Source organism: Engystomops pustulosus, chromosome 5, assembly GCF_040894005.1.
Source record: "Engystomops pustulosus chromosome 5, aEngPut4.maternal, whole genome shotgun sequence".
Lineage (NCBI taxonomy): Eukaryota > Metazoa > Chordata > Amphibia > Anura > Leptodactylidae > Engystomops > Engystomops pustulosus.
In genome coordinates, this window is record NC_092415.1 from 188,523,823 (window position 1) to 188,668,001 (window position 144,179).

General features: G+C 43.0%; 1 protein-coding gene across 4 annotated transcripts; it reads right to left on the reverse strand.

The window, feature by feature from the left end:
- Positions 1–58,169: 58,169 nt before the first annotated feature.
- On the reverse strand, positions 58,170–97,627 carry WAC (WW domain containing adaptor with coiled-coil). 4 transcript variants are annotated; one of them, XM_072154082.1, is made up of 14 exons: positions 97,574–97,627; positions 97,017–97,050; positions 92,129–92,315; positions 85,492–85,574; positions 83,043–83,158; positions 81,730–81,824; positions 74,930–75,238; positions 63,987–64,226; positions 62,706–62,828; positions 62,466–62,614; positions 61,987–62,108; positions 61,150–61,339; positions 60,786–60,913; positions 58,170–58,418 (listed from the first exon to the last, which is right to left on the reverse strand). In XM_072154082.1, the coding sequence occupies exons 3-14, from the start codon at positions 92,259–92,261 to the stop codon at positions 58,349–58,351; spliced, it is 1,758 nt and encodes a 585-aa protein (XP_072010183.1). In that variant the 5' UTR covers positions 92,262–92,315; positions 97,017–97,050; positions 97,574–97,627; the 3' UTR covers positions 58,170–58,348. The 4 variants fall into 4 exon arrangements, with proteins under 4 accessions (XP_072010183.1, XP_072010182.1, XP_072010184.1 ...); XM_072154081.1 differs by having other exon boundaries at positions 85,480–85,574; positions 97,574–97,626; XM_072154083.1 differs by lacking the exon at positions 97,574–97,627 and adding an exon at positions 97,207–97,553 and having other exon boundaries at positions 85,480–85,574.
- Positions 97,628–144,179: the final 46,552 nt, after the last annotated feature.

The window sequence follows — 144,179 nt, forward strand, 5'->3', positions numbered from 1 at the left end:
TGATGAATTCCCCCCGCTGTGTGTATGTTTATGCTGTATGTATGCATATAAGTATATATATGTGTGTGAATATATGAGTGTATAGATGTGTGTGATTGGAACTCACATGTGTGAGTATACAAATACTGTATATACGCGAGTATAAGCCGACCCGAGTATAAGCCGAGACCCCTAATTCAACACAAAAAACTGGGAAAACCTATTGACTCGAGTATAAGCCGAGGGTGGGAAATGCATTGGTTACAGCCTCCCAGTATATAGTCTGCCAGCCCCTGTAGCATACAGCCTGCCCAACCCCTGTAGCATACAGCCTGCCCAGCCCCTGTAGTAGGAAAAAAATAACACTGTACTCATCTTTCTGACGTCCCCCATAGGTCCTCTTCTGTCTCAGACTGTCTCAGACAGAAGAGGACCTATGGGTGACGTCAGAAAGGTGAGTTTTGTCTTTATGTTTTTAGTTGACTCGAGTATAAGCCGAGTTAGGGTTTTTGAGCACAAATTTTGTGCTGAAAAACTAGGCTTATACTCGAGTATATAAGGTATGTATAATTTTTAAGGTGGAAGGGGGGCGCATTCAGAAGTCTGCAATGGGGCCCTGCCTCTCCTAGTTACACTCCTGGTTTGTTCACTTTTGTATTTTTTTAATAAAAATATACTATTACCAATCCTATTATTGAAGGCATTCTTACTTCACACCGTATCTGCCACACTTGCCTAAAACTATTGCACAGTACTGCCTGTTCAGTATTTGATGTAAATCTGTGATAACATTGGTATAGGAAACTTTGTCTATTCATAGGATAGGGTCTAACCTTCTGATCACAAATCACGAGAATGGGGTGGTCCGATGGGTTCCAAGGTTCCTCCGTCGGACCCCTCGCTGCTCCCCAATATGAGCGGACGGCCGTTCTGATCCATTCACCTCTATGGAGCTGACATAGATTTTTGAGAGGAAGTTTCAGCACATAGCAGGAGGGGAGAAGTAACGGCATATGAATCTGCAGCACAGGAGGGCTCTGGTAACACCCCCAGGAACCCTTCATCTCCATTAGCATAATTTTAAAGTTGATATTAGAAGGAAGGAGGCCACAGATGCGGGGCCTGGATCTATGAGTGAGTGTCCCTGGTTTATCATGATGGATCTTGATGGTAGATTTCCTTTAAAGACTTGTGAATTCAGGAGCGTTTCACTGGCCTCAGGAGTTCACTCTTCCAGGACTTACAATGCCCTTGTGTTTATAAAGTAGCATCACTGAATACTCGTTCTATCATGTTACGTCATGTATCAGTATTACATCTGCAGCCATTCCAGCAGAGGCTACATGATAATCCTCGGATAGTCGGAGTTAATAACATATTTTCTCTATAGTCCTGGATAATGTACCACCGCCATATAAGTGAAGGATAATAATCCGAAAAGTTTCTGGCTGGATCTTTTATAACGTGCCCCAACAAGGGTGATAATCGTAAATTCCTCTGCCTCTTCTTTTCTTTTTATGCTCTACTTTATGACATTGCAATTTTAAGTTTTACAAAGAATAACTCCGAGAAATGTTTTATATATGCAGCCAACATCTTATGAAGGCATGGTACTGTACGAGTGCACCCGGCCTCTCAAGAGAAATGATCAAGAATATCATATATTTTCAAGTTATTTTTTATATATACATATATATATATATATATCTTTGTATTCATTTAAATTTTTTTTTTCATTTATAATTTTTATGACTTTAGGATTTTTCTTATGATTTTATATTTTAATAAAATAAAAAATAAATTATTAAATCTTATTTGCTGTCTGCCACTATCTTTTATAGACTGAAAGAGTAATTACAGGATAGATTCGGGATGGGAACCAAAAATCTGAAATGGCCTCCAAATGGTGACAGCGATGAGGCTAGTTGAGCCTCTTGCCTCAGACAGCACCACCTGCAGCAAATTAGGGGGTAACATCAAGGGTGCCGTTATCTGCTACAAAGCAGGACTTGATGCTGAAAAATGGTCTCTCTTCACCCCTGATATCAGCATTGATGTGAGACGCAGCATGGAGAACCCACTCACTAAATAATGACTTAGAAATAATAATAATAATAATTCTTTATTTATATAGCGCACAAAGATTACGCAGTGCTGCACAGAGTTTGCCAAATTGGTCCCTTTCCCCATGGGGCACACAATCTAAGCAACCTAACAGTATGTTTTGGAGTGTGGGAGGAAACCGGAGGACCCGGAGGAAACCCACGCAAACACAGAGAGAACATACAAACTCTTTGCAGATGTTGACCTGGGTGGGATTAGAACCCAGGAGCCCAGCGCTGCAAGGCAGAAGTGCTAACCACTCAGCCACCGTGCCGCCCAGAATATTACTACTGGATAGGGCATGGGGGAGGTGCCATTCTATAGCTCACCACAGGCAGCAGAGAGTTTAGGTTCCCCCTGTCCATACCACCAATACCACTTTCAGCAACAAGGGGGGTCATTTATCTTTATTTTTCTTCCCTTAATTCTGTCTTTTTCGGCACATTGCAATTTTTGCGCCTTTCTAGGGACTCTGTGAAATGTGCACTGAAGTTCGCCGGACATTTGTTTATCGTCAGTAAGACACATTTATCTTCTATTTCAGAAGTCCTTAATGTCGTGAATGACATTTATCTTTTCAAATTGATTTCCATGTCACTGCCATGGAACCCCCAATTTTCTCCTCTTCAGTCGATAAGGTATATGTGTAATATATGGGACAAAATATTTAAAAGTTGCATTAAGCACAATTATAGTATAGATGGTTCCCTGCAGCTACTGGACCCTATAACTACTGTTGTACCTTCTTTTTTTTTTAAATCAGATATTTTTATTAAACATTTTTTAAGAAAAAAAAAAAAAAAAAACCACACACCCAACAAGCGCAACTTGGAGGGGAGTATGTACATATCTTTACAATAAGCTCTGATTTTGTACAATAATACAACCTCAAATGATACACATTAAAGCCTTACAGGATAATTACAATTGTATCCATTTTCTCTTACCGAATGTATGTTTTATCATGAATGCTTATTAGTAACATACTCCCTCCCTCCCTTCCCAACTCCCCCCAACTGTTGTACCTTCTACATTATAATTAAACCCATGGAAAACCAAGTGAATTATAATGACTGCTGTAAATAGTAGATGGGCAGGAGACAAACACACTCTCCCTCCTCTGGTGGATGGAGGTCTCTGATGATTATTTGAGGCCTTCTCCACCATTTATGGACCCATTTGCTCCATGAGGTCCATGTAACACTGCTACTTTAGGCTCCAGAATTTCAAGTTCTGTCTTTAACCCAGAATAAAGCCCATTAAATTATATTTTAATTTAATATTACACATGGATAGACTATTAGTATGGGTTTTTGACAAAAAAAAATAACCATGGCACCTAGATAGCAATGTACCGTGCTTGTAGTTATGCCCGAGCAGATAAGTAAATTATTTAAGGTGTGTACTGATGGGTTTTACCACTTTCTATAGGGAAGATAGGGAAGCACATATACACCCAAAAAAGCTTCCACTGCTGTCCTATAGAAAAGCTCTTTTGGGTATTGTACCTCTTGGTGAGAGATGGAGTAAATGTATTATGTAGGGTAAGGATGAGACACAAGGCACAGCATTACCATATATACTCGAGTATAAGCCGACCCGAGTATAAGCCGAGGCCCCTAATTTTACCACCAAAAACTGGGAAAACCTATTGACTCGCGTATAAGCCGAGGGTGGAAAATGCATTGGTCACAGCCTCCCAGTATATAGCCAGCAAGCCCCCAGTAGTACATAGCCAGCCAGCCCCCTTGAAGTATACAGCCTGCCAGCCCGCTTGAAGTATACAGCCTGCCAGCCCGCTTGAAGTATACAGCCTGCCAGCCCCCTTGAAGTATACAGCCTGCCAGCCCCCTTGAAGTATACAGCCTGCCAGCCCCCTTGAAGTATACAGCCTGCCAGCCCCCTTGAAGTATACAGCCTGCCAGCCCCCTTGAAGTATACAGCCTGCCAGCCCCCTTGAAGTATACAGCCTGCCAGCCGCCTTAAGTATGCAGATTGCCAGCCCCCTTAAGTATGCAGATTGCCAGCCCCCTTAAGTATGCAGACTGCCAGCCCCCTTAAGTATACAACCTCCAGCCCCCTTATGTATACAGCCTCCAGCCCCCTTATGTATACAGCCTCCAGCCCCCTTATGTATACAGTCTCCAGCCCCCTTAAGTATGCAGACTGCCAGCCCCCTAAGTATACAACATCCAGCCCCCTTATGTATACAGCCTCCAGCCCCCTTATGTATACAGCCTCCAGCCCCCTTAAGTATACAGCCTCCAGCCCCCTTAAGTATACAACATCCAGCCCCCTTATGTATACAGCCTCCAGCCCCTTATGTATACAGCCCCCAGCCCCCTTATGTATACAGCCTCCAGCCCCCTTATGTATACAGCCTCCAGCCCCCTTATGTATACAGCCTCCAGCCCCCTTAAGTATACAACATCCAGCCCCCTTAAGTATACAACATCCAGCCCCCTTATGTATACAGCCTCCAGCACCCTTATGTATACAGCCTCCAGCCCCCTTATGTATACAGCCTCCAACCCCCTTAAGTATACAACATCCAGCCCCCTTAAGTATACAACATCCAGCCCCCTTATGTATACAGCCTCCAGCCCCCTTATGTATACAGCCTCCAGCCCCCTTAAGTATACAGCCTCCAGCCCCCTTAAGTATACAACATCCAGCCCCCTTATGTATACAGCCTCCAGCCCCCTTAAGTATACAGCCTCCAGCCCCCTTAAGTATACAACATCCAGCCCCCTTATGTACACAGCCTCCAGCCCCCTTATGTATACAGCCTCCAACCCCCTTAAGTATACAGCCTCCAGCCCCCTTATGTATACAGCCTCCAGCCCCCTTATGTATACAGCCTCCAGCCCCCTTATGTATACAGCCTCCAGCCCCCTTAAGTATACAGCCTCCAGCCCCCTTAAGTATACAGCCTCCAGCCCCCTTAAGTATACAGCCTCCAGCCCCCTTAAGTATGCAGCCTCCAGCACCATTCGACAAGCACATTAAAAAAAAAAACTTTCATACTCACCTACTGACGTCGTCAGCGGCGACAGCGGCGCGTGATATTGTGCGCCAGCCGGCAGATCGCGTGGACACGTATCTGCCGGCTGATACAACACAGAGAAGACCGGAGACCAAAGACCACCTGCGGGGAAGACAGAAGAGGAGCCGCCGAACATCGGGAGCCACGCAGACCATCGGGCCTCCGGAGGGTGAGTATGGAAGTTTTTTGTTTTTTATTGACTTGTGTATAAGCCGAGGGGAGGTTTTTCAGCACATTTTTTGTGCTGAAAAACTCGGCTTATACACGGGTATATACATATATAGATATTGCTCTTATGAGTACTGCAATAAAGTGGCTTCCACATGCCGAAAATGACCTCTGCTCCTCAGATCTTTAGATTAGTGGAGAACTGCCAGACTGGACCACCAGAGAGAACCAGAGGGTTCTCCGGTGAGACCAGTCTCAATCAAGTACTGAGCCTCAGATATGGAGACAACCCTCTGTAGAGATTGATGGAGAGTGAGCACCCGGATGATTCTATCCTAAGGAACCCTACCCCGATACTGATGGGGAACCAAAGGTTGGAACTTCCACCGATCATTCCTTGGTGTTAGCCCAGAATTCTAATATCATGGAAACTTCCTTTCACATGTATGTTATATTATAGGGCAGTGATGGCGAACCTTTTAGAGCCTGAGTGCCCAAACTTCAACCAAAAGCCACTTATTTATTGCAAAGTGCCAGCGCAGCATTTTTAGCAGTAATGTATTTCTCCTTGTTCTTTGACAACTTTCAATCATTCAGTCTCCTAAAGACACCAACGCAGTTGAAAGGAGTAGGGCAACTTCGCCTATCATTGTAGGAAGATTCTGTAGGAAGATTCTTTGAGTCCTGTCTGGTGAACTTCATTCTGGGGTGGTGGTCTGGGTGCCCACAGAAAGGGCTCCGAGTGCCGCCTCTGGCACCAGTGCCATAGGTTCGCCACCACTGTTATATGGAAAGTTATGGATATACAGGACGTTGATTTGGTTTCCACAGTTTAGGTCACATAAGTAAATTTTGTTTAAATGTCAAATTCTGCAGTGAAAATTCCTTTACATTTTGTCATTAAGTCACCATGAAATTGACATTTGTGTTTCTCATAAGAAAAATCTGAAGCAGGAACATAAATCCCAGCAAATGATTTTTTGCTGAAGTAGACACTACAAAGACCAAAGCTAGAATAACTAGTGTTTGTAAGAAGATGGTAATCCTACTACATCACCATCATTGTGCAAACTATCAGCTTCTTGGAGAATGGAGGATGTGCCCCTTCTGCCTGCTTTTCAATCTGCGGTTTCAGGACCTTTGATGGACCTTCAAAGGTCCTGAAATGGCTTTTGTATTAAGAGCAGGAACAGATGTATAGGAATTTTATGTGTGAAGGTCCTTTTCCGTTTAAAATTTGGTGGGTGGTTTGGTGGCCATGGGCCCCCTACAAGGCTTGGGCCCCAGGCTACCTCCCAAACTGCCTATATAATAATCCAAAACGGGAAGCGTGTTGAGTGAGCTCGGCCTAACACATTTGCTTAGCTTTTAGCTGTTGTAGGCCATAGCAGAATTCACTCAGAGCCTCTTAGTATATCGTAGAGGGGGTGGAGTATCAGGACTGGTGCACGTTGTGCCCAGTCCCACCTGATAAATCCCTGCTGGTTAGGCACTGGCTGATGTCACTCAATATTGCTGGCCATACTGTGACATCACTGTGTGCATGGTCTCACCTTTGTGACATTTCCATGTGCATTCTGTCTGTTCTGTAATATCACTGTGATCATTTTCCACGTATTATAACACCATCATGTGCACCATTCCTATGTACAGTCCATCCCCGGGTTATGCACAAGATCAGTTCTAAAGGTTTGTTCTTAAGTCAAATTTGTATGTAAGTCAGAACTGTATATTTTATAATTGTAAAACCCAGCCAAGAATTTTCTGGTCTCTTTGACAATTGGATTTTAAAACTTTTGGATTGTCATAAGACATATAGCTTTTACAGCTGATCATTGTAGCCTTGGACTAAAATACGGTAAATTACCAACATCCAGAGGTCTGTTTGTAACTAGGGGTTTTGTAGAAGTTGGGTGTTCTTAAGTAGGGGACCACTTATATTAGGGAAGACAATTATAATCTTGTTGTGTTCTGAACAAAGGTGGTCTTGGTGGTGGTGGGGGGAACCAATCGGTAATTTAGCTATAGGGCCCTATGGTTACCTGACATACATTTGGTTTACAATAGCATATATGACATATATGATGGTAGAGTTTTCGAAAGTATATGGCAAATCTTTTACCCAAACAGTCACCCTAGTCTTAATAAAAGTATTAGTAAAATAAATATAATAATAATGGTATTAATTACAATTATTTATTGGATATAAATTATATATATATATATATATATATATACAGGCAGTCCCCGGGTTACGTACAAGATAGGGTCCGGAGGTTTGTTCTTAAGTTGAATTTGTATGTAAGTCGAAACTGTACATTTTCTAATTGTAGATCCAGACAAAAAAATTTTTGGTCCTAGTGACAATTGGAGTTTAAACATTTTTTGCTGTACAGGCAGTCCCCGGGTTACTGCAAGATAGGGTCTGTAGGTTTGTTCTTAAGTTGAGTTTGTATGTAAGTTGGAACTGTATATTTTATCATTGTAATCCCAGCCAGAACTTTTTTGGTCTCTGTGACAATTGGATTTTAAAAATGTTGGGTTGTCATAAGAATCAATATTAACAATAAAGCTTCATTACAGACGCCTGTGATAGCTGTTACAGCTGATCATTGTAGCCTAGGACTAAAGTACAGTAATTACCAATATCCTGAGGTCCGTTTGTAACTATGGGTCGTATGTAAGTCGAGTGTTCTTAAGTAGGGGACCGCCTGTATATATATATATAATTTTTTTTTTTTAAGATATGTATAGGACACTCGTGTTCAGGCAATTATCCAAATTTGTACAGTTTCTCAAGAACAGTAAAATATAGAAGTTTTTCTCCATCCACAATAAGAATTGCAGTTATTGGTAGACTCTGGCATAGGAGTATAGGAAGAATCTGACTATTGTTAGGTGACAGGCTATAGAGCATTGCTGAGAGCAGACGCTGGGAGGAGAGACAGAGCTGAGAGAGAGGGAAAGATCCCCCAGGGGAAAATGCTCAAACTGGATAGGCAACAATTATTGTAATTGAAGGTAATGACGCTCAGGCGCCAGCCCAAGAGATCTGCTTTGCATCATTCAATCCACAGGAAAGAAGGCTTCAAAAGACGGCTCTCCAGTCATGGACTCCCTGTATAACAAGCCGAAAGGAAATGTACTTTTATGAGAATGGATCATGTGTCTAAGTGGCTGGGACGTAGAAGTTGATCAGAAAGGAAGACGGAGAGAAGTGTTGAGGAAGTGGCTCTATTACATGATAAGCTTATTCTCTGTCTATTGGGCTCTGTTCAGACTGTCTATGAGCATGAATATAATAAGCTTTCCTATAGGCATACAGTGCTATACACAACCCTCAGGCTTCCAGGTAAAATAATTCCATATGGTGTTATGTCAAAGTTAAAGGGGTTTTCCCATTCCACAGGATAGGACCTAACTTGCTGAATGGTGGGGGTCTCAATGATGGGACCCCCCACATATCAAGAGAACAGGGGGTCCAATGGGGTCGGATATACCTCTGTCAGACTCCTCGGCAATCTCCATCAGGTACATAAAGGTGCATGGAGCAGGACAGACATGCATGGCAGTCTGCTCCGCTCATCTCAGGGAGCAAGAGGGGTCAGACGGAGGTCATTCTGACCCCCGTTTTCATGATCTGTGGGGGTCTCATCACTGAGTTAGGCCGTGTCCTGTGGATAGGGGCAACGTTGTTTGGTGGGAAAACTCCTTTAATAAACATAGTGATGTCACAGTAAAGGGATAAAACACACAGTGATGTCACAGTACAGGGATAAAACACACAGTGATGTCACAGTAAAGAGACAATACACACAGTGATGTCACAGTACAGGGATAATACACACAGTGATGTCACAGTACAGGGATAATACACACAGTGATGTCACAGTACAGAGATAATACACAAAGTGATGTCACAGTACAGGAATAATACACACAGTGATGTCACAGTACAGAGATAATACACAAAGTGATGTCACAGTACAGGGATAATACACAGTGATGTCACAGTACAGAGATAATACACAAAGTAATGTCACAGTACAGGGATAAAACACACAGTGATGTCACAGTAAAGAGATAATACACACAGTGATGTCATAGTACAGAGATAATACACAAAGTGATGTCACAGTACAGGGATAATACACACAGTGATGTCACAGTACAGAGATAATACACAAAGTGATGTCACAGTACAGGGATATTGCACACAGTGATGTCACAGTACATGGATAATACACATAGTGATGTCACAGGGCAGGGATAATACACACAGTGATGTCACAGTACAGGGATAATACACACAGTGATGTCAAAGTACAGGGGATAATACACATAGTGATGTCACAGTACTGGGATAATACACACAGTGATGTCACAGTACAGGGATAATACACACAGTGATGTCACAGTACAATGATAATACACACAGTGATGTCACAGTACAGGGATCATACACACAGTGATGTCACAGTACAGGGATAATACACACAGTGATGACACAGTACTGGGATAATACACACAGTGATGTCACAGTACAATGATAGGATAATACACACAGTGATGTCACAGTACAGGGATAATACACACAGTGATGTCACAGTACAGGGATAAAACACAAAGTGATGTCACAGTACATGAATAATACACACAGTGATGTCACAGTACAGGGATAATACACACAGTGATGACACAGTACTGGGATAATACACACAGTGATGTCACAGTACAATGATAGGATAATACACACAGTGATGTCACAGTACAGGGATAATACACACAGTGATGTCACAGTACAGGGATAAAACACACAGTGATGTCACAGTAAAGAGATAATACACACAGTGATGTCACAGTACAGGGATAATACACACAGTGATGTCACAGTACAGGGATAATACACAAAGTGATGTCACAGTACATGAATAATACACACAGTGATGTCACAGTACATAGATAATAAACAAAGTGATGTCACAGTACAGGGATAATACACACAGTGATGTCACAGTAAAGAGATAATACACAAAGTGATGTCACTGTACAGGGATATTGCACACAGTGATGTCGCAGTACAGGGATAAAACACACAGTGATGTCACAGTAAATAGATAATACACACAGTGATGTCATAGTACAGAGATAATACACAAAGTGATGTCACAGTACAGGGATAATACACACAGTGATGTCACAGTACAGAGATAATACACAAAGTGATGTCACAGTACAGGGATATTGCACACAGTGATGTCACAGTACATGGATAATACACATAGTGATGTCACAGGGCAGGGATAATACACACAGTGATGTCACAGTACAGGGATCATACACACAGTGATGTCACAGTACAGGGATAATACACACAGTGATGTCACAGTACAAGGATAATACACACAGTGATGACACAGTACTGGGATAATACACACAGTGATGTCACAGTACAATGATAGGATAAGACACACAGTGATGTCACAGTACAGGGATAATACACACAGTGATGTCACAGTACAGAGATAATACACAAAGTGATGTCACAGTACAGGGATATTGCACACAGTGATGTCACAGTACAGGGATAAAACACACAGTGATGTCACAGTAAAGAGATAATACACACAGTGATGTCATAGTACAGAGATAATACACAAAGTGATGTCACAGTACAGGGATAATACACACAGTGATGTCACAGTACAGAGATAATACACAAAGTGATGTCACAGTACAGGGATATTGCACACAGTGATGTCACAGTACATGGATAATACACATAGTGATGTCACAGGGCAGGGATAATACACACAGTGATGTCACAGTACAGGGATAATACACAGTGATGTCACAGTACAATGATAATACACACAGTGATGTCACAGTACAGGGATCATACACACAGTGATGTCACAGTACAGGGATAATACACACAGTGATGACACAGTACCTGGATAATACACACAGTGATGTCACAGTACAATGATAGGATAAGACACACAGTGATGTCACAGTACAGGGATAATACACACAGTGATGTCACAGTACATGAATAATACACACAGTGATGTCACAGTACATAGATAATAAACAAAGTGATGTCACAGTACAGGGATAATACACACAGTGATGTCACAGTAAAGAGATAATACACAAAGTGATGTCACTGTACAGGGATATTGCACACAGTGATGTCGCAGTACAGGGATAAAACACACAGTGATGTCACAGTAAATAGATAATACACACAGTGATGTCATAGTACAGAGATAATACACAAAGTGATGTCACAGTACAGGGATAATACACACAGTGATGTCACAGTACAGAGATAATACACAAAGTGATGTCACAGTACAGGGATATTGCACACAGTGATGTCACAGTACATGGATAATACACATAGTGATGTCACAGGGCAGGGATAATACACACAGTGATGTCACAGTACAGGGATCATACACACAGTGATGTCACAGTACAGGGATAATACACACAGTGATGTCACAGTACAAGGATAATACACACAGTGATGACACAGTACTGGGATAATACACACAGTGATGTCACAGTACAATGATAGGATAAGACACACAGTGATGTCACAGTACAGGGATAATACACACAGTGATGTCACAGTACAGAGATAATACACAAAGTGATGTCACAGTACAGGGATATTGCACACAGTGATGTCACAGTACAGGGATAAAACACACAGTGATGTCACAGTAAAGAGATAATACACACAGTGATGTCATAGTACAGAGATAATACACAAAGTGATGTCACAGTACAGGGATAATACACACAGTGATGTCACAGTACAGAGATAATACACAAAGTGATGTCACAGTACAGGGATATTGCACACAGTGATGTCACAGTACATGGATAATACACATAGTGATGTCACAGGGCAGGGATAATACACACAGTGATGTCACAGTACAGGGATAATACACAGTGATGTCACAGTACAATGATAATACACACAGTGATGTCACAGTACAGGGATCATACACACAGTGATGTCACAGTACAGGGATAATACACACAGTGATGACACAGTACCTGGATAATACACACAGTGATGTCACAGTACAATGATAGGATAAGACACACAGTGATGTCACAGTACAGGGATAATACACACAGTGATGTCACAGTACAGGGATAATACACACAGTGATGTCACAGTACAAGGATAATACACACAGTGATGGCACAATACAGGGATAATACACACAGTGATGTCACAGTACAATGATAGGATAAGACACACAGTGATGTCACAGTACAGGGATAATACACACAGTGATGTCACAGTACAGGGATAATACACACAGTGATGTCACAGTACAAGGATAATACACACAGTGATGGCACAGTACTGGCAGCATAGCTCCCAACCGTCCCGATTTTGACGGGACTTTCCCGTTTTTCGTACCCCTGCCCCGCGTCACGGGCAGCTATGATATTGTCACGGATTCTCCCCCCAGGTCCCGCTGTGTCCCGCTGCTGTGTCCGCATAGTAAATACTTTGAAAGTCTGAACTCACAGTACAGAATGGCTTCTACAGACATCGGGAGGGAATCCTTTTCAGAGAAGTGTCGGGCTTAGCGCAGAGCAGGGACCACGTCATCAGCTTCAGATCTGTCCATATATGGTCACTGCATCTCCTAGGGTTCCCCAGAGCAGACATCGGGAGGGAATCCTTTTCAGAGAAGTGTCGGGCTTAGCGCAGAGCAGGGACCACGTCATCAGCTTCAGATCTGTCCATATATGGTCACTGCATCTCCTAGGGTTCCCCAGAGCAGACATCGGGAGGGAATCCTTTTCAGAGAAGTGTCGGGCTTAGCGCAGAGCAGGGACCACGTCATCAGCTTCAGATCTGTCCATATATGGTCGCTGCATCTCCTAGGGTTCTCCAGAGCAGACATCGGGCAGGGAATCCTTTTCAGAGAAGTGTCGGCTTAGTGGAGAGAGCAGGGACCACGTCATCAGCTCAGATCTCTATCTGTCCATATATGGTCTCCAGGTCTTCCCCAGACACAAGCTCTTTATATAATTAAATTAAATAAAGTTTTGCCCAGGCTGAGATTCGAACCTGGGACCCTCTGCACCATAGACAGGAGCCTAACTAACTGAGCTATAAGCCCAGTGATACAGAGCTGAGGATTTCTGGTAAGTAAGACATGTTATCAGCCAGTGTTACATTGTGATACAGACTAATGCACTGATATATAGTGAGGGATCTTCTCAGAGATTATTATTGTAATTATTGAGACTATTATTATTATTATAAATTTTATTATTATGGAGATGATTATTAATAATGGTAAAAATAATAATAATCATCTCAATAATAATAATAATAATAATAATAATAATAATAGTCTCAATAATTACAATAATCTGAGAAGATCCCTCCCTATATACCAAGGCAGTATATAGTTCTTAGTTACCAAAATTCTCCACTTGTTAATCACTGAGGTTATAGCTCAGTGGGTTGAGGTGCTGTGTTATTATTGTACATGGACACTGCAGGTTCTGGGTTCAAATCCCAATGAGGATAATATTTTTATTTTTTTTTTTTTTAAATTATGATTTTTATTATTTTTAATATGGCTAAAATTTGGGGCGTGGCCAGGGAGTGATTGGGGGTGTGGCTTAGGGGGATCGCCGCGGCACGCTACGCGTGCCGCCATTTTGTCCCTCTTTCCTTTTCCCAAATGTTGGGAGGTACTGGGATAATACACACAGTGATGTCACAGTACAATGATAGGATAAGACACACAGTGATGTCACAGTACAGGGATAATACACACAGTGATGTCACAGTACAGGGATAATACACACAGTGATGACACAGTACTGGGATAATATACACACAGTGATGTCACAGTACAGGGATAATACACACAGTGATGTCACAGTACAGGGATAATACACACAGTGATGTCACAGTACAGGGATAACACACACAGTGATGTCACAGTACAGGGATAATACACACAGTGATGACACAGTACTGGGATAATACACACAGCGATGTCACAGTACAGAGATAATACACACAGTGATGTCACAGTACAGGGATAATACACACAGTGATGTCACAGTACAGGGATAATGCACACAGTGGTGTCACAGTACTGGCATAATACACACAGTGATGACACAGTACTGGGATAATACACACAGTGATGTCACAGTACTGGGATAATACACACAGTGATGTCACAGTACAGAGATAATACACACTGTGATGTCACAGTACAGAGATAATACACACAGTGATGTCACAGTACAGGGATAATACACACAGTGATGTCACAGTACAAGGATAATACACACAGTGATGACACAGTACAATGATAGGATAAGACACACAGTGATGTCACAGTACAGGGATAATACACACAGTGATGTCACAGTACAATGATAGGATAAGACACACAGTGATGTCACAGTACAGGGATAATACACACAGTGATGTCACAGTACAGGGATAATACACACAGTGATGTCACAGTACAGGGATAACACACACAGTGATGTCACAGTACAGGGATAATACACACAGTGATGACACAGTACTGGGATAATACACACAGCGATGTCACAGTACAGAGATAATACACACAGTGATGTCACAGTACAGGGATAATACACACAGTGATGTCACTGTACAGGGATAATGCACACAGTGGTGTCACAGTACTGGCATAATACACACAGTGATGACACAGTACTGGGATAATACACACAGTGATGTCACAGTACTGGGATAATACACACAGTGATGTCACAGTACAGAGATAATACACACTGTGATGTCACAGTACAGAGATAATACACACAGTGATGTCACAGTACAGGGATAATACACACAGTGATGTCACAGTACAAGGATAATACACACAGTGATGACACAGTACAATGATAGGATAAGACACACAGTGATGTCACAGTACAGGGATAATACACACAGTGATGTCACAGTACAATGATAGGATAAGACACACAGTGATGTCACAGTACAGGGATAATACACACAGTGATGTCACAGTACAGGGATAATACACACAGTGATGTCACAGTACAGGGATAATACACACAGTGATGACACAGTACTGGGATAATATACACACAGTGATGTCACAGTACAGGGATAATACACACAGTGATGTCACAGTACAGGGATAATACACACAGTGATGTCACAGTACAGGGATAACACACACAGTGATGTCACAGTACAGGGATAATACACACAGTGATGACACAGTACTGGGATAATACACACAGCGATGTCACAGTACAGAGATAATACACACAGTGATGTCACAGTACAGAGATAATACACACAGTGATGTCACAGTACAGGGATAATACACACAGTGATGACACAGTACAGGGATAATACACACAGTGATGTCACAGTACAGGGATAATACACACAGTGATGTCACAGTATAGCCATAATACACACAGTGATGTCACAGTACAGGTATAATGCACACAGTGGTGTCACAGTACTGGGATAATACACACAGTGATGACACAGTACTGGGATAATACACACAGTGATGTCACAGTACAGGGATAATACACACAGTGATATCACAGTACAGGGATAATACACACAGTGATGTCACAGTACAGGGATAATACACACAGTGATGTCACAGTACAGGGATAATACACACAGTGATGACACAGTAAAGGGGTAATACACACAGTGATGTCACAGTACAGGGATAATACACACAGTGATGACACAGTAAAGGGGTAATACACACAGTGATGTCACAGTACTGGGATAATACACATAGGCCCAGATCCATTATTCTATTTTCTGCAACAAGGGGGTGGGTGTGGAAAAAAATGTTGCGAAAAGTCAAAATAAGCCACATACCCTTCTTGCCATAAAATAAAGGTAGGCCCATTTCTTAAAACCAATTAGGTCACGTGGCCCTCATAAACGGAGACAGTAACCACAGACAGCACATGACTGTGAAAGACTTAGGCTCTATTCACACCACTATGTCAATTTTCAGCCATAAACAACATGTCCCATCCATGGTCCATATTATTCATGGATCTAATCCCTAACAGAGACGCTCTAATCTGGAGTGTCTGATCTGTGACAACATGGGAATGTCTTTGACTTTCACAGAACATGGATGACATGGCTGGTCGTGTGAATAAGCCCCGATCCTAATTACACATGGATGTCTTCATTCTAGTGGGCCATTTTATTTCACTTTAAAGGAAACCTACCACTGCTCACATGATAAAATCATGCGAGCAGACCACCTGGTAGGCTATTTAATACTGATGCCGGCACATACTTTAGTTAGGCTCGGCGATCGTCAGTTTAGATAAAAAAATGTTTTACTTACATATGTAAATATCCCTCCGGTGCTACCCTACGTCATCTTCGGAAGGGAAATGCCTTCCGATCTTTAATTATTCCCGCCTCCTTCATTGTAGCCGTCCTCCTTCGGGTGCCGAGAGCCGTGACGTCACCAAGCTCTCGGCACCTATCGCTGTCTGGCTGTGTGAGAGTTAGTATCTGCGCATGCGCGATAGGTGCCGAGAGCTTGGTGACGTCACGGCTCTCGGCACCCGAAGGAGGACGGCTACAATGGCGGGAATAATTAAAGATCGGAAGGCATTTCCCTTCCGAAGATGACGTAGGGGTAGCACCGGAGGGATATTTACATATGTAAGTAAAACATTTTTTTTTATCTAAACTAATGATCGCCGAGCCTAACTAAAGTATGTGCCGGCATCAGTATTAAATAGCCCAACAGGTGGTCTGCTCGCATGATTTTATCATGTGAGCAGTGGTAGGTTTCCTTTAATGGCTTTATTAATAAAGGTTGGTATTCTTATAACTATTATCATCTTTATTTTTTTTTATGATTATTATTATACTTTTATTTGTTGTTATTATTATTATATATTAGTAATAAAATTATTATCATCATGTTTATATTTGTTTTTTACTATGGTCAGTATTATTATTACTATTAATATTATCGAATTGTATTATCATTTTTATCATTATTATTACCTGCATTATAATTATTTATATTAATTAATATATTGTAATTATTATTACAATTATTAGCATTATTATGATTTATTATAATGGTCAATATTATTATTATTATTATTATTATTATCTGTATTTTATATTATATCTATTGATTATTACATTGTAATTATTATTATTGCAATTATTAGCATTATTATGATTTATTATAATGGTCAATAATAACATTATTATTATTATTATTATTATTATTATTATTATTATTATTATTATTATTATTATCAAACATCTGCCTGGATAGAAACTGTAAAATGAATTGAATTCTCTTTATTAATTGATCAACAAAAATAGTAATAGTAAAATATATACTTCATTATTATTAGTATGAAATTTTATTATTATTATCATTGTCATCATTTTATTATCATTATTTATTAATTATTATTATTATTATTATTATTATTATTATTCATGTGGTGCATTATTGCCAATTATAAAAAAAAATCACTAAAGCCACTGGTTCCTGTTCTCAGTGTGTTTGGGTTCATGGAGGGTGTTTGGGGAGGGGGTGATACCTTCCAGGAGTCCAAGGAAGTCTCCACCTCAATACGTTTTTGTTGTTGTTTTCTTTTCTAAACTTACGATTTGGGTTTCTTGTTCCTTAACAATTTCTTACAGAGGAAATGTAATACTAGACTTTTCAGCACAAAACCTTTTTTTGTGTGTGTAGGGGGGGGGGCACCAGTTTTTGGCAGGAGACTCTTTAATATCTAAACCTACCTATTAACCTCATTAACAGTTGCAGTCTGTACAGGCCCATTGGGGGTGAGTGCTGGAATAAGCAAAGTTTCATTGTGAGTCTTCTGCCTCCTAGTGGTGAGAATATGAGCGCACAAGCAGATCTGAGCCACTGAGGCAGCTAGAAGAATTCATGGAGATGGACCACCATAGAGGATTGATCTGATCTCTAACATGGGGTATATACTGCCTGTTCTTAAATTTTTCTATTTGTAACAATCAAAACAGATGTTCACCCCTTTTATCACTCACAATCACAAGTTCTTCTGTAGAAAAAATTTAAAGGGGATCAGGTTATACTGCGTGTTAAAGATTGATCAACCCCAATTGATCAATATCAGATTGGTGGTGGTCTAATGCCCAATTTAGTCTGTGGACCAGCCCCCCCAAAAAATCTTCCATGTGTGCATATATTCTTAAAATAACTAATAAAAGATATTGTGAAATATTTGAATAAAAATATATCATAATAAAAGATTAAAAAATAAATAAATAAAAAAATGTGAATACAAAAAATATAAAGAAAACAATTAAAAATAAAGAAAATATTGGGCAAAATGGAGAAACACAATAGTAGAATTTCAACATTTGGATTATTTTAACAAATTCAATTTCAATTCACTCTCGTGTTTATACATGACCTTGTGTATTCTCCTGTATTGTACACAGGGTCGGACTGTCCCACCAGAGAATCAGAGGATCCTGCGGTGGGGCCCTAGGATTAAAAACACTAGAATAGTCTCCACATGTCCACCGAAAGACAACCCAATTGGAAAGATATTAGAGTCTATTTTCTAAGAGGTAATGGAGGACCGGACCCCAGAATATTTTCTTTCACGGACCCAAGGAACACAAGTAAGGTAATGATTAAACATTTAGGATTAACTTGTGATTATGGACATCAGCTGCCGCGTCCATCTCTTTCTTAGCTACGCCGTATGGATGACCAATGATTGTAAATCTTCACTTGCCCTGTGGTTTTCTAGGTGATAGTTACTATTTAAGGATTGCGCTATCCTGTTATTGCCGGTTATGCTATGAGTACTACCTACTATTTATAATTGGATGAGTGGGTAGATTTCTATATACTTGGTATATACGTGATCACTATGCTATACGCAGATCACCCACCAATTAGTTGATATCAGAAGCTGCAGTAGTGCTAGAAGAAAACAGCTCCATATACTGTGCGGTGGCTGTACCTGGTAACTGCAGCTCCATTCCAGTAAAAGCGGCAGTAACCTGGAGCTTAGAGAAGACCTTTCACCACCTTCATTGTAGACATACATTGCTTTTTGTGTAATGATCACTGGAGCTTGTGAAGGTCTGGAGCTGGAGGAGGTCACATTACTTATGTACTGATGAAGAGATAAGGATGTAGAAAGTGCAGACATCAGTAGTGACAGCTGTGGGGCCATGAGGCATCTCCTGTGGTGTGTTCAGAGCGGGACATGAGGAGACACCAGGAGACAATGATATGTGCACAAGACCAGAAGAGCACTTAACAAATGTTTGTCATTCCCCGGCTCTCTGTCACCATTATATTGTTTGCACGGCCAGTCTGTCACTATATAGAGATCACAGTCATCCCACAACCTGTAATGGAGGAGACTGGTAGGAATAAGCGGCTCTGTGCATACACATCAGGGACAGACAGGGAAAGCCTTGCGCCTCCGTGTTAGACTAGGTTGTAGCATGGAAAAAGGTGGCTCCATCTGTCAATTTTGTTTGTTAGGCTACATTCACGTCACTCTTTTATTAAAAGGTGTTTCCCACGAAACAAGTTAGGCCCTATCCACAGGATAAGGCCTAACTTGCTGATCAGTGGGGGTCTCAGTGATGAGACCCCCACAGACCACGAGAACGTGGGTCCAATGTACACCCGTTAGACGCCTCATAGCTCCCCGAGATGAGCAGAGCAGCCGGTCGTGCATGGCAGGGCTACCCGGTTCATCTCTAAGGAGCTGACAGAGAAGTACGAGACGTACTCAGCAATCTCCGTCAGCTCCATAGAGCACATCGGACACATAGAAAAAATAAGACCCCCCTGTTCTGGTGATCTGTGGGGGCCTCATCACTGGATAGGGCAACCCCTTTAATACAGCGTATACAGTAGGCGAGCTCCTGGAGTATATACTGAGCATATCTTGTCTCTCTCTGCAGGGATACATCGGATCCTGCAGGAAACACAGAATGGAAACATTCAGCAAGTTCCATCTTTTCATCCTGCTCCCTCCTGCTGAGCGACGTATACGCACAGTGAAGGCCATATTAGCCAACGGAAAGGCGGATGCAAAGTATTGCAGCCTCCTCTGGCCTCCGCCGTTTGGACACTTAGGGAAGTGATATAAGTGGGGGACACTCTAATTATTGTCAGCAGCCAATCACTGGCTGCTCTCGATGTTCACTCCTCCTTCCACTTTCAGAGGGGAGGAGAGTAACATAATAGCGTATCCCACTGTATTTGCAATGTATCGTTACAATGGAAAAAGTGAAAGGTAAACTAATTTCCATTTATCTTTAGTCACCCAATGTGGAACTCTTACCCATTAGACACTTAAGGCAAATCCTACCTAAAAATTATAATTTCTATGTCTCTTCCCCGTAGCCTAGAATTAGTCATAATCGCTTCATCGTAGCAACATTGTAACACACAAGATAGTCCCATCATTTTGTCCAACTTTCTTGTCTAGCTCTATGGAGAAAGGTCCATGAAGTTCTGTTAGTTTAGATATTGTAATGTTTTTGCACATATCATGCAGACATATTTTCGGATGTCGAGTACGTGTGTACATTGTGGTCCTGGGTGCACGTGTTCTCCATAGATCTTATTGTAAGACAAACGTCTTTGAAGATTCTTGAGCAGATCCACTTGTCTGATTGTCCCTATCTTAATGCTGGCTCCAGACATCTCCTCTCCTCTATGACCTATCAGTAAAAGAACAAGAATGTCAATGTGCTTACACCCTCCTCCACAAGACAAAAAATCCCTCTATCTGAAGGCGCTACGTGAATGTGCCACAAAGGTGCTTGACCAATTAAAGCAAAATTTATAATAAAAATCACAATCTTTTTATGAAAGGGTAAAATGGTGATGTAAATGTAGCTCCGGGAAGTAGCTCTCTTTTCCATAAGACTTACTTGCTGATCTCCCTAAAAAAAAAAAAAAAAAAAAAATTCTGAAATCTATTGATATTTATTGTAGTTGAGCATAGAGGGTTTATGTAGATGCCAAAAAGTACATCTGCAAATTAAATGTTATAGAGTAGGAGGGGCTGAACAGATTGTACAGAGTGTCCTATCTGCAGGCAGCATGTTATAGAGCAGGAGGAGTTGAACATATTGGGGCTTATTTACTAAGGGTCCCGCTGCCGTATTTCCGCCGGGTTTTCCGACTTTTCGGGGAACGCGCCGCCGGGACTGGGATTCAAAAGGGGATTGTGTCACACACGATTGGATTGTGTTGCAAATGTTCCGGCTTTCATGCGACACAAATCGGGTGGGGGGGGGCCATCAGTCAATCCGTCGAATCTGGACAAACCGCGGTATTTAACTTTAAATTTGTGTCGCATATAAGTGAATTGCGGCAGCTGTGCATTTTCATCAGGGATCACACCTAAGAGCAGGAGGAGCTGAGCAGATTGTTCAGTGTTTTATCTGCAGGCAGCATGTTATAGTGCAGGAGGAGCTGAGCAGATTGTTCAGTGTCTTATCTGCAGGCAGCATGTTATAGAGCAGAAGGAGCTGAGCATATTGTACATAGTGTCATATCTGCAGGCAGCATGTTATAGAGCAGGAGGAGCTGAGCATATTGTACATAGTGTCATATCTGCAGGCAGCATGTTATAGTGCAGGAGGAGCTGAGCAGATTGTTCAGTGTCTTATCTGCAGGCAGCATGTTATAGAGCAGAAGGAGCTGAGCATATTGTACATAGTGTCATATCTGCAGGCAGCATGTTATAGAGCAGGAAGAGCTGAGCAGATTGTATATAGTGTCCGATCTGCAGGCAGCATGTTATAGAGCAGGAGGAGCTGAACAGGTTGTATATAATGTCCTATCTGCAGGCAGCATGTTATAGAGCAGGAAGAGCTGAGCAGATTGTATATAGTGTCCTATCTGCAGGCAGCATGTTATAGAGCAGGAAGTGCTGAGCAGGTTGTATATAATGTCCTATCTGCAGGCAGTATGTTATAGAGCAGGAGGAGCTGAGCAGATTGTACATAGTGTTCTACCAGCAGGCAGCGTGTTATAGAGCAGGAGGAGCTGAGCAGATTTACATAGTGTCCTATCAGCAGGCAGCATGTTATAGAGCAGGAGGAGCTGAACAGATTGTACATAGTGTCCTATCAGTAGGCAGCATGTTATAGAGCAGGAGGAGCTGAGCAGATTGTACATAGTGTCATATCTGCAGGCAGCATGTTATAGAGCATGAGGAGCTGAACAGATTGTACATAGAGTCCTATCTGCAGGCAGCATGTTATAGAGCAGAAGGAGCTGAGCATATTGTATATAGTGTCATATATGCAGGCAGCATGTTATAGATCAAGAGGAGCTGAGCAGATTGTACAGTGTCCTATCTGCAGGCAGCATGTTATAGAGCAGGAGGAGCTAAGCAGATTATACAGTTTCCTATCTGCAGGCAGCATGTTATAGAGCAGGAAGAGCTGAGCAGATTGTACAGTGTCATTTTTGCAGGCAGCATGTTAAAGAGAAATAGGAGCAAAGCAGACTAATACATAGTTTAGTGAGTCGGTATAACGTAACATTGCTTATCATTGGTTCAGTGAGTGGTCCTATCAGTGATTGTTAGCCACCAGTAGTTGACTATAATGCAGGCGGTTCTGGCGGTAGCCTGGCCACCAAAACCACCCACCAAATTTTATATTGAGAAAGATCTTCCTCCATGAAATCTCGTACATCTGTTCCTGCTCTCAATACACATGTACACAATAGACCTTTTTGGACCTTTGACTGCTCTCCAAAGGTCCTGAAACCGCAGCTTGATTTTAGCACCATATGTAGGCAGTGATTTCCAGACGTGTAGGGTCTATAATATTGATATAGCCCAGGGCCCATGCAGTCTTAATCCGCCCCTGTTAGCCATCTCTGGATTTACACCGGTATTGAAGACCAACCCATCAGACTCTTAACTCCAAATTTGGGAGATAAACATGTAGTTACAGGCTATACTGAATCTTTTTTTAAACGGGCTCATTTACTAAGGGTCCGAATCACGCACTTTCATCGGGTTTCCCTACGATTTCCGATTTGCCCTGAATTGCCCCGGGATTTTGGCGCACGCGATCGGATTTTGGCACATCGGCGCCAGCTTTCACGCGACAGAACAACCCAACGGATTCGGAAAAACCACAGAATTTAAAAAATAATTTGTGTCGCAAGATCAGCACTTACATGCACCGGGAAGAAGCAGATGAACTCCGGCGGACCTCGGCGCAGCAGCGACACCTGGTGGATATCGGGCGGAGAACGCGCCACTGGATCGCGACTGGACCGGGTAAGTAAATGTGCCCCATTGGCTTATAGATTGCACATATATTATATATGTATAATAATACTTGCTGCTCTCAGCACCCAGACAATCCTGCTTCCCCACATCATTGGACAAGTAATATGAATCATATACACTATATAAAGTGAATAAAAACAAAAAATCTTAGGTGATGTGCATTACCACTCCTCTTGTCAAAGAAGTATCCCTTCTATTACTGTGAATACTGACTAGACAGCATTAGACTCTATATAGAGACCACCCTTTCCATGCTGGTAACGCCCAGTTGTCAATTTATTTCGAAATTGTTTGGAGGAAGAACATAGGAATGTAAAAAGCAGAGGTCAGACTGTTACATTAAAGGAAATTATGAAATAACTTATAGTAAATTATTAAGTTAAAAGGCCACTCTTCTGCAAATGGAAGACGAGAATAAAAAGCTTTGAAATATTTTTTGGGAACTATAGACTATTGCTGAGTCAGGCTGAGAGGTTTGTTTTGGACTCCTGGAAGTGAGAATTCACATAGACGGGTAACTTTCTAGATACAAACATCCATCTAGTCCGAAACTTGTGTGTGGTCTCCTGGAGCAGCAGAAAGGCGCTTCTTCCAGATCAAGACAGACAAAGTTCTGCAACCAAACACATTAATCGGAAATCATTCACATTTTAAAGAGAAACTGTCACGAGGATTTAGGCCCCTTTGGAGGCGAATTAAGACCTGGGCTATAGGAATATTATAGCCCCTACAAATACGAAATTTCACTTCCTATATATGATACGACACTCAAGCTTCTTCTCAAGTGTCCCTGCTGACTGCTTTTAATCTGTAGTTCCAGGACCTTTGGAGGACCTTCAAAGGTCCTGAAATAGCTCTTGTGTATATGTGTACTGAGAGCAGGAACAGATGTACAAGGATTTAATGGGTGAAGGTCCTTCTCAGTATAAAATTTGGTGTAGGGTTTAGGTCAGTGATGGCAAACCCTTTAGACACCGAGTGCCCAAACTGCAACCAAACCCCACATATTTTTCACAAAGTGCCAATGCGACAAATTAAGCAGTAACTTATTACTACCTGCTCTTTCACGGGTTTAAATTGTATAGGCACCGGAAGACACCAATAGAGTAGAAAGAAGGAGAAGAAGTTTGGATTATCATTGTAGCTTCCTTCTAGGGTCCTGAGCTGCCTGGGACTGCAAGAGGCCCTGAGCCTGTCTGACACACTCTACCCTGGGGTGATGGCAAGGGTGCCCATAAAGAGGGCTCTGAGTGCCACCTCTGGCACCCGTGCCATAGGTTCGCCACCACTGGTTTAGGTGGACATGGGCCCCCTAGAAGCCAACCTATATTATAATACGCTACTGGGCCACCGATCTAACATAATCTTCTTATCCAGGACATTAATAGGATCATAATGTTGTCTTTGAGAATGTTAAAACTTCAGTAGCTACTACCTGAAGATAAAAAATAATAAAAGCGTTACCAGAGCCCCTCAGTGTTGCATATTCACAGACTATAACAATACGCAGAACATGCCTCACCCAACCCTTGCTCTCTCCCTCCTCCCTCTGCCTGTGTAATCCAGCAGCAGCAGGACCTGCTTTACTCATTGTAACAGCCCGTGAAGCTACAGCACTGAGGGACTCTGGAAACACCTATCAGAGTCATTTTGGTGCATTGGCATAATTTTAAAAGTTGATTTTAGAAGGAAGGAGGCCATGAATAACAAATATAAGAAGATTACCACAGTCACAGTGCCTGGGTCTATATATTAGTGTTCCTGTTTTATCATGATGGAATCTGATGGTTAAGAAATTTTGGATTGCTTTTGGGAATGGTTAATTCCTTCTGATTATAGGACCCCATGACATTTGTCAGTCACCTCTGATGAGACTCAATAAAGATGTATATCTCCATTAAATCCCATGAGAAATAGAAGACGAACAATAGGTAAATATTTCCCTGACCTGTTCTATAGGAATGTAACATCCGTCTATACATCTAGCTGGGTGCACGTGAACTCCCAACCCCAGTCCTTAAATATTTACTATGTCTTTACTCACTCCAAGCGCTACTATTCCCATGTATGACAGCGCAGGAGCTCCCGCCTCCACCGCCAATTATATAACACAGCAAACACGGCCATATACCATTGTAAATAGTCACATTTGTCTCGTATAGGGAAACCCTTGTGTAAATATGTGGAGGGGAACATATCGTAAGAGCTCAGCAAACGCTCCTTGGTTTGTTTTGCTTCTGTCTTTTATAAATCATTATTCAGACCTTTCATTTATGGCCCAAAGAAAGAAGCGAGACGCAGAATGTATACAAGGCCGGAATGCCGGAAGTATGATGTATACAGTGTACATACATAGACACCTACTGTATACAGGGTATATGGGCTAGGGTGCTGCCAGCGTCTTAAAAAGTTATTTGAATAGTTTTTAAAGATTATTGTTAGTTCTTTAAAGACGGTGTTCAGGTTCAGCCGCAGAATAGGCTGTAAACTAAATAGGATGGAATCAAATGAAATAAATAAAAACAAAATAAAAAAATTAAACTCACTTCCCTATTCCCCTTTATCCCAGCAGTGCAGTTCTTTGTATTTCTGTGCTTTACATCTTTATGGCATTCACCACATCTTCTATGTGTTAGCAAATGTGTATAGGCTTTCTATGTTGCTTCTTTCTAAGGATAATACACACAGTGATGTCACAGTACAGGAATAATACACACAGTGATGGCACAGTAAAGGGGTAATACACACAGTGCTGTCACAGTACAGGGATAATACACACAGTGATGTCACAGTACAGGTATAATACACAGTGATGTCACAGTACAGGGATAATACACACAGTGATGTCACAGTACAGGGATAATACACACAGTGATGTCACTGTACAGGGATAATACACACAGTGATGTCACAGTATAGGGATAATACACACAGTGATGGCACAGTACAGGGATAATACACACAGTGATGTCACAGTACAGAGATAATACACACAGTGATGTCACAGTACAGAGATAATACACACAGTGATGTCACAGTACAGGGATAATACACACAGTGATGTCACAGTACAGGGATAATACACACAGTGATGTCACAGTAAAGGGGTAATACACACAGTGATGTCACAGTACAGGGATAATACACACAGTGATGTCACAGTACAGGTATAATACACAGTGATGTCACAGTACAGGGATAATACACACAGTGATGTCACTGTACAGGGATAATACACACAGTGATGTCACAGTATAGGGATAATACACACAGTGATGGCACAGTACAGAGATAATACACACAGTGATGTTACAGTACAGGGATAATACACACAGTGATGTCACAGTACAGGGATAATACACACAGTGATGTCACAGTACAGGTATAATACACAGTGATGTCACAGTACAGGGATAATACACACAGTGATGTCACAGTACAGGTATAATACACAGTGATGTCACAGTACAGGGATAATGCACACAGTGATGTCACAGTACAGGGATAATACACACAGTGATGTCACAGTATAGGGATAATACACACAGTGATGGCACAGTACAGAGATAATACACACAAAGTCAGATCCCATGACCTCTATATGTCCTATAATGAGTGTGGGGCTTATATAATATGTAACCAAGCCCTACGTGTATCTCAGAGCAGACATTGACTTTCTACAACATATGTCACCATTGTGGTGCAAACATTTCCAAAGATAAAAATCTGCAACTTTATTAAACCGCACCCATTTGGACCACCCAAAAAAAACCCAAGTAACATGACAAGCCGGTGACTTCACCCTATCCTTGTAAAACAGTTACTCTTTTATTTTTCCAAGTACTTATATGTTAGTTGGTCAATTTTTCCCAATATTTCAACTCGGAGCCATTTAACTGCAACAGCAACCGCCCTAAACCTCTTATACGTTCCCGGTTTAACTTTCACGAAGAGTCAAATACGAGCTTTTAAGACTAATTTAAGAGCGCCCATAACATCTGCGTTCTCTATAGTAACCGCTGTGTTATTAGCTTTGATCTACAAAGTGCCAATCAGAGTCCATAGAAGGCACGGCGTATAGCGCCATTATTTAATAAACCCAGCCCGGCGCAGCACATGTACCGTAAGATCATATTTAAGAGCATAATAGTGTTATTTTTACGACATTATATTATATCACTCCGAAGGTTGTGGTTGCCAAATGTTATTTTCCACCAGGCCTGATTTTTTTTTGGGGTGGGGGGGGGGGATGATTGCACCATTAAAGTGGTTAATAGGGCTTTGTTCACGTGGTCTATACTCCAGGTTATATGGCGGTAATGGGCTCTCTTGAGTTTCTACTCCTCTGACACAAATAATTACGGGTAGTTATTTTCCTTCACTTACTCCGCAGTTCACAAAGCTCTTTACAGAGGCCTCCAGGGATATTTCGCTCTTGACCTCTCCCCTTTCCTCTCCTTTTTGCTCAGCAGGTAATTAAATTACGTTAACACAAGACTGCTCTCATTTAATGGACAGCTAGCTGACAGGTAAAACAGTTGTTACGTTTGCGAACCATCTGGCCACTTTTACTCGATACAATATCGGTTTTCCTAAAAAAAAAAATTCCGTCCAGGGAATTCTATTATGAGCCTACTTGCTCCTCGTGTAATGTTCTCTTCATTAGCCCTGGACCTCTAATCAGTAAATAAACTCCGTCCTCCGTTTTCACGAGCGCCATTTTATTTACTCGCTTCTTTAAAAAAAAAAATTCCTGCGCTACAGCCACTGTTTTCTTTTGATTTAAGAGGGTGCCGGGTGAGGAACGGCAGCGGTGTAGCGTCACACGACATGAAAGTGTCATGGCCGGGTTATTAGATGTTAGGCCGTGGCTCACGAGTGCGTTGCTTTCTTAAATAAAATTTATTACAACTCCCTACTAGGGCGTGAGGGGGAGCGGACAATGGGGAAACAACACATGTAATAACGTAGCCACTGTAGTTGTCGCTGAGCTGCTAATTCCCATGAACTCTGCCATTGTTACATGAATCACTGGTGTCCATCATCAGGACGTCAATGTTGGGAATGGCACAGGGCCATCGGGATTGGTCACGTAAATGGCACAATTCATTGTGTGGAGGAGAGAATAATAATAATATTACCGTAATTCTTTATTTATATAGCGCACACAGATTCTGCAGCACTGTACAGGGCTTGCCAAATTAGTCCCTGTGTCTATGGAGCTCACAATCTAATCAAACTACCATTATGTTTTGGAGTGTGGGATGAAATCAGAGGACTGGGAGGAAACCCACGCAAGCATGGAGAGAACATACAGATGATGACCTGGATGGCACTCGAACCCAGGACCCCAGCGCTGCCCTCAAAGATATTCTCTGAAACGAGGGTGCAATCTAAAAGGCGGTCCAGGAAGCCTTACAAGAAGCCCAAAACATTTCCATGTTGTATGGTAATTAGTGTTCCTCATCAGAGATGCGTTATGCTATAACATCACTTTTACACTTTTACACTACTTTGTCTATGATTGACAGCCTAACCTACCTGTGAGCCTAATCTACCACTGAAGCACTGAACTTAATTACACCTGTTTTTAACGAGTCATATTCTGAAGAGAAGAGTCATGTTTTCTCCAAGCTGCCAGTGAGCCATGCCTCCCTCTTTTGGTTGACAGCTCAGTGTCTCTTCAAATCTCAGCCTGAGCAGACAGGAAGTCCTCCTCCTGTCCACTTCCTGTCCTTACCAGAATGCTATCCCTCTCATTGCATGATGTATTTAGCAGTTAGCACTTTGTGGAAACTGCAGATCTTGTCACCATTTCACACACCTCATGATGGACGGGACCAAGCAGCATTGGGTATGGCCACACACCAGTGGATGGGGTCAACATAGAGGGCAGAAAAATTGGGGGAACAGTTTTACTGGTGGAAGAAAGGAGATTTAAGCTGGGACTTATCCATTGCCCTTTTCAACAAAGGCACAGGGGCAGATTTACTTACCCGGTCCGTTTGCGATCCAGCGGCGCGTTCTCTGCGCTGGATTCGGGTCCGGCCGGGATTCATCAAGGTAGTTCCTCCGCCGTCTACCAGGTGGCGCTGCTGCGCTAAAAAAGGATCTGAACGCACTGGAGTTCACCGGGCCGGACCAAGTGAAGGTAAGCGCGTCCCAAACGACACATTTCTTTTTTTAAATGCGGCACTTTTTCCGAATCCGTCGGGTTTTCGCTCGGCCACGGCCCCCGATTTCCGTCGTGTGCATGCTGGCGCCGATGTGCCACAATCCGATCGCGTGCGCCAAAATCCCGGGGCACTACAGGGAAAATCGGCGCAAATCGGAAATATTCGGGTAACACGTCGGGAAAACGCAAATCGCAAATAGGGCCCTTAGTAAATGACCCCCACAGTGTGTGTGTGTGTGGGGGGGGGGGGGGTGAGTAAGGTTTATTGTCCCCGGTCTTGATGATGACAGGTTCTCTTTGAAGTGGACAAAAGGGACCTCCCCTCCTTTTTCAAAAATGATATTTGTTTGAATATCATATATGGACAATAAATGTCAAATTATTTTTAATAAATTGACTTGTGGGGGCCCATTGTTTTTAGGTTTTTGCTGAATAAATGAGGAATAAGTTTTGTCTCTGTCCAGTTGATACATATACATCTCCCCAGGTCATATATTCCTTTAAAGGTGAAGTCCTTCTTGTGGTCTCTATACAATTTTGTATCGTTGCCCATAGATTTATCCTATGTGTTATATTTACCCTGGATTCGAAATCCACAATGTGGAATTTTTATAAATACTTTGATAATGGCAGCTCCAGCAGAGAGATGGCGCTTCAGAAGCTGCAGGGTATTATCAGAATGGAGGCTTTTCCCACGCAGCAGAACAATCGCAGCAGTGTATGAGGAATGGGCCTGACTTTCTTTTTTCATGATATTTTTTTTTCTATTTTTCCTTTCATTTTCAGCACAAGTTGTCTGCCAAAGTAGACATTGCCTGAATGTAAGACGGGGTTTCAGTATCTATATGCAAGGAGGAGCAGCGCAGAAGAACAAATATACAGAGGAGATGATCCGTTGCTCGTCTTGGAGTTTGAAGAAAACCACAGAGTCTTCTCTTGTCGGAGTGTTTCACAGTGAGGTCCATGATGTGGAAGACAAGGTATTATAAAAACGCTCTGGGAGAAGAACCAGTGGTCTCAAACAGGCCTAACGTAATAAAGCCACCTTGAGGTGGGCAATAGCTTAGACAATTTAAGATGTTCTTGGACAACACCATCAAAGGGAAGTTTATGTATGAGTCTATGTCATGGACATGGCCGTCATATTGGATCAAGGGCAAGTTTTTCCAATGTAAAGGTGGTCAAAAAAAACAGAAGTGTCCCAGAAATGGATTGTTGGTTCCAAAGTTATCAAAACAGAAAGTTGCAATAACAACCGGAAATGTTCCCCATGTCGTCTATGGTGATGAACACAAGAGCTGAAGATACTGGATCCATTCGCTTTGAACCTTCATGAGAATCTATGGATTTGATTTCCGAGACAATTCTGGTCTTTGATTGGCTACATGACACCCACTTGTCCTAGACGCAATGTGGCTGCTTTCAAGATGGTGGCCATGTTCTGGACATAGCTTAAAATAAAGGCCCCCTAAACCATTACTTGCTGGCAGGGTCAGATTACGACGGCCATGGGCCCTGGGCTGTATGACTATTACCGTCCCCTACAATTCTGGAATCACTTCCTACAGATGGGAGTAGAATCCGCTTCTTTGGGAATGGAGGGTGAGTCCCTTCTGCTGCTTTCAATCTTCCATTTCAGGACCTTTGAAACTTCAAAGGTCCAGAAATGGCTATTTTGTACATGTGTATTGAGTGCAGGAACAGATGTACAAGGATTTCATGGGTGAAGGTCCTTCTCAGTGGGTGGTTTGGGTGGCCATGGGCATCTTAGAAGGCTTGGCCCTGGGCTACCACCAAAACTGCCTGTAATATAATTCACTACTGCTTGCTCTGGTATCAGATATGCAATTTCCCCCTTTGTTTCCATAGTAAAATGACTTTCGACATATTTCCCTTCCATTCCCTAATTGTTACAGTTTTCACAAGAGTAGGATCACTATATATCTGTTTTGGAAAGAGAGGATTCCATTCCTCATTTTTGTGTTTGAATATATACAAAAATAGCATAGATTTATTTTTTTAACCATAAAGTGTCGCCCCTCTTTAGCAGCGCCCTAGAAAACTGCCTACATTGCCCACCCCTCATCACTGGCCAAGAATTGGACAGTGTCTTTTGGACAGAGAATTTTGTTACATCATTGTATGAGTGAATAATAAAGCTAATAATACTGTATATAATAATATATAATACTGTATAAAAAGCATAAAGTGGAAAGTCACTAGAAGATACTCTACAGGGCACCAACCAATATAGCAATTATATATATACACACACATATATATATATATATATTTATTTATTTTTAATTTGATTTATTTATTTTTAATTTATTAAAGTCTGTTTGACTCAAAATACCTTTAAAAGCAATAACAGTGCCAGTGATAGAAGCAGAAACCAACCATCATATTTTTATGGGTATGCAAATTACCCAGCAAGTGCACTAGCAGCAGTCCTAGTTTGCCAGATTTTCCTACAAAAAGCTACAAATCTGCAGGTTGCCCTCTAAAATTGCCGGTGTCAGTGCTGTCTGTGGGCAAATCTGACAAATCAGCCCCCGACTTCTGTTCCCTTATAAAAAAGAGATTTATAAAGTGTCTGAGAGCAGAACTGTTCTAGTTGCCCATGTCAACCAATCAGAGCTCAGCTTTCATTTCTCCACAGCTGTTTATAAAATGAAAGCTGAGCTCTGATTGGTTTCCATGGGCAATTAGAACAGTTTTACCTCAGACACTTCTGATAAATCTCCCCTCCAACGTGTAATTTGCATATCAATAAAAGATAATTATCTGTGTATTGTTTTATTAGTTTGTGACACAAATGTATGTTTTTTGCTCCGATTAAAGGCCTCTATACATGATTATTATTATTTTGGGAAGTATTTTTTAACCTTATTCTTAGCGCTGTAGAACATGGCTAAGCTTCTCAAATACCAGAACGTATGATCTTCCTTCTTCCATAATGTTCCATTAGTCAGATTATCAGGTACACACATCTTCATACGTCTGAAATGAGGTCACCTTGAGGTCACGCCAAAGATGCTTTTTTAATCTTTTCTTAGAAAATCAAAGTCAGACTTGAGAACTACTTATTTGAAGCACTCTCGGGTAGTCTCCTTATCGTCTCTTGTAGGCACCCACCCTACTGGCTAATACTATGTTAGAAAGTCGGCTTCTTATCTCAATTACCAGGAGGGATCTGCAGACCTACTACTATTACTATTATCAGTATTTTACGAGTATTATGGTATTTTTTTGTACAGTTGTACCGCACTGTCTGCAATTCTTGTGGCGACTTCTAAGAGTCCGAGAAACTTACATTCAAGACGACTTGTCATCCGAGTCCATTACATTGTGGACATATGTTTACATCACAAAACCACAGTAACATATGGCAGCTCAGCGGAGACCCTAGTGAATGGAGAAAGTATGAATCCTGAGCTATCATCTTACCCAGCGCTGGTGGTCCCTCCAGTGTACAGCAAATGTATGGGGGCCAAGTGAGGGGGTCCAGGCACTGTTCTATGTATTCTTCTCCGTCATGATTGATGGATAACTGGAGAAAGCCACTTTGCAGGAGTTGTGTTATGGTATAACTACCACTATTGATGTTGGTTTAGACCTTATGATTAAACACAGAAAGTTTTTTGTGTTTTTTTTTTTTTTTTTTTGAGAGGGGGTGATGAAAAACGAAGTCCACAACTCAAACAAGACTGGTGAAAATGTCCGGCTGTGCTAGATAAAAATGAGAAGGGAAATATCTAAAGTGTAGACTTGGAATGTATTTCAGGAATAAATTTGATTGGATGAATTAATTTTTTTTAATTACAAAAAAAGTTTTAAGTACATTTTTGGAGAAAAGTAAACTTTTTCTTATTGTGTAAGTGTGAATATATTAAGATGATGTATGTTTTTCTATTCAAATGGAATCAGATTTCAGGAATACATTTGGTCGGATTCATTTTTAAAAAATTTTTATTTCTTTTTAATCACAAAAAAAAGTTTTAAGTACATTTTTGGAGAAAAACTGTTTCTTAGTGTGAATATAAAACGGTGATGTATGTCTTAGTATTCAAAGTAGTTTTTGAACTTAAATTTATTCTGAAATTTAAAAAAAAATCAGAAAATTATTTATTTTTATTTTAACAACTGGAAAACACACAATAGGGGGATATTTGCTATTTTCACATGGGCTGCCATACAACCTTTCAATAAATATATATATATATATATATATATATATATATATATATATATATATATATATTTATTGTTTTTCTCCGCCCGGGAGAAATCAATGGCGGCGCCCTGCAGAAGAGAGAAGACGGCGCGGAACACTGAAGACGAGCCGCGCGGACATCAGGGGAGCACCGCTGCACATCGGGGCCACCGGAGGGTGAGTATATACTGTATAATACTGGGGGCAGGCTGTATACTACTGGGGGCAGGCTGTATACTACCGGGGGCAGGCTGTATACTACTGGGGCAAGCTGGGCTGGCTGTATATTACTGGGGGCAAGCTGTATAATACAGGGGGCAGGCTGTATACTATAGGGAGCTAGCTGGCTATATACTGGGGGGGTCTGTGACCAATTCATTTCCCACCCTCGGCTTATACTCGAGTCAATAGGTTTCCCCAGTTTTTGGTGGTAAAATTAGGGGCCTCGTCTTATACTCGGCTCAGCTTATACTCGAGTATATACAGTAATTGTATTTTTTCCCTACAGTATTGTCAATATAGTGGTTCGCTAAGGCAGACCATGATTTCAGATCGCAGTCAGCGATACTATTTCTCATGACTAGAGATAAGTGAAACTATTCATCGGCTCGTAGATTTAGTATGAATATGTCATATTTGGGGAACCAAAGCGAATCCAAATCTTTTCCACTGTGTTAAGTCTAATATTTTAAAATACTAAAAAGAAATTATTTTTCCGCTTCACCGTCCCTCCGTTTTCAACATACGACAGGATAATAAAGAGACAGTAGCTTATGAACTTTCAATTTATACATAGGAGTAGAGGTAAATTCCTATTAGAAGTTTACTTTCCTAGGGTCGCGTTGGTCAGGCCGGGGTCAGTAGACGGTCTTACAGACGGTTCAGGCACAAGTCTCTAGTAGAGATGAGCGAACATGCTCGTCCGAGCTTGATGCTCGGTCGAGCATTAGGGTACTCGAAACTGCTCGTTACTCGGACGAATACTTCGCCCGCTCGAGAAAATGGCAGCTCCCGCCGTTTTGCTTTTTGGCGGCCAGAAACAGAGCCAATCACAAGCCAGGAGACTCTGCACTCCACCCAGCATGACGTGGTACCCTTACACGTCGATAGCAGTGGTTGGCTGGCCAGATCAGGTGACCCTGGGATAGACTAGCCGCTGGCCGCGCTGCTCGGATCATTCTGTCTCTGGATGCCGCTAGGGAGAGAGCTGCTGCTGCTCAGGGAAAGCGTTAGGGTGTTCTATTAGCTTACTGTTAGGCAGGAGTGATTCTCAAAGAACCCAACAGCCCTTCTTAGGGCTACAATAACGTTCTACTTTTTTTATTTTAATTTGCATATTTTACCATTTTGTGAGGAATTAGCAGGGGGACTTGCTACCGTTGTGTTTAGCTCTTAGTGGCACACATATCCATAGCAAAGACCGAAGTGGGAAAATTCAGTAGGGGTTGGATTTCTATTAGGCAATAACTCAGTGTCATCTCATCTGGCATAGTACTGTGCTTCCTTTGATACTTGGCTAGAAAATAGCCATAGGAGAATACAAACAGCTTCTTGAAGCCTACAGTAGCGTTCTATATATTTGATTTCTGGTTGATCTGCTGGTGGCTGTAGTTTCTGCAGTGCATGTACTTGCCAATTCTGAGCAATTTGTAGTGAGACTTGCGACCGCTGTGTTCTGCGCTTAGTGGCGCACATATCCATAGCAAAGGCTGAAGTGGCAAAATTCAGTAGGGGTTGGATTTCTATTAGGCAATAACTCAGTGTCATCTCATCTGGCATAGTACTGTGCTTCCTTTGATACTTGGCTAGAAAATAGCCATAGGAGAATACAAACAGCTTCTTGATCTTGAAGCCTACAGTAGCGTTCTATATATTTGATTTCTGGTTGATCTGCTGGTGGCTGTAGTTTCTGCAGTGCATGTACTTGCCAATTCTGAGCAATTTGTAGTGGGACTTGCGACCGCTGTGTTCTGCGCTTAGTGGCGCACATATCCATAGCAAAGGCCGAAGTGGCAAAATTCAGTAGGGGTTGGATTTCTATTAGGCAATAACTCAGTGTCATCTCATCCGGCATAGTACTGTGCTTCCTTTGATACTTGGCTAGAAAATAGCCATAGGAGAATACAAACAGCTTCTTGATCTTGAAGCCTACAGTAGCGTTCTATATATTTGATTTCTGGTTGATCTGCTGGTGGCTGTAGTTTCTGCAGTGCATGTACTTGCCAATTCTGAGCAATTTGTAGTGGGACTTGCGACCGCTGTGTTCTGCGCTTAGTGGCGCACATATCCATAGCAAAGGCCGAAGTGGCAAAATTCAGTAGGGGTTGGATTTCTATTAGGCAATAACTCAGTGTCATCTCATCCGGCATAGTACTGTGCTTCCTTTGATACTTGGCTAGAAAATAGCCATAGGAGAATACAAACAGCTTCTTGATCTTGAAGCCTACAGTAGCGTTCTATATATTTGATTTCTGGTTGATCTGCTGGTGGCTGTAGTTTCTGCAGTGCATGTACTTGCCAATTCTGAGCAATTTGTAGTGGGACTTGCGACCGCTGTGTTCTGCGCTTAGTGGCGCACATATCCATAGCAAAGGCCGAAGTGGCAAAATTCAGTAGGGGTTGGATTTCTATTAGGCAATAACTCAGTGTCATCTCATCCGGCATAGTACTGTGCTTCCTTTGATACTTGGCTAGAAAATAGCCATAGGAGAATACAAACAGCTTCTTGATCTTGAAGCCTACAGTAGCGTTCTATATATTTGATTTCTGGTTGATCTGCTGGTGGCTGTAGTTTCTGCAGTGCATGTACTTGCCAATTCTGAGCAATTTGTAGTGGGACTTGCGACCGCTGTGTTCTGCGCTTAGTGGCGCACATATCCATAGCAAAGGCCGAAGTGGCAAAATTCAGTAGGGGTTGGATTTCTATTAGGCAATAACTCAGTGTCATCTCATCTGGCATAGTACTGTGCTTCCTTTGATACTTGGCTAGAAAATAGCCATAGCAATAGGATAGCATTGTTTGGTTTTAAAAACTCAAAAAAAAACAAAAAACACAAAAAAAAAACAAAAAACACAAAAAAAACCAAAAAAAAGTAAAAAAAAAAATAAAGTTATAACTCTCATTTTAAAAATGTTTAACCCGAGGGCTAGGGGTAGAGGACGAGGGCGGGGACGTGGGCGTCCAACTACTGCAGGGGTCAGAGGCCGTGGTCCTGGGCGGGGTGAGACACCACCTGCTGATGAGGGAGCAGGGGAACGCCGCAGAGCTACACTCCCTAGGTTCATGTCTGAAGTTACTGGGACTCGTGGTAGAGCACTGTTGAGGCCAGAACAGTGCGAACAGGTGATGTCGTGGATTGCTGACAATGCTTCGAGCAATTTGTCCACCACCAGTCAGTCTTCCACGCAGTCCACCCATGTCACCGAAATCGCCACTCCTCCAGCTCCTGCACCTCAGCCTCCTCCCCCCCAGTCTGCCCCCTCCCAGGAAAATTTGGCATTTGAACCGGCATACTCTGAGGAACTGTTTTCTGGACCCTTCCCACAGTCACAAACCACTTGTCCGGTTGCTGCTGAGCAATTTTCCGATGCCCAGGTTTTCCACCAGTCACAGTCTGTGGGTGATGATGACCTTCTTGACGTAGTGGAAGTGTGTAAAGAGGTGTCCGACGATGAGGAGACACGGTTGTCAGACAGTGGGGAAGTTGTTGTCAGGGCAGGAAGTCCGAGGGGGGAGCAGACTGAGGGATCGGAGGATGATGAGGTGACAGACCCAAGCTGGGTTGAGAGGCCGGGTGAACACAGTGCTTCTGAGACGGAGGAGAGTCCTCGACCTGAACAGGTTGGAAGAGGCAGTGGTGGGGCCAGACGGAGAGGCAGGGCCAGAGCTGGTGCATCAGCGCCACTGTCAACTAGTGAAGCTCCCGTGGTGAGGGCTCTTGCGGCGAGGGCTAGATCTTCAGAAGTGTGGAGGTTCTTTAAGGAAACACCGGATGACCGACGGACTGTGGTGTGCAACATTTGCCAAACCAGGCTCAGCAGGGGTTCCACCACTACTAGCTTAACTACCACCAGTATGCGCAGGCATATGAATGCTAAGCACCCCACTCAGTGGCAACAAGCCCGTTCACCTCCGGCCGTGCACACCACTGCTCCTTCCCCTGTGTCAGCTGCTAGTCAGCCCCCTGCCCAGGACCCTGGCACAAAAACCCCATCGTCGCCTCCACGATCCTCCACAGCATCCACCAGCGTTCAGCTCTCCATACCCCAGACGCTGGAGCGGAAACGCAAATATAGTGCAACCCACCCGCACGCCCAAGCCCTTAATGTGCACATCTCCAGATTGCTTAGCCTGGAGATGCTGCCCTATAGGCTAGTAGAGACCGAGGCCTTTCGCAACCTCATGGCGGCGGCCGCCCCTCGGTATTCGGTCCCCAGCCGCCACTACTTTTCCCGATGTGCCGTCCCAGCCCTGCACCAGCACGTGTCAGACAACATCATCCGTGCCCTGACCAACGCCGTTTCTGACAAGGTCCACCTGACCACGGACACGTGGACGAGTGCTGCCGGGCAGGGCCACTATATATCGCTGACGGCACATTGGGTTAACTTGGTGGAGGCTGGGACCGAGTCTGACCCTGGGGCTGCTCATATACTGCCGACGCCGAGGATTGCGGGGCCTACCTCGGTCCAGGTGTTTCAGGCCTACTATGCCTCCTCCTCCTCCCACCCCTCCTCCACCTCCTCCTCCGAACTACCATCCGTGGGCACGGCGCCATCAGTCGGTAGCTCTAGGCACAGCAGCAGTGCCGTCGCTAAGCGACAGCAGGCGGTGCTCAAACTGCTGAGCCTAGGCGACAAAAGGCACACCGCCCAAGAGCTATTACAGGGCATCACGGCGCAGACTGATCTGTGGCTGGCACCGCTGAACCTGAAGCCAGGCATGGTTGTGTGTGACAACGGCCGTAACCTGGTGGCGGCTCTGCAACTCGGCAGACTGACACATGTGCCATGCCTGGCCCATGTGTTAAATCTGATAGTGCAGCGTTTCCTCAAGACATACCCCAATCTGTCTGATTTGCTCACGAAGGTGCGCCGCATCTGTGCGCATTTCAGGAAGTCCAGCCCAGATGCTGCCACTCTCAGGGCAGCGCAGCGCCGCCTCCAACTGCCCGCTCACCGACTGTTGTGCGACGTGCCCACGAGGTGGAATTCAACACTGACCATGTTATCCAGAGTTTACCAGCAGCGCAGAGCGATTGTAGACTGCCAGATGTCAACTTCCACCAGAACTGGTAGTCAGGTCAGTCAGCTTCCTCAAGTCTACAATGAGGAGTGGACGTGGATGTCTGATATCTGTCAGGTGCTGAGTAACTTTGAGGAGTCAACACAGATGGTCAGTGGCGATGCCGCCATCATCAGCCTCACCATCCCGCTGCTTGGCCTGTTGAAAAACTCTCTGGTCAGCATGAAGTCGGAAGCTTTGCGCTCGTCACAAGAGACGGGGGAAGAATATTCCCTTGTTGATAGCCAAAGCACCCTGAGGTCTGTTTCTCAGCGCATATCGGAGGAGGTGGAGGTGGAGGAGGATGAGGAGGAAGAGGAGGAGAATGTTGGCGAGACACAAGAGGGGACCATTGTTGAGTCCTTCACTGTTCAGCGTGTATGGGCAGAAGAAGAGGAGTTGGAGGAGTTGGAGGAGGAGGAAATGGACAGTCAGGCCAGTGAGGGGAGTGAATTCTTACGCGTTGGTACTCTGGCGCATATGGCAGATTTCATGCTAGGCTGCCTATCCCGTGACCCTCGCGTTCAAAGAATTTATTCCAGCACCGATTACTGGGTGTTCACTCTCCTGGACCCACGGTACAAGCAAAATCTTCCCACTCTCATCCCTGGAGAGGAAAGGAGTGTGAGAATGCATGAATACCAGCAGGCCCTGGTGCACAAGCTGAAACAGTATTTCCCTTCTGACAGCGCTAGCGGCAGAGTGCGTAGTTCTGCGGGACAAGTAGCGAGGGAGAGTAGGCGAGCAGGCAGCTTGTCCAGCACTGGCAAGGGTACGCTTTACAAGGCTTTTGCCAGCTTTATGTCACCCCAGCAAGACACTGTCACCTGTCCCCAGTCTCGGCAGAGTAGGGCTGATCTTTACAGAAAGATGGTGAGGGAGTACGTAGCTGACCATACCATCGTCCTAAATGATCACACAGCTCCCTACAACTACTGGGTTTCAAAGCTGGACATGTGGCACGAACTGGCGCTGTACGCCTTGGAGGTTCTTGCCTGCCCTGCCGCTAGCGTCTTGTCCGAGCGGGTTTTCAGTGCAGCTGGTGGCATCATCACCGATAAGCGTACACGCCTGTCGACTGACAGCGCTGACAGGCTGACGCTTATTAAAATGAATAAAGGCTGGATTTCTCAGAATTTCCAATCTCCACCAGGTGAAGGAAGCTCAACCTGAATAATTGATCCACTCCTCCTCCTCATTTTCCTCCTTCTCCTCCTCTTTGTACAGTAAAGCAGAGGAAAATGGCTATTTTTTGACAGGGCCCACTGGCTCTTGCTATAGTACTTCATGCATTTAATTTTTCTGGAGGGCCACCTACCCGGTCCTCTGTTTGAAACAATTTTTGTGAGTGCCACATACAGGCACTCAATCTATTCCATTTTTCTGGAGGGCCACCTACCCGGTCCTCTGTTTTAAAAAATTTTTGGGACTGCCACATACAGGCACTCAATCTATTCCATTTTACTGCAGGGCCACCTACCTGCTCCTCTGGTTTGAACAATTTTTGGGACTGCCACATACAGGCACTCAATCTATTCCATTTTACTGGAGGGCCACCTACCTGCTCCTCTGGTTTGAACAATTTTTGGGACTGCCACATACAGGCACTCAATCTATTCCATTTTACTGCAGGGCCACCTACCTGCTCCTCTGGTTTGAACAATTTTTGGGACTGCCACATACAGGCACTCAATCTATTCCATTTTACTGGAGGGCCACCTACCTGCTCCTCTGGTTTGAAACATTTTTGGGACTGCCACATACAGGCACTCAATCTATTCCATTTTACTGCAGGGCCACCTACCTGCTCCTCTGGTTTGAACAATTTTTGGGACTGCCACATACAGGCACTCAATCTATTCCATTTTACTGCAGGGCCACCTACCTGCTCCTCTGGTTTGAACAATTTTTGGGACTGCCACATACAGGCACTCAATCTATTCCATTTTACTGGAGGGCCACCTACCTGCTCCTCTGGTTTGAACAATTTTTGGGACTGCCACATACAGGCACTCAATCTATTCCATTTTACTGCAGGGCCACCTACCTGCTCCTCTGGTTTGAACAATTTTTGGCACTGCCACATACAGGCACTCAATCTATTCCATTTTACTGGAGGGCCACCTACCTGCTCCTCTGGTTTGAAACATTTTTGGGACTGCCACATACAGGCACTCAATCTATTCCATTTTACTGCAGGGCCACCTACCTGCTCCTCTGGTTTGAACAATTTTTGGGACTGCCACATACAGGCACTCAATCTATTCCATTTTACTGCAGGGCCACCTACCTGCTCCTCTGGTTTGAACAATTTTTGGGACTGCCACATACAGGCACTCAATCTATTCCATTTTACTGCAGGGCCACCTACCTGCTCCTCTGGTTTGAACAATTTTTGGGACTGCCACATACAGGCACTCAATCTATTCCATTTTACTGCAGGGCCACCTACCTGCTCCTCTGGTTTGAACAATTTTTGGGACTGCCACATACAGGCACTCAATCTATTCCATTTTACTGGAGGGCCACCTACCTGCTCCTCTGGTTTGAACAATTTTTGGGACTGCCACATACAGGCACTCAATCTATTCCATTTTACTGCAGGGCCACCTACCTGCTCCTCTGGTTTGAACAATTTTTGGGACTGCCACATACAGGCACTCAATCTATTCCATTTTACTGGAGGGCCACCTACCTGCTCCTCTGGTTTGAAACATTTTTGGGACTGCCACATACAGGCACTCAATCTATTCCATTTTACTGCAGGGCCACCTACCTGCTCCTCTGGTTTGAACAATTTTTGGGACTGCCACATACAGGCACTCAATCTATTCCATTTTACTGCAGGGCCACCTACCTGCTCCTCTGGTTTGAACAATTTTTGGGACTGCCACATACAGGCACTCAATCTATTCCATTTTACTGCAGGGCCACCTACCTGCTCCTCTGGTTTGAACAATTTTTGGGACTGCCACATACAGGCACTCAATCTATTCCATTTTACTGCAGGGCCACCTACCTGCTCCTCTGGTTTGAACAATTTTTGGGACTGCCACATACAGGCACTCAATCTATTCCATTTTACTGGAGGGCCACCTACCTGCTCCTCTGGTTTGAAACATTTTTGGGACTGCCACATACAGGCACTCAATCTATCCCATTTTACTGGAGGGCCACCTACCTGCTCCTCTGGTTTGAAAAATGTTTGGGACTGCCACATACAGGCACTATCCAAATTAAATTGTCTCCATAGCAGCCTCCACACGTTGTCTCCATTGCTACCTCCAAAAGTCGTCCATATAGCTGCCTCCATACATCGTCCCTTTATCAAACGAGGTGTATCAGGCAGAAATTTGGGTTGTTTTCATGGATTCCACATCAAAGTTGTTAACTTTGTCACCACCCTGCTGTGTAATCCCCAAAATATACTGGCAAACTTTTACCATTTAGGGATATTATTTCAGCGCTTCTTGCGCATCTGTTTACATTCCCCTCACCCGGCATATCCTAAACTTATAAGAACGCTACTACACTTGATCTTATACAAAAGGTTCTTAGAAGTGCTGTTTGGGGAGTAGCCTAGAGACAGGGGCTTGGATTGGCGAAAGCTCGCCTGGCAGCGGAGCGCCAGCTCCATGCCAAGATCCAACTAACATAGTTTTAACTGCAGCACCTTTAATCTACTACTAGTTCACTGCCTCCATACATGGTCCCCTTATCAAACGAGCTGTGTCAGGCAGAATTTTGGGTTGTTTTCATGGCTTCCATGTTAACTTTGTCGCCACCCTGCTGTGTAATCCACAAAATATACTGGCAAACTTTTATCATGTACCGATATTATTTGAGCGCTTCTTGCTCACCTCCTTTGGTTCCTCTCTGCCACCCATTGGTTTGAAGCCTGAGTCCATTTAGGGTATGTCGCCATGCCACTCTCTAGCCTGCTGCCGCTGCCTCTGCATGCCGTCCCCTATAGTGTCAGGGTCAATTATTGGATGTTTTAGATGCTATCTAGCTTCATTCTGTCACTCTGTCATGGCCATGCTGTTGCCCATAATTTTGGCATAATGGTGCGATTAAGCAGCCTCAGAGGCATCCATGCATGCTGCCCCTGCTGTTTCCTGTCCATTTCCGTGGTGTTTCCATCCTTTTCTGAGGTTCCCAGGTGTTTGGCCAAGCTTCCCTGTGCAGAGCCTTGGTCCCCTTGAAAAATGCTCGAGTCTCCCATTGACTTCAATGGGGTTCGTTATTCGAGACGAGCACTCGAGCATCGGGAAAAGTTCGTCTCGAATAACGAGTACCCGAGCATTTTAGTGTTCGCTCATCTCTAGTCTCTAGTCTTCGGGAACTGCGTCTCTCCGATGATGGTTCCGTCTAACTTACGTCTGCACAGACTTTGCTCCCAAGATGGAAAGAAACAAATCGCAATAGTACAGCAGGTTTTTTTGCTATTACTTTTAATCAATATGCTCACAAACATATGTATAAAACAGGCCTTCATGCATAAAAAGAAGAAATGCACGTTCGCTATTTCTTTTAAAATGTAGCTACAGTACTATGTAGGAGATTTTAGATATTTTGCTTCTCTCTACTCATGACCCCCCTCAATCATATCTTCATACAAATGTACACTTAGTTGGACCAAGCGTGCACGTTCTTCATGGGTCCATCTGGTGGTGATTTTTCTTCAGTCAGGACGGAACTGCTATGCCAAAACGCAACCATTCAATTTATCTCTTCCTTTAAAGTTGCTATTAACTGAGAAGCCCAATAAACACTAGATGTTTGGCCAATCTTACTGAAATATAAGATATTTTATGTTAATGTCCAAGTCTGTTCTCAAAAATGTGTCTTCAGTTTTGTAAAAAGATACAAATCTGATGTGCCAAGTCCCGACCTTCTGATTTAAGCCTTTTATACCAATTCGATGAAAATTGGCAGTATCCCCCGATTTTGATGGGTTTGGCCAACCATCTAATGTCTATTTGGCCTCCCAACACTTCCCTCTAACTTACCCCTGGAAGATATCAGGGCAAAAGGTTGGAATCAATTTTCTGAACTATTTCTTTTTTGATTTTGCACATACTGGGGGAGATTTACTTACCCGGTCCATTCGCGATCCAGCGGCGCGTTCTCTGCGCTGGATTCGGGTCCGGCCGGGATTTATTAAGGCAGTTCCTCCGCCGTCCACCAGTTGGCGCTGCTGCACTGAAAAGCATCGGAACGCACTGGAGTTCACGGAGCCGGGCTGAGTGAAGGTAAGTGCAAGCTCCGCGACAGATTTTTTTTTTAAATGTGGCGTTTTTTTCCGAATCCGACGGGTTTTCGTTCGGCCACGCCCCCCCCGATTTCCGTCGAGTGCATGCCAGCGCCGATGCGCCACAATCCGATCGCGTGCGCCAAAATCCCGGGGCAATTCAGGGGAAATCAGCGCAAATCGGAAATATTCGGGTAACACGTCGGGAAAACGCGAATCGGGCCCTTAGTAAATGACCCCAACTGTATTCTGAAATTAAAAGAGTTGTATTAGATGAGAACATGGTTGTTTACATACTAGTTATTGGCTTAGCTGTAATACCATATATAACCAATGGTCAGAAGTGGCGCTGTTTATGAATGATTCACACAATCCAATGTGATGATCACAGAATTTTAGATCTATTTAGATTTAAAAAAAAAATAAATTATGAACTTTATAATGTTTGAACTTTTAGGCATGGAGCCTGTATAATCCCACATTTTGAAAAATTGTAGACATTCATTGACCTTTTTACCCCCAAGTATAAGGAGCGAGTATCTGAAGAGCAGCTTATATTCCACATACCACCAGTAGCTCTGCTACTACTGGAATATTTATTCTGTCTCAACTTCTTTGTTAAATAAACTTTTCGAACACATTTTTTGCTTATTTTCATCTGGATTGCTTATACACAATTAGATTCCAAGATATTACTGGGAAAATAAATCTTCCTTTATAAGATATAGAAATTCAACAAGTATTTCACTAGTTATAAAAACAACATGATATTATCACATAGTGTAATGATTAGGATCCAAAATATGATCATGAAAATAACTCCAAAGACCAGGCCTCCTCTTCCAGGTTATGTATAATGTGCAGATGGTTACTTACCTTTTCTACCATGATGTAGATATGCCAGGTGCTGGACTCTCGGATTATGTCTAGTACCAGAGTTATAACCTCAAAGTGCTGGGTCCAAATGCAAAATATGTACCAGGGCCCTAAATCTAAGTAATTTAAAGTTGATTTCTCCTCACATTGGTCCCCCCCTAGGCTTAGGATCCATAAGAACAAGAGATAGGTCTTTGCAAAAGGGTTGATGATGTGTTTAAAGAATTGAGTAAATTAAATGTTAAAAAAATCTGTGGGACCGGATGGCATCAGTGCTAGAGTTTTGCGTGTGTGTTCGAGGGAACTTGTTTGGTGCATTATTCAATAAGAGCCTGACTGCAGGCATGGTGCCAACCTCCTGGAACACGTCAAGCATAGTGCCCATTGGGAAAGTTAAAGCCCCCTAGAGAACCTAACGATTTTAGGACAATTGCATTTACTCCGATAATAATGAAGGTGTTAGAGCATTTTATTTTACAGCATGTGGCTGGTGTTCTGCGGCCATACCATGATCCACTTCAATTTGCATATCAACTGAGGTTGGGAATGGACAACGCGCTTTTACACCTGCTTTGCAGGGTCTATTGTTATCCAGAAAAACTGGGCTTTGCAGTTAAGATTTTATTTTTTGATTTTGGAAGCGCATTTAACAGAATAATTCCCAAACGCCTATGCAATAAATTGGGGGGTATGTTGGTAGGACCGACTCTAATACAGTGGATAATACACAAAGAGAGATATATCTGGTGGGCACCATCTTCACCACAGTGGGTTTCCTTCAACCACACAATTGGACTGTGGACTGCGACCAGTATACCCGGTATTGGACCTTCTGGTGGTGCTCAGTCAATATAGAGGGAATATAGAAAGCCAAATAGAAGAAAGTAACGGCACTCACCGTTACTTGCTTCGGATACAGTGGATCTTTTATTACCTCTCAGCAAGACCACAAAGGGTACAAATGGGTACTATCAGGTTGGAGGTGGCCATGAGTAATGTAGGAGTCCCACAGGGGACAGTACTAGCTCCATTTTTGCTCACCATTTATACTGCAGATTTTGAGAAGAATGGATGTGAGTGCTTTATGCAAAAGTATTCGGATGATACTACAATTGTCGGGTGTATAGATCAGGGTGATCTGGAGGAGTAAAGGTCAACTGTAGATTCATTTGTGTCATGGTTTAAAGTGAATGGATTAGAATTAAATCTAACAAAAGAAATGGAGATTAACTTCCAGCGAACTAGAAAAGGGGAACACAAACCCCTTCGGATCAGAGATGTCGAGGTGGAGCAGGTCTCAGTTTTACAAATACCTGGGAGTGCACCTTGATGGGAAACTGTCCTGGCATATTAAAGTATACATGAAAGTATCTGGTAGACTCTTCTTTTTATGATCGCTGAGGTCTTTTGATGTACAGCGGAAGATGCTGATTGGTTTTTATCATTCTGTAGTGGCGAGTGTACTTTATTATGCTGTGCGCTGTTGTGGCAACAATATGAGCATTCCAGACTCTAACAGATTCAGAAAGATGGTTAAGAAAGCAAGCACAATTGTGGGTGCCCCAATAGAAAAGTGGGAGACTGATAACTCTTAATATAATATATATTAATATATATTCATTTTAATTTATATAATTTTTATATTAACAGCATTTATTAAATACAATCTAAGTCTCACTGCACAGGAATCTGTCCATGCTAAGAATTAGCCCGATTCATGACAACTAAAATTTCTCAGTATTTTATACACAATAGGGGAGCAAGACAAGAAACAGAAGTTGTTTTGGCGCACCATCAGCTTTTGGGTCAAAGAAGTTAATCAAATAAGTTAGAAGATAACCTTCTTAAACCGTCCTTACACGTGAGATCGCATTTCAAGGCCAAGTTGACATCTTCTTCTGGCCAAAAAGGTTTGCCATTAAAAATGATACATGTGTAATAATATATAATAATGGTGACAATAATACAATAATAAATATGCCATTGAAACGCGTTGCCTTGATCTGTAGATGCAGGACGTCATTGTCTTTTAACTCACATGACTCAATTTCAACCTGGTGGTGCTCCATAAAAATCTTTTTGTCTTGTTACTTTCTGGATATCAGCAGACCACTAGTCCAAGGAAGGATGTCTCCTCCATGAGGGCATTTTTGTTTCTTTTTGTGCACTGGATAATACTACAAAATGAGGCATCTTTCTCTTCTTTACCAAGCAGTATCTAGTGATCAGAGATATAAGCCTCCATAAACGTTATCTTCCGATCAATATCAATACATGATAAGATTATTATAGTCAGTAAATCATACAGAGTCTAATAATCCACACATGATATGCTGTAGACTCAGGGTAAGGAATATGCAAATAAGGATAGTAAAGAGAAAACTATTCCTTCACTGCCACCTTAAATTGGACAGCTGCCTATACATTTATGAAAATCTACCATGTAATTTGATGCATTATGAAGCAAACATACCTTGAGAATGCTGTAGCTACACTGATGCTAAGTGGTTTCGCTGAAAAAAAACATTATAAAATTCAGGATCCTGGGACCTTTCTGAACAGCCAAGATAGGACAAATCACCTGAGCTGGATCACTCATACACAACAGCTGGGGGATGGTGCAGCAATTGATTATTCTGCCTGTCAGGGAGAACAGTGATTGCATCATCCTCTGGTGCATTGAATAACTAATTTGAAAGGAGAAGGAGCGGAGCCCATGCACAGAAGGGGCAGAGTTTCATTATCAAAATTTTATAATAGTTTTTTCAGCAAAACCACTCAGCTCAGGGATTAAACAATGTATCAAATCAGCAGGTAGGTTTCCTTTAATGTCTGTCCAAAAGGAATAGACACCCGACAGTAGACAGCACTGTTTCGATGTCATTGCATCTTCTCAGTACCATGTAGGTAAACTGGTTTGGCTAGGTAAGAGGCCATAGACATGGGTCAGGAAGGTATTTATTCTCTTATGGAGATTGGTTATCCAGGTGACCTTTTCAATCATCTGGAGTTTTATAAACCATGGATACTCTGCTGGGGATTCTTTTGGGAAGGTGTCACTTTTAGAGGTAGACACTGAATTGCAGGACCACAGCCACCCATCGGTTGAAGTCTACAGACTGTTTTGATTCTATGAGAGTAAGAAGTATAAAATCCACTAAATCACGTACTCCCTCACCTCTATATTAGCTATGCAAACATCAAAATGATAAGTTTTCCAGATTCTTCCAAATCTCAAATTCAGCTCCTTGTATATATGGGGGTAGGGTGACTGTAATATTACATGGCTACTCTATGCCCTGGATAACCAAGGAGGCAGATTACCCGCTACTTGACTTCCAGGCTAGAATTTGTCCTACTGCGATCGACCCCCTTTAAAACACAAAAACTTTGATACCGAAACAGAGTCCTATTATTTATTGCTTTAACCATTTCCACAGGGCTGTTTATTTTGACTTATACATGTATCTTCTCCTGCAATTCAATTAATACGGCATTGTATGAGGGTGGTCCGCTTACATTCTCCAATAGAAACTGTTGGCAAACAAGAGCGGCCTCAATGCCAGGGTCCCCAAGGCCACTTGTGGTCACCGAAGATTTCCTGTTAAATTGAATCAATCAAAGCAGACTGCAGAGATAAGCGAGTCCAAGCATTGCTGGAGTCGTCTGCGAAAGCTACGAGTCCCTTCCAAATATTTGCACTTGGCCTAAGTGACTTTTATAGATTACAGAGCAACATCACTGTCAACATTTGGCAAAGTCTTATCGGCCGTCAGCAGATTTGAAAGTAGAAAGTTCACTTGGATCCTCCACCCTGCTATCCTGTCCATGAAGTAATGGTCTCCTACTCATATTGTGACACCCACATTAGGGGTCTGCTGTGCCCCTGAATTTACTTAAATTTTGGTCAGATTCATTTGGAAAGCATCAAACTGGTGAATAAGGATATCCTTTTCTAGAAGTAATAGGCCCCTGGGCGACAGAGCCTGAGTGGGCCCCTTTGCAGTGAACTCAAATGGCTGCATTAAAAATTCAGAAACTAAAACAGTCTCCTGTTGCCTAAAATATTCCCTAGTTTATCATCCCAAACATCCCCCTCATGGTTATTTTATATACAGTTCCCTAATGGGTTATATTATAAACAGCCCTTCTATCCCTCACCAGGCACTACCAGGCTGCTGAGGACTGAGATAAGGACATTTGGGTCCCCCCAGCAGCACTGGGCCCCAAAACTTGCCCCGGGTATTCTGGGTGCTGGCGCCTGCCCTGTTTTGCATATGCACCAGTATAACTGGTTGAACCAATTTTCCTCACTAATTTATGGAGCAGCAGGTCAGGCGCTCAACTCACACTCCATTCCATACAATGGGAGTCTCAGAAGTTGCAGAGCTCAGCACTCTGGTAACTTCGGCACTTACATGGACTCTCATGAGAGTGTGGGAGATACCTGAGAATGGAACCCTAGTTTTCATGATCTGTGGGGGTCCCACTAGTGGGACTGTTATTCCCTATTCCAGGATTGTTATTCACTATCCTGAGATAGAAACCTCTTAAAGCACCCAAATGACACCATGGATAAAAGCATTATTGTAAAGGCCCCTTTCACATACACATTTGGGGGGTGTATATCCGGCGGATATATGTCCCAGTAGAAGCCTATGACGCCCGACTTGGTCAACACGCGTGCCACCATACTGTACAGGAAAAAGATAAGGCCATGCAGCGCTCATCCCTCCACCTCTCCAGCGCGCGGCTGTATGCTCGCCCATGCTACATCCTTGTGCAAGAGGCCTTAGGTTGCGGTCACACGTGGCGTTTTGAACGCGTTTTCGGGACGTTTTTAAGCAGTCAGTCAAAAAACGCATCAGTTTTTGACGAGTTTTAATTAAGATAATTGGTAAAACCTGTCAAAAACGGATGCGGTTTCCAAAAACAGATTTTATCATACAATAACTCGCACAATAGGATCATAAAGAGAGCTTGATATTGACTGCAGCTCCACTTTAGACCACAGGTGATATCTGGTACTGCAGCTCTGCGCTATTTGCACCAGCTTTCCTGTCAGAAATGCCAAGACTGAAGCGAACTTTCCCAATATTAGAACATTTCATAGGAATCAGGCAAATTCACACCTCAGACAGGAAACAGTATTGTGCTGTATTCACCATTCATGCTCGGCGGACGCCTTTGCCAGACTCGGGACAAAAGTCGTTTTCTCAGAACTTTTGCTCCACTGGAAAGTGTGTGAGACACAGTGTCACCATCATTTTATAGACATGGCGGCGTGTCAACATTCAGAGGAGCTTCAGTCCACATAGCTGAGACGTGCGACTGCATGTCCTAAGATGCCTTCTGCAGGACTGAGGAGAGATTGAAGGGGCATCGGGTGAGAGGGACTAGCAGGACAGATAGATTCTCTGGGGGAAACCTGTCACCCAAATGTCTCTCATATATGTGATGTTTACGTTATATATTACAGTGTTGAGATGGAATTAGGTTACAATTAAGATAAGATGATCTTTTATTATCCTTAATTGATGAAAAGAAAACATTTTTTAGTCATAATTATATGAAATTCAGTCATGGGACACCTTTTTGTGACAGAAAACGTGTCTGGTTGCCCATAGCAACTGACAGATCTTATTTATGAGGAGAAATTAAAGCAGTGATGCGACAGGTTGAAATGTAGTAATGGGGCACATTTTTGTGACTGAAAATGTGTCAAATATTATTATAGAAATGTAGTAGTAGGGCACATTTTTGTGTTCGATCACAAGCTGAAAAAAATAGGTTTAAAATATTTTTTAAAAATTGGTTAAAATATAAGCCCATAGCCACCTCAAAAATGCGGCACTCAGAACACAAATGGACATGAAATACACAAATCGAAACCGTGCTTATGTTTGTACGGATTTACACACGTTTTTCCACATGACAATCCATCGTGCGATGCCTTTAAAGGAAATCTACTTCATCAAATTCAAGAATGATAAACCAGGGACGTTTACTCATAAGTCCATCAACCGTGACTGTGGTAACCTTCTTATATTTGTTATCCATGGCCTCCTTCCTCCTAAAATCAACTTTTAATGTTATACTTATGAGCCAGAAGCATTCTGGGGGTTGTTAGCAGAGCCCCTCCGTACTGTAGCTTCACAGGCTGTTATACTGTGCAGGAACACTTCCACTGTGTGAGATTACAGCAAGCAGAGGGAGGGAGCAGGGGGAGGGTGAAACAGTCTAACAGCCTGTAAAGCTACAACAGGGAGTGGCACTGTTAAGCCCCCCCCCCCCAAGCCCTAGTGGCTCATTAGCATAATTTTAAAAGTTTATTTAAGAAGAAAGGCGGCCATGGATAACAAATAAAAGTAGATAACCACAGTCACGGTGCCTGGATCTATGAGTAATGTCCCTGGTTTATCATGATGGATTTTGATGGTAGATTTCCTTTAAAGTTTTCTAATGAACTTAAATTTCTTGAAAATGTTCGAATGTTAATGTATTTGGATTTGAGTGGGAACATTAAGTGTTCAACATTTGACCAGAGACATTACAGACATTTCTAAAAATAAAAATATCTCTGAACCGCATCCATTTCATTATAAAGTGATACTGGACTGTAGGGTGATTATGATGCCATCTATACATTACATAGACACAGGTACAATGTATGGCTTAGCAGATGGTAAAGTCATACCAGTGTATGAAGCAGCTCTGCCATCTAGTGGTCACTGTCTCATATTACAATTGAATGGTATTTGATCTATTCACATGGTTCACATAATGCTTACTGTTATTTTAAGCTCCCAATAATATCATCTATGCAAATATATTTTATTATAATGTAAATGATTCTCTTATGGAACATGTTAATTAGGCATACCTTCCAACTTTTGGAATGGTGAAAGAGGGACAAAAGTTGTGGCACACGCAGCAGAGATTTTTCTCCCCCTAAGCCAGTGATGGGCAACCTTTTGAGCTTGGTGTGTCAAAATTCGCCAAAAAAACGAGCATAACTCGGGTGCTGTGTCACCTTTTGGAAAAATCTAATTTTGTAATAACATGTCCAGCAGCGGCCACCCCTTATTAATAACATGTCCAGCAGCGGCCACCCCTTATTAATAACATGTCCAGCAGCGCCCTCCCTTTACTACTAAAATACCCCTAGCGGCCTCCCTTTACTACTAAAATACCCCTAGCGCCCTCCCTTTACTACCAAAATACCCCTAGCGGCCTCCCTTTACTACTAAAATACCCCTAGCGCCCTCCCTTTACTACCAAAATACCCCTAGCGGCCTCCCTTTACTACCAAAATACCCCTAGCGGCCTCCCTTTACTACCAAAATACCCCTAGCGGCCTCCCTTTACTACCAAAATACCCCTAGCGGCCTCCCTTTACTACCAAAATACCCCTAGCGGCCTCCCTTTACTACCAAAATACCCCTAGCGGCCTCCCTTTACTACCAAAATACCCCTAGCGGCCTCCCTTTACTACCAAAATACCCCTAGCGGCCTCCCTTTACTACCAAAATACCCCTAGCGGCCTCCCTTTACTACCAAAATACCCCTAGCGGCCTCCCTTTACTACCAAAATACCCCTAGCGGCCTCCCTTTACTACCAAAATACCCCTAGCGGCCTCCCTTTACTACCAAAATACCCCTAGCGGCCTCCCTTTACTACCAAAATACCCCTAGCGGCCTCCCTTTACTACCAAAATACCCCTAGCGGCCTCCCTTTACTACCAAAATACCCCTAGCGGCCTCCCTTTACTACCAAAATACCCCTAGCGGCCTCCCTTTACTACCAAAATACCCCTAGCGGCCTCCCTTTACTACCAAAATACCCCTAGCGGCCTCCCTTTACTACCAAAATACCCCTAGCGGCCTCCCTTTACTACCAAAATACCCCTAGCGGCCTCCCTTTACTACCAAAATACCCCTAGCGGCCTCCCTTTACTACCAAAATACCCCTAGCGGCCTCCCTTTACTACCAAAATACCCCTAGCGGCCTCCCTTTACTACCAAAATACCCCTAGCGGCCTCCCTTTACTACTAAAATACCCCTAGCACCCTCCCTTTAAATATAATAATAAACTTACATACTTACCCAGTGATGTCTTCTTCCCTGTAGCTTTACTGCAGGCGGCTCGGCTCCTCCAGGTTGCACCGCGCGCCTCGGGTCACGTGACTGACGTGACCTGACGTCAGGTCGCCTCAGTCACGTGACGAGCAGCGCGCATTGCAGCCTGGAAGAGCCGGAGGAGTTGCAGAAGGTGGGCGGACCAACGCGGCTCCGGACAGGTAAGCAGGGGGCAGAAACACAGGGACGGGGGCGGGACATTAACACAGGGGCAGCACATTACACAGGGGCAGAAACACAAGGACGGGGGCGGGACATTAAAGGGGTATTCTCGTCTGGGCATTCCCATTCAGTTTGATAAATCTGCCATATATAAACATTTCTTCAATTAGATGTTATTAAAAAAAATGTTCCTGTGTGAAGATAATTTCTCATAAATGTAGTCATTTTGTCCCTTAGAAACGAGATAGCTTCCTCGGTTACGGCCACCTCTGATGGATTGAGTGCACAAAGAAACAAAAGGTTTTTGTATATGAAATGTCCGGGAGTTACTGCATGTCCCACAGCCGTCCTGTGGTAATGATTGCTGAATCCAGGAGGTCAGACAGGACTCAATAGCGCATGTCTGGCCACTGCTGCCAGAGTGTTACGTGGTCGTAACCGAGGAAGCTATCTCGTTTCTAAGGGACAGAATGACTACATTTATGAGAAATTATCTTCACACAGGAACATTTTTTTTAATAACATTCAATTGAAGAAATGTTTATAAATGGAAGATTAGTGAAACTGAATGTGAATGCCCAGGCGAGAATACCCCTTTAACATAGGGGTAGCACATTACACTGGGGCAGCACATTACACAGGGAGGGGGGGGGACAGCGGGCGCTGGGCGGCCGCGTGTCAGCAAAAATGACTACGCGTGTCAGTGCTGACGCCATCACTGCCCTAAGCCATACACCTTTTGCCCCGCCCCTTACTGCACCCCCACAGAGTGGGGCACAGTTACTAAAAATAGTGCAGTGTGTACTATGTGCAGTTACCTGTGTGTAGTGCAGGGGGCACCAGATTCAGGATTTCTGGCGCCTGTTCTCCATAAATCTGGGATCCTCTGCACTGCTCCGAGAGAGCGCACCACTTTTTTTTTTTTGGTGCTCCTTTAACATGGGGTATGTGACACATTTCTGTTGGACTTTTAGGGTTAAATTTGTCGCTTGGTCAGACTCCGCACCAGAACACCCATTTCAGTGCAGAATTTTGTGTCGCGTCTGGTACAGTGCAGCTGTGACACAAAGTGTGTTGGACACTTCTTAAATACATGTGCAAGCAGTTTGCATATTAAAGAACGTGCAAACTCCAATTAAAAAAAAACTGGCACAAGGACCTTAGTAAATCTGGGACAGTATTTTTTTCCCCTTTAAAAATCTGTGGGAAATAATGCAAATTTGCAAGTTTGTCTTTCAAGTTTGAATACATCTCAGAACATGAGGGGAAACAATGTAATCTGCCGCACAGATAATACCACCACACAATGCTAAGAGCCGAGATTAGAGCAGAGCACCCGCGGGAGCCCGAGACGAGAACGGCGCCCGTGCTTCAATTAACCGTCTATTGGAGACTAAACTGATCCATTATAACTTCTTGTAATTCTGGATCATCAAGATCGTGCACGTTCCGCCAGCAACAGACCCGGACCGGAGAGCGGGAAGTTTATATAGGAAAAATATCTGAAATCTGCTCTTATCTACAAACTCTGCAAGTCTGTACAGTACAGGACATTTTACTGATCTCAATCTACAAAGCGGAGTCTTAAAGAGGAACCGCACCAGAAACTTCACTCTCTGTACTGCACGATCAGCGCCAGAGAAAGCGGGAAATTGTGTTTTCGGCCCCAGGCATCACTACACAATCTAGAACAGGTTTTACCCCATTAAACTACTAGCCCCCCCTCAGGTATGAAATGTCCTTTCCAAAATTTCCTCTTTTATATAAAATATTACCTTTAAAACATCTCATCAAAAGTCAGGAGACAGTGAGCAGAGAAGAGTCATCTTAGCCTCTAAACTTGACTCGCCTCAGGCAATCTTCTGTTCCATCTCATCTTAAGCGCATATGTATTAGAAAGTATCACAACAGTCAAGAAGGAGAGCAATGCTGTCAACATTGCTTTTACAAAACGCAGTTAACATGTTAATTCATGTGTTTTGTAAACACAATGTTGACAGCAATGTAATTTGGCAAATCTGATCTCCTCAGCTGTTGTGAGGAGTCTGAAAAAGTTATGTGTTAACGCCACGTGTGAGCACACCCCGAAGTCTGGTGCAATTTGAAAGATGAAAATCTTATATCTAACCCTTTAAGACTCTTAAAGTCTTATTTTTCACTCCCTATCTTTCAATACATAAAGAGGTTTTTTTCTGCCTAAAAAAAAATGTGTACTCCAGGCCGTCGTGGGATCGGATTGTTGCTCCCCAATGATGTCACGGTGGCGTCCATGAGCCAGTGGTGGCATCTGAATGGTTTACACTCGCACCAATGCTAATAGCAGGGGTCAGTGGCGGGTGTTTGCTGCTTTATGCAGCCAACACCCACCTTGTATGAAGATCGCTCACCCCGTGTACATGTGCATCATAATGCATTTCCCACAAAACTAATTAGGCCCTATCCATAGGCGTCACCTCTATTGTATCCACCTGCTGTAAAGGTATTTGATTGACTTTCTAGGTTCAATGGGGGCTTTTTTCCTACACTCTAGGGGGCATAAAAAAAAAATAAATAAACAAACATATAGGAATCAAAATCCTTCCCACAGAGCACATAAAGAAACCAATAGCCCAAAAAAAAAAAAAAAAAAAAAAAAAAAACAAGTTTGCCTCTCTGTCTGAATATGGCACTAAATAAACACAGGATATAAGAGAATCCAAAGCAGGAAACAAACACATTCCCAGGTTTGTTGGTGTTTGGTCTGGAGAGTTTTCATTTTATGGTATTTTCATTATCTTTCTTCTCTGTTTTATTAGAGAGTAGGGCAGTGACGCACGACTGCACATTTAGTACATTGTACACAAGGGGGCAGCATCACACAGAGAACAAACGTGTTGCAGGCCTGGGCTTGTGATTATTTTTGTCTTCTATCAATTCTAAATAATCTCTAACAATGTAACAACCAAACAATGCAAGGAACCCCCCGCCTCCAACAGCTGTGATTGTGGTGACCGGGGAGGCACACTACTACTTACTCTTCTTAATCGTAAATCCATTGGAGAAAATAAAGTACGAAAACTATGGCCCTGCTGAGTAATTTTTTTTTTAATTTATTTATTTATTTTTTTACTTTATTGCGAGATTTTAGGAACCAACTTGACATCAGGCTTCTGGAGATGGCTGAACAGATAGGACTGGATCGCAGGAACAGCCCGGGTCCATGTATAGAAAGAGCAAATTTGGTAGAGATCCATACGCATCAATGCCCCCCTCCCCCCACTATAGTGAAGAGCATTGCCAAGTACTCGATAACGGGAACCAACGGATCCATTGAACAGACACACAAGCCCCTCCCCCCCATGTGATAATTACTTGAAAAGAAAAGAATCGGGAATCTCTTTAAACAGGTTTATTACAACAGATACAGTTCACATCTGACTAGCTTGTTTTCCTCTGTTCCCCCACACAAATATTTGAAGATTTTTCCTTTATTTAAATTTTTTTTTTCCAACGGGGCAAACCAAAAAAAAAAAAAAAATATCGATAATTTTGGTTATTGTATGACTGAGCGAGTAATGTCCGGCTCGGCAGTAAATCGTAGGCTGCGTGTGGAAAGAACTTCAATAATTTATACAAGCGAGTGGTGGGGAAGGGGGGAGTTCAGGGATTTTTTTTTTGTCGATCAAATCACCGCAATTGTTAAGCTACTGTACACAGGAATGGAAAAAAAAATATAGAAGGAAAAAAAAAGTGCCATAGCAACAGTGCCGTTAAGGAAAATGGAGAAAAAAAAAACAAAAACGTATACGCATCTGGGAAACGTCGTCTAGTCATTGGGAGGAAACACTTCCAGGAATATCACTTTTTTTTTTTGCAGGAAAAAAATTTTTTTCATAATAAAATAACGTAGATGAAGCACTGTCCCGGGTGAGAGTATGACATCTAGCACACATGTTTTTGTACACTGTACCCAAAAAAAAACGGATCAGACACAGACACATTTGTTTGGTGTAAGGAACCAAAACTTCTGGGAGGAAAAGGAAAAGGGGAAAAAAAATAAAAAAATTTGGAAAAAAATTATGAATATTTCTGAATGATAAATTAACAAAAAAAAAAATAAAAATAGAAATATATATATAATAACGGCTAATTTTGCAGACAAGCTTACATGAAAGGCGAGGGTTTCACCACCTCAGCATTGATTAGTTTTGGATGTCAAAGCTCTGATACACATGGGCGTCCCATGGCTCCAATCTACAAAACATATTTACAACGTGAAGGATACATCTACAAGAAATCTACAGTTCAAGGGGTTGTTTTTTTTTTTTTTTTAAAGGTTTTTTTTTTATACAAATCACGCTTGGATTTTCATTTTTTTTTTATTTAGTTTTTTGTTTTTTTTTTAGCCCCCTGAATTGACGCCCCGTCCAGTCCCCGCTTTCCCTCTTAAGTGTCCACTGCCCGACTCGACGGTCCAAAGCCTACTCGTATGCAGCTCAAAAGTGTCGAGACCGGGCACGCTCCCTGGCTTTACAGTCCCAACCAAGTCCACGAGGGAGGCGACTCTTCACACCATGAAGGAATTCTGATTTTTAAGTTTTTCAAGTTCTTTAATTTGCTGTCTCAAAAACAGTATCCTGGAAGAGAGAAAAAGCAAGCGTCACTGGGACTGATCACATTGTGATGGCAAAATGACGTCTAAACTGGGCTCATTCACACTTGTTACAGAGCCAGATTAAAGGGGTTGTCTGGGACCTGCCCAGTGAAAAGATTTAAAGGGAACCAGTCTGTTAAAAACTTACCTATACTAACTAAACAGAAAACTGCTGTTATAGAGCAATAGAACTATCCCTATGTTGTTCCCCCCATACCTGTACCACATGTATTTCCCACCGTAGTCTTTACCTTGAGGAGAATCTGGAAAAATTCATGTCCTTGCTGCTCGGCTGCGCCTCCAGCTAATTTCCCCTCCATCAACAATGAGAGAGACGTTTGTTGTTTGACTCGCTGAAGAGAATTCCCAACGGAGACCTTCTCTTCAGCTGGTCACATACAGTAAGTGTCTCAATCTCTTCAATTCAATCCTCCCTCAGGAATTCTCTTCAGCAAGTCACACATAACCAACGTCTTTCTCATTCCTGAGAGAGGGGAAATAATATAGAGCCAAGATGGCGGCTGAAGAGAAATCAGGAAGCTGAAGGTGCGGCTGAGCTAGACCATAATGAATATGGATAGATTATAAGTCAACGGTACAAATGGACTAAAGGCATGTGGGTAACCAACATAGGGATAGTTGTACTGTAGAATAGCAGTTTTCAGAGATGTTTGTTTAGTCTGGGTGGGTTTAACCAACAGGTTCCCTTAAAGCAACAGGAGCTTCACTTTCTACTACGTACAGTGCTAAATATAGAGGCCGTGCTTGGTACTACAGCTCCGGCTCATTAACTTGAACGGGACCAGGTTGCACACAGGTCATATTTTAAATGGAAATGATGTCGCTGGTTGTTAATCAAAAGTTGTTGACATAAAGATACCGAAAACCATTCAAGGCAGGGTATGCTGAAGCAGGGCTGTGGAGGCGGTAAGACAATCCTCAGACTTCTCAATATCCCAAACCTTGACTCCCAAAATGGTCACGGACTCCAACTCCACCGGCTAGTTTACCTTGTCCCTCTAGTAGTGATTGAGACATGGCCATTCCTTCCCAATGCCTTATTCCTCTATAATCTATAGCAGAGGAGCTTCACTCCTGAGCATGTACATGAAGTGCAGCCACATTCATCTCAGCCTGGGGACCAGGGTGCACAAGTCGCACCAGCAGGCCACATGCAGCCTGTCAAGCCCTGCTCTGCACCCTGCTCTGCACCATGCTCACAGAGTCCAATGAACATTTCCATAACTGATGTAACATAGCCGATGGAAGCCTTCATTGGTTGCTAGGATGGTATTTATTGCTGTACTGCAACATTTATAATTTTTGGGTTGGCATTACTGTGGTTGTTGGTACATCTAGGGTGCTGGTTACTGATGTGACCCATTAAAGTTGAGCAGTATGACATTTGGACCAATAAATGTTGTTCAGGAACAGAGCAGACATTAGATCCTTAGATCAGGAACAGAGCAGACATTAGACCCTTAGATCAGGAACAGAACAGACATTAGACCCTTAGATCAGGAACAGAACAGACATTAGACCCTTAGATCAGGAACAGAACAGACATTAGACTCTTAGATCAGGAACAGAACAGACATTAGATCCTTAGATCAGGAACAGAACAGACATTTAAAGGAAATTTTTATGTTTGTGGAGATTGAGTGTTGGAGCCAAATAAATGTTACATAGATAACCTATACTGAAACTTTCCATCAAAGCTGGTTCCACATAAAATCAGCTCAAGACTGAAAACGCTGTCCATGTGTTATGGCTTCCCCAGACTGCTGTGGTCAGTCTGTGAATCATGGACTGTGCAGTGTCCATTTCATGTACTGACCTCACTGCTGGGGACAGGACTCCTCACATTATAGAGATATAGGATCTAAGGCGCCACTTCTTCACTGCATAACAGCTGCACCAAAGTTTGATCTGGACTGCAGCGTGGAACCAGGGGATCCTTGTATCATATGACTATAATGCTAGGACTCTGCCCTGTGTACTGTGGTTGGTGCTTTACACAGGACACTGTAGTTTCCAAAATACACAGGCCAATCACAGCATAGTTCCCAATATTAATCAGCATGTGGGCCGTTTAGCTAGACTGACATGCTGCGTCCAGTTATGTCAATTTGGTTTTTGGCCTCTAAATCAGCCAATCACAAGCAACAAGTTTAATGTATTTTTAGCTTTTCTGTTGCACCGTGGGCACGGAGAAGCAGAGAAAGCAGGGATGATTATTATCTCACACAGTGGCCCAAAAACCCTATTAAATTTAGCAGGGTCTGTTTCTACCATGGGGTTTGTTATTTTTAACTAGAATTGCAAGATAAAACAAGAAAGTTATACTGACCTCTGCTCACGCAAAGTCGCTTGAATTTCACATACTCGAACTAAAGACCTTAAATTTTTCAACTCTGTACAAATTTCTGACATGTGAATGCTCCCCATGTTGTGAGCTTCTTCACGCAACCTTGCGGCCTGAGAGTTTAGAGAAAAGGAAATGTTTAGATACCGTTACTCATATAGAACAGACACAAAGTGCAATTTACATCAGTCCCGGGTGGGTCTAACAATCCCACAAAAGCTTATCCTACTACCTGTATCTGTTTGGACAGAGTGAGAACACTGGGTAAAACACAAAAATGTATAAATGTATATAAAACCACAAATCTGCAGACCTCAGATTAGTAACAGAGAACATCAGCGTACAGTACCTGTTTCTCTGCATGATCTGATGGCCAGCCTTGAACATGCTTTATAAGGTTTTCATTGAAGTAGGCAGCTAGCGTTGGAGTCAGTGAACAGGATGACGACCGCGCAGACGTGCTCTGCGTTACTGATGACGTGCTGGACGCACAAGTGCTGGAGGTGTGGTTTGGACTGGGAGACGGGCTTCTCTGACTACTATAGAAAGATCCATAAAAGCAGATTCATTACTCAAGTCAGTGATGTACGTCCAAAATATTAACAGGGGGAGGGTTTCAACATCCCTACTAGATGAATTTTACACATGTATTCAGATGATATTTTATGGAATAAAATGCGCTTGTAGGAACCTGCACCATTACAATAAGTTTACATTGGGCTTAAAGGGAACCTGTCACCAGGTATTACTTCTTTAAACTACAAGTCCCCCTAATGAAGGGTATGAAGAAGTCCCTTTACATGAAATCTCACCCATCTACTTAAAATCAATCTGCTCCAAATCAGGCAAATATGTTCACATATTCATATTTTTTTCTCATCCACATGTTCACATGACCCCCTGCAATGACTAAACTTGACTCATCTCAGTACAGTAGAGGCTTTGTTACTTGTATAGGTATATCGCCATCTTGTTGTCACCATGAACAGGATAGTAGCGATGTATAACGGATAGTTAAAAATGAAGACCAGACAAAAATGGGGAATGCATCCCTTGCATTACATGAACTGGGGGAGTTTCCATAATACAATTGATCAAACAATGTAACACAATGCACAATGCATCTCTATGAAGCCCTTTTTAAGAACAAGACTTGCTCTGAAATAACTACCTGCTGGTTACTGACCTTTGTCGTTGAAGGTTTCGGGGGGAAGTGGGTTCATGTCCTTGGGGTTTGTCAGCAGTAACAGCCTGCTGGGGTACAGTCTGTGTTGATGGTCCTTGCTTAGCACCAACCGTGGTATTGGCCTACAAAGACATGGACATCACAAAGTCAACACACATGAGAAAGCAGACAAAGGAACATTTGGCAAAGATTTCACTAGGGCTTAGGTGAAAAACTTCACCCGACCTCCTTGTAGAAAGCTGCGGACATAATTTGGCAAAGTATGGGACATGTCCCATATTTTGCATAGTAGCCACCCAGTCAGGTCACAGCGTGGGGAGACAATGTCTGCTCACAACACCGTGAACAAATACCATAAGATCTCTAGGTAAGCAAATTGTGCAGCCGGATCACAGGCCCCCATATGTTCCTCTACATTAGGCCTTACAGCAACTCTAATCCAAGGTAAAGAAAAGCGTCGGCAAGCGGCCAGGTGTTACCTTTGGCTGTGAAGATACAGATGTTGTGTTTATCAGGGGCTTGTGGGGAACGGTGTTAGTCTGTGGTGTGCTGATCCGGGGGGATACATATGATCTCGGTGAAGAGGCATCAGATGTCAGAGACATTGGAGACTGATTGGACTGTGTTGCTGGAAAAAAAAAAAAAAATACACCTTTTAGTTCATAAAGGCAATAGCATGCAAGCCATGGGGCTGATCCATAACATAGGACGCTGCTCACCTTGTGCGGACAGCTGTGCCACCTGGGAGATTAGGGACGTGATGTTGAACGCGGAGGGCCCAGCAGTAATGATCTTGTGTAGTATAGATTGTAAAGAGGCTTGTGTCACAGCAGCTGTAAGGACTGAAACCACATCTAGGTTGTAATATTTGTGCGGATGCACTCAGGCACAAGACGAATAAAAAACAACAACAACATGTTCTATCAAAACTATTAAAACTAACTTCCTTGCCTGATGTATGGCTTAGAATGAAAGTGAAAATGAAAGTCATTTTCTGCAAGTTATATGTAGTCTGTGCATTAAACCAATCCGGCCACTAGGTGGCAGCACAATCTCATTCTTCTCAAGATCGACTTCTCTCGATACAGAGGCCATCGCTTATCAACATATAAAAGAATTGTAATAAAACAAATTCCAGAGTTTTACCAATCTATACCATTCACTAAAAAGGGGTAAAAGTGCAAGAATTTTTCTTTTCACATACTTTAGAAATACGTAAAATCGTGCCAATACATCTACTATTAAAATGAAAGGGCTCCGCTGAGATCCGTGGCCCGAAACCGATCCAACAAGCACAAAGCCCAGGTGAGTGTGTCACCATCTGTCGGACATCTCTCCATTGGAAAATATAGCGGCACCTTATAACCAAGGCTCTATGAAATCACTATTAATAAGAGCCTATTAAGTAATGAGTATTGGGGTCACCAAAAGGAGGGCTGAAAAGAGCCTATTGTAAAAACAACCAGCACAAAGCATAGAAGAATTGGCAGCTTTTCGCTACAAGGAGAGTCTCTTGTATCAGAACCATCAACATCAGCCCTCATGAAATTTGAAAAATTCCCTAAAAACTTCCTGGTCACTGCCAGGACAACTTTTCACATAAGCCAGAAAAAAAAAATACTACAGATGGAAAGATCTGGGTACCTATCATCCAGCAGAACACTTATGTGCGCCTTCATACAACTTTGCATCGAAAGAGAAACATTGCACAAGCATAATATAAAATCCAGTTCAAGCAGAGGCACACAACAATGTGCGGAGTTAATAAATGCCTCTTTTTGACATGCACACATCTTTAGGCCCTGGTCGCATCATCTTAGATGTCACCTGTATATGAAGGAAGATACATAACTTTGCCAAACGGCTCCATATCACTGCACAAACACAACAAAGCATCCAACCAATGCTGGGATCACATGACCTCCCGCTCATTCTCGGTAAAGCCTCATGCACTGATACACACTGGATAAGAAACATTGAATACAACATTGTATATGTACCTTCATTAATCTTAGAGATGTCCACATTAGAATTATTAATCTGTAGAGTGGCTTGCAAGGCAGGGAGCAGCTGTCGCAGGAGATTGGGGTCCTGCAATAGTGAAGGAATTGGGGATTGTGGCACCGGAGACACGGGGACTGTAGAGGTGGACGAGGAGGGAGGAGCGGTGGAGGGGTTCAGTCCAGGGGCAGATGACGTGGAGGGAGTAGTACAGGATGGTTTGTCAGCAGATGACGAGTCTGTGGGAAGAAAGAAGATGCACGTTACACATGTATCATAACAAAACGCATACAAATGTATCACAAGTATAAGAAGTAGTCATAAAACAGCAACACATGGGAAGGAGAGCGGCCGCCATATGGCTCATCTGTCAAGTCATCAGACTGATTACAGACAGAAGACGTCTGTGTGATAGGATGTTATACACAGAAAACTTGTGCAAATTGTAAAAAAGAAAAAAAAAAAAAAAATAGATGACTGATCACAACTTAATGGGGAAGAAGAGGATTTACCAACACTGATGTGTCAGTAGAGGAGACAGCTCCTGCCTAAGGGCATCTACCTCCAGGAGGAAGGACTGTATGCAAATGTGCCTGAGGGGCTCCATGCTGCATAGGTGTTGATGGAGCCTGGAGCCCCTCAGGCTCATTTGCATACAGTTCTTCACTCTTCACCACGGTGGCAGGTGCCCTTTAAAGGATAGGGACACATTTGTGCAAAGAGGGGGAAAAAATTATCAAACACATATAGAGCTAGAAGTATAATGTTCTGCATTCATAAATCAATCTCTAAAATGCAGCTTTCTACATTCGGAGCTTTGGCTGTGAGAAGCTTCCCCTAGTACTGGAGTGCGGCTGAGAGAGGGAAGCAGGAGTATTGAGCTGTACCGCACTGAGCCGTCCTCAGAGAGATGAAAGGGGTGTGGCTAATGGAAGGAAACACCAATATTGAGCTACATCACAGTGAGCCGTCCTCTGTGAGACCAGAGAGCGTAGCTGAAAAAAGAAGCTGCATCACACTGAGCCGTCCTCTGTGAGACCAGAGAGCGTAGCTGAGAAAAAGAAGCTGCATCACACTGAGCCATCCTCTGAGAGACCAGAGAGCGTAGCTGAGAAAAAGAAGCTGCATCACACTGAGCCGTCCTCTGTGAGACCAGAGAGCGTAGCTGAGAAAAAGAAGCTGCATCACACTGAGCCGTCCTCTGTGAGACCAGAGAGCGTAGCTGAGAAAAAGAAGCTACATCACACTGAGCCATCCTCTGAGAGACCAGAGAGCGTAGCTGAGAAAAAGAAGCTGCATCACACTGAGCCGTCCTCTGTGAGACCAGAGAGCGTAGCTGAGAAAAAAAAAAGCTTCAGTATTGAGCTGCATCACACAGAGTTAGCTATACCCTCTCCAATCTCTCAGAGGAAAGGGAAAATAGCTGCAGTAATGAACTGTATTACACTGAGCCGTCCTCTGTGATATTAGAGAGCGTATCATAGAAATTGGATGGTTTTGGCTGAGGGAGAGAAGCTGCAGTATTGAGCTGTCCAATGTGGAAAGTGCAGAGGCCATAGTTGAGCTACTGGAGTGTGTAACAGAGGCTTGTGAATGATGGGAGTTCACCATCTAAATCCTACTATGACAGTGAGGAGAAAGCAGTAAAGCTATGCTGTGCATGACCATTCTTGCAAACTACTTGGCACACATTAGACAGTAGACATTTTTTAATACAACTATTGTTAAAATGATAGATACAATAACCAGAAACTTTTTTTTTTGTAATCACACATAAGTGAAGAAATATATGTATCTTGTAAATTCAATGGACAGTCTGGATCTCCAAAATGTGCTTTGGACAAATGTACCAACATACATTCACTAGAGCACACACTACAATAACCCTAAAGGCAGCGATGTTTAAATTGTGTTTTGAAACAATTGTGCTTTGGTTTCCGCTGTGGAAAGGAGATGTGACGAATCACAATGTGCGTTTGCATTACATTAACATTGCATTTTGTGAATACACTGAAATCTAAAAAAAAAAAATCTTCTCCCCAGAGGTGGTGTGGTGAGTTTCCAAACAAAGCCTAACTTCTTAAGGAAGGAGACAAAGTTGGCAACTAAAAAGAAAATTAAAGATGCGACAAACTTATAAGGAACTGAGAAACCAATTTTTACTTTGTGTCTGCTAAAGCTGCACATTAGTTGGCAATGTCAATACTTCTCATAGCGAACCCATCACCAGGAATGTGATTTTCAGTTGCTGACCGGTTCTGATAGCCTATACTGTGCTAATGTTATAAGTGCCTTTGTGAACATTTTAAATCATTTTACTTCATATTACCTGGCTCCCTGCCAACAGTGTGTGGCCAGTCTCAGGGTGAGGGGGCAGCTGCAGCCTGTGTCAGTCTTTTCCCAATCTAATGCAGCTCCCTCCCCACTTCCCGTCATATGGATTGAGCAGGCAGAATTGGTAAGGTGTGGAGTAAAAGTAGAATGCATGAGGAGACACAAGCGCACACACGCTGTCCCCACATCAGGACTCACCGCAGACTGCTGGTAGGGAAACAGGTAATGTGAATGAAACTTATATAAACTACTGAAATTATTCAGAATGCTGAAAGGCATTTTTGAAATCAGCATTGCATAGGCTATTAGAACCTGTCACAGCTAAAAATTACATTCCGGGTGACAGGTTTGCTTTAAAACATGTTAGATGAATGTGGTCCAACTCTTAAGACCCTCACTTATAAGCAGATTACAGGGGGTCCCCGACTTATGGACACCAGACTTAGACGCACCTATTAGTCCCCCTGTGACCTTCGGTGAAGCTCTCTGGATGTTACTTTAGTCCCCGGCTCCAAAGCTGTAAGGTGTCTGTTATGAAGCTTTATTGATAATACTTCATCTCATAACAACAACAACAAAAAAAATTTTTTGCCTGGATCTACAAATGTACCCGTTCCGACTTACATACAAATTCAACTTAAAGGACACCTGTCATCAGGTCTCTGTCACTAGTCCTGTCACCTCTACCTGTTGGAGCAGCTCACAAGGATCCCATCCCAGCCTTTATCTAGTTATTTCATACATTATTCATTGTAAAATCATCTATTCTTTATCAAGTAAATGAGGCTGGTCACATGGTCAGAGGCAGTGATGTCACCCCTGTTACCCCTCCCCTCTCCTCCCCCTGCTCATGTCTGTGTGTAATGTATAGTAAAGCATTGCTAGTGTGTGTGCTGCATCTGCTGACATGCTGCATCCTCCTAATACACAGGTGAGAGACACAGACATCAGCTACACATGAATCTGACATGTTCTGCTGTAACATGGCTGCCTGGAGCTGCTGTATCTCTCCTAAACACACACACATGCACACACAGGCTGCAGGGGGTGTGGCCACCAGCACCAGGAAGCACATCATTATACAGCCTCAAACCATTATACAGGCTGTCAGTCAAGCACTGGGGTGTGGCTGTGCCTCCCACTCATGAATAAGCTGGACAGCTTGAATATGCTAATGCTTCATTGGACATTTCACAGGTCATTTGCATACAGCTTTAGGACCTCATTGCTTAGGTTTACAGCCATGTAGAGGGACAATGAAGGGATAGAGGCAATGCTCTCTAATGGCAGTTTATGAAAATATATTTAGTTTAGGGGGGTTATTTTGCCTGACGGGTTCTCTTTAAGCACCTATATTTTACATAGCCGAGGGGACTGTCTATATTGCTTAGACGCAATATTGCACAGATTTTTTTTGGAAGAAAAAAAATCATTGTACTAATGTACTGTTTTTCACAAATGTAATGACTGCAATTCCACTCAGCTGAGCGCCGCTGCAAGGCATAACCCATTGCTGCTCCCAAAAGATAGTAACACAGCCCCCCCCCACTTAAACAGATTTAACAGACTTGCTTAACAAGGTACTAATATTTCTGTGTAAGAAACAATTCTAAAGATTCAGAGTCTTTTGGCTTCCACCATTTGGAAGATAGAATCTCAGCTCAGGTTGTTATGGGAAACAAGAATACTTTGTCTCCAAGGCCTTTAATATTCATGAGATCTATGGGGGACACTCATCAAATGACAAATCACTACACTGTACAGGAATCCCATGCCTATAGACCAAGCAGAGCTGAGAATATTACATTTCGACCTTGGGTTCTTCTATTGCAGCTGTATAATGAAGTGTAAATATGGCTGAAAGATTTTCCCACAAATTACAACATTATTCTTTATGGTCTGTGTTTCCCTGGACTAGTCAGTGAAGATAAACTCATACAACACCAAACGAGAAGACAATGCTCCAGAATCCCTTTGAAGCACAACCTCCAGAGGCAGCAGCAGCATGCAGGACCATATGCAGCATAGGTGAGCAGCGCAACTATGAATACAGTACTGAAATGGGAAGAGGTAGTAGAACACTTACTAGGGGAAACAGCATATTCAGGTCTCTTTGTACCTGCTCACACCCCCCCAACCCAGACATTAAGAGGCAAAAGCTGTAACCTGATCTCTCAGCTCAACTAAAATCAGTCATCCTCTATTTTACCCCTTCCCGCCGCAGCCCTTTTTCGTTTTCATTTTTCTCTCCCCACCTTTAAAAATCTATAACCTTTATATTTTTCCATGTAAACAGCAGTGTGACGGCTTGTTTTCTGTGTAACAAATTGTACCTCGTAGTGACATTATTTTTATATTCCATGTCCAAATGCAGTGAAATTGATGAAAATCTGCACTTGCGCTGTTTTCTTGTGGGTTTGGATTGTAATGCGCGCCCCAAATGACACATCTGCTTTATTCTTTGGGTCGATGCGATTACGTGGATGCTTCATTTGTTTAGTTTTATAATGTTTTCATACATTTACAAAAATTAAAACCTCCGGTACAATTTTTTTTTTTTTTAAATTTTGCCATCTTCTGGTGCTAATAACTTTTTCATACTTTGGTTCACGGAGCTGTGGGTGGCGTCATTTTTTGCAACTTTTGGTGATATTTTCAATGCTACCATTTTTAGGACTGTACAACCTTTTAATCACTATTGAATTCATATTTTTTTTAAATGGCAAAAAAAAAAAAAGAGTGCCATTTTCGACTTTGGCCGCTATTTTCCGTGAAAAACCATTATTTTTTTGCACGTGGCGATACCCAAGGCGTTTAAGATTTTTACTGTTTATATTTATATCAGTTCTAGGGAAAGAGGGGGCGATTTTAACTTTTTTTTTTTACTATTTTTCAGACTCTCTAGGGCACTTTAACCCTAGGTTGTCTGATCGATCTTACCATATACTGCCATACTGCTGTCATGGAGACTGATCGCCATTTCCCAATGACGTTACGGGGAGTGACTACCGTCGCCAAGATGGTAGCGCCCATGCTAGCACCGACCAAAAGTATGCAGGAAAGACATACCGGCTATGGAGAGGGCTCAGAACCAACTTAAAGGTCAGAATTGCGTAGGTCTCTCCCCCGCCAATCCCCCCCCGCCCCAAATATGTAATGTACATCTGTGTTTGAAGAAATGTAGTATAGCAAAGCGCTGGTAGCCACCTTTTCCTAGCACCACTGCTGACACAGCTTTATTCTATCCACAAGTGAAGTAATCTCTACTTCATCAGCAGCATTTGGTGAACTGAGCGCGTTTTTATTTCTCAGCACTCCTCTTCTGAGTCTACAAGCAATAGAAAACTGCACAGGTGGGAGTAACCCCTCTGCAGAAGCAGACTACACACAGCGTCTCTTTGTAGTCTGTAACCATAGAGACCTAAGATTGTTAATTGTAAACCATACAGTAAGATATCAGTGAGTAAGATGCGTTAAATTTTATAAATTAGATCAAGCATACAAAATTTTCTGTTTAACGGGCTCCTGTTGTAAGGTTTAAAGCCCACAAGCTACCAGCAACTTGTATTGCAGGACAGTAGCAGGATCCCAGCCATGTCCTTCAATATTCGCTGAGGTTCAGTATTGGGATGACCCAAGTCCTTTGTGTTGCAAGGGAAAGGGAGGGGGATGTCAATCATGCTGGCATGACACCTCCAAGCTTGACTAATGTCTTTTAAATCAAGCACATCATCAGAAGCTGCTCCTCAGACTTGTGCAGATGTTCCTGGACTATAGAACATGAATTAAAGGGAACCTGTCACCACATTTTCCCCAAAACACTTAATAAGACTATGGGAACCAGTCACTAACTAAATGCCACCCTTTCAGCTACAAATGGTTCCCCATAAATCCACAAAAATCAATTTTATGTTATATTACCTGGCATCAGAGGGGACGAGATCTGCTCAGTCGGTTCCTCCGATCTACTCTTCCCCGTGTCCCATGCCTCTTCTCAGCAAGTCATGTGACCAGTGTGAGGCATCGAAGGTCCTTTACCCTGTTTGCAATGTCTGCAACATTTGCAGCATCTACCCCATGAATAAACCGATCACATGAAATCAAAGCATGCCTCCATAGACTTCTACTCCTCCCCATCCTTCATGGAGGCTGCTGTGATTTCACGTGATCAGATGCATACATAGGGTAGAGGTTTCAAATGTAACTGGATCTTAGATGACATCATCCTGGTCACAAGACAGGAGAAACTATATTATTATTATTCCACACTTCAGTGAGACCTTCCAATCCGGAACAGGGGACACTGCATATACCGGACACCATTACTTTAATTGGACTCACGTCACGTGATTTGCATATACGTTTACAAAGTGATTTTTTTTAGGGATAAGGGCAATGCTCAACTCTGGGTCATGTGAATAAAGCGCTTAAAGATTTATTCCTGCATAAAACAATATAGAAGGACATCATGGCTTTTCCAGACATTGGTTGGTGACTGCTTGTGGGCCTAAATCCTCATGACAGGTTCCTTTTAAATACATTTCAAAAATGAAGAAATTTCTTAAATATAGCAAATCCCTGATTTGTAATATACTTCAAGGGTATCATCTGTTGTATACAGGCTTATATTATTGCAATATCAGAAAAACCAAAAGGGCATTATCTGTACATTCAGATTTCATTTAACTCATCTGACGTATTGTAACATCAAATGTAGCCATGTTGTCCCTTGGAAATTAGATAGCTGGCCTTGGATATGACCACCGACACAACTTTGTAGTGCTGGTCACACACATGCTATCGAGCACTGCCCGACCACCCAGATTAAGCATTCATGACCACAGGACGGCTGTGGGACATGCAGAAATTCCTGTACATTTCACATACATAAACGGTTTCTTTGTCCAATCACTCCTGCATCAGTGGTCGTTTCCAAGGACGATCATCTCATTATCAAGTGACAACATGGTTAAATGTATGGTAAATTATCATAACACAGCTATTGTTTTTTAATAACATCCAACTGAAAAAGTGTTTGCATATGGCAGATTAAATTGAATGCAAATGTCTAGATGAGAATATCCCTTTAAATCAGCTTGTCTGCTCCCTACAGGAGAAAGGAGCAGGAAAAGGCACATTGTTTCTGAAGACCTGTACAAAGCAGATCAACAAAAGGACAATAGGCTAATGATTAACTCTTTGCATGTGTACAGAATATTCCCTTTGATTCAGCTCTTAGATTATTCGGGGACTGTCTCTAAAGAGTTAAGCCATTACACACAAGTGTCTTAATCTCTCAGCTGTCAGTGGATAATAAAATATATAACAGAGTTTACCATCATTATCTGCACTACAGATTTAACCACTTGAATAGCAAGCTTCTTTGCTGTATTGCGTTTCCGTTTATCACTCCTCTCTGATTTTTGTTAGATTACATAGCTGTATTTGGGCTTTTTATAGTTTGAAAGAACAATTTTGTCCAAACAAAAAAAAACTGTTGCACCATTTATTTATGGGCCTTAATTTTGCAGACTTCAATGTGCGTTCGAAATGCCACGGCAAAGATATCCAATTTATATAAATTACTTATGTCTTAATACCTTTAAAAATTTTAGTAACCTTGTAAAAAAAATATGGTCAAAAACGGATGCGTTTTCAAAAAACGTCTTTAACACATGCGTTTAACGGACTGCTTAGAAACTGACCAAAAACGGGTTCAAAACGCCATGCGTGGCATCACCCTAAGGTGTCAATGGTTGCAGGATTGGATGAGGTTTTCATTGATACCATTTTGTAAAACTTTACAACCCATTTATCACTTTTTACTAAAATTTTTATTGGAGTTAACGGTAAATTGGTAAAATAGTGGCGATTTGGGCATTTAGGCTCTATTTTGCGCTATGGGGTTCTTCCACGGGAATAAATAGTTTTTATATTTTTATATATCGGACATTGTGGGACTCTGCAATATCCAACATATGTATGATTCAACTTATTTTTGTATGTCTTCTAGTTAAGGGGGGAGATTTAAAGTTTATTTCCCCCTATAATACAAATTTATTTTTTTACCAGGGTATTTGAACCCTAGGTGGTCTGATCACTTATACACTATACTGCACTACAACTGTATTGCAGTATATAGTAAATTTACTGTTTCTATATTACAGTGTCTCATACCGACTGCAATACAGAATAACTAATGACAGCTACGGGAGCATTTAAAAGGCATCATCCGATGATGTCACGCCATTTTAAGATGTCTGCGCCCTGCTGCAGGTATGTTAGGTGTCACGACAGGAGTTTTGACTGCGGGACCCAAAGGGTTAACTGCCGCAGTTCGTGCCAGCAGAGACCGCAGCAGTTCCCAACGAGTCATCAGCTGTGAAATACAGAAGACACCGGACAAGTATAGAGAGGGCTCATGGGTCACTTCACGACCCCTTACAAAATACTTACGATGGGCGGTTGTGAAGGGGTTAAGCAATTGTGTTCAAAAGTTTAGCTGTGCCTTAAACTTAAGCCGCTGTGCTCACAGGAGAATATTAAGCAGCAAGCTCCCTGCAATATGCTCTTCACTACTTGAAAAAAAAAAACGTTTTAATGTTTTTCCCAACATCAGCAGGACTTGTCCATTAACTGATAACATAAGGGAGAAACCTGCTACTGCAGCTTCATTAAAGGGAATGTAGCAGATATTAGAATCCTTGCAAGCTTTAAAGGGGTTGTCTCATTTGAGCAAATAAATGTTATTGTTCTGACCAGGTGCACGACCATGGTCACATTTCTATCCACTGGAAGTAATCAATGAAGCTTTCTATAGAATGACAGCAAGCGGAGATCTAGAAAACTTATGCAATTTTCAAATATACTTTCTGTATCAATTCCTAACTTTTCGTTATACAAACACAAATTTGCTGAAATGAAAAAACCCCATTAAATTCCTTCCAATTTACATTTCTACAAATGTTCCATAAGGAGAACTCCATACATTATATGCTGCCTGCCGATTGTTACTGATGGTTGTAGATACCACAAGACTGCCTTCAAAGAGTTAGGGGCTTGTTAACCTTCAATAAATAATTGATAACTGCTATACAAATTTAAAGCATATACAGTATTGAAGAATTTACATTCTGTATCAATTCCTCATAGTTCTCTAGATCTCCGCTTGCTGTCATTCTATAGGAAGTTTCATTGTTTAGTTTCTGCGAATAAAAAGCAGTCCTATCTCACATTAGGTCATACAGGTGCATGGCTCGCTATATCACACAGATTTCACTACTCTGTTCTATAATGAGCCGTGCACCCGTGTGACATCACATGTCCAGGAACATATAATGAGCCGTGCACCCGTGTGACATCACATGACTACAGACCAGAAATTATCTGCAGGAAGTAAACAATTAAGCTTCCTATAGAATGACAGTGAGCAGAGATCTACAAATCCGTGAGGAGTTGATACAGAATCTATAAGAAAATTGTATAACTAGCCATTACACAAACAATATGAATTACATGCTGAAAGTAGACAACCCCTTTAAGAGTAGTAAAGTCTGGTCTGTGCCAGGTTGACTGCCCTGAACCTGACATGATTAGTTCAGCTGTATTTACACGGCCATGACCCGAGTGTCCTGACCTGAACTCAGACACGTGAAAGCAGCCTTAACGTATATTGATCCATCAGCTGGAAACTGCAGGAACAACTAGGAGAGGGAATTGTTTGCATGTGCGATTCTGATGGAAACGTGAGCGCAAACTTATCTCAGATGGTAAACTCCTGGGAGCAGCGCCCCAACGTCTATTATTTGTGTGACCAGATCACAATGCTCTACAATGTCTCTGTTTCTATATGTCCCCTATGATCTGTAAAGTGATGCTATGGAGGGACGGTCAGACCGCTTGGGAGGGAAGGGGGGGGGGATTTCTTATGGGACCAGGTTGTGAAACAGTGTATACATGTACAGCTTTCTATGACATATATGTATACATCTCCACACTATTTTTTGCTTTGATAAAAGTTAATGGATGCTATAGAAATATTAATATAATTAATTATTATGGTCCGACCTGTTAAAGATGAGCCCAAATAGCTTTATCTCAATGGCTGAATCCCATGAATGATCGCGAATGTTGAAACATCACTCCTGCTGCACTAGGCAATAGTTTTTTTATTATTGTGGACAACTTGCCCCTAAAATACATGCATGTCCATAGCTAGGAGAGTGTAAGCAGGGCCCATTGTATGACCATGTTAATGCTCTGTAATGTCTTACTTTGCTTGTATCTCTCCCCTATGATCTGTACAGCGCTGCGGATACAATGTTGCTATATAAAGATTATTAATAATTAATTAGAAGTTTACTATTCGATCTGTTGGAACAAAACTCTATAGCTATTTTTAAACACCATGTAACCCGGCACATACACCACACCAATATATCTATATAATACACTACTATATCATATACAGCAACTATAGATTACAGCCACAGCAAGTAAAAAAAAAAAAAAAAAAAAATCACAAAATCAGATTAAAACTCTGAGATGTAGCTATGCTGTATGGGTATGCACCTTCCCTCCCCCCCCAATGCCCCACGTCACACATTACCTTTTCTGTCCGTTTTTTGTGCTGGGATGGAAGATGTAGGGACAGGCAGTTTCGATAACGCCGCTGCTCCATTTGCGTCAAAAGACTTTTTAGGAGGAGGGTGGTCAGGCTGTACTGTAAAAGTACTAGGAGGAACAGTGCTGGGGGCAGCGGAGGAGTGAACCACCGGTTTAACGTGCTGCACCGGGGCTGCACTACTGTGAGTCTCTGTTCTGGGGAGTCTGTAGTCTCTATCATTGTGCCGGCTTGTCTGCGACAAGATATTCTGTGGAAGCATGCTGCTGGCGTCATTGGAATGTTTCTCATCAACTGAGTTGGGAATTTTAATAGAAAAGGAAAAAAAAATAAAAACAAAAAATATATATATAAAAAAAATGGCTTAATACAGCAACATGACCAATGTACAAAACCTCCGCATCTCTAAAACCTATGACAATCGGAAACTGCGCTCAAATACAAGGACAAGACAAAAGGATCTACGTAACTTTAACCCTTCACAGTCAAATCACTTCTCTGCGCTTCCTTTTTTTTTTCAATGGGAAGGGGTTATGTGTAGAGAATATACATTGTGTTTTTATTTAACAAAAAAAAAAAAAAACACACATCAGTTTCTTAATGATTGAATTTTACTACATTCACCAGGTTTTGCCCCATTAAATAGCAGCCCCCTCAGGACGGGAATGAGATGTCCTTTCTACAATTCCCTCTTATGTGAAATCTGCTCCATTTCTCTATTAAAAAAAATTATAATAATAATTTCCCCCAAAGTCAGGCAAATATGACTTCTCATTTTCAAGAGATGAGTCAAGTTTAGCAGCTGGCAGGGGTAGTGTCACTTCTGAAGCCCCCCGTTTTCTTTTCTATAGCACTTACAATCATGCGGCTCACGTCATAATAAAATCAAAGATCTCATCTTTCAGACATTGAGCTACAGAATCGGAGATACAGGCAACTAAAGACACAGAGAACCGAGCTGCAGACAAAAAAAAAGGCAGGAACTGGATCTTTAACTGGTCATCTCCAGTCCACAGAACCATAAAGCTAAAAGATGAGATTCTTATCTTTAATATAACACAAGCAGTATGTTTCTAGGTGCTATAGAACAGAAGATAGGGACTTCGGAAGGAGAAAATCACCCTGCAACCACTAAATGGTTGCGGTAGTTGCTTGGAAGGAGTTTTCTTTTACAGCTAACTGGGAAGATGTCACATAAAAAGGTGTGTGAAATGTCCTTTGTAGAGTTCTCGGCCTGAGGGTATTGTGGTGTAAAACCCGGTGATGGGTTCCCTTTAATGATTCTTTAAATGTAATATAGTAGGATGATAATGTCAAACCAATGCACAAAAAAAAATAAATAAATAAAAAAAAACTTTCATACTGTGCCAAGATGCTAATGCCTTGTCCTCAAAAGGGTTAAAATAAAAATAATAAAAAAAAACAGCCTAAAGATCCATTCCCCCCCTTCCTGGTAGAAGCTACAGTAGTAATTACAGTATAGTTCATGTTACTTATTACCCTAGGATACCATGGTAACAGTAGATTTAAGCAGGCTACAGATGTAACAATTTATTGCCCCGAAACCAAATCTAGTTCCAAAATACATATCAAAGCAAAAAGACTGTACTACTATAAGGTTTTGAATTTGAGGATTTTCTATAACTTATGAATAAGAACTTTCTTGTTACATTTGCGCTTTCCTTTTTTTTTTGGTAAATACATTCCTGTCAATCTACTGCAAATAGACAACTGGGAGGAGCTCCCTGCAAGACACACAGACCAAAGTGTAGGACATGATTAGTGGATATAAGGGGGTCGTAATAAGTTTGCGTGTTAACCCTTATTCACACTCTGATTGGTGGGACCTAAGGACTACGACTACTGGAGTCCCAATCCGATCATGTGAATAGACCCCTACTGATCAGGAGAACATATTTATGGACCGGTAGGTAGCGTGTATTCTATCTTAAGGCAACACAGAGCTTGGTCATCTCTGGCACTAAATTTACTACTGCATTGCAGGCTACCAAAAATCACAGAAAATGCAACTATTGAGCCAAGTACCAAAAACAACAACTCTACACCGCACCATAGCAGCTTTTATGATCCATACTGCAAAATCATCAATAAACACCAACACGAGCCTAAACACCCGGCACTGACCATTACACAAGTCACAGCAACCTACAAAATACCACAGCAAGCTACGAATACTGCTAAAAACTCAACCGAATGACACAGCAATCCCAAAGTAACCTCAGTGCATTCACATGGCAATAACATTTTTCTGGAAGGGTAATAAAAGTCTCCGTAACAATTTTAAAGATTAAAATTTTAACCAAAGAGGAGTGTGACATTTTCAGTAATACAAATACATAACTCATAGCCGTATACAATGTTAGTAGTCGTCTATTTATACAAGACAATGATTACTGCCTTCTGAAGACCCAAGGCTGTCATGGCGATCGTCACCAAGATGGTGGCGCCCATGCTAGCACCGATCGTGGGTGTTACCGGCTATGGAGCGTATCGGGAAGGGATTAATAATGAAAGGGGGTGGTATGAATAATTTTTTTTTTTTAATTGACTTTTTAAGTTTTATGTACTGCACTTTTATCCAGATCACATATAACAAACAGTGATATAAAGGCAACATCCCATAGGATCACCATTATCGGTGATCTGTATACAGACATGCAGAGGGTGCACATCTTCCATGCATGCATCTCCCCTCACTGCTTAGGGAATCACTGTGATGTCATATCAATGTCACTATGCAGGAGTGCCCTGGAGACAGGCAGAGCTCCTCACTGCTGAAGCTCCCAGCCGCTGTGCAAGGTCATGTGACCAGAGCATCAGCAGCCAATACTGAATGACTGTGCTCCGGTCACATGATCTTCCATCGGAGCAGCCCGGAAGAGGGAAGAGAACCCTCACATGAATTTATCCACATGAGCGTTTCTCTGCAGATTAACACTGCTTGTACAAGCATCAATGACACTCTTACAGGCATTAATGCGACCAATCTATTACACATGGGTTTTTCACAGCTGTCGGCCAAGTTAAATTTCAATAGCAGAATGTTTATTCCTTCCTCTCCATGCTGAAAACACATACACTAAACCAAACGTATATGAATATTGGAAATAGCAGGTATAGGCAGCGTTGCTGAGACTTTTCAGTAGTATTTGCTCAGCAGTAATCCCAAACCAAACACAGTTCTGTTCTTTTATGAGTTACACAAATAATGAGCTATCGCCTCTTTAATCACTTGTAAACATCTACTGACTATTCACATGTGTCAGTGACTACACAATCTACTGCCTGCCGCTCCAATACTGAGAAGACTTGGGACCAGATGAGGGAGGGAGGGTTCTGCGGTTAATTGCAGTTTTCCCAGGAAATAATTCAGGATTGCCTACCGTGTGTTGTCCATTTGTTATTCCTACTATAAGCTTATATATTACTTAATAACAGGGTGTTACAAGTTTAAAGGGGAGGGAAGTTGACAGACTGCAGGGCCCTCACACCCCTTTAACAAGACTCATAGTAACAACCAATATCAAATTTAATAGAAGCCATTGTAGAGGCGTGAAGCAGTGGAGAACAGAAGTACTGGAGAGGGACACGTCCTCTTTAAAAGGTGTAATTACAGTCTAAAAGGAAACCTACCATCAAAAACCGGTAGGATAAACTAGTGGCAATTGCTCATAGATACAGGCACCGTGACTAGAGTAAAAAAAAAGGATTTAGCCAGCCACCAAAACGTTAAGTTTGTTAAAGAGAACCAGTCAGGCAAAATTACCCGCCTAAACTAAATATATTTTCATACACCGCCATTAGAGAGCATTGCCTCTATCCCTTCATTGTCCCTCTACATGCCTGTAAACCTAAGCAATGAGGTCCTAAAGATGTATGCAAATGACCTGTGAAATGTCCAATGAGTTATTAGCATATTCAAGCTGTCCACCTTATTCATGAGTGGGAGGCACAGCCACACCCCCCAGTGCTTGACTGACAGCCTGTATAATGATGTGAGGCTGTATAATTATGTGCTTCATGGTGCTGGCGCCTCCTGCAGTCTGTGTGTGTATAGGAGAGATACAACAGCTCCAGGCTGCAGCCATGTTATAGCAGAACATGTCAGGCACTTGTGTAGCTAATGTCTGTGTCACACATGTGTATAGCAGAACAAGTCAGGTACTTGTGTAGCTGATGTCCGTGTCTCTGTGTATTAGGAGGGAGAGTACACTAGCAATGCTTTACTATACATTACACACAGACATGTGCAGGGGGAAGGGGGGAGGGGAGAGGAAACTGGAGTGACATCACTGCCTCTGACCATGTGACCAGCCTCATTTACATAATAAAGAATAGATGATTTTACAATGAATAATGTATGAAATAACTAGATAAAGGTTGGGATGGGATCCTTGTGAGCTGCTCCAACAGGTAGAGGTGACAGGACAAGTGACACAGACCTGATGACAGGTGTCCTTTAAGTTCTCCCACTTAAAGAGATGAGAAAGGCCTGTAATACCTACAGCTCGACTGAGAGACAAAATGTGAAAAAAATCCAGAAAATAACTGACTGCTTTTTATTGAATTTATTTGCATATTATGGTGGTATATAAGTATTTGGTCACCTACAAACAAGCAAGATTTCTGTCTCACAGACCTTCTTTAAAGGGAACTTGTCACCAGAGTGCCATTTTTCACTGGTGACAGGTTCCCACAAGCACTGTAATGCGGTGGTGGCGAACATATGGCACGGGTGCCAGAGGTGGCACTCAGAACCCTTTCTGTGGGCACTCAGGCCATCACCCCAATTTCACCAAACAGGACTACATCCACCAAATCTTCCTGCAGTCCCAAGCAACTTAAGAGATGCTGCTCTCAGCGCTATTTTAAAGCGACAATTCATTGGCCATTTAAAACTGCGGGAAAAGTGTTAAGGTGTTGACCGAACTGCATTGTCTTTGGAGGTCATCCTGCTGGACCCACCATTCCTGGAGCAAAGCTACAATGATGGTCTGAATAGAAGAGCCAATACAATTGAATGACGTTGAAGAACAGGAACCAATAAGTTGCTGCTTGCTATGCCCTGTTGGCACTTCATGGTAAATAAGTGGATTTTGGTTGTAGTTTGGGCACTCGGTCTCTGAAAGGTTCACCATGACTGCTGTAATGTTAAGTACTGTACAGACATGGTTTTATAATAACTATGGGTTCAAGAAATAAGTGCTCCTAAACTTTGCCTGGCTCCCCGCCAGCATCTTCCTTCAAGTATCAGGGGTGTTGCATTTCAAAATCTAATGGGCGCCTCCTCGTTAGTAAATTCCTTCAGGGCCCTGCTCATCAATATTACACCCATCAGCTTAACACAGAAGCAAAGCCTGCACGGTGAGCCTTTTACCTCTGTCATATGCAGTGAGCTAGGAGGATGACAATGATCTCCAGGACACCAACAGGGCAATGAAGCTTCTTTAGAAGCATTTCAAGGCACTGGAAAGCCCTAGCCAGTCTTCAGATCTTAACCCCCATAAAAACCCTTGGGAGGGAGTTAAAGACCGTGTTGCCCAGCAACAGCCCCAAAACATCACTGTTCCAGAGGAGATCTACATGCGGAATGGGCCAACAGACTGGCAACAATGTGTTTGACCTCTGTCGTTGCTAACAAAATATCGACCAAATACTTATTTTTCACCATAATTTGCAAATAAACAACAAAAAAAAACGACAATGTGATTTTCTGGATTTGTTTTCACAATGCGCCTCATCTTTTTAATTGGGAGAAGTCCCCCCCTCCCCCCCCAAAGACCTTCTGATTCATTAGCATAATTTTAAAAATAAGGATAAGGGGAAGAGTAAGTAGCCCCTGATTTATTCATGCTGAAAAATGCTGAATATTTGCTATGCATTAAGAATACCACATTGCCAACTACCAGCCTCCCCCCACCAAGCAGTTACAGAAAGGGACAATCCCTAGCACCACAGTTCCTTCAGTTCAGGGGATCCAGGCAGTAGGAAAGGGATCATTTCTTCTATTAGGAATACCCCCTCGCAAAGCAACATTGCAATAAGCCATTCAAAATATAAAACACTCCATTGCAGTGTGAACAGACATAACAAGAGCTTTCATATCCAGGGTTTGCAAACAAAATTTTCTTTATTTTTTGTAAATTACAATATAAATATTTTATGACCTAAAAGCCTAAAAGATGCAGCAGTGCCCGTGAGCCGAGCCTTACAATAAAAACTGCACTAAGAAAAATCTTCATTATATAAAAGGAGACGCAGACACAGAGCCCCTGCACAGTATCACAGCGTGTTCAGACACAAACTGACCTACCTAGAGCCAACTCGTTTGCATTTACAGTAGTCTAAAACAAGTGAAAGGGTTAAAAACAGCTGCCGACGTGATGGCAGGACAACTACAGGGGGCTCTTAATTCAGCAAAATTCCACACATTAAGAAACTGCTATTTCTGCAATTGTGTAATGTATATTCTTTACAATAACCCCTTTATAGGAAGACAAAAAGGTGAGAACATCTACAGATCAATCTTACCGTACTACTGGACAAGAAGCCATAACAGATTGCAAAATATGTGAAAACTCTAAACCCTTTGAGGGGCTACTCAGGTTGTACATTATATTTTTTTCAATGGCCCCAAATACAGCGAAACCACAAGCCGGGGAATAGAGGATACTAGCAATAAATCATGGGGGGATATAAAGTACTTTATGTGACCTGATGTATTTGGGGCCATTGAATCCTGCATCCATGTAGATACAACTCACCTGTGGCTGCGGCCTGCATCGCTTCTCTTCTATAGTCTCTGTCTTTGGGGAAACTATTAATTGCCACTTTGGTTGAATCCTTTTGGCGTTGTTCTCTGCGGTACCATATGAAAAGACAAGAAAGAGAGAATTAAAGGGAATTTTATCACAAGGAGACAAAGTTTTCCTAGCGACTGAGCTTCAACATCCTGAACGTTTACCTTCCTGTAACTTCTCTGTCCCCTACTGTTCTGCTGTGATTTACCCGTGGGATGGGGCGGAGCTCGATATTGACATCAGTATAAAGAATCCGCTAGAAAAATTGTTTTAAAGTTTAATTCCGATAATTCCACCTATCAATAGCTCACGGGAAGCCTATTACTTTCAATACCTAGGTGCAGCAATTTCTTTGCTATCCTCTTCAGTTTGGCCAGTCCCTGCAGTAGGCATCATAAGCGGCACAGCCAGCGGAGACAACACTAAGTTTCTACCAATTGTGACTACTCCACGTTTCCTCTGGAGGGAGGTCACGTGATGCTCTCCGAGAGTAGCTAGCGGGAGAGCTGTGTATCTGTGGAGGAAAAAAAAGTGTTCTGCAAACAATGAGGTACAATGTCTATGCATTCCCTATCAGTCTATGATTTTACAAACAACTTCTGCACCTCTTCCCGGGGAGCCCATCTCATTATCTAATCTTCATTTATCACCTTCCTCATTATTAATTGTAAGTATTGCACCTCACCCCATACACTCAGGGACCATATGGGTCACCCCTTCCCTCTTTACAGATTGTAAGCTCTTGGAAGCAGCATCCTCACTCCTCACATGTGACCATGTTATTACTGTGTAACATCTCATTTTGTTTGTATCCCATGTGTGTATAGTGCAGAGGAATTATTATTATTAATATTGTTATTATATACTATTAGCGCCACCTGCAGGGTTTGAACCAATAAGGGAGACGTATCAAGGTGTCGATCATTAGAGCATAGTAGCACTGTCCGGTCACTGCTCCTATTGACGAGGACGCAGAACAAGTCAGGAAAACAGCCTAAGGCTACATGCACACAACCGTAGGAGGCGTCTGTACGTCCGCAAGGTCTTTGCAACTCTTACAAAATAATCTGCATCGTGTTTAAGTGAAATGGAAAATCAGATTATTTCCATTAACTACCCAACCCCAGACCCTCCGGTCAGAAAAGCTCCTTCACAGAAACTTTATCCATTATCTTTGGAAATAATGATATATAGGAGATCAGCAGCACCTGACCACGACTACTCTCTTACCACAAAAAATTAAAAAACATGCATTAAAGGATTTCTCACACAATTACCTCTCCAGCCACTCTTTCGGTTTCTCCCACTGAGACACTTCTGTTCGGCAATTGTAATAGTACTTTTTTCCAGAAGAGCTGATATGTTCAGACCAGTCATCTGCAGGATCATATGTCTGCAAAGCACAAAGAGACTTGGAAGATTCAGGGCCACACAAGAAGAGCGGGCGATGCACATTTGGTTCATATTGTTAAATTCTCCCGATCCACAGAAGATAACAAACCCCCAGCAAATAGGAGATTGGGAGACCTGTTCTCACTAATAAGACAGGGCTATGTCCTGCTGCCCCATACAATACTATAGAAGTGTCGAAAAGGGCCAAAACACATAGCTCTGGTATCTCTAGCACTCACAATCACTGGAGCGCTGTGCTCTGCAATTCCAACACTCCCATATTATTGAATGGAAAGACATTCTTGCCCCATTTTCTGGATTGTTGGGGGTCCAAGCTGTTGGTTTCCTCACCGATCAGCTTGTTATGTTCTGTGGATAGGGGATAACTCGCTAGCCTGATACAACACATGAACATGCGTAGTCCATGAATCCCAGACTTGTAACTGGATTTTACGGACCCAACACTGCGGCGGGTGTCAAAGCATCCATAGGGCTTGTAAGGCTTTAGCCATCACCTCTGGACAACAATATCATGCTGACCGAAATCCAGCCACCACAAACACAGGGATTCACAAACTGAGTTTGGGTATTTTCAGTCTTAAAGGGAACCTGTCACCACATTGTCACATATACAGCTAGTGACAGGTTCCCATAGCATAAAATTAGCTGACAACTTCTTTTAGCTACAAATTGTTTCCCTTACATCAACATAAATCAACTTTTTATTATTTTCCCTGACATCAGAGAAGTCTTACTTCATCTGAGCACATGAAACCACAGCAGCCTCCATGGACAATGGCGAGGAGTAGAAGTCCATGGAGGCTGCTGTGATTTCATGTGATCAGATACATACATGGGGTAGACACTGCAGATTTAACAGGACCTTTGATTATGTCATCTTGGTCGCATGACTAAGTGCCCAAGTAACAGAGCTCTCCATACAGCAGATCATCATAGCCTCTCAATCAGGAACAAGGAGGCAAAGCAATGCAAGCCAATATTAATATGCAGGACTCACCAAGTGTGATTGGACTTAAATCAGGAGAGTTGCATACAAGTTTACAAACTGATTTTTGTAACATTGTAGCCATTGAAAGGAACCATTTGGGGAGAAGGACAATGCTTTTTAATCATAGCTTTTTAACCCACCATTTTGGGTGGGTTAATATGCATGAGAAGTTCTCTTTACAATAGTGAAAGTACCAACTGCTTCGGGATCCTGGTTCCCTAGTTATGCAGACCAGAGGTGCTGGGGCCCGGTCCACAATGGTGATTCCTAGAACATCTCCTTAACACACATATAAATCTGACAAATCAGCCGATTTGAAACTCCACTCCTGTGTAATCACTTTTTTTTCTGCTTTAGATAAATTAGATCTACATAATTCCAGCCACAGGACTTGTACGGCCATTTGTATATGTGAAGTACAAATCAGCAGTTTCTGAACTAAACCTCAAAGCGGAGACCCTAAATGATATACAGTAGGAGGATCCATGATCCACAGATCACAAGTATATGGCTGCTCCATTCACTTCTACAAGCATTGCACACAGACAACATCTGCATCACTCATCTACAGCAAGTCCAAAATAAGAGGCAAGGATCCCCTACTCAGGACTTTCTATTAACTTTGTATGGAGTATTACTCAAAGGCTACATTCACACGACCGTTGGGGGGACGTATATAAGGCTGGCAATGGGCGCACAGATTGGTACGGAGCGGTAGATGCAGCATGTCCCATCTTTCCCAGTTTTACAGCACAGTGCGCCATGCATCGCAATGGAGAGGGGAGGGGTCACCACTCCTCTCCATCGTGGCAAACATGCTACGGCCCAGCAGGCATATGATAGTGTGAATGTAGCCCAAGACTGTCCTTACCTGGGAATGCGCTCACGTGAATGTTTGCCGAGTAATATTACATTTCCTCTGAGGGAGATTGTCCGGAGAATAAAAAACATGGCTGCCATCTTCCAAAAACAGCGCCACACCTGATCATGGTTTGTGCTGTTAATGCATCTCAGCTTTACTGAAGGTAACAGAACATAATAACAATACCATGCACCATCCATAGTCACATGTGGCATTATTTTTGCAAGAAAGCAGACATGATTGTCAATCACTGGACAAACCTTTCAGTTTTAAAGTTTCAGGAAAACCAACAATACAAGTACAGCCCCATCAAATTTTTGGGGGTGTTTTAAGGCAACATTAATTAGGTCAATGTACTCTTGCATCAAGCTTCACAATGAGACAAGACTGCAATCCTACACCCATAACTACGTAAACAAAGCTGTAGTCAAGAAGTTTATTGATAACTTACAGTATCACTCGCCTTGCTTGGAGTAGAAGAATGTGAATTTGAGCTATGAAGAGCACTGTGGTTATGTGAATTTTCTTGTGGAGAAAAACTGGTCCCTAAAAACAAAGCAAAAAAAATAAGAAAAACATTAGTCTAAGAATTTTCTCAGCTGCTGGAAACCACAGTAAACTCTATTCCAGATAACATTCAAATCATTCACACAAAACACTAGGATGCCCCAATATAGCAGCGAGAGGTATCTTATAAACAGTCGGATCTGCTAGGAAAAAAAAAATGGAGGCCTCATGAATATGCAAGCAACGGGTCACGTGGCCAGTCTGACATCAATGTCCATAGGCAATGGCTAGATGCGATGAGAACCTGGGCAGGAATAGGACCTGCTCTATAATCAGAGCGGCCGGTTGGCACAACCATGTGATGCACAATAGAAATCAATGTGAAATAGCCGGCCTTCCGTGCAGCTACATCATGCCCAAGAAGTCCATGAGGTTTTATATTGTATAATGATAAATATAAGTCCAGCTTTATACAACAGTCCGGGAGTATTTCTAAAACGTAGAAGTTTATTTCATCTTGTTTAAAAGTTGACAAAGACATGCTCGCAAACGGAAAATGCAGACATCACAGCATTATTTGCCTACGTGTTTCGGAAAAGTTCCTTCATCGTAAAAGCTGAACTTATATTTATCGTTATACCGTGGACTTGGAACTAAGATGCCCGTGCTCCAACACTCCTGACTCTGCTACATGGACTTCAGGTGAGCTGACTCTCCCTCTTTTCACCAGATTTCACTGTAATCCGACTGCATTTAAAGTACCATGGACCCGTCTACTCGTAATCTATCAGGGGGTCCCACCACTGGCAATCAGGAAGTTATACCCCTTTAAGTGTCTCTACAGAAGCAGAAGCTTTGAGTACAAAAGATGCTATGTCATTTCGTGACATGAAATCACTTATATTCTATCTACATTATTCAATCATTCTGCTAGCTGTGGTCCATATTGGGAGACCAAGTTAGATTAAACAGAGATTTTAGAATGAAGGTAAAATTTACAAGGGTAGGGGAGGAAAAGTGCCTGATAAGTGGAGATATATTACAAGGTTTCCCACATTCATCCGTACGTAGAAACCCGTTAAGAAACCCAAAAAAACAAGAAGCGTCAGATTTCTCCACAAGGTTTTCGGTTAGGAGTAGTCATACACCTTGTTCATCTGCTGCTATCTTTTATTAACAGGGAAAAAAAAAATAAAAAAAAGCAAAAACATATAATGGAAGGGGCTTGGGGAAGTACAGTATACCATCAGCTGCGGAAGCCCCTCCAATCCATCCTTTACGGGGACGTCCACTTTAAGAAAATAATTGATGTTTGTGTAATGGAAATTAACACAATTTTCGAAAAATACTTTCTGTATCAATTCCTTCCCGTTTTAAAGATCTCTGCTTTCGATCATTCTATAGGAAGCTTCTATGTGTGAATAAGCCCTTATAGAGCATACAGTCTAGCTATTGCAGTAAAACACCCACTGCCATTGGCCATGTGATCCTATGGGTAAAACCTGAAATGTTGCCTTCAGAATCACAAGCCTCCCCCATCTTGCAGTAAACGTTGCTACTATAGTTCTCTCCTGACAATCCCCTGGGTGATGGGTAATGATATACAACCGCAGCAGGTGCCAACTACAGAATATTCCAGGGAGGTTATTATAATTAATTATGTCAGAACGTGTCTGACACTTTTCACATCACACACTGAATATTGTTAAGTGGATATGATTTATTGCCACCCGACAGAAATCCGATTGCAAACTATTACAACTTAGGACCGAGTCTCCTGCTTTATAAGTTTTGTGTAGTCCACAAATCCACTACTAAAAACAGTGAGTGATCTTAAAGGGGTATTCTCACAAAGACAAGATTCTTAAATGTCCTCAGGGGAACAAAATAACACATTCCTTAATTCACAAAAATACAGCATTTCACAGATTTAATTCCAACCTGTCTATCAGTCCTGGTGTTTAAAATTTTGGCTGTTCCTGGATCTGACTGTAAATCTGCTGATTATGGTCTTATTCTTCTCATGAATAGCTTCTCTTGTCTGCACACTGCAGTGCTCTCTGCCTCCTGCCCCTCCCTCCTGCATAACAAGACCAGCTCAGACACAGGCGCTTCTTGCCAGCAACTAGCCTGTAGAGACTTACACTACAAACTACAGAGAAGATCTTTATAGAAGAGGAAGGAGTTAAAGCAGAGCTGACTGTGTGTTATAGGTGAGTTAGCAGAGCCGAGAGTGTCAGTGTTATATCCATCTCATGGATCTCATCATCTATGATCTGCATCTCTTTTTCTGTGTGTCAGATACTAGTAGAATGTTCAGAAGCTAAATAAAAGTGTATATAAACCTGTGCCCTGATAATCTAAGTACATTGTCAGCACAGCATCTCATAGCACAGAGGAATCATGAAGTGTCTGATAAGAGAGTCCCCGCACACAATTAGAATCTTACACTGACAATCATAGCTCACTGATAGAGGTAAAACAGCAATAAAACTAAAATTGTAAAGTAAGGTTTGTGTCTCGGTCCAACAGTAGTGCAAGTCACCAGCCTGCATATAGTCTGGCTTCATTACCTTGCATGGCACCTGCAGTAGAAGAATTTCAGTGCTGTGCTACCCTTGGGTAGCATAGCACTGTGCACTGGAGAGGAGGAGGTGGGGACCCCTTGCCCCTCCATAGAGAAAAGCAGCGCACGGCAGCACACAAGGGGGAAGAGAGCATGCTCCATCTTTCCCCTGTGTGCAGCGCGGAACAGTGTCACACGTACTGATTCTATAAGATCTTTCCATGGATCGTTCCCTTGATTGCCGGTCCGGTACATATTGCATTAAGATACCAGAGCGGCTGTGGTCGGAGGATATTCGGGAAGTCTTGTGTCCGGAGAAGTTTCCCTGGTGGGGTGAGCCGGTGTTTTTTCCACCTAGTGTGGATATTCTTATATACTTATGGAGGATCTCCGTTATGAGGAAAGATTAAAAGAATTAGATTTCTTTAGGTCAAAAAGAGCAACAATATGATTAATTTAAATACATTTATGATTGGTCCATACAAAAATATGGTGGAAAGTGGTTTCTAGTTTAAATTCTTATTAAAAGAGTGATGTCTGGAGAAAACAAGGTTTAATCACCAGTAAGGACTGTGAATCTGTGCAACAGCCGAGCTCAGGCGCTGGTCACAGCAGGGACAGCAGAGAGCTCCAAGAAAGGTCTAGATGCCTTTTTACACCTAAATAAGATTGATGGAAAGGTTAAAACATAGAATTGTTTCCCCTACATCCCTCCCCTGGTTGAACATGATGGACATGTCTTTTTTTCAACATTCAACTAAGTTAGCAAGAGCTTGTTTATAAAAATACATCCGATTTTACGTTATAGCCATTTTAACTTTTCAGTGTTTCATTGATGGGATTATTTAACAATTGAGGTCGTTACTGACGTGACAATGCCAATTCTGTGGCAATTAAAAAATTGTGTTTATTTTTCACTCCTTTCCTTCCAAAAGCCCTAATTTTTTTAATTTTTCTGTGTACTGAGATGTACGAGGGAAAAGCAGCAGCAATTTGGAAATTTCTTTTTCTTCTGTTACAGCGTTAATGGATATAATCATTATTTTTGGGCTGTGGGGATACCCAACGTGTTACAGTTTAATTTGTTCATTTATACGTGCTACCTGGGGAAAGAACTATTTAAAAATGTTTACTTTTTTTTCGTTTTCTTCTTTACAACTTTTTAGGCCCCCTATGAGGTCTGAATGTGCTGACAATATAGTGCAACACAACCGTTAGTGGAGTCTCTCAGGCCAGTTATTCAGAATTTTTTTTTCTCCATTATCACAAGAACAAACCCCCATCATCCACGAGAATGGGGGTCCTGCCATTAATAATGGAGCAATGCAACCAGTGGAAAACTGCTCAGCAATTCCCAACTCTCCTATGGAGCAGAAGGACCTATTCTTGACCTGTCCCTCGATCAAATAGGAACCAATTTTATCCCATTAATCTTCAAAAATATCTTTATTTGTTTTTTTAGTTAAGATGGGGAGCAGAGTGAGCCAAAAACTACTTTTTTGATCTTACCAATTGGCTACAATCAAAAAAAAAATTTTTTAAAGTGAAAAATTTAAAAGGGGTCTTAATAATTTCTGTACCCACTGTACAAGAACGCTGAGTGAGTGGCGTCTTCTAGGAATAAGGGAAGTCATTGCAAATCATCAGAACTAAAGAGTTTTCGCAACTTTTATTATTGTCCTATAGAAAGGCATCTTTCTGATCTATACAGACCTAAGCATATATTACCGGACGCAATGCAGAAGACAGGAGTATCAGTGATATACAAGGATCCGCGACAAACAGCAGCACGGAACCTACACATGATTTTAACAACAAAGGAGGATCTCCTTAAATCCTATTACTATGTTTCTCCGTTTCCCATCCACTCCACTGCGGTCGGTCTGTGAAATCTGGTCAGGGAACAGTCTCCAATTCACTGACCAAACACGTTGACTGTGTGTTTATGCAAGGAAGAAAGTTGCTCCCAAAATAAGCAATACTCCAAAAAATTTAAAAAAAAAAAAAAAAATTGACTTATTACCAAACAGCTATATCTCCTGAACTATGGCACCTATAAACATTGTGGTGTCACTTCGAAGAGGAGAATCTCCCCTTTTACACCACAAAAGGCGTGTGTTTCAAGGTTCCAGAGAAATGAAGATATCCAAATGTAAAAATTTAGTTGGGAGTATAATTTTCATACACACGTTCTCACCCAGACTGCAATTTTAACTGTAGGTACCGTTTGTGGCACCTACAAACGTAACTCTTAGGTAATATTAAAGATATTCAACAATATCGCCATTTGTAACGGGACGCCCTCCATTCTGTCAGCTGAAGGTAGCGTGACGGAGGAGGGGGGGAACTGCAGGGTAGAGGGATCAGTGGTTACAAGTATCCACATGGACAATACATATAGAAAGTTTCATTATTATGAGAAATTGAGATTAAAGGGGTATCCCCATGTAGACAAGTCTCAGGATAACTAAATAACACATTCTCTAATTCACTGTTATTAATAAAAATGCAGCATTTAACAGATATAAGCCCAACCTGTCTATCAGTCCTGCTATACACAATTTCAGTTTCCCTTAGACATGACCCTGAAACTTATCACTTCGGGCTCGGCGCCATCTTGGCTTTTTTTTTTCGAGATCGTGGAGCTGAGATTTCTGGCTGTAACCAAGCCCCCTGCACGGAGCTCACAGACACTGACTGATTACATCCTGCCTGTGCATGGCGAGCACAGAGAGAGGCTGCAAACTACAAGGAGATAAGTGATCCGGAGGAAGGGAGAGGCAGGCACATGTCTGTGAGATGTAGCAGAGCTCACAGTGTAATAAGCTACAAGGAGATAAGTGATCTGGGGTAAGGGGGGGCAGGCACATGTCTGTGAGATGTAGCAGAGCTCACAGTGTAATAAGCTACAAGGAGATAAGTGATCTGGGGTAAGGGGGGCAGGCACATGTCTGAGATGCAGCTGAGCTCACAGTATAACAGTGTAATGGTCCATCAGCCTCTGTGTAATCATCTCTGATCTGTCTCTCTTTCTATGTGTCAGTGTGCAAGTACAATGTCAGAAGACAGATGAAAGTGCATATACACCTGTACCCCGATAATGTAACCACATTGTCACCCCACAGGACTAGATGAATAATACAGTAATGTTTCTGCTTAGAGAGGCCCCGCACACACCCTGGGATTTTGCATTGAGCAGCCGAGTGATCGTTTTATTGCCGTTTTAGCTCCTAAGTAAAATAGTAAAGTAAGGGGTTAAAATGATTTTTATTGTGTTAACATCACTAGGGGATTGAAACGTGAGAATTTTCTTTTGTGGGAAAACCCCTTCAATGAATCTAAGGCCATAGAGTCACAAGAAATTCACATTGGAATTCAAGCTTATTGAGAATTATGATGTTCCAAAAACAAAAAACAAAAAAAAAAGATGTGATTATATTTCAGATAAATGTTGATATTTTTGGTTCAAGAATAATTGTGGATTTTTTGCTCATGGAATAAAAAAAACATCACCTGAGAATAAGCCCCAACCCATTTTTAGGAGTAGAAAAAAAATAACAGACCGCTTCTCATTTTTGGAGAAATGCATAATGCAAAGGAACCATTCATCTCCATACACACTAGTGAAGATAACCAAAAGCTAGGTGGGTTAAATAACCTAGAAGCAGAACAGCCAATTAAAATAAACATCTATTAACAATAATGTGTCACTGACACGTAGGAAACTGGCCTACAAATATCTTAGATATTAATCAAAAAATTCTAATAATGAATAAAGGAAAAAAGCCAAGATGTTTCTGATGTTGTGTGGATTCCACTTGGCAGATACAATCACAAAATGACATGTGAATAAAGATTCCTAATCCTCATGTTTATGCAATGATGATTTCATCTATCAACTAAACTTCCAAGTCATAAACACACGCTCCGATTCTAGTGAGTTACTGAGAAACTTAGAAATCATCAACTGGAGGGAACAGAAATTTCTCCTGCTGGAGGAGCCGGCAGCAGTCCAAGTGTCACTTACCTCCATCCCTCTCCCGCACCCTGTGAATGTGCACACTTTTGGCCTTTCCATGTCCAACACTGTCAGCATATTTCTCAGGGCTATCTGATCTGCGCATTTTATTTGGGGGAGACGGATCTGCAGAATCTCGCATCTTGTCATGACGGTGATCACCGCTGCTTGGGTGACCCTTTGAATATTTGAGAGTCTGGGGGGGAAAAAAAAAACAATAGATATCATAAATAATCACTACAAACAACATAAATATCTGTAAGGTATCCCAGCTAGTCACAAAATCGCTATAGCATAATAGAGAACATCTTTGTTCATGAGTACAGACATGGAAACTTTTGCTTTTTATTTTTCAAATGCAAAGAAACACATTCTGGCAAATTTATCAAATTATGTTTCCAACTTCTATGACAAAGGGTTGTGGCCCCATGGGGGAATGTCAGCGCAAAACAAAATTATGCAACGTTATTGCTCAGCTTTCTGGAGTAAACTAAGGCAGCTTTCACACATCCGTGGTAATCTGTGCAGTTCAACAGCTGGAGAGACAGAGGTTGAAGACTTCCTGCAAGAAAGCAGCAAGTTCCAAAAATAACCACGCAGAAGACTTGAAGTTAGGCTACATTCATACCGTCGTATGGGGGGTATATACACGCCCCATAGACAGCAATGGGCGCACCGCGCCCTACAGGAGCGGATCCGTTTCGGAGCGAGGAGAAAGATAGGACATGTCCTATGTTTCCCTGTAATACAACACGGTGCGGTATCGCTATGGAGAGGGGCAGGGGTGAGCAGTGTTCACCTCCTCTCCTGGGGACCAATGTGTGCCCACCGTGCTACGGTACAGCGGGCACATCATCGTGTGAATGTAGCCTTAATATGGGGCATCAAAATTAGAAGCAAAACATGTTTTCTAGATGTAAAGGCTACTTAATATCGGAGATTTTTCCAGCCCGTTTTAATGGTCTTCATCAAATGGGCTACAAAAAGTATAAGGCAGATCACAGACATCTGAAGTGAACCTCCCAATTTACTGGCCACTCCATTGGACTTTACCCATTTGATGATACACTGCAGCTGAACTTAACATTTACAGTCAGCCTAATCCTTCCTGTGTGCGTTATAGGGCCACAACCTACAGGTCCTCGCAGCCTTTGTGCGACCGGCGTGAGGTAATGATGACATTACAAAAGACTGTCCAAGCCACAGTTAAATTAACACAAGGCACATGAACAAAGACCACGTTTGTTTGCAGGGGGCCAAGGGTTTCAGTATTTGATCAGGTTTTTGCATCAGTATTTGTAGGCCAAAACCAGAAATGGTCCAAAACTTGTAACAGACAGATAACTCCATAATACGTCTGGTTTTGGCTTACAAATACTGATGTAAAATCCTTACCGTGCGCAGATATCCTAAGGGTGATGAAACACGTGGCATTCTTGGAACGCTTTTTTTAAACGGATGCATTTTTGGAAGCTTATCATGTGTTTAGCTGGTTTTTATCTGTTTCACAGCTGCCAACACTTCTAGAAATGCAGATAAACAGGTTCGAAGTAGCCAAATGCACGGTAAACGTTCAAAAATGCACGAGTTTTTAAACGGACTGACAACGCATGCGTTTAAACAGTCCAAGAACACAACATGTGTCAGGACTCTAAAACTAAGGTTCTCCAGCACTGAACAAAACATGCTTTCACCGAAGTCCATAAAGTGCATATTTGGACCTTGTCCACACGAGCGCATGCAATTTGCAGACCCATTTTTAAGCTGTTTTTTTGGCGTAACTGGTATGTAACCCATATGACACCATAAACTGACCGTATTCGTAAAAAAAATAAGCCCCCTCGTGACCTGATCTGCTGGGAAACCTACCGCAAAATGGGTCGTATATGGTGTGCATGAGGCCCTACTCTGCAGATTTGCTAAACAACTTTCTGTGACTGTCCCAAGAATAGGAATGTGACATGCAGAAAGCCATGCGTTTTCTATCAAACAAAGTTTTTAAATTCGTTTTCAGCCACAGAAACTTCTTCAACAAATCTGTCACATGCAAATAACCTCAAGCGGCAGACTGATATTTTAAAATAACTATTCACATTAGACAGAAAACTGTTATGGTGGATCTTTGTAATGACAATAAGCGCCTAGACCTGTCAAGAGATGGAAACTGACCCCTTATAAACAATGTGCATCAGATGAGCTACCAAGCATCTTGCTTACAAGTAGGTGGGCACTAACCTCCTATATAACAATACTGTATAACTGCTCTCCTATGAATGGAGACAATAGTTTATGGCCAGCACATATTTGTTGCAGAATTGCACATCCCAGCATGTCCTATGATTACAAACTACAACTAAGGCTTCGGTACGTAATGAATATGGAGTTGAAAAAAATTATCTGAAAAATCCCAGAACCCAACATCTCCTATTGATCAGATTTTTGTCAACAGGATCGGAAGTGCTTTGTCCTGCAGACGGTCTAGCAAACACAATCTTAAAGAAAGCGGACACCTTTAAGGTTGTCAAATAATTTTGAAAGTAAACTGACCATAGGAAATCTTACAAAATATCTAATCTGTTAAGTCCCCCTGACTGTTTTCGTGGTTCTAAATAGTCTATCTAGTGGTCACATGTTGTACATTCACTTGCCGGCATCATTACTGAAGATGGCTTTGATGCAGCAGTAACATAAGTGAATGACATGTTATCAAGACAGTAAACCACAGGAGACCTCTGTCATGTGTATATCAGAGATATGACATATAATTAGTGTTGTGCTTATTTTCTACTACTGAACTAAACTGTGGGACAATTCCTTATCAATAAAGGCCTTACAGCGAGCACCAGCGCAGCATGTAATACATAGCCGCACATTCATCAGAATGTAATCATAGGTTTCCTCTAAACCTCTTCTGGCCTGAGAGCCAAGTTATGAAACTGTACCCCTCCCAGGTAAGAGGTATTCCCACATACCAGTCACTAGACACACATACCACAACACTTCTTTCAGGAATTTAGCCTTAAATTAGACAACCTCAGTCAGTCTCTGAAGCACAGATCATGTAGCTTCTAGTTTCATGGATGGACCATAGCACCAAGGAAGGGACTCTGTATTACTGATGACAGTTCTGCACAGCTGTTTGCCGAGAAGCAGGTAATTCTTATACTATAGATCACTATGATGCTTGGAGTCCCATCTTTTTCACCGTAGTCTGTCCACGAGTCACACACCACACAATTTCCTGTTTTCCGGATAGACCACACTTCTGGGACTCCGTGCATCATGATCGCAGTACAGTGCTGCTGTCCTGCAGGGACCCCTTCTACCGTAGATCACTATGAAGCCTGAAGTCCTTAACCTTTGCACCGCGGTCGGTCCTTGAACCACACACCACACAGTGAACCGTTTCATGGATGGACCACAGTGTCAGGACTGGGACTCTGTGTATTATGATTGCAGTATAGCGGTGCTCTTCTGCAGGGACTCCTTGTACCATAGATCACCATGATTCTCAGCGTGCCAGTCCTCTGCACTGTGGTCGATCAGTGAAATCTGTGATGAATGAAAACTCATCGGAATCAGCCCTTTGTTTGATTTTAAAAAAAAACCGCTACAGCTCCACAGTCAGTCCCAGCCCAAAACAGATTGTGGGGACAGTTTATGTGCACCCTCTGCCTGACATAAACAGATTGAACTGTGCTATTATCTTATCCCATATGGCAGTAATGGCGAACCTTTTAGAGGCCGAGTGCCCAAACTACAATCAAGACCTACATATTTATCGCAAAGTGCCAACACAGAAATTTAATTAGTGATATATACTCCCTTCTCTGTCACAGCTTTCATTTATATTGGCACCCTGAGGACACCAATAAAGCAGAAAATAGGAGAGATTTAGATGATCTATGTAGCTTCCCTCCAGGGTCCCCTAAACAGTAAGAATTGTCAGGGCCTGAGCAGGAGCTACAATGATAATCCAGATCTGTTCAAATTTCCCACTCCTGCAGTAGTCCCAGGTACAGCTGCCACTTTAAAATAGCTCTGTGCACAGCAAGTCTGAGACTGAAGATAGCCCTTTCTGGTGATGTCCTGGGTGCCCACATAGAGGGCTCTGAGTGCCACCTCTGACACCCGTGCCATAGGTTCACCACCACTGCCATGTGAGATATTATGTCCGACAGGACATTAATAATCTGTGCAAGACCCTGCCAAGTTATATAATATTATATTGAGACATCCTCAGACACTCATCCCACTGACAGCTATTCCCTTTTCCCCACACCCATAAACATGCATGCTCAGCTTAACATGTTCCCAGAGTGAATAGGTGAAAAGTTACGACCCCGATCATGCCTGATCCCTGACAGATGATGTCACTCCGCTGTCAACCCCTACTCAACTTACGGAGGGGCTATTTCATGGCAAAGTAACTCACTTTAACCAACTTTAGGCGCTCCAGGGCAAGAGATATCTCCCTGCTACACAGTGTGGCTACTTTCTGCCGGGGAAGTGTCCAGAATCAATACTATAGTTGAGCAATTTGAAAAGAGGTTTTCCTATAAAGTTTTGGGAAAACCCCTTTAAGACTGGTGCCCGGTGTAATCTCTGCAGCAGCTCCAGCCTTGTGCAGGACACACAGTGACTGACATCTGGGGTGACAGCCACCTATCAGAGCTCTAGAGGTAAGTGAGCAGAGAGTGCAGGCTGCGAGGGGTTAATTCCCCCCACCTGACAGGTCCTTGGTATGAAGCAGCCCTCCCCACTAATACACAAGGTGCAGCAGAGCCCCCCAGCACAGGGGAAGCACAGCCCCCCGTGTACAGCAGCGGAGCCCGGGGCTCAGGCCTAGCGCACAGGCCGCAGCCTGCCTAGAGTAGCCGCTGCGCTCCGTATATACCTGGTAGGGTTGGGAGTCCCTTCGGTCGTGACAGCTGAAAGACACAAGACAGAGAGGAGGTTAGCGGGAGCGGCTGAGGGGAGATCTCACCGCCGCCGCCGTCACCAGGAGAGAAGAGGGGGGGCCCAGGGAAAATGGCGGCGGCGGAGAGGAGGAGACAGGGGAAGAGGAAGAACGATGCGCTCATTACCCATCACTGAGTCTCGCTTGTTTCCTTGCATACATTACCATCAATGCCGTGTGTGAGTGGGGTGTGGACGCGAGAGGGGGCTGCGGGGCAACACTGACCCGTCCACCGGCGGGCGCGGTACCGGGGCACGGTGATCGGGGAGAGGCCCCAGTCTAGATCACTATCTCTACACACACACGCTCTGGTAAGGAGGGTGATGCTGTGCACGTTACTAATGGGGCGAGCGCCCGTCATCCATCTCCCCACCGCACACACAGGCACAGACAGCACGACACAGCGGCGGCAGCGGCTGCGCGGATACTCGGGAGCGCGCACTACACAGCTCCCGTCCAGGAGGCACGAACGCGCATGCGCTGCCCCGCCTTACCCAGCTTCCGAGGGCGCAGGCGCAAGCACCACCTCGGAGCCTGACGTCGGGCGCCTGCGCACCATACGCGCCTGGGCAGTGACGTGTATGTCATTTTCCTTTTTTTTTTTTGAAAGATAAAACTTTATAAAAAAATATGCAATCGCGTACAAAACACGAAAATACGCAGTTACCTTTCACTTTCATTTGCATAGCAAGGAATCATTGCCTTGTTTTTTTGTGAATCACAATATTATTTTCTCTCTATACATAAATGATATGTAAAAGGTAAAGGGATTACTTCCTTCATGAAACAGCTCCCTACTTAAGAATGGGAACTGCCTGGTCCTGGGTCCTGGGCTGTATGAATATTATGGCCCATAGTCTGGAATCACTTCCTACATCTGGTACTAGAATCAGCTTCATGGGGAATGGAGGATGTGTCCCTTCTACCTGCTTTCAATCTGTGGTTTCAGGACCTTTGTAGGACTTTCTAAGGTCCTGAATTGGCTCCTGTGGTCACGTATACTGATAGCAGTAACAGATGTACATGGATTAAGTATAACCTTTGGTTGGTTTAGGTCTGTTTGGGCCCCCTAGAAGGCTTGGGCCTCAGGTTGGTGCCGACGCTAGCGCACAGGGGGAGGCCCTCATACCGAACGCAAATGCATTTCCAGAGAAACGCATGTGATCGGCTTAACAATCGCATGCGTTTCCATGGAAACGCATGTACGTTCGGGCCGAGGTCCTCCCCCTGTGCACTAGCGTCGCATTATGAACGGACGCCTAGTGGTATGTGTGATCGGGAACGAGCCGCTGGTGTTTTGCGTTAATTTAATGCGAAACACCGACGGCTCGTTCTCGATCGCAGGCGTTTCCAGTTTCCGGTGGTTGCGGCTTTGTCTGCGTTGGTGTTTTCAGACAAATACAATTAGTAGAGGAATATAATGGGTGGTAGCCTGTGGCCGGTGCCACACGTAGCACTTTGTCTGCGCTTGCAAACGCAGACAAAGCCGCGCCCACCGCCCAAGCGCAGACAAAGCGCTACGTGTGGCACCGGCCTCAGGCTACCACCCATTATATTCCTCTACTAATTGTATTTCTATACAGATGTACTTCATTCAGCTGTGAAGCAATACCAGCACAAAACAAGATTGGCTGTGGCGCTGTTTTCAGAGGGAAAATGTCATGTTTAGCAACTCCCTTTAAATTGTCTTCCAAAAAATAGAACACATACTTACCCCCTGTTGTTTCTGTGTCACTCTTGTTCCTTAGGTGGAGTCAACATTATACATTTTTCGAATGAGGTCCATTCATTTCGTCCTACATATCATGACTGAGAGAGGTTCTCTGGTGGTTGTAAAACATTGCTGCTTTCTTCCAAAAACAGCGCCACACCTGACCGTGGTTTGTGCTGGTATTGCCACTTGACTGAATAGAAATCTTTAGAGAGTTGTAGTACCACACACTACCCATGGCCAGGAGAGGATCTGTTTTAGGAAGAAAGCAGCCATGTTTTCCTCCCTTCAGACAAGTCTTTAGATTAACCTGGAAAATATTTAAAAGGAATCTACCATCAAAATCCACAACAATAAGCCAGTGGTACTTACTCATAGATCCAGACACTGTGACTGTGATAATCTTCTTACACAGGCGGTCCCCAGGTTACATACAAGATAGGTTCTTAAGTTCTTTGTTCTTAAGTTGAATTTGTATGTAAGTCAAAACTGTATATTTTATAATTGAAGTTCTAGACAAATTTTTTTCTTTTGTCCCAGTGACAATTGGAATTTCAAAATTTTAGCTGTAATTGGACCAAGGATTATCAATAAAGCTTCATTACAGACACCTTACAGCTGATTATTGCAGTCTGGGACTATAGTAAAGCATCTAGAAAGGTCACCAGAGGTCACAGTGGGCAGAGGGTTGTCTGTAAGCCGGGTGTCCTTAAGTAGGGGTCTGCCTGTATTTGGTATGCATGTCCTCTTTCCTTCTAAAATCAATTTTTAAATTATGGTAATGAGCCAGGCTGTTAAACTGTAACCACTTCCCCATTGCTCCCTAAGCACTTCCCCCTCCCCTCTGCCCCCCCCCCCCCCTCTGAGGAAGTTTCAGCCCACAATGGCATGGGGGAACTGCTCCAGCATAGTGTAACAGCCAGTTAAGCTACAGAACAGAGGGGCTCTGGTAACACCCTCCAGTGGATCTGGATCTTTAACATAATATTAAAAGTTGATTTTAGAAGGAAGAAGGTCATGGATAACAAATATAAGTAGATAACCACCTGGATCTTTGAGTAAGTGTCCTTGGTTTATCATGTTTGATAATGACGGTAGATTTTATTTAATTCTGAGTATGATTTCTGAGCTTTGATTGCATTTTTTTTTATTATTTCATTTCCATTCACCTCTCTTTCCAAGAAATTAGTTTTGAGCCTGATTTCTAAATTCAACCTAAATAAATGGCGCTCCATTTATATTGAAAAGTTGTTTATGACACTCTGCACTAAGACTGTACCCAATCCTTTTTTAGCTCTTAAGTCTGGGAAAAGCTAGGGGCACCATATGGATTAGATCTTGAGGGTTGCCAGGTTCTGGTACCACTAGCCATTAACTGAGGCACAATGCAAATGCAAACATATGTGTGTATATTGGCTTTTCTGGCTCTGCAGGGTTTAGCAGGACAACTGCAGGATACTGAAGTCAACATCAGGTCAAACTACCCAGTCTGGAGGTCTGACTGTTCCTGGTCTATGGTAATATATATACGTGAGAGGAATGCCAAAAAGTTTCAGATCTGCCAAAATAAAATAAAAAAATTCCATTTGCATTGAATAAAATTTTTGCCAAATCAGTTCCCTTAACTTAACTAGAACTGAAATTAGAGGCCATGATTATTGGAAAGGAACACAAGTTAAACCCAAGAAAAACTCAAATATCAAAATAAAAAAACATACCAAATCTATGGAATACTGTAGTCCAATGGTGGCGAACCTATGGCACGGGTGCCAGAGGTGGCACTCAGAGCCCTTTCAGTGGGCACTCAGGCCTTCAACCCAGCACCAGCTGCCAGGACTACACAAGAAGGTGTGGATAGAGATGGATTATCGTTGGAGCTCCTGCTCTGGGTCCCGTGATTCTTCCTCTTCAGGGGACCCTGAAAGGAAGCTGTAATTCAAATGTCTCCATCTTCTTTCTATTGTATTGGTGTCCTCAGGATGCCAATACGATTGACACTTGTGAAACAGCTTGGATCACTAGGTTACTGTCGAAATTGTCATGTTGGCACTTTGCGACATAAAAGTAGGTTTTGTTTGTAGGTTGGGCACTCTGTCTCTAAAAGGTTCGCCATCACTGCTGTAGTCTCTTTCTAATATAAATAGTATTGTAGTGCCCTCTAGTGACCAAACTTTAAAAAAAAAAAAAACATTTCTAACATTAAAATCATAATATAAATGTTATTGACAAAACTGAATAATATACTTTATATAGTAACATCATAGTTTGCAGCCTTCTAGAGATCACAAGGTATATATGCAAACAAAACATTACAAAGTATGGTAATAACATGGTCAGATAGATGATGCTATGGAATGAGGGTCCTGCTCAGTGGACTTGGAACACTTTGATGCATTTTAGTGTGAGATCTGTTTACTGAGCACAGCACAGCCCCTTCCCTTTGCTCTGGGTAGTAGTTGTAAAAGGCTTCTGTTTAGATATTACAGTAGAGGGGAGGGACTCGGAAGCAGTTTGTATGGAGAGATGTAACAATGCAGCAGTGAAAGGATACTCACTAAGTAAATCGAGTCCAGCTACAATCCTGGAAGATACATGCTTATTTCATAGCCCTGCTTAAACTAACAACACATACATGGTATGATTAGACTGTTGTCCAAGGACAAACCATATACTTTCTGCAGCCTTATATGGTCAAAACTGTTGGTAGACCCCTTAAAGGCTTCTTTACATATCTATAAATTGTAGTTAGTTTTACAAAACAATGGAGAGCTGAGCAGATGTTTCAACCTATGTAGACATCCAGTGATGCATTGATTGACACATATCAATCAGGTGTGGCGTGCAGGAAATGAGCCGCGTTCACACATTGGCCCACATTTATCAAAATGTACTATGTGCAGTTTGTCTTTGTAGGGAGCAGGGAGCACCAGATTCATGAATTATGGCGCACCTTCTTCATAACTCTGGCGCTGCTCAGGAAGTGGGCACCAACTTTTTTTTGGTGCACCTTTAACATAGAGTGTGCCACACAATTCTGTCGGACACCGCATGATAAATGTGGCGCATGGTCCGTCTGGGCACATGAACGCTGCGTAACATATGTCTATGATAGCAGCAGACTTTTGATATATTTATACATAGAAATCATGTATTTTTCCTCCAAACTAAATACAGGCGGTCCCCTACTTAAGGACACTTGACTTACAGACGACCCCTAGTTAAAGACGGACCCCTCTGCCCACTGTGACCTCTGGTTAAACCTCTCTGGATGCTTTACTATAGTCCCAGATTGCAATAATCAGTTGTAAATTGTTTGTAATGAAGTTTTATTGATAATCCTTGATCCCATTACAGCTAAAAATTTTGAAACTCTGAATGTCAGTGGGGAAAAAAATAAAATTTGCCTTGAGCTACAATTATAAAATATACAGTTTCAACTTACATACAAATTCAACTTAAGAACAAACCTATGGACCCTATCTTGTATGAAACCCGGGGACTGCCCATAACCTCAATTATATTTGACAGAACTATGTTCTTATTTTGTGTCATTTCTGTCTATCATCATGTATCTCATGATCTTACTTGCCTTGGCAGCTGCTGCCTGACACTAGTTGCCACAGTAAACTTTATTGTTGACTTCAAACTAACACCACAGAATAAACATGTGAATGATAAATTTAAAGGGGTATTCTGAAATGATTCCTTTACCAGGCCCCTTTTTCGTTTTTGCGTCTTCATTTTTCACTCCCCACCTCCAAAAATCTATAACTTTTTTTTTATTTTTCTGTGGAAAGAGCTCTGTATGGGCTTGTTTTCTGCGTAACCAATTGCAATTCGTAGTATTTATTATTCCATGCGGTGTACTGGGAAGCAGGAAAAACATTCTGAATGCAGTGAAAATTATGAAAAAATGCATTTTTGGGGGGCTTTACAGCTTTCACTGTATGCCCCAGAGGACATGTCTACTTCATTCTTTGGATTGGCGCTTTGTTCCATTACAGGGTTAAACGCAGTGAAAAAAGGTTATTATAGTTTGATACTTTAAGTGTTTATGATTTTTACTGTTTATTTATATTTATATCACTTCTAGGGAAAGGGGGTGATTTGAATTTTTAGGTTTTTTTAATATAATTATTATTTTTTTACTATTTCTCAGACTATTTTAACCCTAGGTTGTCTGATTGAACCTACCATATACTGCCATACTACAGTATATGGGGATTTTGTACAACATCTATTACAATGTGCAAATCGCACATTGTAATAGATAGCCTAAAACATGATAGCCTCGGATCTTTGTGTGACCTGAGGCTGTCATGGCAACGGATCGCCGCTCCCCGATGACGTCACGTCATGATGAGCAAAGATGGCGGCGCTTTGCTCGTTAATACCGCCTGCAAAGCAAAGGGTAAACACCCTGATCGCGGGGTCCGGGCTTCCCGGGCCGTTTCCATCCTATGTGCTTGGACTTCAGCCTATGGCAGAATGAGAGAACAATAAGTTTCCTGCTCTGCCGTAGACGATCGGAGGTAAACAAAGAAGGTGGCGCAGTGTGTGACGTCACTGTGCCGCAATGTCACGTCGCCGCCTGGAGCGGGGCGCCGTCATCTTGGTACACCTCCGATATCCACTCGTATCCTGACACTGCGAGGGAAGGGAAATAGGTCAGCGCGCATCGGGGAAAGATGGAAGGTGAGTACAATTTTGTTATTTTACCTAGGACTGTATATAGTTATTATAGGGGGATTGTATATAGTTTATTATGGAGGGTTCTATATAGTTATAATAGGAGTCTGTATATAGCAGTGGTGCCAGAGGTGGCACTCAGAGCCCTTACTGTGGGCACCCAGGCCATCACCCAAGAATTAAGTTCATTAGACAGAACTCTTAGAATCTTCCTACAATGATAGGCAAATTTGCCCTTCTCCTTTCAACTGCATTGGTGTCCTTAGGAGGCTGAAGGATTGAAACTTGTCAATGAACAAGGAGAAATAAATTACTGCTTAAATTGCTGCGCTGGCACGTTGCAATAAATAAGTGGCTTTTGGTGGAAGTTTGGGCACTCAGGGGGGGGCTGTATATATTTCTAGCGGGACTGTATATAGTTATTACAGGGGGTGGCATGTAGTTATTATAGGGGGACTGTATATAGTTATAGGGAGGCTGTATATAGTTATTATAAGGGGACTGTATATAGTTATTATAGGGGGACTGTATATAGTGATTGCTGGGGAAGCTGTATATATAGTGGCTGTCTATATTGTTGCTGGCTGTATAGTGATTACTGGGGAGCTATATATAGTGATTGCCTGGGGAGCTGTATATAGTGATTGCTGGGGGAACTGTATATAGTGATTGCTGGGGGGGGCTGTATATAGTGGTTGCTGGGAAACTATATAGTGATTGCTAGGGGAGCTGTATATAGTCATTGCTGGATGTATACAGTGATTTCTGGCAGGTTGTATATAGTGATTGCTAGGGGAGCTGTATATAGTCATTGCTGGATGTATACAGTGATTTCTGGGAGGCCGTATATAGTGATTGCTGGGGAGCTGTACATAGTGATTAATAGGGGAACTGTATATAGTGGTTTCTGGGGGAGCTATATACAGTGAATGCTTGGGGGGCTGTATATAGTGGTTGCTGAGGGGCTGTATATAGTGATTGCTGGTGGAGCTGTATATAGCAGTTGCTGGGGGAGCTGTATACAGTGATTTCTGGGGCAGTTGTATATAGTAGTTGCTATGAGCTGTATATAGTTATTACTAGGGAGCTGTATATAGTGAATGCTGGGCGCTGTACATAGTGATTACTGGGGAGGCTGTATATAGTGATTGCTGGGGGAGCTGTATATAGGGATTGCTAGGGAGCTGTATATAGTGATTGCCGGGGGAGCTGTATATAGTGGTTGCTGGGGAGCTTTAAATAGTGATTGCTGGGAGAGCTGTATATATTGATTGCTGGCTGTATAAAGTGATTGCTGGGAGACTGTATATAGTTATTGCTGGGGGCTGTATATAGAGATTGCTGGGGGAGCTGTATATAGTGGTTGCCGGGGGTGCTGTATATAGTGGTTGCTGGGAGCTGTATATAATCATTACGGTATATAGTGGTTGCTGGTATACATTGATTGCTGGTTGAGCTGTATATAGTGGCTGCTAGGAGCTGTATATAGTGATTTCTGGGGGGCTGATTATAGTGAATACTGGGTGCTGTACATAATGATTACTTGGGAGGCTGTATATAGTGATTGCTGGGGGAGCTGTTTATAGTGATTGCTGTGAGGGCTGTACATAGTGATTACTGGGGAGGCTGTATATAGTTATTGCTGGGGAGCTGTATATAGTGAATACCTGGCGCTGTTTATAGTGATTACTGAGGGGGCTGTATATAGTTATTGGTGGGGGGCTGTGTATAGTGATTGTTGTTCCCTGTATGGACTACATTCAATGGGGGCCCCCACCAGATTTTTTGCCTAGGGGCCCCCACCAACCTTATTCCAGCCCTGATGACATATCCTAAGGAATAGTTCCTGTAATACCCCTTAAAATGATCATTAATATGTCATCTTTTATTCTGCTGGGTTAAACATTAGATTTTGCAATTTGTCCTCACATTCATGCTTTATGCCATTAAATCTTACTTAGCTTGACCCAGTGGAGGGGGGAGTATTGGTTCGGTGCTAAACTTTCAGCAGTTCTATAGATCTGTTATGTTGGCACCTCCTGACCTTGCATTTGTTTTGTGTCCCAGTGTTTGACCCTATAACGCTGTTTTCTGCTTATCCCATAGACTATTCTGTTTGATGGTCTGTAAAGAATGAAATGTGGGCCCTCAGCTTCCCCTGCATATATAATGCATAGTACCATACACTACAGCTACCATAATGCCCCCATTAACCCCTCAAAGCCTCAGAACTTTTTTGTTTATTGCATTGCTATTTAGATTTGGTTGCATTCCAAAATCTCTACCTTTGATTTATGTATTTATTTTATATTTTTTTAGGTCACCAAGAGTATTTGAATCCTAGGGAGTCTGATTGATCATAAAATAGTCTGCAATATGTATACCAGTATTTTCCCCATTGGACCCTGCATGCCTAGAATGACAGGACCCAGAGCCTCTATGAAGCTCCTGATTAACAGTCACCAATTGCCAGCACTGAGTCCAGCTGTATAATACAGCAGACACTGGCCTTGTATGGAGGGATCAGCTCATGAGCGGTCTCCTTACAGGAGTAAAGAAGCCATGACGCACAGGTACATTACGTGTCATTAACGGGTTTAAAAATTGGGTTGCAATAGATGACATCTCATGCCTTTATACTAGGACCCCCTGTCCCCCACCAGCCTTTCCACCTAAAATAAATCTACCGTTTGCTTTTGTGCATTATGAACCAAACATACTTTAAGAATGCTGTAGCTACACTGATGCAGAAACATATCTTGTTAATCCCTGAACTGAGTGTTTTTACTGGAAAAACAATTATAAATTATAGAATTGCCCTAGCGCTCTCCTCTTACCCTAATTATGCACTGCTCCAGCCTTGTCCTTCTGAGAATACGTAATCACTGGGGCACATTTATTTACCCTGTCACCGGAGTTCACCGAAAGTGCATTGTCCGACGATAACTTTTAAAAAAGCATTAGCAAAGCGAGTGTATGAGCTTGGCGGCGAGTGTGCATTGATCTGAAGTGTGTGCAGTGTCTTAAGTGTGACTTACGTTTAAGGGAAGGAGTACTTTTTGGATCCAGCAACAAATAGATAAGTGCATCTACATTTTTTATTTCCTGTTATTCATTGTGTGATTTTTATTGCAACCAAGTAGATCTGAAGGCATTTTACTTGCATAATCTGTATATTGTGTGGGGGGTATAGGGAGGCATTCACCTTGCTTATCTAGACAGTATAGTCACAGGTGCTGCCTAATTAATAGTGGGGTGTGGCTATCTAATTAGCAGCCTTTATATACTTCTGTGGTCAGTTTGTTTGGTGGTTTGCAGCCAGATCTTGTGCAGTGAGCTCTGCAGATTTTTGTGGCAAATAACTTTTAAAAAAGCATTAGCAAAGCGAGTGTATGAGCTTGGCGGCGAGTGTGCATTGATCTGAAGTGTGTGCAGTGTCTTAAGTGTGACTTACGTTTAAGGGACTTAAGTTTGAGGGGCTTTAGCAGGTAACTTCTGTGTTCTGTGTTACTTTGACTGTAAATTCTTCTTTCTGTGCATAATTCTATTGTAATCCCCATTAGAATAATGGACTCCATAAGTGGCATTGCTACACGGTGTACATCCTGTGCCATGTATGCTTTCCTTGAACAGCAGTTCGAGGGGGAATACTGCTGTGTGGGGTGTGTGAAAATTGCTCATCTGGAAGCCCAGATTCTGGATCTAAATGAGCAAGTTTCAAGGCTGCGGGCAATTGATAATATGGAACGAAGTTTGCTGCTCCTGGAGCACAAACTCTCTGGGGAAGATGGGTGTGGGGAGGGAAGTATGGAGGTGCAGAGTGAGGGGGCAGCTAGTTGGGTAACATGTAGAAGGCGGGGTAGAGGGAAGAGTTGTAGAGAGTCAAGTCCTGATCTGGTGTACCCCAATAAGTTTGCCAGGCTGGAGGATGAGGGGGATATCAGCTCTGGGGTAGCAATGCTGCAGAAAGACATGGCCGCTAGCAACCAGGGGAATGTCTGCTCCAGTAAGAAGGGTAATGGGAGCACAGGCAAGGTCAGACAGGTGCTGGTAGTGGGAGATTCCATTATTAGGGGAACACACAGGGCAATCTATCACAAAGACCGTGCATACCGAACAGTGTGTTGTTTGCCGGGTGCTCGGGTTCGGCATGTTGCGGATCGGGTTGATGGATTACTGGGAGGGGCTGGTGAGGAACCAGCGGTCATGGTCCACATTGGCACTAATGACAAAGTAACAGGTAGGTGGAAGGTCCTTAAAAATGATTTCAGAGATTTAGGCCATTAGCTCAGGGCAAGGACCTCAAAGGTAATTTTCTCAGAAATACTGCCTGTACCACGTGCCACACCAGAAAGGCAGCGGGAGATCAAGGAGGTAAATAAGTGGCTCAAAAGTTGGTGTAGGAAGGAGGGGTTTGGGTTCATGGAGAACTGGGCTGACTTTTCTGTGGGCTACAGGCTCTACAGTAGGGATGGGCTGCACCTCAATGGGGAGGGGGCTGCTGTTTTAGGGGAAAAAATGGCTCGAAGGTTGGAGGAGTGTTTAAACTAGAGACCTGGGGGGAGGGCAACTACACTTGTGCAGGGCAAATAGAAGGTGTACATAGAGAGCTGGCAAGAGCCATAGTCCATGGGGGAGGAAGGGGGGCTGGAATGAGATTGGGGAATAAGAACTAAAGGAATACGGACAGGGAAAACCATATAAAGTGTATGTACACAAATGCCAGAAGCATCACAAACAAAATGGAGGAACTGGAACTCTTGATGTTGGAACGGAAATATGATATAGTGGGTATCAGCGAGACATGGCTGGACAGTAGCTATGACTGGGCTGTTACTATAGATGGTTATAGTCTTTTTAGAAAGGATCGTATAAATAAAAAAGGGGGAGGGGTTTGTTTATATGTGAATTCTTGCCTCAAGCCCGTCTTGCGAGATGACATCAGTAACGCAAATGTGGAGTCCCTATGGGTGGAGATAAGAGGAGGGAAAAATAAAAATAAAATATTACTAGGGGTTTGTTATAAGGCTCCAAATATAGTGGAGGCAGCAGAGGAAATGCTGATAAGTGAAATGGATGCGGCTTCAAAGCATGGTGAAGTACTTATCATGGGGGACTTCAATTACCCAGATATTGACTGGGGGGCAGAAACCTGCAGGTCCTTCAAAGGTAGCAGGTTCTTGTCAACAACAAAAGACAATTACCTGTCGCAACTAGTCCTGGAGCCAACAAGAGGGGGGGCACTGCTGGACCTTATCCTTACCAACAGACCTGATAGGGTATCAAAACTACAGGTTGGGGGGAACCTGGGGAATAGTGATCATAATATCATTGATTTTGTATTACGCTTTACTAAGCACGTTAGTGAAGGGGCAACCAACACTCTAAACTTCAGGAGGGCAAATTTTCATCAACTAAGGGAATACCTTAAAGGCATAGACTGGGATAATGCTCTCAAAGACAAAAGCCCCCCCCAAAAATGGGACTTTTTCTCATATATTCTGAAAAAGTCCTGTGAGAAACACATACCTTATGGGAAAAAGCATAAAAGGAACAAGAAAAACCCTATGTGGCTAACTAGTCTTGTAAGGAAAGCAATAAGCGAGAAAGATAAAGCGTTTAAGGTGCTAAAACGTGAAGGTAGCGATGAGGCATTACAGGATTATAGAGAGAAAAATAAATCCTGTAAAAAACAGATAAAGGCTGCAAAAATAGAGACTGAAAGAAATATTGCCAGGGAGAGCAAAAATAATCCCAAATTATTTTTCAAGTATATAAATGATAAGAAACTAAAAACAGAGAGTGTGGGTCCCCTTAGAAATAACATGGGGGTCATGGTGGAAGGAGATGAGGAAAGGGCCAATCTACTGAATGTCGCCTTCTCAACTGTCTTTACCCAGGAAAATCCCCTGGTGGAAGACACAATGAGGAATAATGTAAATTCTTTTTATAATGTCAAAAGTTTAACCCAGGAAGAGGTACGGCGCCGCCTCGCAACCACTAAGATAGATAAATCACCTGGGCCAGATGGCATACACCCCCGGGTTCTGCATGAATTATGTACGGTGATAGACAGACCGTTATTTTTAATATTTGAAGATTCACTGAGGACTGGTTATGTTCCACAGGAATGGCGCATAGCAAATGTGGTACCAATATACAAAAAAGGATCAAATAGCGATCCTGGAAACTACAGACCCGTAAGTCTAACTGCTGTGGTGGGGAAAATATTTGAGGGGTTTATTAGAGATGCTATCCTGGAGTATCTCACTGTGCACAACCTTATAACCCAGCGTCAGCATGGGTTTATGAGAGATCGGTCCTGTCAGACTAATCTGATTGGTTTCTACGAGGAGGTAAGTTCAAGACTGGATCTGGGGGACGCTGTGGATGTTGTATATCTGGACTTTTCAAAGGCATTTGACACCGTGCCACATAAAAGGTTGGTATATAAAATGAGACTGCTGGGAATAGGAGAAAATCTGTGTATCTGGGTAAGTAATTGGCTTAGTGATAGAAAACAGAGGGTGGTCATTAATGGCACATTCTCAGATTGGGTTGATGTTACCAGTGGAGTGCCACAGGGGTCAGTATTGGGGCCACTTCTTTTTAATATTTTTATTAATGACCTTGTAGTGGGTTTACACAGTCAAGTTTCAATATTTGCAGATGATACTAAGCTGTGTAAAGTAATAAATACTGAAGTCGATAGTTTAGCATTACAGAGGGATTTGTGGAAGCTTGAGGGATGGGCAGAGAAATGGTTGATGAGGTTTAATGTAGATAAATGTAAAGTTATGCACTTGGGCCATGGAAACAAAAAGTATAATTATGTTCTAAACGGTCAATTACTTAGTAAAACTGAAGCTGAAAAGGACTTGGGCGTATTGGTGGATGGTAAACTTAATTTTAGTGACCAGAGCCAGGCGGCTGCTGCTAAAGCAAATAAAATAATGGGATGTATCAAGAGAGGAATAGATTCTCATGATAAAGACATAGTTCTGCCCTTATACAAATCCCTGGTCAGACCACACATGGAATATTGTGTACAGTTTTGGGCACCAGTATATAAAAAGGATATAGTAGAGCTGGAACGGGTGCAGAGGAGAGCAACCAGGATTATTAGGGGAATGGGGGGACTAGAATACAATGACAGATTACAAAATTTGGGATTATTCAGTTTAGAAAAAAGACGACTGAGGGGAGACCTCATTACAATGTACAAATACCTGAATGGACAGTACAAGGATCTCTCCAAAGATCTTTTTATACCTAGGCCTGTGACCAGGACAAGGGGGCATCCTCTACGCCTAGAGGAGAGGCGATTCTACCATCACCATAGACAAAGGTTCTTTACTGTAAGAGCAGTGAGACTATGGAACTCTCTGCCGCAGGAGGTTGTTATGGCCGACTCTATGTACATGTTCAAGAGGGGCCTGGATGACTTTCTGGAGAGCAAAAATATCACGGGTTATGGGGATAAAACATTTATTTAATTCTTGAAGGTTGGACTTGATGGACTTGCGTCTCCTTCCAGCCTTATATACTATGATACTATGATACTATGATAATGCACATCTGCCGCGATTCACTAAGATCGTGTGCCCGATATCCTTCATGTGGCGCTTCTTCGCTCAGGTCCAACAGCAAAAAAAGGGTTGCGTGCATCACAATCGCAACGCACCTGCTACTTAAAGGGGTTTTCCCATTTCAACAAGTAATTGATATTATTTGAATAATGAAAAGTTATACAAATTTCCAATCTACTTTCTGTATCAATTCTTTACAGTTTTCTATATCTCTGCTTGCTGTCATTCTATAGGAAGCTTCATTGTTTATTTCCAGTGGACAGAAATCTGACCATGGTCACACAGGTGCACGGCTCGTTATATCACACAGCTCCTGATTACTCTCTGTGAAACTAACGAGCCGTGCACCTGTGTAACCATGGTCATATTTCTGTCCAGTGGAAGTAATGATAGAAGCTTCCTATGGGAGGACAGCAATCAGAGATCTAGAAAACTGTGAGGAATTGATACAGAAAGTATGTTGGAAAATTTTATTATTTTTCATCATCCAAGCAATAACATTAATTTGCCGAAGTGGGAATACCCCTTTAAATACCTGTGCAAGCCATTTACCCATTGAAGATAGGGCACAGAAAAAAGTGCGTCGCAAAGTGGCGCAAAGCCTAAGTAAATGTGCCACACTGTATTGTCCCTGACAGACAGCAGTAATCAATTGCTGCACCATCCCCCAGCTGCTGTGTATGAGATATCCAGCTCCAGGTGATTAGTCCTGTCTGGACAGTCTAGGCAGCTCCTTTGTATGTGGAATTAATGGGGCACATTTACTTACCAGTCCCGTTGACGCTGCCGATCCGGAATGTCCGATGAGGATTTGGAGCTGCCGCGATTCACTTACAGCGTGTGTCCAATTTCTTGAATGTGTCACTTCCCCGCTCAGGTCCGCCGGAGTTTGCCTTCTTCTTCCCGGTGTATGTGAATGCTGATCTTGTGCCACAATCTGATCGCGTGCGCCACAAACCCGGGGCAATTCAGGGCAAAACGGAAATATTCGGGAAACCTGACGGAAATGCATCCGACGGACCCTTAGTAAATGTGCCCCAATGTGTTTATGTATGGCAGCCATCATGCACCCAGCATTCCCAAGGTCCTGAATTTTATACTTGTTTTTTGAGCAAGACCACTCAGTTCAAGGATTAAACAAGATATGTTTCTGCATAAGTGTAGCTACAGCGTTCTTAAGGTATGTTTGGTATGTAAGGTATGTAAGGAAAATTTCCTTTAAGTTCCTTCTTCTAATTATTGTGACCCCCCAGCTCTCATTCCAATAGACCTTTAAACTTTCTGTCCACAGTGCTATATACTGTGACTCCCCTGTGTCACCACCACTAGAGACCTTTAAACTCTGTGTTCCCATTCTTATTTTCTGTGACTACCTGGATATCTCCGGTGTAGTTCATGATTCACTGTCTGTGGCAGCAATATGTCCAAGGATGAGATACAAAAATGTCTCATAAAGATTCCTGGGGTGTATTTTGCTAAGATTATCGTTCGGACACCCTGACATAGACTGTAATGCACAGGACTGGATGTTCCTCCAAGTCTTTCTGAGGCTTTTCTAGTACTATGACGCCATCTAGTGGTTACTACTATGAAGGGACTTTTTAAAAAATTACTAAGTAATTATTCCCAGTTATCAGTGTTATACATTGTTATACATTGTTCTACATTACATTCACTAGTTTCACCCGTGTCTATTACTGGGGACATTGGGTAAAGAAGTTGCTGCTAATGTAACTAAAGCAACACAGCAATAACCAACCAGCTTTCTCAGACTCTTAGCAGAAGAAGAGTGAAGAAATCAGGCGATACCTTTTTGAGGCTAACTGATTATATTTGATGGTGAGCTTTCGAGAATACTAGTTCTCTTCGTCAGACATGTTATGCATGAAACAGAAAATTCACAGCATTTTATACACACTAAACAGTGATCATCAAAGGATATTAAAAAAAACCCTCTAAAACAACAGATTGATAAATACAGGGACATCTTATTTACGACAGGCAATAAAAACCTGTGAGGCGAGACACATGAGCCCTGGCTCTTATCTGCTTGTGGAATCCAGGTCAGAGGTAGGAGGTCATGAAACTGGCATGAATGTTAAGACCACTTTGTAAGGTGTTGAATCTCAGCATTAATTTATACTCCCATTCTTTCCTTTCCCTCTGTGTCTTAAAATGTCCCATTAAAATAGTAATCTGCAAGTCTTCCATGATGTGGTCACTCTGGAGAAATGTGCAGCTAATGGGAGATCTTTTCTTTCATTTTTAATATCAGCTCTGTGTGAGTTCATGCGTTGATGGAGTCTCTGACCTGTTTCCCCAACATAAAGGCCTGTGGTTGGACACTGCTGACACATAATAAGGTAGACCACATTGGAGGACCTGCAGGAAAAGGTCCCCTTGATCTGATGTACCTGCTGTGATTGGGGTACAGGTACCTGGTCACCTGTGCGGATGTGCTGGCACGTTTTACACCTGCTTTGCAGACAGGGTGAGGTACCATTTTCTGATGGGGGTCTCAGGGCACTCCGGACAACCAGTTGTTTTAGGTTTGGTGGTTGCCGGAAGGACAGGAGAGGAGGGACTGGAAATATTTCTTTAAGTCTCGTATCTTTATGCAGAATCGGTTGGAGTTCCTTGGCAATGTGACGCAGGATCTCCAGTTGTGGGCTGTAAGTGACTACTAGGGGTACTCTGGCCTCCTGTTGGGTGTCCTTATATTTGAGTAAATCATCTCTGTTGATGGCTTCTGCTTTACCTATTTGGTTATCAGTCACTTTTGGTCTGTAGCCCAACTGGAGAAATTCAGACCTGAGCTCCAGGAGGTGTTTTTCCAGGTCTTTCTTGTCTGAACATATACGGTTGTAGCGTGTGGCTTGGCTGTATATGATAGATTGTCTGGTATGTTTGGGGTGGAAGCTGTTATTTCTCAGGTAGGTCGTTCTGTCTGTTGGTTTATGGAATATGGTTGTGGTTAAGTGGCAGTCTATAATTTGTATGGTGGTATCCAGAAAGTGTATCTCCTTGTCTGAATAGCTGAGTTTCAGACTGATGGTGGGGTGAAAGTTGTTGTAGCCCTCATGGAATTGAATTAGGGCCTCCTCACCTGCAGTCCAGATGATCAGAATATCATCAATATAACGGAGATAGGTCATGGGTTTTGTGGTGCATGGGGATAAGTAAGCACCTTCCAGTTCAGCCATAAATAGATTGGCATACTGTGGTGCACACCTTGAACCCATCGATGTTCCCATACACTGTAGGTACAGATCCTCCCAAATGAGAAATAGTTGTGGGTGAGCACAAATTGTATGAGATCTGAGACCAGTTCTGTTGGTAAGTTGTGCTTCTCCATGTGTGCCCTGCATGCTGCTATTCCATCTTTATGGGGGATGTTAGTGTATAGAGATTCCACATCCATGGTGGCCAGAATTGTACCCTGTATCTGGAAGTGGGCCTACAGTCTTGAGTTTATTTAACTCCTTCCCGACGCAGCCCTTTTTCGTTTTTGCATTTTCATTTTTTACTCCCCACATTCAAAAAACTTTTTTATTTTCCCATGTACAGAGCTGTGTGACGGCTTATTTTCTGCATAACAAATTACACTTCAAAATGGTGGTATTTAATATTCCATGCCATGTACCGGGAAGCGGGAAAAAAAATCCAAATGCAGTGAAATTGGTAAAATAACGCATTTGTGCCGTATTCTTATGGGCTTGGATTTTACGTATTTCACTGTGCTCCCCAAATGACCTGTCTACTTTATTCTTTGGGTCGGTACGATTACGGGGATAACAAATTTATATAGGTTTTATAATGTTTTCATACATTTAAAAAAATTAAAACCTCCTGTACAAATTTTGTGGGGGGGATTTTGCAATCTTCTAACTTTTTTATTCTTTGGTGTATGGAGCTCTGGGTGGTGTTATTTTTTGCGGATTTTGATGACGTTTACAATGTTATCATTACAATGTTATCATTTTTAGGACTGTACGACCTTTCGATCACTTTTTATAGAAAAAAATGGCAAAAAAGTGCCATTTTCGACTTTGGGCGCGATTTTCCGTTACGGCGTTAAACGCAGTGAAAAATCATATTTTGATAGATCGGGCATTTTCAGATTTTTACTGTTTATTTATATTATTTCTAGGGAAAGGGGGGTGATTTGAATTTTTAGGTTTTTTTATTATAATTATTTTTTATCTTTATTTTTATTTTAACTATTTTTCAGACTCTCTAGGGTGCTTTAACACTAGGGTGTCTTTACGATCCTATCATATACTGCCATACTGCAGTATGGCAGTATATGGAGATTTTACTCCTCATACTTAACAATGCGCTGACAGCACATTGTAATGAATGGGTTAACCTGAAGTAGCTTCGGGTCTTCGTGAGACCCGACGCTACCATGGTGACAGATCACCACTACCCGATGACGTCACGGGGAGCGATGATCCTCGGAAAGATGGCGGCAATAAGCAAGAAAACACCCGCGATCGGTGCCGGCACCGATCGCGGGTGTTACCGGTAAGCCTTTGCTGCAATATGCAGCAAAGACTTACCGGCTATGGAGAGGGCTCGGCATGCAAGCCCTCTCCATGCACCGGGACCCGACATGTGACGTACTATTACGTCACATGTCGGTAAGGGGTTAAGGAACTCCAACCGATTCTGCATAAAGACACAAGACTAAAAGAAATATTTCCAGTCTACTGTCCTTCCGGCAACCACCAAACCTGAAACAACTGGTTGTCCGGAGCCCTGAGACCTCCATCAGAAAATGGTACCTCACCCTGCCAGCAAAGCAGGTGTAAAGCATGCCAGCACATTCGCACAGGTGACCAGGTACCTGTACCTCAATCACAGCAGGTGGACAGGGATCAGCATCAGAACCATTGAAACACAGGCACATTACCACAGTGGGGATGATGCCACCACCAAGTGTGACAGTGGGGATGGTGCCACCACCAAGTGTGACAGTGGGGATGGTGCCACCACCAAGTGTGACAGTGGGGATGGTGCCCCCACCATGTGTGACAGTGGGGATGGTGCCCCCACCATGTGTGACAGTGGAGATGGTGCCCCCACCATGTGTGACAGTGGAGATGGTGCCACCACCATGTGTGACAGTGGAGATGGTGCCACCACCATGTGTGACAGTGGAGATGGTGCCACCACCATGTGTGACAGTGGAGATGGTGTCACCACCATGTGTGACAGAGGGGATGGTGCCCCCCACCATGTGTGACAGTGGGGATGGTGCCACCACCATGTGTGACAGTGGGGATGGTGCCCCCACCATGTGTGACAGTGGAGATGGTGCCACCACCATGTGTGACAATGGAGATGGTGCCACCACCATGTGTGACAGTGGAGATGGTGCCACCACCATGTGTGACAGTGGAGATGGTGCCACCACCATGTGTGACAGTGGAGATGGTGCCACCACCATGTGTGACAGTGGGGATGGTGCCACCACCATGTGTGACAGTGGGGATGGTGCCACCACCATGTGTGACAGTGGGGATGATGCCACCACCATGTGTGACAGTGGGGATGGTGCCACCACCATGTGTGACAGTGGAGATGGTGCCACCACCATGTGTGACAGTGGGGATGGTGCCACCACCATGTGTGACAGTGGAGATGGTGCCCTCACCATGTGTGACAGTGGGGATGGTGCCACCACCATGTGTGACAGTGGAGATGGTGCCACCACCATGTGTGACAGTGGAGATGGTGCCACCACCATGTGTGACAGTGGGGATGGTGCCACCACCATGTGTGACAGTGGGGATGGTGCCCTCACCATGTGTGACAGTGGGGATGGTGCCACCACCATGTGTGACAGTGGGGATGATGCCACCACCATGTGTGACAGTGGAGATGGTGCCACCACCATGTGTGACAGTGGGGATGGTGCCCCCACCATGTGTGACAGTGGGGATGGTGCCCCCCACCATGTGTGACAGTGGGGATGTCGCCACCACCATGTGTGACAGTGGAGATGGTGCCACCACCATGTGTGACAGTGGGGATGGTGCCCCCCACCATGTGTGACAGTGGGGATGATGCCACCACCATGTGTGACAGTGGGGATGGTGCCCCCACCATGTGTGACAGTGGGGATGGTGCCCCCACCATGTGTCACAGTGGGGATGGTGCCCCCACCATGTGTGACAGTGGGGATGGTGCCCCCACCATGTGTCACAGTGGGGATGGTGCCCCCACCATGTGTGACAGTGGGGATGGTGCCCTCACCATGTGTGACAGTGGGGATGGTGCCCCCACCATGTGTGACAGTGGGGATGGTGCCCCCACCATGTGTCACAGTGGGGATGGTGCCCCCACCATGTGTGACAGTGGGGATGGTGCCCCCGACCATGTGTGACAGTGGGGATGTCGCCACCATCATGTGTGACAGTGGAGATGGTGCCCCCACCATTTGTGACAGTGGGGATGGTCTGTTCAATGGGATAAGCTGTTTTGCTTGGTTTTTACGCCAAACATATCATTTGGAATTGTGGGCAAAAAGTTGGATTTTGGTTTCTTCTGACCAGAGCACCTTCTTCCACATGTTTGGTGTATCCCCGGTGTCTTCTTGCCTCTTCCATAAAGGGCAGATTTGTGCAGTGTACGACTGTTGTCCTAAGGACAGACTCTCCCACCTCAGCTGTAGATCTCTGCAGTTCATCTAGACTTCTAGAGGGATCATGGGCCTCTTGGCTGCATCTCTGATAAGTTTTCTCCTTGTTTGAGATGAACGTTCAGAGGGATGGCTGGGTCTTGGTAGATCTGCAGGGTCTGATGCTGCTTCCATTACACGATGACACTTGCACAGTCTCCTTGGGATGTTTAAAGTTTGTGAAATGTTTTTGTAACCGAATCTGGCTTCTCCACAACAGTATCACTGAGCTGCCTGGTGTGTTCCTGGATCTTCATGATGCAGAACCCCAAGACTATCACAGAACAGGTGGATTTATATGGAGACAACAATGGATAATTCAGAGATCCTCACTGAACTTCTGAAGGGAGTTTGCTGCACTGATAGTAAAAGGGCCGAATAATATTGTGCGTTCCACTTTTCAGTTTATTATTTTTTTACAAAAGTTAAAGATATCCAATAAATTTCGTTCCACTTCACAATTGTGTCCCAATTGTTATTGATTCTTCATCAAAAAAATTACAATTTTATATCTTTTTTCTGAAGCCTGAAATGTGGCAAAAGGTAGAAAAGTTCAAGGGGGTTGAATACTTTCGCAAGGCTTTGTATATTGCAAGCAAGGTGGTCTGTCCAACCTATGTAACGGAGAGGGCTTGTGATCTGGAGCAGGGGTGTGTAGACGCCACAGAGCAGCATGGAGTAGGGACGTTTTTGGTGATCCACCCCCTTTCTCAAGCAATATAAATATTTGGAATATCTAACTTTTGCCACATGTAAAAAATAACCCACATGTTTAGGTGTTTTACAGCATTTTTAACAGCCAGTTGTTACTTTAGTGTACTAAGAAATGCAAGACAGACACCTGTTATTTTTCATATTTTTTCCAAAATGCAGCCGGCCAAATATTGAGGTTTTGCAGCCATTTTCCCTATAGACTTCTCTGCTCTAGTTGACAAACTGTAGATAAGACACCTATTATATAAGTGCTACAAGTGCAAATGTTTCTTTTTAAATGCATTTTGTTATCTACCATAAAAAAGGAAAAAAGAATAAAAGAAGCTGTTATCTTCTGAGTTGTGAACGCTTTATAGTATTGCACATTAGGGGTCAGTGTTGTCTGCAAAATGTATCCACAGCGGCTGTAATTCTCATTCTTTTTTTTTAAGTATAACTTCATTCATTTTTATGGGAGAAAACGCAACAAATATGAGTAAAAGTGTGTAAGAAGAAGCAAATTCATATGCATAATATTTTATGACCATAGATAATTGGGGACAGGTAAAAAGTTGTAATAAAAAAACGGAATTCACCTCTATGGAGGCCTCTGTGTCCTGTGTGGCTGCTCCGCTCACCATGGCATCAAGAATAATTGATAGTAGTTTTGTCAAAATGTGCTGTGTCAGTTTCAGTTTTAACAGAAAATCCCTTTAATTGCAATATATAATCAGTAACATCAATTTTACAACTTTTTTCTAGGTTTTAAGCTTAAAGGGGTTTAGCTTTATGGATTCCTACATTTTCAATTGGGTCAATCTGGTGTGTTTAAAGAGGAGTAATAGTACTGAGCAGGGCACATATGTGTAGGATAGTAGCAATGCTATTGGCACAGCATTAGTACTATGGCCATATTTGTAGAATGGCAGCTTTAATTTTGTGCTGTGCTCATATCTGTAGGATAAAAGCATTAGAACTGTGTTATCATTATTCCATAATAGCAGCATTAGTACTGTGCTATGCCCATATATATATATATATATATATATATATATATATATATATATATATATATATATATAGGATAGGAACAGTAGTACTGTGCTGTCCCCATATATATAGGATAGGAACAGTAGTACTGTGCTTTGCCCATATACCTAGGATATGAGCATTTGTATTGTGCTGTGTCCATATATCTATGATAAGAACATTTGTACTGTGCTGTGTCCATATATGTAGGATATGAGCATGTGTACCGTGCTGTGCCCATATATATAGGATAGTAGCAGTGGTAGTACTGTGCTATATTTAAGAAAGTAGTTGTAGTATTAGTACTGTGCCCATACATGTAAGATAGGGGCATTAGTACTGTGTTGTGTCAAATATGTAGGATAGGACCATTCTTACTGTTGTGTGTTCTTATATGTAGAATAGTAACAGTAGTAATGTGCTGTTCCCATATATGTTGGATAGAAGCATTATTGCTGTGCTCATATATGTAGGATAGAAACAGTAGTGCTGTGATGTGTCAATATATGTAGATAGGAATATTAGTACTGTGCTGTACTCATATATGTAGGATAGGAACATTGGCACCATGCTGTGCCCATATATGTAGGCTAGGAACAGTATGACTGTGCTGCGCATATAAATGTAGGATAGTAGTAGTAGTAGTACTGTAATTAGCACTGTGCCCATATGTATACAATAGGAGCATATGTGTAGCATAATATACCAAGTAGCACAGTGAGTAGCTGTAGCCCTATATACAGGCAACTGACTGATTACAAGATTGTGATTGTGACACATTAGTGGGCACACCTTGATTTAACATGTCCCTTTGCTCACATTTCTTTAAGGGGTACCACAATTTTTTCATTTTCATGTGTAGGCAGGATATTTGTAGGAAAGGAGCAGCAGTACTGTACCTATATATATGTGGAATAACAGGGCCTATGGCATACGTAGATTGCAAAGCTTATTGCTCCATTTTCTTATTATTAGTAACTGCAGAATCTATCACATCATTATTAAAATAGGAGACAAAACAAGCTGAATGTATCCCTCTCTCCCCATAGCAGCTGCAAGGGTTGACTCACTGGGTGATTAGGAATCATCCTGTCTGGTTAAGAGGGAGCACACTAGACCAGTGATGGCGAACGTATGGCACGGGTGCCAGAGGTGGCACTCGGGGACCTTTCTGTGGGCACCCAGGCTGTCGCCCCAGGACAAGTTCACCAGACAGGACTTAAAGGGAACCTGTCACCAGGAGACCCGTTTTTAGCACTCCCCCAGTCCCCACAGAGCATAGTACATACACTGCCAAAGTGTTTTTGTATTAAAAATTGGTTTTACAGAAAAAAGATATGTTATATTGTACCTTTCATTAGCATGTGCTGTGTGACTAGGCAGTTGCCTATTGGGAGTGGCTGGAAAGGAGCAGTTCCCCCCCCCCTCCCTTGGGAAACAGCTTCTCCATGTGACCTTTTCAAATATATGAAAACACCCATCACTGGGCTTAGCGACGCCCCCTGCTCCTCTACAGCCAATCCCGAGTGTGGGGAGTTATTCATATATTTGAAAATTGACATGTTTCCCAACGGTGGGGGGGGGACTGCTCCTATCCAGCCCCTCCCATTTGGCAACTGCCTAGTCACACAGCAGATGCTAATGAAAGGTACAATATAACATATCATTTTTTCTGTAAAACCAATTTTTAATACAAAAACACTTTGGCAGTGTATGTACTATGCTCTGTGGGGACCGGGGGAGTGCTAAAAATGGGTCTCCTGGTGACAGGTTCCCTTTAAATCTTCCTGCAGTCCTAGACAATTGAGATGCAGCTATTGGCACTCTTTTAAAGTGACGTATCTTTGACTGATTGGAACTTCAAGAGGAGTAAGAAGGTGTAAACAGGGCCAAAATATTTTTGGAGGTCCTACTACTGGCCCCCACGATTCTTCCTGTATAGAGAGACCCTGGAGAGAAGCTACAATGATGTCTGAATATGCCTTCCTGCTTTAAACTGTATTGGTGTCCTCAGGGGGCTGATACAATTAACTGTTGTGGTACAAAAGAGTTCAATAAATTGCTGTCAAGTTGGCACTCGATGGTAAATAAGTAGGTTTTGGTTGAAGTTTGGGCACCCGGTCTCTAAAAGGTTTGCCATCACTGCACTAGACCTGGTGAACTTAAATGCTCAGTGTTATCAGAGCTCTTTCATGCTGTAGCTTCACAAGCTGTTACACTGTGCAGAGCAGGTCTCCCCCTCCCTCTGCACTTCCTGCTGATGTTGCTAGATTACACAGGCAGAGGGAGGAGGGAGGGAGCAGGGAGTTGGGTGAGACAGGTTGTGTTTATTGTAGCTGCCTTTGAAGACCAGCACGGAGGTGCTCTGGTAAAACCCCCAGGGCCCTTTAGACTCATTAGCATAATTTTAAAAGGAGGTCATGGATAACAAATATAAGATGATTACTAGTTTGATAGTAGATTTTCTTTGTGTAATTATAGTAATTTTACATGCAATAATCTACAATAACAGTGAATACAGCTGTACAGGTAAGAATAGAATAACAATGTGAGTGGATATTGTCCTTCTATCGGGTGGGGGGTAATGTATAATTATTCTAGCTCCAGATGGTGATTGTTTTGTCAGGGTAGAAAACCAAATATGTCTTGCTTGTGATCTAGTGATAATGACGGGAGGTAGGTAGGATTGTGCAGATGTTTGGAGATGTAGAAGAACTCCTCCTGCTGGTTTCTCGTTGCGGTGGAGCCGGGTGGAGCCGGTTGTCCTCAGGTAACCTGTGATGTCATGTTCCTCTGATAAGATTCCATCCTTTGCACATTAAACAGTTTGCCGCTTCTGGCTGCGCAGAATAAGATGAGAAGAAGCAGCAGGAAGCAGTAATGTAGACACTTAGCCCCGAGCCATTGACCATTACAGGTCACAAATAAGAAAACCGACTCAGGATTTGTTTTAAAAAGCGTCTCCCCAGAAGTCAGACATTGATATCACAGAACTCAGGGGCACGTTGAGAAAACTGGATCTTTTCCAAATATCTTTAAAAAATGATGATTCAAGTCAGATTTGGCTTTTATTTTATGTGGTTACAAAGAAAAATCTTTATCATATACAGGCAGTCCCCTACTTAAGAACACCTGACTTACATACGACCCCTAGTTACAAACAGACCTCAGGATTTTGGTAATTTACTGTACTTTAGTCCTAGACTACAATAAACAGCTTTAACAGTTATCAATGGTGCCTTTATCTAACATTTATTGTTAATCCTGGTTCTTATGACAATCCAACATTTTTAAAATCCAATTGTCACAGAGACCAAAAAAATTTTGACTGCGGTTACAATAATAAAGTATACGGTTCTGACTTACATACAAACTCAACTTAAGAACAAACCTACAGACCCTATCTCGTATGTAACCTGGGGACTGCCTGTATAAAACAATGGGGCAGATTTACCTACCCAGTCCATTCGCGATCCAGCAGCGCGTTCTCTGCGGTGGATTCGGGTCTTCCGGCGATTCACTAAGGCAGTTCCTCCGACGTCCACCAGGTGTCGCTGCTGCGCTGAATGCACTGAATGCGGCGGTTTTTCCGAATCTTAGCATATAATAATTACATTTTTAATATAGCGCACACAGATTAGGCAGCGCTATAAATCAGTCCCTGTTCCAATGGGGCTCACAATCTAATCAACCTACCAGTATGTTTTGGAGTGTGGGAGGAAACTGGAGGATCCAGAGGAAACCCGGAGAGAACAAACACGGGGAGACTTGAACCCAGCACTGCAAGGCTGTAAAGCTAACCGTTAAGCCAATGTGCCGCCCCAACACTGCTTTCCACAGACTATATAGAAAAATCAATTTAAGGGAGTCTACCAAGAGAGTTCACCATTCAAAGCTGCAGTCAGTGTTATGGGACAGCACTGGAGATTTGTGTAACCATAAATTTGTGTGTGTTAGTAGTTGAAGGATTGTGAAAAATGCATTTATATTCCAGGATTGTAGCTGGACATGGGACACTGTGGTGCATTGGTGTATGAGTTCTCTTTACTATATAATGCTATGGCCCCTTCATTATTCTCTGCAAGGAAAAATGGGGCTGCTACGGGGCAATACAAGTGTGGGACCACATAAAACAAAGCGGTGAAAAGAGAGGGTTAAAGTATAGGGGAAATTACCATTAATCGAGGGCCCCTCAAGCATTGCTCGGGAATAGGAACACCACTAAGAGTTGCTAACTTGGGTGGGTGTTATTGGTTATATAGAAAATGTACATTGAGGTATGAAAAGTAATAGTACACAAATACAAAAATACGTACAGTGTATTACACAAATGTAAAGTGCGACCAGTAAATTACACAAATATGCAACCAGGAAGGCGGTGCTTAGAGGCACGCAGGACTGACTACGTGAGCACTTTTGGCCATTGATCTCCTCTGCCAGCTACCAGCTAACTTCATAGGTTGCACATTGCTATGGCCGGGAATGTATCTAGAGATGAGCGAGTATAATCGTCCGAGTTTGATGCTCGTTCGAGTATTAGCGTACTCGAAACGGCTCGTTGCTCGGACGAGTATTTCACCTGCTCGATAACGAGCGTTCACTTAATGAAACACAGTGAAGAACAGTGAAGAACACAGTGAACACAAAATCATTTAAAGGGGTATTCCAGGAATCAGCATAATTCATATACAAATGAGTCAGTAAAATATAAGCTAATGTGTAATTAGTTGTTATTTAAAATTTTGCTCCCCTTAGCAGAAAATGCTGGCGACATAGACTGTGATGGAGAATTAAAATGCTACTGGCCCTGTAATCAGTCCGTTAATTTCCTCCGCACGGTCCGGTGCAGAGCATACACAGGACAGAAGATGGCCGCTGGTCACATGTCCACATCACATGTTCTGCACCTGCCTGGGCAGGGTCATGTGATCACCACTATTTTTGGCTGTAGTCGGTTGGTTGCAGTGCATCCAGTATGGCCGGTGTTGTGGTGATGCCAGTTACACATCATTACTATGGTAACAGAGCAAGAAAACCTGTTACATCATCACTGGGAGCAGAGCATAAGAGGGAGGAGGAGTTACTGGGTTACTGAAGGATCTTGGGACTTGTAGTTCCCAGTGGCAGCCATCTTGGTGATGACTTTCGAGAGGCCATAAAATTTTGTGAATCATAAAATCAAACTATTTAAGATCCATTTTGTGACTAATGACATTACATTTTGTTACATTCATTTATTTATAGCATTATGGGTTTTTGTATCAGACGTTCATATTCCCGGAATACTTATTAAGTGAATAACACAGTGAAGAACACATTGCAGATGTTCCGAACATCTGCTAACTTATCCGAAGACATGCGTGCCGGAAGGTGTTCTTCACGATAGTATGTGAAGAACAATATGTGTGAAGAACACATTGCAGATGTATGGAAACATCTGTAATGTGTTCCTCACACATATTGTTCTTCACATACTATTATGAAGAACACCGTTCTGCACTCATGTCTTCGGATAAGTAAGCAGATGTACAGAAACATCTGCAATGTGTTCTTCAGTGAAGAATCGGGGGGCATGGCCAACGAAAACCCGACGGATTTGGAAAAACCGCCGCATTTTTAAAAAAAAAAAAGTGTCGCGGGGCTCGCGCTTACCTTCACTTGGTCCGGCTTGTTGAAGATCAGTGCATGCCGGGGAACTTCAGCGCAGCAGCGCCACCTGGTGGACGTTGGAGGAACTACCTTAGTGAATCCCGGCCGGACCCATCTCCACCGCAGAGAACGCGCCGCTGGTTCGCGAATGGACCGTGTAAGTAAATCTGCTCATATAACTTTAAGAAATCCAGACAGGTTGTGCATCTCAAAGACAGAGCAAGTCCTTCCTCTCTGATCTCTATTCCCTTTAGTCTTCAAGCCCTTGATATGGAGATTAACCTTGAATGGGATTTTCATGGTTTTTCATTATGAGTGAACTGTATCGTATGTGAGCAGCTTGTGGTACAAAGCAAATGAAACCGTCCTGAAGCTGTAATATTATGTAAGATGTGACGAGGATTAGGAACACAGAACAATAGATAAGATTTCTACCCTGCAAATACTTATACAAGGTTATACACAGAACAGTATCCAGATTATGCAATATATATATATATATATATATATATATATATAATTTTGTTTTTTTACAGCTTTTGGTTAAATTGAATGATTTTTGTATTTCTCATATATTTGGAAACCAATGACAGCACAGCTTTCATTCTTTATTCTGCAGTTGAAAAATTAAAGCTGCACTATGATTGGTTACTAGAGGGGATTTTTCCTTCTTGACAATTTTTGTTAATTTTTTTTTTAATTTTCCACTAAATATGCTTTTTTATAGCCATAACTGAAGGATGTACAGGGGTTGTAGTCACAAGTAGGCTAAGGAGTCTCAGGGGCCCATTAGGTGTCTTTATTTAACCCCTTCCCGCCGAGGCCCTTTTTCATTTTTCGCTCCCCACCTTAAAAAAATTGCGGGGAGCGACGCTTGCCCGTGCGGCGATGGATTGGTTAACGCCTGCGATATGCAGCAAAGACTTACCGTCTATGGAGAGGGCTCAGCCCATGAGGGTGTGCCCCCTCTGGCACGAACTGCTCATCTTTAAGCTTCTTATGCCCTGGGTTTTGCAAAGAAAGGCTTTTAAAATTATGCAAATTAGCCAGAGGGGCTACAGGCTCCGTAGGTGTTAATGGAGCGGAGCCTTGAGCCCCTCAGGCTAATTTGCATAATTTTAAGCAATTATCAGAATGTCTTTGTCAGCATTCTGACACATTTCAGTACTTTATATAAGTTTGTTTTATATTTCCTGACTCCCTGCCAGCAGCTTGTGTTGAGTCCCTGGTGAGGGACAGCTGTAGCATGTATGTGCCTGTGTCTGTCTCCTCCACAGTCATGGAGAGGGATAGTGTGGAGACACAGGCTGCAGCTGCCCCTCTCCTGGGACTCACCACATGAGCCAGGTTATGTAAAATAAGGTATTATAATCTTCTGTGGATATGGAGTAGGAGTGGGGAGAGACGGAGTCATCTGTTTGTCCAAATACAAGGAAGTAAGCACAAAACACAGAGCCGCATAACCACCACGAGGTTTCTTCCACTCTCTGGATGCACCGAGCCCCGGCCCTTTCCTCCTTTCTCCCTCCCACAGTTATTGTGAACTATTATAAACTACTGAAATGATTTGGAATACTAATAAATGCATTTTTAAAATCTTCATAGCACAGGCTATTGGAACCCGTCACCAGCTAAAAATCACATTCATGGTGACAGGTTCTCTTTAATCTCTTTTCCATATTCTGTAACTTTACCTGTGCCTGGTTATGTATACTTTACCCTGCCGTTGTGGGAATGCTAGAATTTATGAACATCTTAATCATATTCAGCACTTAAATATTAATCACTTGTTATATAATTACCCATGTCTGATACATTATTCATATGTTGTTAGAACTGTGTAGTGACAGTAACACTGTACGTTTCTGGGGGTCTACTTTATTCTGTTGCTTATAATATTGTCATGTATACTTTTGCCATGTATTTATTTAGTATTTATTAATGTAATCAATTAATTAGTATTGTCCAGTGTCAGGACTAATAAACTAAAAAAAAAAAAAGATTTGTCAAGTCTCTTGTATGGATAAAAATTTAATAAGCACAACATGATTAAAATGCGAAAAACAATTGAAAGTAAATCTCAAATAAATCCAGACACCTACACTGCAGGGCCCACACAGCGGTGTCAGGGAGCCGATAAATAATACATAGCAAAATGTACAAAAAAATTCCTGGACTATAATTCATTCTATTAGTTCATATACATGTATATATATTGGGGAGTATGGGCGAATTGATTTGAACCAAGTGGAATTTGTTTCGAATTTCAGGGAAACTTCGTTTCGGCACGAATCCGAGGTTTATGGTGATTCATGGGAACAAATCCCCCCCCCTTTATTGGCAAAATGGGCGCGAGCACAACATGTTACATGGGGCAGAGAACTCTGGGAAGAAGAAAGGGACACCATCGATCACATATGCAGACATGTAAGCCAATCATCGACCGGCAGGCTTATGTGATGTCACAGTCCTATAAAAACAGACGGACATTTGCAATCCCGTAATTTCACACTGCATGTGCTGTCTGTAGCGTCCAGCTGCTTGCGCTCAGTTGCTGATTGAGCGATTTTTGCTCAAAGTCCAGGGTGTCCATGTTGGGGGATCTGTATTCCCCAAATTCAACATAGTTGATTAACCAATATGTCAGACAAAGAGGTGGAGCAGGCAGAGGTCGCAGCACAGTCAGGGGATGTCGCAGCAGGGGTGACTCTGTGAGGCCAGAACTTCCGGTGTCATGATGAGCATGATGAACAACCCAGAGGTTCTCGATTGGTTGACTAGGTCATCCACTTCCTCCCAGATGACATCTGACAACCCCAGCCAAGAGTCCGTGGGTTCGTCAGATACAACCCTCAGTTGGCATGGCCCAGGAGCAGGTCAGCAGCCCTCACCTGTCCTCAACCAGCCTCTGTTCTGTTCATTTCCACCCGCCCGATGCCTCACATCTGCTGTCAATTGCTCCATCTGCCTCCCAGCATCTTTACCAGGTGCTGCTGCCGGCACCTCCACACTCTGTCATTGTGCCACACTGTGGCCTACCATGTTACTGCCACCAACAGAATTTGTCATTGTGCCGCTCTCTGGCCTCATGCTGCTGCTGCCGCCCACCTACACACACTGCGATCACTTCCGTAGACTTGAAAGGAGAATGGCCACGCATGCATTCTTGAGCTGTGTTCCAGAGTTGGAACCCCCAGCAATAATGTATTTATGACACAAGATGGATTGCATCCTTATTGCAACAAAGCTAAACTAAGTTAAACAATATCTAAGCTTTCAACAACCTCTGCAGAAATCATTAGTTCAGTGTGTGAATATGAGCAGTTCATGTTCATGGCCCTTAAAGAGAACCTGTCAACAGGAATGTCATTTTTAGCTGGTGACAGGTTCCTACAGCCTGTGCTATGCTGATTTTATAAATGCCTTTGCCAGCCTTCTAAATCATTTCAGTACTTTATTTCACTTCATTTCACATTACCTGGCTTCCTTCAAATCAGCTATTGGAACCTGTCAGCAGCTTCGAATGACATTCATGGTGACAGGTTTGCTTTAAGGAACTTGTAATCTTAATTTTTATAAGCAATTCCTTATGTTAAGTTGCAGTCCTGTGGGGAGGATACTTAGCTGCTGTGACTCCCTCAGCATAGAGCTTCTATGTAATCTGACACCTCTTAATGCTTCAACAAGACAGCTAGCAAGATGAAATTCAGTCCAGATTTCAGAATGTTTCTGTCAGAACTTGCAGATTGTACTGATGGGGTCAGGTTTCAGGCTTCTTGCTGGAAAACCACACCCAGAGCTGCCTGTGATTGACAGCTCCATTTCTGATCCTGGGAAAGCTGGGTGTCTGTCTGTAATCGTTTTGCCTGCAGCTGCGGTTTGAGTGATGGACATCTGAGCCAGTCAATGCTGAAGGTAGTGTCCATTACTGCCTTATATTCTGCTCAGCCCCTTCATTTGGTGCTGGTTATTGCAGTCTATCTGTGTATCTAGTGCTATTGTGTTTCTTGCTATTCATTGTACTGACTTCTGCTTTGCCTTCTGACCATTCTACTTGCTATACGAATCTGTACCTTTGCCGCCATCTTGGTTTTGACCCAGTTTGTTTAACTCCGCTTGTCTGTCTGTATCTGTTGTTTGTCCCTCAGTATCGTTTATCTCCTATTGTGACCCCACCTTCCTGTCTGTCTAGTGTCGGTTTCTGTTACCAGTGTGAACACTGACCTATATCAGTATCCCGGTTACCTGTCCGCTCCACCATCCAGCAGCTGCCAGACGAAGTAGGTTTTCCTGTCACTTTGTACGGTCACTCAGGGACCGTCAGTTAGGTTCCTGATAGTGGGTTTATCTGCTTTAGGCAGGGCCTTAGCCCACAGGGACGTCGCAGGGTGAGTTCCCCACCACCTACCTAGTCTGACAGCTAGCGCCAAGCCTGGTTGTGGTTGCACGGTTTGCTGGACAAGTACTGACAGTTTTTTGCCTTCTCTTGTACTTTTGATTTATGCAAAACTTGCTAAAAAGTTAATGACCGATAAACATTATTGTGGTTATCATAAATCATGAATTAAATAAGGAAGGGGCATCCCCACATGACTCTTCCCCAGTCCTGTGACTCCTCATGGGTCACTTGTCAGTATAATCCTGACTCTGTCCTGCATAACAGGTTGTGGGATTAAATCCTTATGGCAGGTTCCCTTTAACACAATCTAAGAGAGAACCTGATTTTTGATGAACGTGACATCACACTCTTAGTATGTTCTTTATTTAGCAATGATGAAGAAATACAACACATGGCAGCCTAGAACACAACTGTAAGAAATCCTTTAATTGCACTGTTACTATATTTCTTCTATCATACTGCAATCAGAGCCGGATCATCATTGGCGCTATTGGAGCGCTAGCGCCGGGCCCCCGGATCCGGATTTATAGGTAAGGGGCCCCGGGCTGGCGCTCCAATAGCGCTAATGCTCAGTCTCCAGCTGGGCCCCGAACCTCGCCTCGGCAGTCGGGCAGGGTCCTCCGTCCGTCCGGACCGGAAGCTCCTGCCCGTCCCTCTATAGTGCTCGATGCGGCCGGAAACGGCCGCTCGAGCACAATTACTGGAGCGATGTGGCCGGAAGACAACCCCGGCGCACATCGCTCCATGCACTAGGATGCGCGGCCGCGCGATGACGTCATCACGCGGCCGCGCACCCTTTCCTGTCCGGACGCAGGACGAAGAAAGAAGACGCGGGAGCCAGAGGTGAGTATGAGGTTGTTTTTTTTTTTTCTTTCATCAAACAGCAGTAAAAACATGGTGGGGGCTTATTGTATAAAATCATTCATTGGTGGAGAGAGGGGATCGGTGGGCAGAACATGAAGTAATTTATTGTGGGGGGCAGCATATTATATAATTTATTGTGGGGGGGATATTATATAATTAATTGTGGGGTAGGGTATAATATAATTCATTGTGGGGGGGTGTAATATTCATTGTGGGGGGGATATATAATTCATTGTGGGGGGGATATATAATTCATTGTGGGGGGGATGTAATATTCATTGTGGGGGAGGATATAATATAAGTCATTGTGGGGGAGGATATCATATAATTCATTGTGGGGGAGGATATCATATAAGTCATTGTGGGGGAGGATATAATATAAGTCATTGTGGGGGAGGATATCATATAAGTCATTGTGGGGGAGGATATAATATAAGTCATTGTGGGGGAGGATATCATATAATTCATTGTGGGGGAGGATATAATATAAGTCATTGTGGGGGAGGATATAATATAAGTCATTGTGGGGGAGGATATCATATAAGTCATTGTGGGGGGGGTGTAATATAATTCATTGTGGGGGGGGGTGTAATATAATTCATTGTGGGGGGCAGCATATTATATAATTCATTGTGGGGGAGGATATAATATAATTCATTGTGGGGGGGAAGCATATGAAATAATTAACTGGTTCACGGCGCGCAGCGGGTCCTACTGCATGGAGAGGGCTCACGGGCTGAACCCTCTCCATAGCCGGTAAGTCTTTGCTGCATATTGCAGCAAAGACTTCGGGTGGTGTCAGACGTGGCGCTTTGTCTGCGTTTGCAAATGCAGACAAAGCCGTGCCCCCCGGGGCGGCCTGCGGACCAATCGCATTGGCGTTTCTATGGAAACGCCTGCGATCGGGAATGAGTCGCCGGTGGTTTGCGTAAATTTAATAGAAACGCAGATGCGATGGGGCTGCAGGCCGCCCCGGGGGGCACTGCTTTGTCTGCGTTTGCAAGCGCAGACAAAGCGCCACCTCTGACATCACCCTTCCCAGTAACACCCGCAATCTGTGCTAACACCAATCGCGGGTGTTTTCACAGTGATCGCTGCCGGCAAAGCAACCAGCAGCTTCAAAAAGATGGCGGCGCTCATGCCTAGGATCGTCGCTCCCTGTGACGTCATCGAGGAGCGGCGATCCGTCGCTATTTCGTTTTAACCCCTTCATTACAATGTGCTGATAGCACATTGTAATGAATGAGGAGGAAAATCCCCACATACTGCCATACTGTAGTATAGCAGTATATGATAGGATCGTACAGACACCCTAGGGTTAAAGTACCCTAGGGAATCTGAAAAATAGTAAAAATAAAAAAAGTTTAAAAAAAATTATAATAAAAAACCCTAAAAATTCTAATCACCCCGCTTTCCCTAGAACTGATATAAATATAAACAGTAAAAATCATATACACATTAGGTATCGACGCATCCGAAAATGCCCGATCCATCAAAATATATTAACGGTTTTTCACTGCGCTTAACCCGTAACGGAAAATAGCGCCCAAAATTGAAAATGGCACTTTTTTGCCATTTTGAAAAACATTTAAAAAAATCTATAAAAAGTGATCAAAAGGTCGCACAGTCCTAAAAATGATATCATTGAAAATATTATCAAATGTCGCAAAAAATGACACCACCCACAGCTGTAATTTCCAAGCCCACAAGAATACGGCACAAATGCGTGTTTTCACCATTTTCACTGCATTTGGAATTTTTTTCCCACTTCCGAGTACATGGCATGGAATATTAAATACCATCACCATGAAGGGCAATTTGTTAGGCAGAAAACAAGCCATCACACAGCTCTTTACGTGTAAAAATAATTGTTATAATTGTGTGGGGGCAGCATATCAAATAATGTATTATTAGTATTCCAACAGTCATTCTAGTATATTAAATTCTTAACTCTCCACGCTGTACCATTACGGCATGGAGCTGTTTCTAAGTGAGAGACCTACCTAATGAAGCTCTATGGGGAACTCTTTGTGTAGTATTATAGGTGCACAGTGTGGACAGTTGTGGTGTGTGGCTTATATATGATATATGTGGGGGCACAGTGTGGTCAGTTGTTATGTGAGGGGTATATATGATATATGTGGGGGCACAGTGTGGTCAGTTGTTATGTGAGGGGTATATATGATATATGTGGGGGCACAGTGTGGTCAGTTGTGGTGTGAGGGGTATATATGATATATGTGGGGGCACAGTGTGATCAGTTGTGGTGTGAGGGGTATATATGATATATGTGGGGGCACAGTGTGATCACTTGTGTGAGGGGTATATATAATATATGTGGAGGCACAGTGTGATCAGTTGTGGTGTGAGGGGTATATATGATATATGTGGGGGCACAGTGTGATCACTTGTGTGAGGGGTATATATGATATATGTGGGGGCACAGTGTGATCACTTGTGTGAGGGGTATATATAATATATGTGGAGGCACAGTGTGATCAGTTGTGGTGTGAGGGGTATATATGATATATGTGGGGGCACAGTGTGATCACTTGTGTGAGGGGTATATATGATATATGTGGGGGCACAGTGTGGTCAGTTGTGGTGTGAGGGGTATATATGATATATGTGGGGCACAGTGTGGTCAGTCAGGGCCGCCGATAGGGCAGTACAACTGGTACTGCCCTATGGGGCCCGGACTCTAAGACACTAGGGGGGGTCCGCAGGGCCGCATCTGCCATGAGCAGAGCCGGATCATCATTGGCGCTATTGGAGCGCTAGCGCCGGGCCCCCGGATCCGGATTTATTGGTTGGGGGCCCCCGTCCTGGCGCTCCAATAGCGCCAATATTCATGCTCCTGCTGGGGCCCCGGCAGGCCCCGACACTCTCCACGGTAGACGGGCAGGGACCTCCGTCCGTCCGGACCGGAAGCTCCTGCCCGTCACTGTATAGTGCTCGATGCGGCCGGAAACGGGCGCTCGAGCACTATTACTGGAGCGATGTGCGCCGGGGTTGTCTTCCGGCCACATCGCTCCATGAATTAGGATGCGCGGCCGCGCGATGACGTCATCACGCGGCCGCGCACCCTTTCCTGCCTGGCCGCGGGCTGAAGAAAGAAGATGTGGGAGCCTGAGGTGAGTACGAGTTTTTTTTTTTTTTAAATCAAATAGCAGTAAAAACATGGTGGGGGCTTATTAAAATATGGGGGCAGAACATTATATAATTCATGGTGGGGGAGGAGGCAGCATATTAAATAATTCAGTGTGGAGGGGCAGCACATCATTTAATTCCTTGTGGGGGGGGCAGCACATCATTTATTCCATTGTGGGGGGGCAGCACATCATTTTATTCCATTGGGGGGGGCAGCATATCATTTATTCTATTGTGGGGGGGGGGCAGCATATCATTTATTCCATTGTGGGGGGGCAGCATATCATTTATTCCATTGTGGGGGGCAGCATATCATTTATTCTATTGTGGGGGGGGGGCAGCATATCATTTAATCCATTGTGGGGGGGGGGAAGCATATCATTTATTCCATTGTGGGGGGGCAGCATATCATTTATTCCATTGTGGGGGGCAGCATATCATTTAATTCATTGTGGGGGGGGCAGCATATCATTTAATCCATTGTGGGGGGGGCAGCATATCATTTAATCCATTGTGGGGGGCGGCATATCATTTAATTCATTGTGGGGGGGCAGCATATCATTTAATCCATTGTGGGGGGGGGCAGCATATCATTTAATTCATTGTGGGGGGGCAGCATATCATTTAATTCATTGTGGGGGGGGCAGCATATCATTTAATTCATTGTGGGGGGCAGCATATCATTTAATTCATTGTGGGGGGCAGCATATCATTTAATCCATTGTGGGGGGGGCAGCATATTATTTAATCCATTGTGGGGGGGGGCAGCATATTATTTAATCCATTGTGGGGGGGGGCGGCATATCATTTATTCCATTGTGGGGGGGCAGCACATCATTTAATCCATTGTGGGGGGCAGCATATTATTTAATCCATTGTGGGGGGGGGCAGCATATTATTTAATCCATTGTGGGGGGGGGGCGGCATATCATTTAATTCATTGTGGGGGGCAGCATATTTATTCCATTGTGGGGGGGCAGCATATCATTTATTCCATTGTGGGGGGGCAGCATATCATTTAATCCATTGTGGGGGGGGACGGCATATCAATTAATTCATTGTGGGGGGCGGCATATCATTTAATTTATTGTGGGGGGCGGCATATCATTTCATTCCTTGTGGGGGAGGGGGCGGCATATCATTTAATTCATTGTGGGGGGCAGCATATTTATTCCATTGTGGGGGGGCAGCATATCATTTATTCCATTGTGGGGGGGCAGCATATCATTTAATCCATTGTGGGGGGGGGACGGCATATCAATTAATTCATTGTGGGGGGCGGCATATCATTTAATTTATTGTGGGGGGGCAGCATATCATTTCATTCCTTGTGGGGGGCAGCATATCAAATAAATCATTGTGGGGGGGGGCAGCATATCAATAATGAGGGGATGTGTTCTATGTGGGGTAGCGTGCGGTCACTTGTGTTGTGAGGGTTATTTAGGAGCGCAGTGTTGTTATCCAGGAGACTTTATACTGTAAGTGACTGTGGTATTTTTAGGGACGCCGGGTGGAGATGCTGCACGGAGCTGAAGATATCCGGCTGTGAATTCACCTGTGATACGTCATGGATTGGAGAACCCGGAATAAAGTCCTCCTGATGGAAGAGATTGTCATCTATAAGGTACTAGATGCCACTAATGACTCCCAGATCCTGTAGTCAGTCACACAGTGTCAGGGAGCTGTCTGTAGGGATGTTAATTGTTAGTAAAGTTTTCAGCATTTTCTGAATAGGTAGCGGAATTTGATAAAAGATTTTGCAAATCTGAAAGTAAGAAGACTGATTGCTCCGTGAATCTGAATTTGCGGTTACTTTGCCAAGATCTAGCTGATGTGGCTTCAGGCCAGAGTATAGTTTGTAGAACATGGTCCTTGCTGACCGCGTCACAAGGACTGCACCCTAAGCCAGTTATAATGCAAGGAATTCCACAGTGCTTGGAGTGGCAGTGCACTGTAAAGACAAACGATGTCATTACAGTTCACTGCAGCTCCAAGTGCTCAGAGCTCCCTGCATCATATATGGGTTATGATGTGAGAAGTGCAGTCCTTGTGATGCAGTCAGCACAAGGACCATGTTGCACCAACTGTACACTTTTTTGGAGCTGCTGGGACCAACTGTTTGTTGCAATAGAGGCTCAAAGTGATTTGAGTTGGTTTAATTTTTTGTTTACACCTATGGTGAAGTTTACATATATTTATAAACATTGTTGCATTTACTTTATCCATTGAATGCTGATGCTTATTTATTGGCATTCTTGTGACTACACACTTATAGATGCATGCATCTAATAAAGTTATTTTTATAGTGTGGTACATGAGTATTTTGTCTTTATATATATCCCTTGTTTAAAGGGAATCGAGCACCAGGTGCACAGCATAGTACCTGAAGGTATCATGCTATGCACCTGATGACCCTGACTTCAGCACTGTAAGTTCCATCAAAATGGCCTCTATGGTTATCCTTTAATGCTTTTATAAAGAATTATGTTAATTACCAGCTTAGGAGCAGTGGGAGGGCTCCTTATGTCACCCAGCGGCCAGTCCTGCGGACTGCGGTGATCCGAAATCCCGATACCTGTGCCTGCTCAGCAGCCTCTGTGAATCAGTGTGCAGGTGCAGGGACTTTAGGTTTCCTTGGGGCATGCAATGAACGCTCCTTCTTTTCCTTCCCATTGGTTCTGAGGAAATATGAAGTCCTGACCCTTATGCAGTGATTCACAGAGGTTGCTGAGCAGGCACAGGTACCAGGACTTCAGATTACCTCAGGACTGGTGGCAGGGTGACGTAAAGAGCCCTTAGGTGCACTGGAGCACCCCCACTGGTAATTAACACAATTCTTTATTAAAACATTAAAAGATAGTGGCGGCCCTAGCAATTGCACTTTATAATGTTATATTTGTTATATGTTGTCTGTTAAACACTTTTATATGTTTACTGTTCACCATGCTTTAGTTTTTGATGCCATATTTGCACTATAATAAATATACTTGACCAAAAGTATGACTCCTATTGGCAATCTACCAGAAGAGTGTGCCTTGTCGTAGCAACAGGCCTCAAACCCTGAAAGGTCACTGCGGGGGGCAGGAGGCTTGTTCGGTTTTGGGGTGTGTTGGGGCCCAGACACTTTTGCTGTATGGGGCCCCGAATTTCCTGATGGCTGCCCTGTGGTCAGTTGTGGTGTGAGGGGTATATATGATATATGTGGGGGCACAGTGTGGTCAGTTATGGTGTGAGGGGTATATATGATATATGTGGGGGTACAGTGTGGTCAGTTGTGGTGTGAGAGGTATATATGATATATGTGGGGGCACAGTGTGATCACTTGTGTGAGGGGTATATATGATATATGTGGGGGGTACAGTGTGGTCAGTTGTGGTGTGAGGGGTATATATGATATATGTGGGGGGCACAGTGTGATCACTTGTGTGAGGGGTATATATGATATATGTGGGGGGTACAGTGTGGTCAGTTGTGGCGTGAGGGGTATATATGATATATGTGGGGCACAGTGTGGTCAGTTGTGGTGTGAGGGGTATATATGATATATGTGGGGGCACAGTGTGGTCAGTTGTGGTGTGAGGGGTATATATGATATATGTGGGGGTACAGTGTGGTCAGTTGTGGTGTGAGGGGTATATATGATATATGTGGGGGGTACAGTGTGGTCAGTTGTGGTGTGAGGGGAATATATGATATATGTGGGGCACAGTGTGGTCAGTTGTGGTGTGAGGAGTATATATGATAAATGTGGGGTACAGTGTGGTCGGTTGTAGTGTGAGGGGTATATATGATATATGTGGGGGCACAGTGTGGTCAGTTGTGGTGTGAGGGGTACATATGATATATGTGGGGGCACAGTGTGGTCAGTTGTGGTGTGAGGGGTATATATGATATATATTTGGGCACAGTGTGGTCAGTTGTGGTGTGAGGGGTATATATGATATATGTGGGGACACAGTGCAGTCAGTTGTGGTGTGAGGGGTATATATGATATGTGGGGGTACAGTGTGGTCAGTTGTGGTGTTAGGGGAATATATGATCTATGTGGAGGCACAGTGTGGTCAGTTGTGGTGTGAGGGGTATATATGATATATGTGGGGCACAGTGTGATCACTTGTGTGAGGGGTATATATGATATATGTGGGGGCCCAGTGTGGTCAGTTGTGGTGTGAGGGGTACCTATGATATATGTGGGGGCACTGTGGTCAGTTGTGGTGTGAGGGGTATATATGATATATGTGGGGGGCACAGTGTGGTCAGTTGTGTGAGGGGTATATATGATATATGTGGGGGGCACAGTGTGATCACTTGTGTGAGGGGTATATATGATATATGTGGGGGGTACAGTGTGGTCAGTTGTGGTGTGAGGGGAATATATGATATATGTGGGGCACAGTGCAGTCAGTTGTGGTGTGAGGGGTATATATGATATATGTGGGGGTACAGTGTGGTCAGTTGTGGTGTGAGGGGTATATATGATATATGTGGGGGCATAGTGTGGTCAGTTGTGGTGTGAGGAGTATATATGATAAATGTGGGGTACAGTGTGGTCAGTTGTGGTGTGAGCGGTATATATGATATATGTGGGGCACAGTGCAGTCAGTTGTGGTGTGAGGGGTATATATGATATATGTGGGGGTACAGTGTGGTCAGTTGTGGTGTGAGGGGTATATATGATATATGTGGGGGCATAGTGTGGTCAGTTGTGGTGTTAGGGGAATATATGATCTATGTGGAGGCACAGTGTGGTCAGTTGTGGTGTGAGGGGTATATATGATATATGTGAGGGCACAGTGTGGTCATTTTTGGTGTGAGGGGTATATATGATATATGTGGGGGCACAGTGTGGTCAGTTGTGGTGTGAGGGGTATATATGATATATGTGGGACACAGTGTGATCAGTTGTGGTGTGAGGGGTATATATGATATATGTGGGGACACAGTGTGGTCAGTTGTAGTGTGAGGGGTATATATGATATATGTGGGGCACAGTGTGATCAGTTGTGGTGTGAGGGGTATATATGATATATGTGGGGCACAGTGTGTACAGTTGTGGTGTGAGGGGTATATATGATATATTTGGGGGCTCAGTGTGGTCAGTTGTGGTGTGAGGGGTATATATGATATATGTGGGGCACAGTGTGATCAGTTGTGGTGTGAGGGGTAAATATGATATATGTAGGAGCACAGTGTGGTCAGTTGTGGTGTGAGGGGTATATATGATATATGTGAGGGTACAGTGTGGTCAGTTCTGGTGTGAGGGGTATATATGATATATGTGGGGGCACAGTGTGGTCAGGTGTGGTGTGAGGGGTATATATGATATATGTGGGGGCACAGTGTGGTCAGGTGTGGTGTGAGGGGTATATATGATATATGTAGGAGCACAGTGTGGTCAGTTGTTGTGTGAGGTATATATAATATATGTGGGAGCACAGTGTGGTCAGTTGTGGTGTGAGGGGTATATATGATATATGTGGGGGTACAGTGTGGTCAGTTGTGGTGTGAGGGGTATATATGATATATGTGGGGGTACAGTGGGGTCAGTTGTGGTGTGAGGGGTATATATGATATATGTGGGGGTACAGTGGGGTCAGTTGTGGTGTGAGGAGTATATATGATATATGTGGGGGTACAGTGGGGTCAGTTGTGGTGTGAGGGGTATATATATGATATATGTGGGGGTACAGTGTGATCAGTTGTGGTGTGAGGGGTACATATGATATATGTGGGGGCACAGTGTGGTCAGTTGTAGTGTGAGGGGTATATATGATATATGTGGGGGCACAGTGTGGTCAGTAGTGGTGTGAGGGGTATATATGATATATGTGAGGGTACAGTGTGGTCAGTTCTGGTGTGAGGGGTATATTTGATATGTGGGGGCACAGTGCAGTCAGTTGTAGTGTGAGGGGTATATATGATATATGTGGGGCACAGTGGTCAGTTGTGGTGTGAGGGGTATATATCATATATGTGAGGGCACAGTGTGGTCAGTTGTGGTGTGAGGGGTATATATGATATATGTGAGGGTACAGTGTGGTCAGTTGTGGTGTGAGGGGTATATATGATATATGTGGGGGTACAGTGTGGTCAGTTGTGGTGTGAGGGGTATATATGATATATGTGGGGGTACAGTGTGGTCAGTTGTGGTGTGAGGGGTATATATGATATATGTGGGGGTACAGTGTGGTCAGTTGTGGTGTGAGTTGTATATATGATATATGTGGGGGGCACAGTGTGGTCAGTTGTGGTGTGAGTTGTATATATGATATATGTGGGGGGTACAGTGTGGTCAGTTGTGGTGTGAGTTGTATATATGATATATGTGGGGGGTACAGTGTGGTCAGTTGTGGTGTGAGTTGTATATATGATATATGTGGGGGGCACAGTGTGGTCAGTTGTGGTGTGAGGGGTATATATGATATATGTGGGGTACAGTGTGGTCAGTTGTGGTGTGAGGGGTATATATGATATATGTGGGGGCACAGTGTGGTCAGTTGTGGTGTGAGGGGTATATATTATATATGTGGGGGCACAGTGTGGTCAGTTGTGGTGTGAGGGATATATATGATATATGTGGGGGCACAGTGTGATCGGTTGTGGTGTGAGGGGTATATATGATATATGTGGGGGCACAAAGTGGTCAGTTGTGGTGTGAGGGGTATATATGATATATGTGGGGGCACAAAGTGGTCAGTTGTGGTGTGAGGGGTATATATGATATGATATATGTGGGGGCACAATGTGGTCAGTTGCGGTGTGACCGTCAGGTGTAAGGAGTATATAGGATGATGTCAACCATGTTTGTTTTATAAACCCGCAGAGATAGAGTCATGGATGGAAGAAGTCTCCTGAAAGATCAGACAGGAGGGAAGAGACAACGTCAGGGACGTCAATAGGTAAGTGATTGGATCACACTGCGGCCTCTGTGCAGGACCTGTATATACTACTATATGGTCACTATATGCTGGTACATACTGGTCTGTGTGTAGGTTATCATATAGTATTGCAGTATTATTCCGTTATTATGTAGTGGTGATAATCATGATGTAATGTTATTATTTGGGCCTAGTACAGAGGTGTCATTAGTGATATTGTCCTGTGCTGGTTGGGGTTTGTATAATAATAATATGGTGGTAAAGATCATTAGTAAATGGAGTATATACTTGGTAAATTATTGGTAATTCTGGTCTGTGTATAGAGTTTGTGCACATTATCAGGATGTTGGTATTATCTTTATGTCGTGGCGATGCTGTGTGCTGCATTTTGGAGGGATCATTTATAAATAGCAGCGCTATTGTCTGGAATACTGGTCTTATGGTAGTTTTAATTGGTAACAGTATTGTGGTATCATTATTTTATAATAGTATGGCGGGAGTATTTTTTGGTTTCTAATATCTCTAGAGCTTTTTAACAGTATAACTATGTGGTATCTTTTTTACTTATATTGTTGTGGGAGGGGGCCCCGCATTGGCTGCCGAGCTGGGGGGGCCCCATCCTAAATGAGGTGCTCCATGCTGCTGGGACCCTTAATCTGGCCCTGACTGCAATGACTGTTTTTTCTAGATGTGGTAACACCCTGAACAATGAAACCATGTATACAGATCAGAATGTATATGTATAGAGACTTTATATCATTTTCAGGATACTGTATCATTGTCAGTGATGGGGAAACACCTCCGCTACATTACTGGTGATCAGTAACTGTGTTTTATCTCCATTCAATGTCCAGTAAGGTGATTTCCTTGTAGTTAGCAGTGTAGATGTTTTGCCATCTAACATAATGCTGTGGGTATTGATGCAGTAACTGGGATACGAAGTTCTGTGGGTGTAGAAGTTTAGGGAGTTTTGTGAGATTACAAAGTGACCAGGTTTTCACACCAGTGGGTTGTTGAGTGCAGATACTTTGATTGTGGGACTTTCCTGAAGGACCTGACCTGAAGAAGTGTGTGTCCTGGTCCAAAGGCAGGAAAGTCACCATGTAAGCTCTGCCTCTGCCTCTGCCAGGGGTTCTGGCTTTCAATTTACCACAAATGCAACCACTCCTACTTGACAACCATTAGGACTATATATTCTATAGACCAGTGGTCCCCTGACTATTTGTGACTGGACTAGCTGCACCAAATATTTTTGTCCAGGGACCAGACTGGGTCCAGACCTCCCCCATGTTTCCCTGGAAAATATAATGGGCAGATTTATCAAGCTGTCTGAAAGTCAGAATATTTCCAGTTGCCCATGGCAACCAATCACAGCTCCGCTTTAAAATATTCATGAGCACTGGTAAAATGAAAGCTGAGCTGTGATTGGTTGCCCTGGGCAACTGGAAATATTCTGACTTTCAGACAGCTTGAAAAATGTTCCCCAATGTATCTTATAACGCACCCTTTCCTGCAGCCTCCATCTTATAACGCACCCTTTCCTGTGGTTTCTGTCTTATTATGCACTCTTTCCTGCAGCCCCCATCTTATAATCTTTCCTGCAGCCCCCATCTTATAATGCACCCTCTCCCACAGCCAGCATCTTATAATTTCCCCTGTCCTGCAGCTACCATCTTAAAATGCCCTGTCTTATATTTCTCCTTAGACACCCCCTTTTTCCATAGCCCCCCTCTTTATATTCCCCCCTTTTCTATGGCCGCTCTTATATGGTTTGTCTTTTCAGAAGCAGGCTACCCTATCTCTAACCTTTTCTCTGTGAAAAATAATTATACAATATAATTACATATACACATATACTCACCTTTCCCTGTTCCCCAGACGCAGCAGCAATCTTCTCTTCTCTCCTGTCTGGCTGTATGCTGGGCTGGAGCCGGCAGGTGCAGTGTGATGACATCATCAGGTCTGCCGGCTTCAGTCCACCGTACAGACACCACAGAGAGGAGAAGACTGCTGCTGCTTCGGGAGCATGGAGGAAGGTGAGTTTTCTCAGTTTTTTGGCCACGGCTCAGGACCCTATGCTCCTAGATCACACTGTCCTGCACCCGTAGGCTGTAACAATTTATGTCTGATTTGATCTGATTGTTTTGTCCTGATGTACATAACGTCACACTGTCCATATTCTTGTGTTTAAATTCATTTATTTTAATAGGGTATTTTTCATTATGAGGCTTACTTACTGGTGTAATAAATTCATAAAGCAACATTTTTAATTCATTTACTACTACTCTGGCAAGGTCTATGTAGTGCTGCGTAATCTGTTTGCGCTATATAAAAAAAAGGAATTATTACTACTACTACAACGTTTTCTTTTGGAGCTGCAGGCCCTCTATGTGCTGCCGCATGGTTCCTCTGTTACATGGCTGAAAAAAGACATATGTCTTTGAAGTCCATGGGGCACATTTACTTACCTGGTCCCCAGAGTTCTCCAAAAGTGCATTGTCCGACGATAATGCACTGTGCCGCGATTCACTAAGATCGTGCGCCCGATATCCTGCATGTGTCGCTTCCCTGCTCAGGTCCGACAGAGTTCACCTTCGTCTTCCTGGTGCATATAAGTGCATTGTCTTGTGACACAATTTGAAAGGTAAATCCCGCGCTAAGTCAAAATCAGTCGAAATGTCGCTCAATTTCTGTCGCATGGAAGCCAGTGCAGCTGTGTCACAATTCGATTGCGTGCAACACAATCCCAGTGCATACACCTGTGAAGTGCAATCCGTGACCCTTAGTAAATTAGCCCCCATATGTCCGACAAGTTCAATGAGGAAAGCAATTCTATATCCTGATATAACCATCAATGTTATTTTGCTGTAAGGGGACCCTTTTTGAGGTCTCTGCTGTGACCTGCTCCTGAGTACGGCTATAGATTCACAGTTCTTATGGCATAGAATTCTATACTATAATAAAATATAATACTAGATCTCTAAGAAGCATACAATTTATCAATTAGAGAGCTAATTTCAGAATTGTGAATCTGTTCAGAATCCGAATACAAGTAGAACACCACTAACGGTTGCCAATGAGAAACCTTGAAGGGTTTTTCTGACCAACTACTGTGACGGGAAGAGAGGTCCACGCATGTAGAAGGGTTAAACACACCACAGAATCTATCAGGTTGTAGTTATACTGGAAACACTGGATTTATACTTTGTTCTGGATAACCATGGGAGACATGTAGACTGGCTGAGAGAATAATAGCTTGGGTGCACCTTCTATGTTCCCATTCCATTCCATTGACAACTGACCGATTGACAACCACACATGAAAGGATTGGATGGATCTCACATTAGATTAGATTGGAGGTCTGAGAAAGCGCTATACGCGCGCCCTGTCACCTTGAAACCCCGGCGTCCATGTGTCTGTCTGATGTTGCCACGAAAATAACAATTATTTTGGATCAGAAGATGTGGGTGCTGCCGTGTTTCTTCTATTTTAAAGATCCAGTATTCCGATGTCTGAATAAGTACCTGTCGTGCTCAAAATCTCCAAGGAGGAAGACAGCAGAAGGTAGTGCAACATCCCCCAACGGGGCCTAGCCCTTGAGGTGAGGCCTGGAGACAGCCGGGGCCCGCGGTACCGGAGTGGATGGCGGTTGCGGCCTAAGCACGCTACTGTCACGGTGCTTGGTACGGGGGAACCGGAGGGCTGTCCTACAGCCTGGCAGGTCTCCAGCAGGGTGGTGTTGGCAAGAAAAGATGAGGGAGAGG

What these genes read in the sequence shown, in the direction of transcription:
- WAC (XM_072154083.1), bottom strand. Translation starts at nt 97,247, where the DNA reads ATGGTAATGTATGCAAGGAAACAAGCGAGACTCAGTGATGG. An exon ending in CAAGCGAGACTCAGTGATGG is followed by an intron (nt 97,051 to 97,206) that starts GTAATGAGCGCA and finishes TGTGTCTTTCAG; the next exon opens with CTGTCACGACCGAAGGGACT. An exon ending in CATCTCTAAGATTAATGAAG is followed by an intron (nt 62,829 to 63,986) that starts GTACATATACAA and finishes ATGTGGTTTCAG; the next exon opens with TCCTTACAGCTGCTGTGACA.